Genomic DNA, 138828 nt, shown 5'->3' on the forward strand with positions numbered 1-138828 from the left:
GAATTTGCACCGAAGGAGATCCTCAATTGCATTGACTGGACACAAACAGATCTACAAGAAAATGAACATAAAGGAATCTAAATCAGAATGTACTGAATGTAGCCAAAAATTATTTCCCAATTTACTGTCCGTAGCCTGAGCTAACAAGACCATATTACCTCATAGTGAATTAATGAGTTTGGCTGAGTTTGAACCCATGCCTCACAGGACCTCTTGGTGAGCTGTCAAGAGTGTTGCCCCAGACACATTATCCAGCGTAACCCTATTAACGGAAAGTAAACTACGATGCATCAGAATAAGCCTGTAAATGCAGATGAAAAATCCACTTCTATCCACTAAACGCATGCAAGCGAACTCTGGTGACAAGACTATATAAGCTTCAAGGTGCAAATTCCCAATAAAAAGATACTACGGTTTCTGAAACATGAATTTTAATGACTGAAATCTTCCAGGCTCACTCGCTTTCCCAAAATCACTTGAAAGCTTGACCAAATGTTCAGCAGCTTCTAGAGCACAAGAATAACGAAAGCTTTTTTCAAACTTATTTACGTTATTAAATTAGGGGAGGAAGGGAAGATTTTTTTTTTAATTAAATCTGAATTTTAGTTAAATATGAATGGTAAGTTTGTACCAAAATAACAAAAAGAAAGAACTGAAACTCTTCCTCGGACATGTATATTACAGATCCTACATTTCTTGTTCTCTCATCCAGTCAGGCCCTGAGATAGATAGGGAAAACAAAGTAAAACCAGTCATATTAATAAAGCCATGAAGCATAACTTTTTATGGGCATATAGCCAGTATCCACCTGCCATTACCTGCAACTACAGTGTGCACCCAGATAACCATGATCAAGTACAATGGAGGTCACAGAGGAGCTTTGAGGGAAAAGGAAATCCAGCATTTTTGCTTATGTTTGAATCTTCAAACAAAAGAGTATGGCTCCAAATTGGGGAGGTGGCTTTTTTCACTGGGAGCTACAGGGTTGTCTGGAGTCACTGTGGAATTCAACACCATCCAAAGATAATGGGCAGCATGAACAACCCTGGGACTTAGACGCTAATTCATCCTTTGACAATCGTTGTCCTCAGAGCCTATAAGCAGCAGAGAAGCAGAGGAAGCAATACGGGGAGAATGATAAAATACTCATATGTTCTACAGAGTTAGCCAGAGGATACGAGTTATACTGATCTTGATGTCATGAAGTTCTGATTAGCCATTTCACATGTCACAGTGAGAGCTATGAATTGAGGCACACACGTATTAACAGTAATATTTTATTACACATCTTATGATTTTGCCCTGAGGGAGAGAAGAACTTGAATGATTTCAGAGCCACAGCGTACACATATATAACATGAAGCTGCCTTGTGTCATCTCCTGATACTGTTATATCACCTTTCTACTGAGGGCAGGAAGCTCCTTTCAGAAGACAACAGTCACACTAAGGCATAAGCGAGAGTTAAGATGAACATGTGCTGGGGGCAATTGGACAGTACAGTTGAAAGTGGTTCTTAAAAGTGGTTCATGGGCCATTTTAGCCCATGATCAAAAACTTCTAAGTATGGACAAATCTCAGACTCATCATTTCCTACTGAATTTATACATAAGATTTCTCCAAGTGCTTTAATGGTCTGGTTTCTGTTTGAGCTGGTGTAGAGAGAGGCTAAAATTCCAGTCCAGGTTATGATATGCCAAATGTGAGTTTTGCAAAACTTAGATACAGAGAGATCTTTAGTTCAAGAGTTCTGCATCCTAGACCACTAAACTAGTCTCACTTTCTTTCTGACACTTCCTTATGTAAGAGAGCTGTAAACAAGTACAGTATGACTGTTACTGTGGTTTATTTCCATCAAGCCTTTTTCTTCAAGAGCTTGTAATTTAACAAATATAAAATGTTTGCCAAAATGTATTGATTGGAAAAGTTGGTACAAAGAGGCAGGTATGAGGGAGACAGATAGTAATTGGTAGTGTCTGGGGGAGGAGAGCTATTTTCTGCCAAAAAATATTCAACATTCAGAAACAAATGTATTTTATTTCAGAGTTTGAGGCTGAAAACAAAAGTTTCCATGGTGGGAAAGAGACACACTTTTTTTACTAGCTCTACGTGATTCATCAGCGTTTAGTTGTGTGCTAGATGAATCATCAGCCTGAAGTTCACTGACATTAACTAGCCAGAGTAATGGAGGAAGGCTGATCTAAACGAAGCACCAACATGTACAACATAAAATACATTAGGAGAAGGCTGGAGCACTGTACAGGAGCAGGGTGTTGTAGCAAAAGGAAAGGTCACCAAGAAGATCTTCAATTTGGCAGAATAATAAAGTATTATTAGGCAGGTCTCATGGCAGCAGACTGGGTAGATAGATAACTTCCATCCAGAAGCTCATGCAGCATCCACACAAGCCAATAAATCCTGCCAACAATTTACATAACCATTAGTTCAGGGCAGCCCCACAAAGGCACAGCCACCTTGCTTGCAGGGCAGATTTGGATGGACTTCATGAGAGATGGTCTCTCCAAACCTACTGACTGCTTAAATCACCACTTTATTATCCAGACCACCTTCCTGTTCTTTGGAAATACTGATTTTTTTTTTCTCTTTTCATTTTGTTAAGATGAAAGACCTGTCTTTACACATTCTGATCCCTTGGATAACCAAGCAGGTAACTCAGCATCTGTTTGACCGAAATGCTTGCTGATCACTTTTGAGTCAACTGCATGGAAGAATTTCAGTGAGGAAAGACACCTTAGTCAGGTCTGGAGTGGAACTTACCCTGAGAGGAGGTGGGGTCCAGAACCTGAGTCTGAATCTCTGAGATCCTATGAACAAGATTCTGTTCTCTTGTAAAAAGATAATTTCTAAGAAAACTTAATTTCAGATTTACGGATTAAGAAATTATGGCTTCCCTGTAGGAAAATTAGAAAAAATTGGGCAAGGCAGGGGAGGGTGAGAAAACAAAGAATCACTTTGTTCCCCTTATTCTGACTGTCTTTGAGCTTCTGTCAGCTGAAAACCAGTTGTTTTTTTTTTAATTCTAACTTTTGCCGGTTGGAACAGAGATGTGGAACTATGAGCAAGTTTACTTTCTGAGTAGAAATAACACTTCCATATGGAAATGAAATTATTTCAAAAAAATCTGTTCAAGAGAAACAAAACCTGCAATTACACCCCATTTCATTCTGGTGAAAAATCTTCATTTTTGACAAAAAGCTTTTACTTTCATTTAAAAGGTTTTCTAATCAGTTCTGCCTACAGAAGACGTTTAAAGATCTGTTTCACAAATCAGCACAACCCTTTCTAGAGCTCATCAGTGAGGCATGCATTACTTTGTCCAAAGCTATTACCCTTGCCCAAAGCTTTCTGCCTCAGCTCTCAAGCTGATCCGCTTGCCACTGCCTTGTTTCATACTTGAATGCCTCATTTATACCAACGAAAACATGTGAGAGCCATTTGTGTCGGCTCACATCGTATTCTGCTCAGCACAAAAGAACCGAGGGTGATTTCACTATAGGCACAAAAATGGCCACTGTGCCTGCAAGACCCATGGCAGCTCCAGACTGTGTTATTTACAGCCCCACACATGCTCCACGGCTGTTCCAGCTGGGAAGACTAGCCTTCCCATTGGGGCTGTTTTGCTCTGAAGGTTTTGGTCTCTCCAGCAGGAGATCAGAGGCAGATCAAACACACAAGATCCTCCTGCTGAACAGAGAAAGGGCTGGGGATCACCACGACGTCACTCTCCTGTTATGATGTGGGTGGGAAAGAGACTCCGGGTACTTTTGCTGCAGTTATAAAAAGTCAGAAGCACAAAACGTAAAGATATACATGGAGCAGTTCACATGACAACAGCCTGAGTTTAGGTTAAGTGCCAAATTCTCAGTGTAGAAAAAATGCCAGTCTTCATGAGGAATAACTGCCCAGCCTAAGATCAGATGCTAACCAAAGAAATTCATGGCAGTGCTCTGGCAGTGTAAAACCAGTCCTGAACATTTAAGGGAGGTGCTCCTTCCTACCTAGGAGTCAGTAGCAGGGCTGAGAAATTCTGTCTAGGATCCCTGAATTAATCTACCTATACCCACAGGCTACAAAAAAGGCTTAGTTTTAAAGATTTCTGTTTCTAGCCATGTTAGAGACTGGACTTGAAGCAGAGGATAGGAAAAACATGAAATCAGATTCAGTGCTCTTAAGAACAGCTGTTCTCTGTACCTCTGATTGAATGGACAGATCAATATCTTTTTTCTCTGGTGAAAAATGTCATTCTTCAGCCAAGACAGGGATTGTAAACCGTGCTTAATTTGGCTCCTGCATAAGGTCATGCCACCGTCCATTACCTTCCTCCCCTCTCTGCTCTGATATTTGCAAGACCTCAAGCCTTCCTGTATGACAGGGCTGGAAAGGAAGACGCCATTGCAGCCTGAAACAGCTTCACATATCAGCCTTTGTCCTTTTTGGGTTGCCCTTTGGCACAAGAAGCCACGTTATAATCGTCTCCTAGTTGGGAGAAATATGCAGGAAACACCTAAGGAAAATATCTGATTTTTTTTCTTTTTTTTTTTTTTTTCTGAAGGGTACAGGGAGGAGGAGGACTGTTTAATTGCCCATTTGCAAACAGTATTTTCTAAAATGTCCCATTTATAATCAATGTCCTTTCTTAGCTGACCTGCCAGGTAACTCTCTCAGGAATGCAAATTCCTGAACTCTAGAGTCTGCCACACCGGTCTGTGATTGTTACCTGTGTTAAGACTTACATGTGAAGGAAAATAAACAGTAGGAACATGCTGGATGGAAGTGCTGGTGACCTAATTTCATTTCTTCCCTGTGGAATAAGTTATCCTCCAACTCTGGAGTCAGGAGCCAACTACACATACGTACAAATAATAGGAACAACCACAGCCAGACTAGTTGGAAACCACTTCAAAATGCAGAAGAGATATAAGCCTGACTGTAGTTTGGGGAATTAGCCAAGCATCATTTAACAGAAACTAGAATAATGCTCTATCCTCCAGTAAATTTTTTTCATTATTGTTCACCAAGAATTTTTCTACGATTTATTACTTTTTTTCACAGTATTTCATACTGGTCACTAGCAGAAAGAGAAGATAGGGCACAAACTATTTGACGGAACTTATGAACAATTTCTATTTCCTACCTATTTGAGTAAAAGTCACCAGCAGCCCTTAAAGAACATGTTGGCACCTAGATGATGGTGGTGTGAGCTCAGCTCTGTATGTGTCCAAAGAATCAGGGTTTAAATTGCTTCAGCCTCGATTTGGACATATAGGTAAACGGTTTCCTGAAGAAAGGCCCCTGTGTTTTGGTTTCCAACCTATTTAACAAGCACAGTAGACTTGCCACTTCACAAGAGCCTTTGGGCAAGGAGAAGTATGTCAGTTCCCAAAGAATGAGAGAGCCTTCTCCTCCCACCTCTTCGCATCCCTACAAGGAAGCAGAGGGAATCAGCCAAGTGACCAGTCAGATTTTAAAGAAAGGCCAGTTCATGGTGGTAGCACTAATAATAGATCCTCTCAGTCACTCCACTTTCCCTTCAGCAGCTGCCTTTCCCGGGACTTATAACGTACTGTGGCCCTCCCATGCCAAGCAAAATGAGGAACCAATTCTTGGCTGAGAACCATTTTGGTACACTGTGATAATGACAAATAAACAAAAGATCATTTTTAAGCCATGAATCCAAATGCATAGAGAAATGCCATGAACAGCTGACTTCAGCTATCTTCTTCCCAGACCTGATGTGGGATGGAATATCATCTTTTTGGGACTGCTGCTGATGAACTCAGGAGGCAAAGACAAGCAAGATCTCTGTCTGGTACCTGAAAGTAGTCAAGAAAAGTTGGAAGAGCAAAGGATGTCTCCACAGAGGGAAGATAAAGTAGTAATGACATTCACCTGAACTGAGCGTTCACGTTCATGCCTGAAAAGGACCGGAATCAAACCCCTAGATCTAAATATTACCTAGTTTTGGAGGGCACCTGCCTCAAGATCTGTGCCTTGCAAACACCCACGCTAAAGAGGGTGAACCAAAACTTGTGTCTGAGTTTCCCATGCTAAGGGGTGGCCAGAGAGAAATGCCAGACTCAAATTCTGGGCTTGATCCTCTTCCACAGACTAGATCCCTTGGGGAAAACCAGAGGTTCAGCTTGGTTGCTTATCCCAGCATCTATACTTTGCACAGTGGCCTAGAAACCGCAGCAAGCTTGGCTTCCCCTTGGCACTGCAAGATTTCTGCTAGAGTTAACGCTGGAAAGCAACCAAAACCAGCCACAAATCAAAACCACAAAGGGCCTGCTGCAAGTCTCACAAACCTTGATTTTGCACCAAGCTAATAGCAGCAACATCACTGAAGCTATGCGTGATTTGTAGTCTGTAAGCGAGAACAGAAGCTGGCTGGCTGTGTAGAGAAGCTAAATCCCTTTAATTATTAAAACATATCCTACTGCTGTTGAAAATCCTATTGCCGCTGGAAAAAAATGCACTTGTAATAAATGTATGCTATACATCAAAGGCCTCTTTTGTAAATAAAGCATTTCATTTTTTTTCTTTTTTAAAAAAAAAAAATTGGCCCAGGGACTAAATTAATGTTTGATCTGTTATCTTAGAAACATTTTAGAGTGGCAGATTTATCTGCTGTTTATATTTTTCCTCCTAATACAGCAATGAATTATTCTTGTTGATAAGGGGAAACGATATCATATAAATGGTTGGAGGGTTCTCTTCTGAAGTCAGTGGGAGATCTGGCTAGGCAGGAAAGGAAGCATTGGAGCAGAGGGTAGTAAAACTCTGAGCAGCATTCCTGCAGTCCCAAATGCGTTTCGCAGAGCATAGCACCCATGTAAGCTTGCCTCATTCTCACTGAACAAAGCTGGAGGACCGTTTCCAACACGTACAATATTTCAGTTGTGAAACAGCAAGTGTGCAGTTACCTCTTAGGTGTTACAAACTCATGGCCTTGCTCTGGTAAAAACCTGCCTTGGCTTTGAACTGCATCTATCTAGGCACAAGCAGCTGGGGTGTCTGGCTCCCCTCCCAGCCAGTCGTGTAGGCAGCATTTCTGGCACATGGATCACAGTCAACTCTGCCAGCCCCAGAGTCGAGCTGGGCCACATGAATGGATGCAACTTGGCTGCAGAAACTGGAGAGGAGAGCTGGTGAGTGCTCAGCCTGCAGCAGCAGGGCCTTTGCCATCCAAACTGCACCAATAATCTGGACTCTGAAGGGAAACTCAATGTGAAAGGTGCCACTTTTATTAGCTGCATCTTTCTTACCATGCCTTTACTTCCTCTGCAGGTAGCAGACAGGAAGATTTTTGTCCCCATATCTCACTGTGGGTTCACACACTTCTTGCCATCAGTTCCCCTGCTGAAAGCAGGGTCCGTGCCTGCCCCATGCACCACCCATTCTGCCCCAATGCTGCTGGCACAGTGCGATGGAGCCACAGGCATGGCCCACAGCCTCTGATGCCTCTGTGTGCTGCACCTCCCCACTCCATCTCTGCAGCCCTGGACACAGTGCCAGGCTACCCCTTGCCCTCCTGCAGCACACCACAGAGACCTGGCCAGTGCTGCATTTATGTAATGCTTCATAAGCAAGACTATCTAAACAAGCAATGTGAGTGAAACATCTGCTGCTCCACCCACCCATTTTTTTTATGGAGAGCTTCAATCAGCAGTCCTACCTCCCCCCAAATTCAAATTAATGTGAGGATATTGACCGCACATTTCTGCTTGGACCATGTTTTACACTGCAAAGTTGCAGGGCTGGAATAACAGACCCTCAGGGGCTTACAGGAGAAATATGTTCTTGGAGGTCTCATGGGCCTTAAGCTTTGCACCTTCTTGCTGGTTTCCAGCCCATTCAGCTCCTCTGATCACAGGGGACAGACCCTGCCATGGCCTTTTCCAAGGTGTTGGAAGGGAAGGTGCTATCCCTCCTCCACCCCATTGATTGAGTATCCAGAGCATCATCCTCTACCTGGAGACTTCTGGAGTGGTCTGAATTGTAGCCACACATACCCTGCTCTACAGTCCCAGGACATGTTCCTGATGCATCTTTTCAGTAAGGTCTGGTGGGGGGATCTCTATCCATCATAAAATGCTTGGCCCTGTCCTCACTGATCCATCTCTTTGCGGTACTGGACTGGCACAAAGGGAATGAATCCAGCCTGAGGACTCACCTTCTGCTTGAGTTCTGCCTGACCCTCACCCTATCTGAGCTAGGTGAACTTGAAAAAACTGTGAACAATGAAAACATAGGCTATAAAAAGGCACAGGGAAATCATAAATTAGCTCTCCAAATGTCGAATTTCCCATCTTGCTCTATCACGCACTGATGGAGCTTTAAGTTGGGGCAGGAATTCTTCTTAAGTAAGCCTCTTGAAAGCAAAGTGTCATATCTGGAGCAAGTATTAAGGGTTTAAAGAGAGTTAGAGGGCACAGATACCTCCAGACTCTATTCAGATTATTGACAGCTGGGCAGGTCTGAGAGGACCTTTCTGGAGATGCTGGTCTCTCGACCACAGAGCCTTAGTGCCTTAGATTTGATGTCATTTACAAGGCTGAAGTTGGCAAAAAAAAAAAAACACAAACAAACACATATTGCTGTGTGAGCCTTTTTAACTAAAGCTACAACCTGTGGGTGGGGAAAGCCTGGAAAGAAATCCTATACCAGGTTTCAAGCTTCATGAATGTATCCCCTCAAACCAAGCCCAGATATAAATGTTCCCCACTTAGGCCTTTCCATTCCGCACTAACTCTCACAGTTGATATTTATAAAAGTCTGTTACTCCCTGTCTGCTCAGATCTTCAGACGAGGAGACCCTCCTGTGTGCCTTTGCCAAGTGTTCACACAGTTCCTATCCCTGAACTTTCAAGTCATTCAGGCAACATTTAATTCGATCTATAATAAATCCAGTTTCAGTTGGCAGGGCATTGTGAGTACTCTGTGAGCTTTCCTGCTACCCATGGGGCTGAAATGAAAGAAAACCCACAATCTGAGGAGGAGAAACAAATGCAGAGATTGCTTTTGAGTAGCTGAGAAAGCAGGATCTATTTCAAGAGTAACCCAATGAGAAATTTATTTATGAGACTCTGGGGAGGGACAGAAGCTATGTGCTATAAACCAAAATAGGTCCTTTACCCTATTCCTAAATACTGTGTACTTGAAGGCTGCTTTATGGTGGAAACACATACAATCCTTGGATACAAACCACAGGAATGAGAGTAAAAATAAAAATAGAAGAGCTCTGCCCACCCAACCTCGTAGCAATATCCCTCTGAGATACCTAGTGCCCCAGGGCAATGGTTAGGAGGTTGTCTAAATGGACTTCGGTCAGGGGAAGAACCATGGCAGTGCAAACACTGCTGTGGGATGAAGCACAGGCCTACAGGGTCTACACACCACCTACGAGGTTGGTGCCTTGCACTCCTGGCTTCCATGATTTCCACAGTGGCTGGGGTTAGCTGCCTTCAATCCTACAAGAGACCTATGCAGGAAAAGCTGCATGGTTCTGTCTTCTGTCGAGCTGGCTATTAGCTATTTCGGCAAGCAGATTGTGCAATGATTTATGATGCCAAATATTCACTAGAGAGAAAAGAGTGAGGTCTTCATGAGGGAACCAGTGGCTGAAAGTTTCATTGTGGTTTTCATGAAAGCTGGGTTTTTAGCTTCCCTATTGCATTTGTACGTCTCTGAAGACTCACAAAGCAGCAAACTGGCAATCCAAAGTACACATCCACATCAAGTCTATACATATTTACATGTTCTGCTCCATATTATTGAGATTACAGAGACCCCAGTGCTAAGCACTGCATCACATATCCTCCTCATTCTAGGCCGGATCATGTCCTCAAATGATCTTTACAGCTACTGGCAAAATTAGGTCAAATAGGTTGGAGCCCCAAAACAGAGAAGAATTTTTTTAAATATTCTAATGTCATTCTTTAAAATGAAAGATCTCATTTTGAAAATGCTGAAACATTTCACATGGGATTTGTTTATTCTATTTAGGTCAGAGTTTGTTTTCACAATGGAAATTTTCATTTTAAATTACCTACATTTTTTTTCAAAAAAGGTGAAAAGGTTTTAACCTGAGCAAGCTAACTCAAGAGCAAGTTTGTGGCAGTTAGAGCTGAATTTTGCTCGAAATTAAAAGACTTTAATTTTTCCCCACTGTATGTGGTTACTATACTCACAACAACTGCTTAGCTCTGTCTCTGCATCAAAAGACCCGCTTGCTGCACCAGCCCTAACTAATATTCATCCTTCAGCTATCAGTGAGATTGGTTCTCTAATGAAGTCACACACACTTCATAGAGTGAAGTCACAGCGTGAGGTCACAGCAGTCACACAGGATGTCATAGCTCAGTGCTCTCACGGTGCACTGTACTCAGTCCTCTCTCTTTTCCACGGCTCCTTCCCCCAAGGGTAGCATAGCTATGGGTGGGAAATACACTTGATGCTGAAGATACGCAGAATACTGGGAAGGCCCTGATGGAATACTGGAATAGCCCTCAGTCATAATAAAGGTTCCTTCCCATTATCCCAGATATAGCTCATCATTGACTATGACTCAGGAAAAGCAGTAGCTGGACACCCTCCAAATCTGCTGAACAGAGCACCAAGACACTGATTACAAGGGAGAGGGCTCCTCATGGCGTCTGCTTCAGCAGGACAGAGGCATCTGTGTGAAGGATCACACAGAAGGGTCTTACAGTCCCAGAACTGGAAGAGTTTGCACTCTGAGGTCCCTCTTCAGGCCCATCAATTACCCTTCATTACAGGGTGATGATTCTCTGCAAAATCTGATCTGCCTCCTGGGAAAACCAGAGCGGCACAGTTTACTCCAGAATACATTTCCAATTTACTGTTTCACTTAGCCCTGCAGAGCCAAAATAATTGTGCTAGTGAGTTAGCTAGCCCAAGAGCAGGCAACCTGGAGTCTATTTCTGCTCATGTGCCACCATGAGATCTGTCTATTAAGATTAAGGCAGTCCTTTTGTGCAAGCCGTCAGCCAGCTTGCCTCTCAAGATTCCAGCTGGATTGGTAGGGCAGGTGGCTGGAAAGGAATATATTTCCTTCACGGTAAAGGAGGCACATGTGAATTCTGTGCAGCCACAAGCAAGGCACATTTTCACTGCCTCGCTTTTTAAAGCAGAACCGCACTTAACCAGCAGATACTCAAGTTAGGGAGCTAGAAATGAAGAACGTCCCTGATATCCTAATTATAGGCTGCTGCCTCTCCCAGCTGGAATAGCCCTGGAAGGCCCTGCAGGAAGACCAGCCGCTCTGCACACAAGGAGCTTGTCACTAAGGACCAGCCAGTCCCGGGGCCTGCCATTCCCGCTGTCATTCCCTGACTGTATAAAGAAGCCAGTCTCTGTCTGCTCCTCTGTGCTCAATCTGCGCTGGGCTGCTGGCAAGTTACCAGTTGAAGCCATGGTGGGAAAGCCTGAAATTCTTCCTTTCCCTCTACATTTCGCCTTTAGTTTCTCATGCTCTCCAGACAGTCACTCCTACAGTTTTCCTTCCCTCTCGCCCCGACCCACTCAGCACCCCAGCGTGGTGGTGACGGTGCTCTGCCAGACACACTGAACCTGAAAGCATCCTTGTCCTCTCCGGCAATCACCCAGGGAGGGAGGCACTATTTATCACCACTCCATTGGCCACTGCCAGACTCTCTTGCCATTAAGATGTCAAAACAGGTTTCCCTCTGGAAATCCAACAGCCCTGCAGACTTACCCTTGCCGGCAGCAGCCCCAATAGGACATCTGTTCCCTTTCAACCTCACACATGCACTTAAAATTCCGGCACTGTCCACTTCTTTGGGGGATTACGCTCCTATTAAAGCTGCCTTCCGCATGATTCATTGCTATCTCCTGGTGTTGATCTGATTTATGGATTGGCTTGTGTTAATTAAGGTCATAAAATTGAGAGCGGGAAAAGGCTTCCAGCACTGTGATGCTGTCTAACATTGGGTTATTTTCCAGCCCCTATGTTATTTTGCAGGGGATGAGAAATGGTGCAGCTGATGTGCTGTGGTCAGAAACGAGATTTCACTGAGGTGAGCCCTTGCTCTCCTCTCAGCCTCAGGAGAGGAGGCAAGTCACTGGGAAGGTGAAACCATCTCTGCTCAGCACTGATTCACGGGTAACAACAAACTCATAGTCCAAGCTGTTATTATTCAGATTAGGCTTCCGCCTATAGCCCCAGCTGAGATTTGAGCTCCATTGTGCTAGGCACCGCACAAACATTTGGTAAAGATTATCCCTGGCCTATGAAATTTTGCTGTCAGAGCACTCAGAAGAGCTCAATGGGCACGTCGCAGTCTCCTCTATGACCGCACCCAATTTGGTCAGCTCAAGAACGACCAGAGATGTAACCTCAGCCAAACGCCGCTCCCTGCGAGTTACTGCTGTGCTCCCAGGGCACGCTGAGCTCTGAGCTGCTGTGGCAGGTCTGCTGCTCCTTCCTGAGCCACACTGCTTCAAGCCAGCTCAAGCACCTAAACCAGGGCTCAGCATATGAATCAGAAGGTGTGCTGTCACCAAAGCAGCACCCAGCATGGAGTGACTGGGCACCATGCCCAAGATCACACTACAAGTCCACAGAAAAGCCAGGACCTGAGTGGGTGCAGTCAGGACGATGCTGCAGCCACCTGACCACTTCCCATAGGACCCAGATGTCAGTCCAGCTGCAGTGATGCTGTCCTGTCATTTCAACATAAAACATATTTTCACACTTAGCTTCAGGGATTTCACACTTAGGTTTGGGATTGGGTTTTTGGGTTTGGGGGGTTTTGGTGAAAAATTCTTCAAAGCCCAGAGACTGTTGTCAAGGTAAAAATTACTGATGAGATTCACCTCTGACGCAGTAGATGTACATTTGGCCTCTTGTGCTAGCTGTGAAATAGACAGATAAATATACACAGAATCAGTGTTACATATTTCTATTTGTAAGCTGCTACACTTTGTTTCATTAATATGTTAAAAATTGTGGTTTCTTACACTTCTGCAACAGTCCCTTCACTTATTTTACAACTTACTTGAGCCGTTTGGTAGTACAGGTTTACCCTTGGCATGTGAACCTGACTTCCTCAGAAAAGGTAATTTTTTTCTCTGTTTCACATTCCTCTTCTAGCCAATTTCATTACAAAGTTCCCATGAACTGGCTCAGAAACTCACTTGTTGTGGCCATATTAGCCACCAGAGACTCCATAAGCATACACTTATTGCACTTTTATTTTAACATCAAACTTGGCCACTGTAGATCTGCTGTGGCTGCACCATCAACCACAGCACAAATGTTTGCTTGGTGCAAGCATGATGCACTCATTTATATTTCCAGAGCAAAATGTCCCATAAATAAAATGAAAACCAGTGCTAAATATTTCTATCTGAAATTCCAATTTAAAAAAAAAAAAAAAAACAAAACACAAACAAAACTAACATATAAATAAAATTAATTCTTCTGTTAAAAGTTTGCAGACTTTACCAGAGGGATACCCAAGTAGGAAAAGCTAAACATGGTAAATTCTCTATCACATGAAGTCTTTAAATAAAGAGTGCATATCTTAGGAAAAAAAAAAAGGTATGATTTATAGCCTGGTTGAAGGAATTTCTGGGTGAGTTTCTGTGACCTTTGTTATCCATGAGGTCAGATCGATTATCATAATGGTCCCTCCTGGCCATAAGCTACGAATCTGTTAATTTTAGCTCAATATCCTCTTTCTCTGGGAGCTAAGCTAACTGAAATGATATCACATTTTCCACTTTAGGACTAAAGACACACACAGTCCCTACAGTTGAGCTGGCGTGCACTGCTGTACTATCACACACTAGCTTCTGTGTATATCTGAACGTTTATTGTGCTAGTTGACAAGTCACATTGTCCTCCTTGGATCATGAATTATTACTGATATTCCTGATGATCAAAATCAGACTGAGATATCCCTTCCACTTCATCCTCCAAAAATTAGGACATTTAAAAACAATTAAATATTCATCTTACTCCTGACACAAATGTTTAAGTTCCTGGTTTGGAGTTCCCCTTGTATTCTACCTATGTATTTTCACAGCTTATTTATGTATTTTAAGGGAATCTGAAATTCTCTCAGTCGCCCCATTCCCATAGGTGGGGCTTTAAAAAAGAGTAAACTGATACGGTAATACTTAGCAGTGCTGTAAAAAGCACAACAATTGTAGGTTATCAGAAGATAGATTGAACAATCTTGCAGTTAAGCACACTGATGTATTTCATGGTGGCAAGGCTTCTCCGTGGCCAAGTAAAAGCCAGAAACTTCATTTCCAGATCCAGCTGTTCATATGATATGTTAAAAAAAGGCTGTTTTTCCACAGATAATCCACCCGCAGTTAACTGAGCACTGACTATTCCATTTTGGGCTCCTTAAGCTGAAATCCAAACATTTCATATTGGCCAGTGCAGCAGAAGCATTCTGCTTCAAGCCAGTTTAATGTTCCTTTGCTTTTGGCCCTGGTACCTCCTGGCTGTTTCACAATGTGGGGTGCAGAACACCTCAATGGTTTGCAGACTGCACTCCTCATCCACTTTGAGATTTTTGATTCCACATTTTTCCTAATGGTACTTTCTGTGGGAAATAAATGAGTTATTTGGCCTCTTTCTCCCAACTTGGAATGAAAACTACTAGTGATATATGAGGATTTCCCTTGAGAGAAAACATCCAATTTTTGCACAGTGTCTATCCAAGATGTTGAATTTGGGTAGAGGAAAGCTTTGGTGAAAGCAGAGAGGAGGTTTTTAACCCAGGAAAAATTACATAATGTTTAATCCTGATCAGTTCCCCAATCCACTCCTCCACAGGGACGTCCAAAGAGCTGTGCTGGTATAAAGGAAAGGGAAAAGGAAGACATGGTGGGGGCAGAAAAGAGTGGCATGAAGCCAGGGCAACTTAATCCAGCTCTCATGAAACTACAGTCTCAGAAAGGGAAGGTCAAAATGGGGTTTACAACAGAAATGTAGACACAACATGATGATGGGGAGACAATCTGCTCTCCATAATATTCCTATTATCCTAAGCAAACAGAAGACGAGAATGAAAAGTACCACGGGGCTGTTCTGTTGTGTTTGTGTAAGAATGCCGTTTTAATTCCCTTTCACGAGTGCCTTTAAGTCAATACTTTTTTAGAGCTACATTCTCATGTGAAATCTCTATCCTGGCAATTTGATTCAAGATTGCCCCAGGTCAGACACCTGTAAAGCTGGACTGCAACAGGAAAGAATGGCACTTCTGTACTACTAGGCAAGAGATAATTCAGAGTCATAGTTTTCCTGTTGTACCTTCAGGAGACAGAGGAAAGACTTGTCATGCAATTACATACGTCCACATCATTATGCAATTTCTCATGAACATTACCCTTCACTCATCTCCATATTCACTTTCAGACAAGCAATTCAGGGAGGTAGATTCCAAGGCAATTGGGCATACAACAGATCCATGCTAAATCTGTCTACAAACAAACACTTTTGTAGATTTAATCAGTTCTTAGAGTCTGATTAAACTCCAGGTTCTTTGCTTTCCCAGGCTTTGGTCTCCAAGATTTGTCCAGTGAGATTCCTGTGGCTTAGTCACTGAACTCTGCAGTCAGGCAGGGGACAGGGAGGAGGAGGCAAGATCTAGGTCATCTGCAGTTTATGCCGATATAGAACTACTGTAGATGTCCTCAACACTTAGTAAAAACCTACTTTTATCCCCAAAAAATGCAGTCAGTGCCTCGACCTAATGGTTCACGATGGAAAACGTCCTGTGGGTTCCTAACCACCTTCATTCCAATCAACCAGCCCTTAGAGGATGCTCTTATATGTACCCACAGCCCCTAGATGTTTTGCCAGCTGAGGTTAAGCATGAAGAAACTAACCTTAGTGAGGTGTCTTTATACCCCTCACCATCCCTGGCGCATGTGGCGAGAGCTGGGAGACCTCACTCACAAGCAGCAGCACGCAGGTTGGGATGGCTGATTGGGTTACCCATCCCCACCTTTCCACCCCCTCATTCTCTCAGAGGTTGCTGCCACTGCAGCATGGGTGGCTTAACTGCTCGTGAAACTGTTCCTGAACTACAATAGTTTATCGCCTGATGTCTTAAAGGCTTTTCCAGATGTGCTGGAAACAATCTCCAAGACAGGGATGAGACAAACAGCTGAGGACAGCAATTTCAGCACCCGTTCCAGCTGCACACATGAGTGCCTGTGACTCAACACCCTCAAGTTCTTCAGCTTTGCTCAGAGGCCAGGGTGTCCCAGTAGAGAGCTCAGCAGTGCTTGAGTTGGAAGAAGAGAAAGCACTAGAAGATCAGGCCTTGAACGTGCCACCAGAAAGGGCAGCTGGTGGCTCAAGGAAGTGCCAGGAACACCCTCCTTTTCCTGTATCTTCCAGGAAACAGCTAATGCTAATGCTGTGCAGGAGGCAGCAGCAGGCAAGATGTTGCTGCTCTGTACATCTCTGCTGCTGCTGCAGCCTGGAGGGTGTCTCCTCTTGCAACCAACTGCTAGGATTCTCCGAGCAATTCTGCTATGATTTACAGTAGAGCTGCTAATTGCCTGGAAATGCTAAAAAATTGTAGATCTTAAGTCATAAAACATCTATCAGCCCTAACTCAAAAAAAAATGCTGTATATTATTACATAAGTTGAAGTCCTATTATTTTCCCTATGCTAAGTGCCTCTTAATTGAAATCCCTGATTGTTTTTTCCAGGCCCCTCTCCAGCCCGCCACCCAAAGATTAGCGATGCATGTGGTAATGTGTTGTTAACATGCAACTATGTGTGGTAGGGATTGCCCACCATTATTTCACCAATTCCCTCTGTGGTCTGGTCTTCTTACTGAAGCAAAAGAATCTTGCCAGGCTTAATTGAAATTAAGTAAGAAGAAATTTTCCAGGGGCCTTCCTCCACAAATTACAATTCATATACATGACACTCCATTTTGCAGCCCATAATCACATTAGCAATGCCACTGAAGTGAACAGAGCTCCTTGGGTGAGTAAGAGTTACTCACACAAAAAAGTATTTCAGATTTGCTTGCAGCCAAGGTTGGACTCACTCCAAACTGAAAGTTTCATACGCCTTAGTCCTGTTCATAATTTTGGAGCAAAGTTCATCCTTTTAAGAAGCGATGCCAACTGCACATCAGAAGAGTGTGGGCTTTCTATTTCAAAATGGAGTGTTTCTAAGAACTTAATTCCACTGATGCTTTATGATTACAATCCCAAACACTGTTTTTGCAGCTGACTGATTAGCATGAGATAAAATCAAAGCATCTCTATAAGGACAAGTCTTTTAAGCTGCACTGGATGGCACGCATGCATACCTCTGTGAGACATAATGAGAGACATACATGCTGAACAGAACAGGACAGAGCCAGTTCTGGCACCAAATAGTATCAAGCCATGGCAATGACCGGGCTGGGATGTTCAAGTTGAACAGAAAATCAGGTACACTTGTTTCCAGTGTAACTTTCAGACAGCAGTGTGTCCTAGGGCTATGGGTGCAAAGTTTCAAGCAAAGGCTGTATCTTCTGTAGACGGCACAAAGCCTGTGGCACATTTTGGTCTCACACAGAGGGGTCATTCACACTACCAGAAGACATGCCACAGCATCTCAGTTGCTAATGGAGACACTCATCGGTTTGCTGATCCGCTGAGTCCCTCTCAGGCTCTGGCAGGAAGCCCAGCAGCCCCAGTAGTCCTCCTGTGCCACACCACTGCAAAGTCACACAAGTAGAGAGTCCTTCGGGAGTTATCATCTAGTTTCCTTGGGATCCTTTTGTTCATAGACAATGCTGAAATAACTTCAGCCATTGTGGCCAATATCGGGGACTGTATAGCTCTCCAAAAACAAAACCATAAGGTTTCAGACTGACTTGAGCCACAGAGTTAGTCTGCACAATGAATGTCTGCATCACACATATCCACAACAGGTCAAAGCTGAAGGGCCCCTGGACAATCACAAAACATTCACCTCCTCACAGACATTTCACTTTTGGTCCTAATTCCCATTCTCTTAGGCTAGATCTGGTTGCTCTCTGAGGGTGAAACCCAGCCCTGGCTCACTCTGAACCTGGAACAAGGCCCCCACAGCGTGGTCTCTCTTTCAGCATGAATTACATATTATGTTACAACTTTGGCATTCCTTGTGGCTTTACCATGTTGGCATCTATGCAAGGTGCCTAGGCTTTCAAAAGAAAAGGGCTTTCCTCACCAAAGAGGTGACCAGAATGTCCAGGTGGAGCTTTCAGAAAATCTTCTATGAAGAATGTCCTTCCCACACCCCAAATGCCCTCCATAATACTGCAAACAATAAGTAAAAGTTTGCTTCCTATGAAGGATCTTTGGAAGTCCTTTGAGACCATAGTACAGATCAGGACAATATAAGTCTTTGGGATCGCAAGTGCAGGAAACAATGAAACAATGTTCAATTTTTTATTATTTTTTAATAAAAAGAATTCCGTATTGTATTGCAATACTTCTATGAGACTGCTCCTCAGTCACTTGTGGCCCTTAGCACACCCTCGTCACCTTCCCTGGGGGCATCTGACATTTTTAACATCAGCAAATTTGAACATGATTTATTCAGTTTTTAAATATAGCACTTACCTAGTTATAAAATACTGCCCCAATTCTTTTATATACAATAACCATTGTGCTTATGATGACTTAAGCTATGCGTATTATTTTTTAAAAGAATAATATTTACATGGAATGTTTAAGAAAAGAATTTCCCAGATTCCGGAAGTAGAACCTCCTTCAGAACAGGAAGGAAATCATTGAATTTTACCTTAAAATCCAATGAGTGTAATGGTTTATTACCCAGCAGGAAAACAGTGAGAGAGTTTTTCAACTTGATGAGGTGAGTGTTTATATTAAGAGATTGTTCTGAAACTCCGGTGCCACCAGAGAGTGAATAACAACACTCAGATCATACCTCAGGCTCAAAACATTTTAGAGATTAAGTCAGTAATATTTTGGGATGGGGGGACACATGAGGCACAGTGAAAGACAGCGACTTGCTCAAAGCCACCTCACAGGCCAGTAGCAAAGCTGAGCATTGAACTCAAGGCTCCATCCCTCTCCTCTACTGGTCTGACCATGATTCCTTTCTCACTCCTAAAGTCTCAGTCACAAAGTCTTTTTCTGTAGTGATTAATTCCTCCTTTAACGGACAGGACTTTAGGGACGCGCTCTGTCATGCTCTGAGTTTTTAGTACACCTTGTCTCTGGATTTTGAGCTCAATACAAGGACATTTGAGGAGACTGCTAGTAACTCGTAATTTGGAAAGTCCTATTTAGAAATTAAGAGAAGAGAATGAAAAAGATCTACAGCCCTGCTGCAGCAGGACCACTGTGTGTTCGCATCTGTTCATGATTCCCAAGTGACCCCATTTCGGGAAGTGCCCAATAGGAATGTGCAGGGATCCAAGGAGGGTGATATAATAGGGAGTCTGTTTTCCCAGATAATTTCTGAAACACTGTTCTTGCAAAGCTGAACTGCCCCAACTCCAATACAAATCAAGAGCTAAACCCCATTCCTCATCAGACCTACAGGATCCTGCCCAACATTAGGAGACATGTTCCATTGCAAGTACCATCTTTGGGCCAATAAAGTCTTCAGTACTTGTGCTATCAGTGATCTTTCGATACATGCGAGTAGCATGACACCCATACAGATATCCTGGCCACGTAATGATCGGGGAAGTGCTGTCTAGCCCCTTCCACATTCCTGCTGGTGATTCAGTTCCCTTCATACTCTGCTTTGCTGCCCAACCTTGACAGCAAATAGGCTGCACTGTTGTTTCCCAGAAGTGGGGCTGAATTTCAACAGCGGTAAAAGTAATTCCTGAACATAATTGTTTTCTTTTATTTACAGGCTTCAAAGCATTTTGAGATCCCTCAGAAGCTGAGGAGATATTACTCCTTCTATAGAATATTACTCCTTCTATAGACATGCACGTACCCCTAGGACCCAAAGGCAAATAGAGGGAGAAGTTCAGTCCCAGAGCTGAACTCCAGCTGCATTCATCACCTCATCTGTTATTTGATGGACTTTTTCCAATGGGCATTGTCAACAGGAGGAAAAAAAAAAAAAGGAAGAAAAAAAACCTAACGACTTTCCAGCTAGTATTTTAAGGCTGTGAATTAGATGCCATTTCCAAGAAAGGAGAAGTATAGACATTTTGAGCATGTGTTCTATCTTCAGTTGGACATGGGGAAAGGCATGCCACTGTGTGACTGGTCTTCCAGTATGAGCATGCATTAATCAGTCAGGAGAGCTGGGGTGGAGGTCACTGCCAGCATGGAGCTTGCTTTCACTGATGCATGTTAGCTGGAGATGCTTTAAAGTCATTGACATACCTGGACACCCCAACATCAAATCCTCTTTCCCTACTGGTTATCTTTTTGCTGTATTCTCATAAAGAGGTGGATTTGCCAAAGGAGAAGGTATGGCTCAAGTGGCTGCACCCCGAACTATAGGAGATCAGAATTGCAGGACAGCAGAACTGTGTGTCCTGGACCTTCTGTACTGCAAAGGGCAATAAATGATACACATAGCATATAAGACCCTGACATCTGAGCTTCTGGAGCAATAAGTTTTATTTTCCTGGTTTCTGCAAAATAATATGTAGCTACTGGATGTGTAGCTGAATCAAATATTGGGAGCTACACACTTGTTACAGTTCCTCCTCTGTGGGACTAGCAGTTCTCAGAACTGGACACCAGCATGACACAGGCCAGCAGCTGAGGGGGTTAGCTAACCTGCACCCTCTGTATTTCTAACATCTGTGATTCAGTGCACATAAGATTTACCTTCCATAAGAACGGACAGAATTTGCACATTTGCCACTGCTTACTGTTGGGCTTCAAGAGGCAGAGCACCTCCAGCATTTGCTCCTCAAAGGATCAGAGCTGCAGATCCTCTTGCAGTGACTCACAGCAACCTCAACCATCGGAGCCTGAAGCTCTGCAGAATATTAGGGACGGACATACCAGTGTGTGACTGGACACTGATTCAGAGTTTATATCTGACCTCATTGTCAGAACTTGAGAAAAAGTGGGGAAAGGGGGAAGGGAGAACTGGATTGAAGTCAAAGTCATTAATATCCTTCTACTCGAAGAACAAGTCCAGAGCGCAGAGGCAAGTAAAGTCAAACGTACACTAAAGCAGTGAGCTATAATAGCCACCAGGCACAGCTGAAGTCACAGAGCAACACTTGCCTTCTTTTTGCCTCCTCCAAACTGAAAAATTCTTGTCTAAGCAAAATTAAGTTTCTGGGCAGAGACTAATCCATATTTATGATCCTCTGCACTGAGGCAGAATGAAGCAAGCTGCCAGATGCAGGGTGGAGGCAGCTGAAAATGAGCTACTCTGGGCCTTAGGGATGTCACCACCGCTGTGCCACAGAGGTGTTATAGCTTCATGAACTGCTATTGCAAGCATGGTCACCTCCGGGCTCCCTGTGATTTGCAGAGCAGCAGAGCACCCTTGTGCACTAGTGAGCAAGATGATCCAGAGCTCTGAACCACTCTCTTGTACTTCTTCCCAGTGTGGGAGAGAGGGTACTCAGTAAACAGAGATGGCTCAAAATGAACAATCCTAAAAGCTGCTCCTCGTACCCTGTTACTAAACCAAGAAGCCCCTTCCCATACCACTGTCCAGATCTGACTCATTGCGAAATCAGTGGGAAGAATGTCTGCGCTTTCACCAGCAGGTCCTTGAGAAACCACTGGGAAATACATTTTCATAAGTATCTGCATTTTTCACAAATCTGGTAGGGACGTCTCCATCTAGTGGTCTGGCCAGGGAAGAGAGGCTTACAGACTTCATGCTCCAGCTTGTCCTTCTATGCTGAGCAAGCCCGCTCTGTTTCATGTGCTTTGGCTTCTCCAGCTGCACATCGATACAGCAACATTTCCCTAATTTCCAGGGGGTCCTGTTAATGTCAGAAAAAGGCCTGGAGATTCTTAGCCGGACACTCGACTGTGAGCTACAGCCCAGATTCCACCCACTCAGCTCAGCCAGAGCAGGAGAAGATCAAATTGTCATCTCAACATCTGTTTTGAATCGAGTAAGAGAGATGCTGTAGTGTCACACACATGCACACAGACACACACACTCAAGTGCTCACAAATATCAGGCTGTGGTGACATCCAAGTGGTTTCAGAAGGTGGAGGTATGAGTGAGGCAAAAATCTGGCTGTCCATCAACCCCCAACTACTATTTACTTGGCTTTCCTTAACAGCCAGCATAGCAACTAATAGCAAGCACCACCAACATTAATGCCTTTATCTCCTCAGCACCCCAAAGAGGCAGGGCAGTATTGTCAGCCTCACTTTACAGTTGGGGAACCAAAGGCAAGAGTAGCCAAACTGCCAGGCCAGCTAGAGGCAGAACAAAGAGGTGAGCATAGGCTCTCCACGGCTCAGGCTAGCTTGCTTGCTGACTCCACACTTACTGACTCGCTCTGAAGCCTGGCAGAGGGTCCAGAGCAAAGCTACAGACCAGTCTAAATACCGTAATACAGCTTAATTCCCCAAGCTTTGCGTAAAGTAGTATCTCAGCCAGGGGACACACTCGGATACCTCACCAGGAGAGCTTTGTGTTGTCACCAAGTACAATGATGAATTGCTTGCTACAAGGTAGCTTTCATCCTGCATGGCAGATGGGGAACAAGCCATAAAGATAGCTCACAAGATTACCGAGGGGAGCGGAGCTGGGTCCTCCTGCTGACCAGGAGGAGGATGACCTGTGTGCATCGCCTGCCACAGGGGCTTGGCCCCAAATGAGCATTTTAAGGGGCAGCCAAAAGGGGAGAGTGGAAGTGAACGGGGAGGTACAGAAAAAGGCGAGAGCTTCACACAATGTAAGCAGACACATTTGGAATGGAAAAAGCAGCTCTAATCAAATGTAAGTCTGAATTTCCCTCTAGACATAGGGTATTAAAAATAATCCCAGCTGAACTTTACCCACCTCTCTTACAGCATCTCCCAGCTGCTTCAAAAATAAACAGCTCGCTCTGGGTGGAGCTGCAGCCACACATGATATTGGGCTCCCAACCTGAGTGCAGAGATGGTGAACAGAGCTTCCCTGGCCCAGCTGTCCAGGGGGGGTTTCCATGTACAGTTTGTGACTGCAAGGCCAACTGCCCTGAGGATAAGACGCAGCGAGAGTAAGCAGGAGGAGCAGGGCTCTGAGGCCACGAGCCAGCTCCCACACTGCTGCCACCAGCTGCCCCTCGCATACCTGCAGCCCCCCGAGCCCCCAGACTGCCTCCTGCCCTGTGGCCACCTCGCTGCCCTGCCTTGGCGTGGCCTCCATTTCCACCCAGCAACCCGCTGGCCTCAGCCCAGCTCTGAGGAACACATCATCCCAGTTTGCTCCTGCTCAGAAACCCACCGCATGCACATGCAGCCCCTGCACCATTCCCAGGCGCCAGCCCACCCTGCTATGCGCAGCACTTCCAGACAGCCCCCACCCACTTGCCAGCACTCACACCTCCCTGTGGTCCCTCATCTTACATCTCCCTCCTTCACACACACACACGTGCCCACGAGCAGTCCCTGTGTGTCCCAGTCTCACCCCTCTTTTCCCCCAGACTCCACCTCCTGATGCTGCTTTGCCCCAAAGCCACAGATCCTCAGCACACCACTCCTTCCCGAGATGTCTGTCCTTCTCTCCTCTTCCCAGGCCTGGGCACTTTCTGCAGGTAGTTTTTGAGGTAATCCTGTGTTTTTCCAATAGTGCTGCCAGCAGCATCCCCCACCACCATCCCATCATGACAGCCACACGAGGCAGCACCCTGCCAGGTGCCCCAAGAAGAGAAGGCATTAGATCTTCCCCCCAGTCTGCCAGGATATAACCTCCATGTTACAAGCTGCCATGTAGCACACACACTACGTTTTAGCACAAGTTATATAAATCCCAGTGGCCATGGGACTCCTTTGCCCACAGGCTCTCCAAGCCTGGGACAGATGTTTCACCAGGAGGGCAGTGACTGATGGAGTCAGGGCCAGGATGGGGTGCAGGCTCACTGGAAGACCCAGGGCCTCTCAAAGACCATGGTTAACCACAAATAGTTGTCACAGACGTCACATCTCTCCTCTGGAGCTGGGCGAGCAGCAAGTCTGGTAGCACGGGAGTTGGGGAACGCAAAACTGAGGTTTTATTGGTACCAGGGAAGAGGACACAATTTTCGGTATGAAAGAGTTCCTGACTGGCTCTTAGGTTTTAAGTGGCTCATGTTGCAATATCTACTTCTTTAAATTATCTGAGGTTAGTCAGGTATACAAAATTTCCTGCGTTAGGCTCTGATGATCTTCAGACAACAGAAAGCTTTCCACTTTTGAACAAATTCTCTCCCAGGAACCGCAAGATCTAACAGTACCTGGCAGATGACAAATGAGCCCATCCCAGGCTGGAACACTGCTCTCCATCAGTTGTCTTTTTGTCCCCCTCTCAGTCTGAAGACGAGGATCCCTTCCACCCTTGAACCCTGTCAACTCCTGACACTGTACAGAAACCCCTAGAGGAGGTGGAAACCACTGTCTCCAGCAGACTCCAAGTCTCTAGCAAGTTCCGAATTTTTGAAGGTGTTAACCTTATTTGAAAGGGGAAGCAAGTAACAGAGCTAGTCCGCCACAGAAATAATCAGACCGGGTGGGAATTACAGCTCCTTTTGGCAGGGCCACACAATCTGCTCCACAACAAACCCTTTGTTAATCTCCCACCTATTTCCTGCTGCAGCACTAATTGTCGGGTGTTCCTGGGAGGGAGGCAGCGGGCAGCAGCAGGCTTTCTCTTCCGACCCAGCCAGCAAGGGCCATCGCTGCCTCACAAACAGCACACCGTGCCACTTTGGAAAGCTCCTTTCTGAGGGACTTGGCCAAAAGAGTGTTTCCAATTCTGGCTGCTCTATTTCAGGCAGAGCACGTACACCCACACCGGGCTCAACACACCATTGCAGGCTTGCATTTACTTTCCTCAGATTCTGTTCAGTCAAATTCTTATTGACCTCTGTCCTCTGGCATGTCCTTCTCAGAGAGCAACTTACTGAGGCTCTTGGCCGTGCCAAGGCAGCTTAGCCTACGTCCCGCTCAGATGCAGACAATCTCCAGGAAGCCTCAGATGCAGCTACATGCTCTCACCTGCCCCATCTGCCATGGGTTCACAGTGGGAGCCTCTCAGCAGGGGAACTCCTCAAAAGAGGCTGCAGCCACTGCTCCTCCCAGGCTGCCCAGAGGCTGGGGGAAAAGGAACAAGGCTGGTCTGGGCACCTTCCTGATCTCAGAAGAGATTTCCCCAGCACGGACATGGTGAGAACTCAGCTGGGGTAGCAAGACTGACCCAGCACGGGTGTACATAGAAGTGACCAGCCTGGCACAGTTCTCCCTCAGTATTTTTAGAAATGTCTTTCTGGCAAGAGTGAGAAGCTTTTCATGCAGGATGGACAGGGCATGGGAACAAAACAGGCACGCACATGAGAACAAGCCCTCAGGCAGCACTTGTGGAGGGGTTTGGAGACTGTGATGGAGACTGAAAATCTAACGCTATTGAGTTCATGAAGCAACAGAAAACCATCAGTATCAGTCAGCTCCTTTAAGTTCAAAGCCTCACAGATGCTTCCAAGCCTGTCACTCCTGCCAGCTGTATTCTGATATGACAAATTCAAATTTTTGACATACCAGCATGCTTTCCCCACCTTTCCTATACAGATTGCTCATTGTTCTCTCATTCCTCATGGCAGGCGATTGCTCCTTGCAATGTAGATGTTAAAGAGTCACAGGTTTCCTGAAAACTGTAGCATGGGCTGTGAAACTAAACAACACGTGCTGTACAATAAGTCATAAAGCATGTGTGAAAAATAGTTGACACAGAAGCTGTCATGGAAACGAGTGCTACCAGAGAGCACGCAGCCACAGAGCTCCCATTAAAGGCTGCAAAGTGTAACGCAAACCCTAATCACTAAGGCAGAATATACTACATTTACCCGCATGCCCCATTCAGTCTTTGCAGCAAGTTAGCTGTAAATTGCAACCATTTCCGTTAGCAGCACTGGATAGTAGTTAGTAGCAATTGAATTACCAGAAATCTTCTCATAGAGAAACTCTTTTCATCTGTGTACCCTAGAAACTGTTTTTACTGACTAGGCATGGGTCTTCTCCCAGAAAAAAAAAAAAACGTGTTTAAAACAGACTATATGCATTTCCCAGATTTGAGTTATATTCTCCTACCTGATTGTCTCCAAGGTCCCCTCAGCAACAATACCCCGCAAGCAAGAAAAAGCCCAAGCTAGAAAAAGAAACATGATGAAACCAGATTAGGCTGTTCAGGCAAGATAAAGAGAGACAGACTGAAATCTACACAATACCTTGCAAGCATTACAGGCATATCCCACACCGTGATCAAACCTGTGGTCCTTAGATATCAGCTAGAAGGAAGTAAGCGACCTAAAAACATTTGCATATTGAGATACCTTTTGACATCCAATAGGCAGAGAAGGGCTGGAGGAACATTTCAGCTGTCACTGCCTTCTAATGTGGAGAAAAAGTTCTGCACCCTTTCCTCATTCTGCAGCCTGGCACATTTCTCAGGTGGCCTCACTGGCTGGGCTTTGGACACAGGTGTTGCATGTTCTGACATGATGGGGACATGCCAGAATTCATCCCTGATGGCAGCATTTACAGTCGAGAGCGATGCTGAGCTGCCTGGTGTGCTCTGGATGGAGGTGCAGGATTCTATTTATTCTCTCTGCCACTTGCTTCAAAAGATGTTGATGTATCCAAGAGCCAGAGCTGTGCATTTAGTGCATTTTTTGTACTTTCTCTCAGGGCCTGGTCTTTATCTCACTGACTTCAGAGAGCTTCAGGGTTGCATTGGTTCAGGCTATGAGGAAAGCCAGCTTTTTCTGCTGACTGTACAAACATATAACAAGGCTTTTACTGACCTATAAAGGAAGCGTCTAGGCCAGAGTTGTCAAAAATAGGGCACTGGCAAACTTATTTCACCTTATTTTTAATCCACCTAAATACCAGAGGTTGGAAAGTTCATCTAGCACTCAAATGTTTATAGGGATCTTATTTTGCTCAGGAGGCTATAGAAGGAGAAATGGTGAAGGAGAAAATAAAATCATGATGAAGAAAAATTAGGGCTGGTTGAAAAATTTGTCGGAATTCTTTTTCTGGACAGAAGTCAGATCCTTGAGTAAGTGAAATTTTCAGACCATATCAAAAATGTGTGCTTTCTGTAGAAAATAGAGAATTTGTCACAACCTTTTGACTGAAAAGAAAGTGATTCTGCCAGATGCTTCTGGCTAACTCTTCTTGGTTTATAGGTGAAAAGTAGACTTGTTTCACAGGGAGATGCAAGAGGAAGAGGAAGAGTCAGGTAGGGAGGGGTCCAATTACAATTCTACAAGAAAAGATTTTTAAAAAGAGAGTGCCTCACTACAAATGAGAAAAGAATGACCCTCAAAAGGGGATAAGACAAGAAAGTGTAAAATTAAACCACAGGTTCAGATTTAACACAGTGCTTAAGAATGACAAAGTCAGTGCTCTGTTAATGTAGGAGACAGAATAAGGTCTTTGGCCAAGACTAAGGCCTTTTCCACACATTCACTGCCTTCTTTAACGACAAGATCACATCCCATTTTTCCTACAGTGCTGTTCACTGCACATACCTTGTTATTATGCTCCAGCATATCAAATTACAATATGCACATTTTTTATTACATATAAAAGGTGAAAGCCTAGCTAACACAGATGGCTACATGACAGTCATGATGGGAAAAGGACAATATTTTCCATTAAACAAAGAGCCTTCAGTACATAAACATTGAAGTCTGACACAAGCTCAAGCTGCAGCTCATCAGATTGGAAGCAGCTTTCCCTTAGACTCACTGAAATCCCAAGTTCTATTGCTAACTCCACGCCAGCCTAGGTTTGTTTCTTCAAAGGAAAGATGGGAATGTCATGGCTCCAAAGAAGGTATTTTCTCTTCACTTGCTCCTTCCCCATGTGAGAAGATGGGGATGTGGTTGTATTTCTGAGATTTCCCATTTAAAGTTAAAATAATTCTACTGATGCTGCCAGGACCTATACAGAGCAAGTCATGTTAGCTCTACCGATGTCAACACATTGGGGAAAATTTACATCAGTGGAACTTGTGACCCAAACTGGCTCAGACCACAGCATTTTTTGCTATGAGATAGACCTCAGAAATGCCAGTTTTATCTCTCAAACTTGACAAAAGCAGCTTAAAGGCTTTCCCATCACACTCAAAGTGAGAGCTGATAAGGCTTAAAATCCAGAAATTGCTTACTTTACAACTCTAAGTCCCTTTCAAGCTGACCTTCTGCCCTGAAAGCCTAAAACCCCTCACCAACAACTATATTTGGGTAACGAAAGAACTGGAACATCTGGGAATAATAACAGCAGTCTCACTTGGAAATGGCATTTATATACCATTGTCTAGAAAGCATCACCATGCTACAAAAGCTTTGCAAAATCCACTTGATAGATTTCAGACTGGAAAATTACCTGCTAGACAATTTGTGCACCACCAGAGGTGACAAGTGACAATTGCATGCAGGAATAATCCAGTTATTCAAAAAAATCTTAAAACAAAGCCCAGCAATGTGGTATGGAAAAAATAATCCTTTAAAAAGCATCCAAAACTTTCTTCAACCAGAGTGTTTTTCATGATCTTTTGAAGATATATTTCAACACTACCCTTGCAGCACTGAAAATGCAAAGCCATCAACAGTTGACTAATGCCTGAGAAAGAGGAAATCAAACTGATGGGTATTTTCACCTCCCAAGCTGAGCAGCATGTGAAAAAACAAACAAGCAGCCTTCAGGATCTCATGGCGTTTTCTTTTGATTGCTTCCTTTTAAAGGCGCCTGAAAAGCTAAATGGAGCTCTGGGTCAATATTAGCAGCATTAGTTGTTTGTCCAGCCTGCTCTTCATCACATTGCCTAGGGCTATGCATGTTCAACACATAAGTAAGCAAAATAACTAATGTCAGCTAAAAGTTCTTTGTAGATATCCAGAATTCTTTTGGTCCACCCTCTGATTCCTTGAGAATCCCTAAATGCTTTGGTAGTGTTGAAACATAGTAAGTCACTTCACACAGCCAGGGAAGTAGAAGTAAATGTGGGATCTATCTTGACCTAACACTAGACGCTCAAGACTAAGCTGGGTGCAGACATCAGCTGCTGGACCTGGAGATGTCCCCAGTAAAGACCTCTTTGCTACACTGTCCTGTACCAGCAGTAGGTGATAATTTGATGAAGTTAGTGATTAAGCTTGCAGTGAACTGCAAAAATAGCAGGTCACAGTTACACAGGACATCATATTCATTGGTTCTCTAACAGAAGCACATCCTTCCTCAGATCAGGGATAACAGTTGTATCTGGATAGACAGCCAGGACAACCCAGGAAATTTCAGTATGATGGGCCAAGCCTGGCAAACATCTTCATGCTGTGGCCAAGAGCTGAGGTACAGACAGTCAATAATTCATTTGCACCTGTACACTTCAGTGCAGTATTTAAGAGCCTTTGATGTATCATGCTGGTACATGCAGAAGTATCCAGGACCAGAATCTGACCTCCATTTGAGGCCAAGAACTCACTCCTTGTGGCTGAGATCCTCTTACAGATTTACACCTCTGGCTCAGCCTGCTCGAAGTCATAGCAGCTCCATGTGATAATTAAATGCCTGTTACACTAGTACTAATTCCTATCCTAGCAGGAACATCCTAAATTTAGCAGCACAGCATCAAGAGAGACAGTAAACAGCGTACAACTGTGAGACTTTTTAGCATTTGCAGAAGTTAACACACAGGCACTAACATACCGACCTCTACCACAGCTGGGTTTCTAAGTCCAACAGCATGTCTACACCGATAACTGGGATTAACCTCAAGGTCACTGTTAAGCCATGATCCAGTGATCATTTGAGTTGTAAACCCTCTAACTCTTTGTCACCATCATTCAATGCAGTCAAGGGAGCTTTGCTGAAACCCCACATGTGAAGTCAGCACCATCCCCAGTCTTGGTCCTCTCTACTGGGTGTTTTGGAATTTAGTCAGGAATGCAGGACATCAGCCCAAGAAGATTCCCTGCAATTCCACCTCTCTCCCACTCCCCCTGCACCCCACTTCCTATTCTACCTCCCTATAAGTAGCAACAATTCTGCAAGGGTAGGTAAAAGACTTTTTTAGATAAGATTGCTTCCTCAAGGGGAACTCTGAAAGGAATCTGAAATACATTTTTTGCGTGGAGCTTAAAAACTATGAAAAAGCAGCAGCATCTTGACAGCCCTGGTGTGCACTGCAAGGCGCAAAGCCTGCCGAGGAAGGGCAGCTCACCTACTACTTAGCTGGTGGATCCAGGTCTACTAAGCAACCCTTGCTCCGTCTGTGATGTCACACTTCCTCTCCAGCTCACCTTGGTGACAGTGCAGTGTCTATGTGCTTGTTACATGCCTGGCAAGTGCTGAGATCAAACTGAATTCCCACTGCCTCTCTGATTTCAGCTCTAGGCTCACTTAAAAACCCAAAGCTGTATCATGTAGCATGCATTCTTTAATCTGAAAGTTAACTTCTGGGGGACAAAAGGTGAAATAAAGTAAGGAAGTAGGACACGGAAAGGCAAAGGAAATTGCTTTACTGGAACACGTTTTATTAATTTTAGTACTGTCTCTTTTTCAGCTGGCCAAATAATTGTCAAGGCTGTTTCAAATCCTGCAGAGGAGTTTGTGGAGACTCCAGTGATATGCACTTGTCACAACTCAGCCAGTCAACTTAAGGTTCCCAAGCGTCGGTCTCTGAGCCAACAGGACACTTCATGACTCCACTAACAAAACCAATAATTAGAATTACAGAGAGTGACAGCTATGAAAAATAAACAGCAACAAAGACTGAAGACTCCAAAGTCACTCAACCAATGGGAGCTGAAGTTTATATACTTGGTTTAAAAAAGACCTCTTAGAGCTCCCCTGTGGTCTTTTGGCAATTTGATTTAATTTAGTCTGTCCCTCCAACAAATAATTTTTAAATTAAAAGAAAAGGGAAAAAAAAAAAAAACAAACCAAAAAAAACACTGTAGTGCATTTTTCCAGTGCTCAGGCTTGGTTGATTACAGCTCTCTAGCTTCCAGGAAATCTTGGAAAGCTTTAAAAGCCAGACAACTGTTACTGGATCCATGAATTCTTCTCTTCTGCAGATGTTTCTCCCTTTACTTACACTCCCATAGGGCTCACCACTTCCAGCCACAGGCAGCTAGGAAGATGGGAGTCCCCTGTCTCTGTGGAAACTGATCACAATCATATACATAGCCAACGTGTAGGTATACAGGGCTCCACAGAAGTAGGGCAGGAGGAGCTACTGCTGGTCCTGCCACCAGCACCACTAAAGAAGAAAGAGGAGGATTTAAACACACACTTTCAATCCAAACAGTGGAGCCATATTGCTTTTAGCACCTGTTACACACAGGTTGACTAATACCACTGTTTTCTTCTGGGCCTCTTCTTTGGGCACTTGGGCTTGCCTTCCTCTGTTCTATATGCTCTGTGATTGGACAAAACCTCTGACAGTTCAAAGGATTTATCTTGTTATTTTTTGTCTGCCTTTTGTAGCCTGAAGCCTTCACCTCCTTCCTCTGCAGAGGTCCTCTCCAGTCCCTCTACAGTTCTGATCATGCGAAGGTGAATTTGCAAAGCCAGCCATACAAACCCCAGCTTTCTTCTGCTGCCCTTCAGAGTTACAGCCCTAACTTGCCTTTCTCCAGTCCAAGTCTGCACCAATTTTAGCGTAGAGATATGCAGCGAAATCTGCTGAAGGGAGACGAAAGTTAAAGAAATAGAAAGTGCCAGGAAAACAGATCCCATCTTGACAAGCATACGAATCTCTGCAGCTAAATATCATGCATTGCAGTACGAAATTAAGCTCTCCAGACATGTTCTCAAGCTGGAGGCTTACACTAGCCTCAAACCATGCAGGCTGGACTGCATGTCCTGTCCTGCCAGAGCACTGAGCTCCTTCAGCACCACCAAATATCGACAAGTCCTGATCTATTTTGAGACCAATGTCAAAGACTACTTGCACTAATAGTTTGTGAGAAGGGATATCCAGCGCAACTAATCTGAGGAAGGAAATTTAAGACATGAAAACTCTGAATGATTTATTATGTGCCGAATAGGAATAAGTATCATCTGTGTGACATTCTAGAAAAATGGTGGTATTTAAATGATTGTTCATTTTATGCTTGAATATAGTTTTTACACTTTTCCTTACCTCTTCCTGCCAAGCAGGTTCTTCCTCACTCTCCTCTTTGTCTCTATTCCATGTACCAATGGTGAATTCAGGAACTTGCTAGAGAGGATCTTAATTTTAGAGTCATGTTTTTTTATATGAGACCTTTCTCTTTATGTTCTTTTCACTTCCTTCCTCTTAACACTGTGTTTTTACACAACAAAAGAACAACAAAAAGAATTCAAAAAAAGTTAATGCTATTGGCTCTCTCTCTTGTGAAACACACACTTCCACTTTCTAGATAACTCGGCAGTACTCAGAAGACCTGCTGCTTACATGCCAGCACACAGACACAACTATATGTTATGTAATGGACTTAACCCCTGTGTGATTCCCACCATCCCTTGTTTCCTAAAAATTCACCTTTCAAATCCATTTGGTCAATGTTTCATATAAACATATTTCAGCCTCTGATCTGTTTATCTTCTGTATTGCAGAGCATTATCATAGTTACAGAGTGCAGAAATCAAGAAAACTCATGTGAAGTTACCAAAGCTTATTTGGTAAGGATATCCAAGCAAATAAGGCTATGCTTTAAAAAAATATGGCTTCCTTTTACCTCAAAAGCAGGACTTTGGTGTTTATATTGCCACCAATGCACCTTCAGTAGCACTGTGACTGTAGAACTCTGCTGGGACATTGATTTAATAAACAAAATATCTCAATAAACCAACATCATTTCCCAAAACACCTGTTCTTGTCTGCTTCCTATCCGAGTTTTGGTGTGATTGACTCTTGCTTAGCATTGAGACCTGATGAGATCGTAGCCCACAGCAGTATGTTGAGAATTAAAGGGAGAAATCACCCAACATCATCAGAAGCCCTAAATTCTCATTCAAGTCAGCATTGGTGGGCTGCATGTCCTTTGGAAGTAAGCCATTGGCAAGGCACTTAAGAAATCACCTTCTGTGCTTCTATTCATTTTTATCAGGAAAAAAAACAGATGAGGAATGAGTTTCAGTTGTTACAAGTCACTTCTTTTTTTCTAGATTAAAATGGAATAAAAAGTGAAACAGTCATTTTTGCAGTACTTCGAAGGCAGCTCCATGCAGCAAAAAACAATGCCAACATTTTGAGTCAATATGACAACAATCAAGTCCCTTGCTATACTAATGACCTACAAGTAAGTATCACTTTACATCTTCCTTCATACATTATCTCCCTTACACCTAATCAATCCCATTGTGATCTCAACATAATTTGTAGATCCCTTATTATTTGTCAGTGGGAGGGAAGGGCTGTAGTCTTTGGGGATTGCTCCATAAGCCATGAGAACACGCATCAATTGGTAACATTTAGGGACTACTGCAATCATTCTTTATAAATTCCACACTAATTGCTAGGCTGCCATTGACCACACTTTATGCCAACAGTTCCCAGTAATAGGCTTCTTTGCATGAGGAGTGAAAGAGATCTGGCAGCAAGTGGTAGGTAGTGTCAGTGGCTTTCCTGAGTAATTTCCTGAGTTCCTATAGAAAATGAACCCGTAAGATAGCTGCCTTAAAGTTCAAGAGGCATAATCAGACACAGATGTGAAACAAGGGCAGCTTTTTGGGCTCAGTGAGAGGAATCTATCATTTTGAACACTCTCCTCCATTGGCGGCTAATTAGTCCCAATAAAATTGGGGGTGTGCCGTTTGTCAGGGCTCTGAACAATCATTCACTCCCAGAACACAGATAGCAAAACACTCATTTTTATATTTCCCCCAGTCTTTCTAACTCCATCAGACCCTCTCTGTCCACTACATACATCCCTGTCCTGCTGCTGCAACCTGTCTGGATTTGCGAAGGCCAGTCATAGCTCAGATATGCAAGCCCAAGTCCACATTTTTTGAAAAGCCACCTCCACCTCTTCCAGTGAAGGAGCATTGCAGTCAAGCCAAAAAGCCTTGGAAGATAAAGCATCCATTAGAGGGCACCACTAAATGCCAGGAAGTAATAACTTTCACGCAGGTTGGCAGTTCTCCAGTAAAAGTCACATGGAAGAGTAGGAGAGGCTCAGACAGACAGAATATTCAGTATCATCCTTGGAAGACTGCTGCTTTCAGAAAACATTGCTCATGACCTCTGATGGAGTCACCGCAAGTGATTCAAGTGGCTGAAATGAGTACGCCACAGTGTTGCAGTTTTGCACCAAGGTGTTTGTTTTCATTGGAGTGTTTCTTGCCTTTTTTTTTTTTTTTTTGGCCATCCTTAATTAAAAAGAGCTAAGATTTTGTCTAAGACTTGTTAAATCAAGAGAGAGAATCCCATTGACCGCAAAGAGTGGTGCATCGGTCTGTTTGCAAGAACACATTGTTGGTTTGACTCTAGTAGCGTGAGCAGATTGAAGATGCTTACATAATATTTACAGACTAGTTTACTCCTTGGAAAAATTCCTGAATTAATCCTGTAATGCTTCCCCTTTTTGTGAATCTTAAAGAGAATTGCTTTGACACATTCCAATAAAAATGGCTCTTCTTTACAAGAATAACAATATCCTCGGATAAGTACAGTGAATTTGTATTTGAAGAAAAGACGGACCTTACATCTTTTGCTCTTGTTTAGTGAGCACATTTTTCTGTAGCATTCCTCCTCCTTTCCTTCACAAGGAAACCTATAAATACAGGGTGAGATTTTTTTGCAGGGCTTTCTATTCACCAAGCCAAGGCACTGTTCAAGCCCAGCATCCTGACAGTCTGATCTTTTCATTGCAGAGATAAATAAGAACAAGAAGCTGCTGGCCTTCTCTTTAATCAATACTGCACTCCCTGAGGAGCCTAGAAGCAAGCCAGCATCAGAAGAGAGAAGCTGTGGTTGTTGCAGGTCATGGCTGTATTTGCTTTCTGGCTTCTTTCCAAAGTAATACCTTTTCTTGGATCAGAGTTTATTTTGCATTCTGAAAATATTCTCAATAACACCATTTCCTTTTTGAAGTTATTTTTTGCACAGCCCTTTGGGAAACACCGTAGCATGCCGGTCAGCACACGTGCGTGCATGCGAGCATGCCTGGGTCTCACACCACTGCCCAGGACAGCCTCCGAGCTTTCCCAGCAACTTCTGACCTCTGCAACCTCTATTAAATCTCGAGTGGTTGCTCAGTGCCTAGGCAGCTGCGGATATAGCTAGTGGCAGTAGAAACAACTACTGGTTTAGTAGACCTAGGCATAAACTGTGTCTTGCTCTCTCACTCAAAAACATATCTTTTTTTTTCAAACATCATACACAGCTCAGCCATGGCAACACCACGTTATGAAGTTAAACCATGCAGGATACCTTTCTCAGTGATTGAAAGAGATGCAACCGTACTATCAACACTCTGACAACATTTAGGGTGTTCTATGTTCACAGAGACTGCGTACACCTTAGCCAAACTGTAGATATCACGAAGGCAGCTGCAGAAAAGAGCTACATTCTCACCTGGCATCCTCTGATCCAGGATCTCCAGTTCAGCTGTCATAACTCCACTCATGCTTAAGCACAAAAAGCTCCAGTTTGCATCGCATCCCTTTCACTTCCAGTTCAGATATCAGACTTAGTAAACAGTCTCATATCTTCCAGATGACAATAACGTTGGGACACAGCTGACCACTTCTCCATTTAGGAAATGGAAGATTAAACAGCACTCTGGTTCACCCAGCAACAAAACACGGGGCATTTCCTTCAGCCCCATGCTTTAGTTTCCCAGAGGATGTTTACCCACACACTGCCAGAGCTAGTGATGTACTGCAGGTTCGGGGACTCGTCGTGAACCAACCGTAGGATGAACTCAAGGAACAGATTGCAACCGCATGGTGTTTCTGAAGGTGAAGAATGGCTCCGTGAGTAGAAGCAAAGAGCGTTGATTAATCTTACTTAAAAATTACATGCTTACTTATCCCTGCAGAGTATTTCTTTTGTACCAGAAAAATAGCAGTTTGAAATACATGAGACATCACGTTCAGTATTTAAAAATGCCTTTCTATAGGATTTTTCTATCAGTCACCATGGGGCTAGATCAGGCAATGCTTTCCATGAGTGCTGGACAGAACGTAAAAAGTCAGGGCTGGTGACTTAGCCACTGTGTCCTGAACAATGACCTGTTTCCCTTTTACAAAAGAAAGAGAAAAGCTGAGCTTGAGCCAAAAATTTCATAGTGATCCAACTCTGACTCTGGCTTTTGGGTCAAGCAGCAGAGTCTGCAGGGCCACTGTGGTACCTATTCAGTATTCTACTGTTTGTCTTCTTGAACTTTAGATTTTCTGTTGGAAAAAGATGTCAGTAGAACTGACCCTGGGAAGAGGAGGGAGGCATGGAGCAAGTCAAGAAACATTTAACTTCAAAAAATTCCCTGCATTCACTCAGTTCCTCATATCCCCATTTTCTCCAACAGACTGCACTAACATCCCAGCTGTCTCTTAATTTAGTTCTAAACAAAGGCAGTGTGAGCTGCACCTCCCCTTATTCTTCTCTGTCAAAAGGACCTCTTTAACACAAAGCTAGGAAGCACAACTGAATATTTCTTTATACTTCCCTGGTGATTTGTGTGTATAGTCTGAGTCACTGCACTGAAGATGTGCACAGCCATCCCCGTTGGTTCAGGACACTGCATGGTCTCTATGTCTGTGTCACAGATGTCAGTAACAGTGACCTTTCCTTAGACACAGCTCGTGTCTCAGTCCACTCTCAGCTTGCTTGTGTTTTTCTTTTGCTTTCAAGTCTACCTTAAGCATGAATTCATGCACAAAATGATTTCCAAGCAACTCTGACGCGCAACTGCAGCAAAGGCTACCGAGTTAATAAGTTTGGTTGTTTAGCTGCACAGAGCATCCCAGCTGGGTCAGACCAAAGGAAAAGAGAGTAACAATTTAATTAAATGAGGCAAACAGAATTGCCACACCTCTTTGAGCAAGGCCATCCTTGTCAGAATAGGCAAGATCCACCAACAGATTTAATTTCCTACATCCGTGGGCAGCTTCTCAACAATATTAGAAATGTTTTGGTTTTCTTCCCAAAGAGTGGGTGGATGAAGTGGGGAAAATATAATTTCAGGAAACAGATCTTCAGGACCACCACAGAATCTGTGATCTGTTAAGCTTTCTGAAATGAACTACTTCCACAGTATTAAACACACTCTGCAGAAAAAGTCTACCTCACCAAGCAGAATCCCCATAGATAAATGCTGTGCCTCCTTCACTTCCCACCCTCCCTGTCTCTGCATTTGCACTATGCCGCACGGGAAGCAGGAGAAAGGGCCACTACGTGAGTGAAAGGGTCACACTTCTACTCATGGCCTCATCTGGAGCAGCTGGGACTTCTGAGGATCTGAGGAACAGTCAATTCCTTCTGCTTGATACCTATTTCTTGAGCCATTGCTTTACCCAAGTGTACAGTAGAAGGTGGCCTTACTCTAAAAGTTTCTTTCCCCTAGCACTCCTAAAAGTCATCTGCCTAGATTTATGTTCCTTCCGTTAAATAAATATAATAGCCTGTAACTCTAAAGGTGACTAAGCCATGGTTGTTTTGTGTTTCAGTAAAGGTTTAGCTCCTGACAAATGGAGATAGTCAGATTATTATATATCTGATGTGAACTGGAGAGTAATGCAATGCTAAATGGCTTAATGAGCTGAAAGAAAACAAGCTCTGCTTAACCACTGTTTTGCAGGCCTGCTAATATCTATAATTCAACCAAATAATTAACAGATAGATGATCTATAGCAGCCAAGTAATTTTGGCCATTCCCACCTGGATAGTAAAAAATCTTGATGATTAAACAAAATGCCTGAATCTGTTGGTGGCAATAAATCCTTGCATGTTGACACAGGATCTGAGCTAGCAGAGTCCATGGAGACCAGGGACACTCTATGCTGGCTAGATCTCACCAGGGCTAACTGTGGTTGGGCTCACAAGACAAGTAGCTACGACATTACCCTTAATGAAGAGGAGATGGCAGAAAATACAGTGCCTGTCTTAAAGCATCTGCTGCTATTGCTTATATACAGCTTTCTGGAAGGTAGAGTTGTGTAGCCTCCTCAGCCTGACTGTGTCAGCCACCATGTGAAGTTCTGTCAAGACTGAGGTTTATGGAGAGACGGATGTGCCCCCATGCCTCACAACTATCTTGCAGTGAGAGGAGCTTTTAGGCTCTGTTAGTAAGACATGAGAAAGAAGTATGTCAGAGAAAAATAAAACCACCCTGATTTTAATGAAGTGTCTTTCTTACAGCTACCACCCACTCAGCTTCAGAGAAATAAACACTGCAAAGTGGACACACAGCCTCCAGTACCCAGACACTGATGGGGTGCTCTGGGATGTATTAAACTTTCTGACAAAGAACAGCAGCACCAATGAATTTGTAAGGTAACAGCAAAAATACACAGAGCTAAGCACTGGTCATATGTGCTGCTAAGACAACCAGGGCTGAGGTTCCCTTTCTGGCACTGACCCAATACTTAGAAAAATGCTGCTGTTAGATGCGGCTCCAAGTCAGCTGTCAACGCCATCTAGCTTCTGGGCCTACACACTGTTGCTAACATCTGCCTCTGACCAGATGATCTGAGCCTTCAGAAACTGTGTCAAATCTAGATACTGACCAATCTTCTGCCTCAGACCAATCCACAGTTGCAGTTAACAGAACCGCTAATGTGCTGATTGCCCTAGAGGCAGGGTTTCCCGTTAGCAAGGCTCCGTGCTTTGGATTCTTTCAGGACAGGTGATGGATGCTCCCTAACATGGAAATCGTAACAAAAGCAAGACTTGACAGCGTAGAGAACCTCCCCTCTTCACCTCAATAAGCTCGTATTCTTGGTCTTTGAATCATTCCAATTACTTCTAGGACATCACCAGGGAATCAGGTAGATGTGAACCTTCTGGACTTGAAAACAAGTAGACGACATCTTGGAGAAAACACCCAGAGAAACAATTTGATTTCATTGTGATCTATTACCTTTGCAGACAGATGGAAACTAAGGTATAAATCTACATGCCTCATCTGAGTTTATCAGTTGACATAGGCTATAAGAACCAGAAACAAAGTCTTGCCAAAGCCAAGATAGTCTTGGTAAGAGCTTTCATTATTGGCCATTGAGTTAAAAAAAAAAAAAAAAAAAAAAGAAAAAAGTAACAATCTGTGCTCATCTGGCAACAAAGCCACTAGAGAAGCCCATTCCAGAGTTACAATGGTGCAATCCAACCATCTTCATTTGCTCCCACACACGCTGTTCAAAGCAAAGCTTTTCCCTGTTTGCAGCGGCACATAGCAGTGCTTTCACAGCGGAAGGACAAAGCACCATGGATTTGATGTGTACTTTCAACATTATTTGTTATAATAAATAATAACAAATGTTATTATTTGAAGAAAAACGTGCACAAGAAACCTCAAGCACTTCTTCAATAGATTGCAACTCTGTTCTCTCTGCATCTGGTTTACACTTGCTTTCATTCCAACTTATTTCAAGTTAAGCCTCCTGGTTATTAACTGGAACAAATTGCTCTCATGTTCCCTTCAGCTCGGTAATCAGGGGAAGATTTCATACCCATAAAAACACATTAGATCGTTGTGATAACACTTTTGGGGGAAAGGGGAGTTAATAAGAAACTCCTGCCAGCTTGAACACACTGGATACTTTCTCTTAAGCTAACGCAGGAGGATGTGCTCCACACCTCCAATCGAGTGACTTCAGCTAGTGCTGTCCACATAAACCACCAACAAAGCATAAGGCAACGTCCTGTCATACTTCCTAGCTCTGCATTAAACAGGTCCTTCTGACAAGGAAGAGTAAAGGAAGGAAGTTGCAGCTCACATGCCCTTGATCATAAGTAAATCAAGAGACAGCTGGGAAGTTAATCTCAGATGTAGCATTTGTAGGGCATTGTCTTTGATGCAACACATCTCTCCCTTGTGATATACTGCCTTCCTGTAAGCAGCTGTTAAGTCCTTTAAAATATTTCTTTCCTAAGGGTGACGTACGCAGAAAACAGGTAGCTATTTGAAGCACATATTGGTATGCTTAACTCTAAGGAGGCACAAAACCTATGCCTGGGCTGTTCCATATAACCACGTGCAAGACTGGAGCCCAGAGACTGCTCCTGCGGCATCCACGTCATACGGAATTTTGTGGTCAACCTCAGCGCAAGCAAGATCAGGTTCCTGAAGGCACTGGCTGCAGTTCCCTCAGCAAACTAAACTTATCTCCAAGCTCACTGTTGCTGAAAGAGTGAAAGGGTCTTGCTGACCCTCTCCACCAATAATTTTCACCTACATTAGTGAACTGAATCAGGTCACAGACCCAATAAACAGCAGAGCTGGCAGAAGAAAGGGCATGGGATGACATAGCCAGGAGCAAAAGCAGGAGACACACACACTGCCTCTCAACAAAAGTGTGTTAACCAAAATGCAGTCAGAGAAGATTTCATAAAATGAGGTAGAACTGAGGAGCAGTTGCATAACAGCAGCATAAGACCAGGCTGCTGATAGATAAAACAGGAAAGTACGATAGCAAAATGCTCCTGTGTTCCTCAGTTACACCAGACAGCTGAGTGGCTGCAGGACAGACTGGACCATCTTGCTGATCTACCAAGTCTGCGTTTAGCTGACCCACCTCATCCAATGGCCCCAGCACCAGCCCTGCTCACACTCGGAGGGTGCAAACGCCCAGTTGGCAGCAGCAGGGTGCACAACAGCACCCTGTTCACCCACAGCACAGCTGTCAATTAGCTTAAGTCAGCCATGAACCTCTATCCCAAATACAAGGGTCCCAAGTTCCAGGGAAGAAATATTCTGCTCTGATTTACCTACCATCTGGTTGTATTAGTTCATCACAACCTGGTTATTCAAGGCTTCAGGGGGTTTAAGAGCATGCTGTGCTCCTAGCTGATAGCATGTTTAAGAACATGCTCTGTTCCTATTTGGTACAAGGTCGTCATTGTGTAATTTCAGAGTTGTAAGTTATCAGGCTGCCAGCAGCACGCTGTACATGAGGGATGATGGTTTTGGTTGCTTAACCATTGTCTAAGTTTAAATAAAATCTTAATTGCAAATGGAAAAAAAATCCACCTAGTCAATCAGGCCAGGTCTGCTCTGAAGAGTTTCTAAAGCCTGTTCTGAGTTTCATAATTGGGTGGTTCAGCCCAATCCAGCAAAAATTTACCGGAGTTAGAAATAGGAAAGGGCTTGCTTCAAACTGTTCCCGAACGCCCGCTCAAGCCAGAAAATCAGCTGGAGAGCACCATCTATTGGCCAGAAAAATTTGCTATACTGGCCATCCTTTTGCTTTCTATAACTGAAAGCCAAACGTACCTCCACCACTGCTGAAGGCCGAATCTCCCGCAGCAGTTCCCCTACTTATGCGAGGGCAGGGCATGCCCAGCTGCCATACAGCCCCACAGGGAGCAGGAAGGCACTCGAACCCATCACACACCTATAGACCCCGTGCAGGGGCAGCTCTTTTACTTACGGCAGAGATTTTGGTTTGAACACATGTGGTCCAAGGGCCGCTCTTGAGGGGAGGACAGTCCAGGCAATCCCAGTGGTTCATTTCAATGTAGTTTTCCTTCCTGACAGTGACCTCTAAGTTTGGTGACTTCATGACACAATCAAGCTACTGGTGTTTTCTGATTCTGGCTTTAGGCAACCACTGACCCCTCACCTGAAGGTCCATCCCACAGAACAGCACCATCTCAGGTCGGTGAAACCAACGTCAAACTGGCACCTGGCCATTGTCTCAGCACAGCGCTGAGCAAATCTGTCAGCCCCTCCACCTTTTTCTCCTCCAAGCACACAAGAGCATTTTCTTGTATGTCTCAATACAGAAGGGGCAGGAGAGGACTAGCCTACATCTGCACCTGTATTTTTGTGATACTCCATCAACAGCCCCATAGATGGTTGGCTTGTCCAGAAAATGTATTTTTGACCACAGAATTCTGTTTCTGAGGATTCCTCCTCCGAGCTGATCTTACCTTTAGACTATCTCTATTTAGATGCCTAAGTTTAGATTTCAAGGGTTGGCCTATGAATCCTACTTTTAACTATGAAGCACAACTCCCTGGGGAACACTTTTATTAGAGTTGGCTAGCACTTTTGGCCAGAGCAGCAGGAAAGAAATCATTAAGTAGCTTTTCACTACTTTTTGCCTAATTGCCATTTGCGTTTATTAGAAACACCATGAAGGCATAAAAATGAAGTTAACACTGTCCTTGCACCCAGGGAGACTGGCCCAGTCCAGGTCCAACAACATAGGTCACCACCACACTCTGTGGCATCGGTGCCCTCTTGGAAGAGCTCCTTAGAAGTCAAATAGGTAGAAAGCTCTCGCTCAGTGTCCACCTCCAGCAAGGTCAGAGGGACCTGGCTGTGGTACAAACGTAAGAGAGGAGCAGAGCCCCACAGTAAAGGCATTGCTGCAGGAAACCCGAGTTCAGTTTCCCAAAGCAACACCAGGGGTTTAGATCCTCACTGGCCTTGAGGAAGGCTCTGAACCACCCAAGCAGTGAGTCACCATCTCCATCCCATGCACATCTCTGGAGCACTTCCAGATCCAGTAGTTTTCCAGAGACTTTTTGTGGAAGCTATACAGAGTAAAGTTGGATAAATAAAAGATATCAGTGATAACTGAACAAAACTATCAGTGATATCAATGAATTAAATAGCCAGTACAGTCTGTGTTCTGGTTTGAATCAAAATAGAAGTTTCCTGAGAAACAGAAAAGCTGTTCCAGTCAAATCCAAATATTTAATATGCATTTTTTCTAGAAAGAAATCTATTAGTGAGGGTTGGGGGTGGGGGGAAGGGGGCGCAGTTCATAGCTAAATTCTGAGTGGATACAAACACCAGACTTCAGAGCAACAAAAATCCAGATTCCAATTAGAACATCTCAGCTCAAATCAAACACTGGCTGAGAAAGTAAGCTTAACAGTGGCAACAACTGTAGCCCCAACATCTCTGGAAAGGTCTATCCACCATAGCAAATTTCCTGATCTAAAAATGCAGGATGAAACAATATAAAACTAACTGGATTTCGGGGTTGGGGGGGCACATCTGCTTTGGGAAGTCACAGCTCTTCCCCATGATCTCCATTCAAACTGTTCCAGGATACAGTAAGACATGTGGCAGCCCAGAAATGGAAAGGCGGGCTGTGGTAAACTGCAACAAGTGCTCAGATAAATCAGCGTCCATAAGCTAAGCTTTATGGCAAATTTCTGCTGCATAGCAGAGAGAACACAATTAAATCAGAAGCAAAAATTATGTTTGATGAATAGCTTGAGACAATTAGGAGAAAGATAAATCATCCTGTTAGTTACTCCAATAGAGGCAGGCAAGGGAATCTCCAGCAGACAGCACCCTGTCTGAGCTGCTTAAGTGGAATTCCCCTGGGACAAGGCCGGCAGGTCTGAGGTCTCACAGCCTGGAGCACAAATTGGAAAATAATAAAGCTGGTCTGCTGCGATTGCTAGAGAGGTGACGGCGCTGCAAAACAAAGGGATTCTGGAGCCTGAATTAGGGCAGTGGGAGAGATCAGCTTGCACATACGGCAAGGGATTGGGTTACGTGTAATTGCTCCTGTGAAGAGTGGGTGGTTTGCCAGTGTTATGACAGCTGCAGAGCAGAGGATGACTCTGCTATGAGACAATACAAAGCCGGACCAGAAAACAGGGAGGCACAAGTCACCGAGCTCTTTAACGCAGAGCAAGTACTTTGTCCCAAGGCACTTGCACTATGCTGGGACTCCAGAAGCAGGTAAGTTTACCAGCTCTTAGGCTCATCCATTCATTCCCTCCCCGCATCCAAGGAGAATACGGTGGCTCTACACAGACAAAGAAATAAACTGCAAGGTAGCTAATAGGCTCATTCACTGCACAAACCCACGCACATGAATGGGACTTTATCTTCTCACAACTGGAAGGGCAAGACTGGAGGACAGTGATTTTTCAGTCTAGGTCAATTATCTTTATTGGGTTTTCATCCTCATCACTTGAAGGTAAAAAAGCTTTAATTGCATGTTCTTAAGATGACAGGTTGTCTTGCCAATATAATCTGTACTCAAAAGTTCCTGGAACTGCACAGCTAATTACAACATGATTTTAACCTTTAAATGACTGATACATAACCTCACCTTTGATTCCATCTTTACATCTTTTGTCTAGCAATGCATTTGGCAACCAGTCCCTCTTGTCTGCACTATCAATTTAAGACACTTAATACGAATGAGCCAGCATCAGGACAGCTAGCACATTCCTGCACTAAAAGCTCCCACGCAGACAGAGCTAGCCTTAAATCTTGCTGCTTTTAAAAAGCTCTGTATCTGCACGCCGGTTTGGCTGCAGTGCTCACAAAGCTTCCCTTCACATCCCAATAACCTGGGCACTGGTGCCTTTGTAAATGCACGCTCAGGGAGCCTGACACACTGCCCACAGCTGAACCAGGAGCATGCCCCTGGACTCCGGCTGGCCACCTGGCCAGAGCTGCTCAGCCACGGCCATTGCCACTGCCACCAGCTCCCCAGCCAGCCCTGCTGTGCCTCTGCCCTGTTCTCCATCTAGCAGGACCCTGTGAGTGCTGGTTTCTTGCCTGCTGGCATCAGCATCCAAAACCCTTTGGAAACGCTTCACAGTGGATGAGTTTGTAGTGCAAGCAGGGCACATTTTTCCCTTCTGATTTATTCCACTGAGCCCTATTTTGCCTGTGCAGTGGTTGATCTCCTAAACTGTATTAGAGTACCACTTGGATTTTCTGTTTTGGGGAGACCAGCAAGTGAAAAAAGGACTTGAGTAAAAAGGGGAAAAGTTGCCCTGAAGAGCAGGTCAGCTGTCAGCCTTCCCTCTGCCAGCGGGGAGCAGGACAGCATTTTTAACACAGAGAGCAAGACAAAACTCCAGATCAACAACTCAGTCTTGACAATGAGGCAACAAATATTCTTCCACAACGCTTTCCATACCAAGGGCTGGTAGGAGTCCTGCCACGCAAATGAAATGGGGACCTCTATCCACCCACCTTCCTGCCCTGGTGCCCAGGATTCCCAACACTTGACAATTGTGTGGCTGTTTTCTACAGGCCACTGTTTGACCAGTCTTTGTTCAGTCCCTCCTGAGCCCTGTGGTCATTTCCCCAAGGATATAAACCCATTACAAACCTTAATTACACTTTAGCTCAGTCTGGACAGACTCAAGTGTTTTCAGCACAGGAGGTCTCTCATTTCAGTCCTGGGGGAACTTGCCTATATAACCACTGTCACAGAAAGAGCAGAGCCAGATTGTGCCCTGAAGGCTTGGACCCATGTGAGAGCACCACTGAGCTGCATGTCCAAGGCAGAAGCTCAAAGTATGATTCTCCAAGAGGAGGTGCAGTCCTTCCATCGACAGGCAGCCATCTCTGCTACTGAAAGCACTGCCCCCTCCCCTTGCTCAAAGTGAGAGTGGCTTGTGCCTGACAGCTCCACTGAGCTCTGAAAGTAAGACCCAGAAAACTGCTGGGGAAGGGACCAGCAGGAAAAGGGCAGTAAATGGTAAAGAGTCCTTGTATCTGCCCCCTTCAACATACTCTTCTTTAAAAAAGCAAGACCAGATATCTCTGCCCCATGTCCTGAACAATCACCTCTTGGTTCTGCTGCTGTGCTTTCGCCTGGACCCTGTCAAGAGCTGTCTTTGATGCAGAGCAAAACCACGCCCAGTGCATCACAAACTTCAATGGTGCCAGGAAATCTAGGAGTGAAACAGAAAACAATGCTGCAGAAACCCAGCATCCCTCCTTCCACACATCCCTGTCCTTGCAGAAAGGGCAGCACAGTGGTTTGCTGTGGGCGGCAAAGCAGCACACACTAAGCCATCACTGTTCAGCGCGAAAGAGAAGAGGCACTCCTGCACCAAGTCACTCTGCGTGGTCCACATGCTGCGTGGAAGGGGAGGTGAGCAGGGGACCTGCAGCCTGGGGGCCACAGCTGTGCACTCTGGCAGCAACTTCTTTCCCCACCCCGGCACCCTCGTTATCCGATTGCAATATGGCGGCTCACAAAAGTATAAGAAAAGCCTATTTGATCCTCATTGAGGAAAAATTCCTTTGCCTCTGTGTCGTGGTTTAGCCTCAAGCAGCAACCAAGCACCACACTTGCTCACTCTCCCCTGCACACACCCCCCTCTCCACCCCACTTCTGGTGGGATGGAAAGAAGAAAATATAACAAAAAGCTTGAGGGTTGAGATAAGAACAGGGGGGGGATCACCCACCAAACATGGTCCCGGGCAAAATACACTCGACTTCGGAACAAATCAGTTTAATCCATTACCAGTCACTTCAGAGAGGATAATCAGAAACAAAGCAAGATCTTAAAAACACCTTCCTCCACCTCTTCCTTCTTCCTGGCTCTACCTCCTTCCCCCAGCAGCGCAGTGGGACAGGGAATGGGGGTTGCAGGCCAGTTTGTGACACGTTTCTGCTGCTCCTTCCTCCTCAGGAGAGGACTCCTCACACTCTTCCCCTGCTCCAGCATGGGGTCCCTTCCCATGGGAAACTGTTCTCCATTAACTTCTCTGACATGAGTCCGCCCCACAGAATCCAGTCCTTATCCATCAGGCTGCTCCAGTGTGGGCTTTTCCCACTGAGTCACATTTTCTTTGGGCTCAGCCACCCGCTCCAGCATGGGGTCCTCCACAGACTGCAGATACATCTCTGCTCTGCTGTTAATCTCCAGCAGTGTAGGGTCTTTTCCCATGGGAAATAGTAATCTACAAACTCCTTTGGGTGCAGCCACCTGCTCACACGCGCGGTTCTCCACGGGCTGTGGGTGGATCTCTGCTCCACCGTTAATCTCCATGGGTGGCAGGGGGGCCGCCTGCCATCTCACCACAGGCTGCAGGGGAATCTCAGCCCCAGCACACCTCCTCCCTCCCATCTTCACTGACCTTGGTGTCTGCAGAGCTGTTTCTCTCACATCTCACTCCTCTCTCCACTGCAGCCACGCTGGGCAGCGGTCCCAGCGGGTGCCCCAGGAACAGAGCGCTTCGGAGAGCTGTAAGCCACGCCACTGCAGCCATCACTGGTCAGGCGGTGGTGGCCAGGTGGTGCCCAGCACGGGCCAGGCCCCCACCTCCCTTCTCTCTCACCTACAGGTCCCGCATGGTGCAGGTTTCTTTATCTCTTTTTAAATACATTATTCACAGAGGAGCGGATTGGCTCAGCCCTGGCCAGTGGTGGGTCTGACTTGGAGCCGGGGAAGCTTCTGGCAGCTCCTTCCAGGGGCTATCTCTGCAGCCTCTCCCCTGCTACATAAACCCAACACACTCTGATTGAACAGATGTAGCATTTTCAGCAGAGACAATCAGGCTCTTTGGCCAATTGTCACTCCCATTGAGTTCTCTGAGAGTTTGCCTGACTAAAGGCTGAGAAATTCAGCCTTTCCACTGTAACCCAGTATGTACAAACCATGGGCAGGACCTGGCCCAGCTAAGAGCCACAGGAGTATTGTCACTGATTTTGCTTGGGCCATGATTCCACACTTAGTTTTCTATTGAGAGAGGAAAGAGAAGCCCCCCCCTCCTTCTCCCTCTGCCCCCATTCTCACTAGTGATTGCACATTCTCCAAATCTACAGCCCAATTTTCACAGAAGATTCTTTGTTATTTTTCCTTTCCTGTAGTAGCACGAATTTAACATGCAACAACCTTGGCCTTTTTGATGTCAGATATGACTCATGAGATAGACATTGGCTTTACTGATTAATCTTACTTATGCACATGTCTTATTTCTCCCCTATGGTTTGCCAAGAGCATTTATTTCTGCTACACTAGGAACAAAATCTCAGCTATGTCTCCGGAGCATTACATATTGCAGACTCTGTCTCTTTGGCCCTCTGCATTAATTTTCTTCAAATGACACCAAGGGGCCAATATGTTAAGTTTGCACTATTGGTCTGACAAAATTTTGGCTTCTATTTATAATCATTTGTGTAAAAAGCATCAGTTTGGGTTAGCTTAGACCTATTGTGGAGGGAATTGCTCTAGCACAGATCACTCCAAAATTGCTTTCACTTTCTGTACTTGCTGAGGTTTGTGTTTTTGATGCAGTGTAAATTGTATCAGGGATACTGACAACTCTCTGATGTGCAATTGGAGGTGTACACTGGAAGCCTCTATTAATCCTAGCTTTGGTCTCCTGTCTTTTTTAAGAGGATTTCTTTACAGAATGAGGTATTGATCCTACCCTAGTTATTGTAGTTGATTCACAGCTGCATGGCTCCATGGCCTGCTGGCATAAATAGTCTAAGATCAGATGAATACTACACACAGCAATACACAAGATTCAACAAGGGCAATTCCAATTACATACTAGGGATGGAGATTTCTGAGCCCCTCTGGACCCCTATCCCAGCATTTGACTATCCTTACTGTTCTTTTTCTTCATCATTCACATACAAAAATTGAAGATTACTTCTTACACAGTATTATCCCAGGTTTGGGTATATCATAGTTGTATGTGACCCATGCTACAAAGCTTCCAGTGTTTCTTTAGGTTGACTTAACTGTAATATATTTAGCTGTCATGAAGTTCTTTGATATTTAGTCTAAATTTTGGGTTTTAACATTGTCATAATACTTCTGGCTATAAAGGAATGCTGTCCCCAGCTACTCTACAGGGAGAAGGACTGTGAATCAGTGCATCTTCATCCAAAACATTCTGAAACAAGAAAAGTTTCCCTAACACTGAGTGGTCTAGGGTTGATCCCACTCAGTCAAAGGAAGACTCCTCTCTTCCCTACACAGTTGTTCATGAATACGTTGAAAAAATTCTGAGAAGCTTCCTTTCGATGCAGGAGCTATGAGCTCCTAGATCAGCTTGATCAGTCTGCTCATCTTGCAGACTCTTCTAGGAAAATTCTTTAGGACCACTCCTTGAAGTAAATTGAAAGCATACTGAATGCTGGCAAAGCCATACTGGTGTCAGAAACCTACTCCTGGACACCTTATCTCCGATCATTCCTTACAGTGCGCGCATGGTGCTGCCACCTACTCTCACCCAGCAGTTCTGGGAGCACTGTGCTCCCTACACATGCCGAACAGCAGTGATACTGATACACCATAAGACAGAGGCTTCCAGGAGTATCAACCAGCCTACCTGACATCACGGAAAAAGCTGCACCATGCCACCACTCCCTTACACAGAAAGGATGCAAATAGCCCATCAGATAAAAATCTTGGCCTCTGTAAATCAATCCTAGATCTACTTTATATTATTCTTGCAGCAAGATATAGGAATGGGGAAGAGGTGTGCCAACATCCTGAATGGACTGAGCAAAGACATATATTTTAATGCAGAACTTAACTGGGTCACAGTTCCTACTATGTGCCTCGAAAGAAAGCGTAGCATTATCTTTTGTATATACCTAAACAAAGGTATTGCCCTGCTTTGCCATACCTAACAAAATGGCAAAGTACAAACTGGAGCTCCTACATCATGGGATTATACACCGTATACCCTACCGTGTAGCAAGCATTACACTGAATAAGTCTAAGTTAAGAACAAGGGACTATTCACTGAAGAATCTCAATCTGAAGATTTGACTTTTGATCACTTCACAGGTAACTAAGAAAATAAACTAATGAGGTAACTGATTGATTCATGTTTGGAAAAAAATATGGTGCTGATGTATACAGCAAGAGAATATAGCTACTCCAGAACCATGCCTTGCAAAAACAGACCAGCATGGACAGAGTCTCAAACACCTCATCCCTTCCTCTTTCTAGCCACATTGTAATCAAATCTGGCAGCTTCTGGAATTTAGGAAATATAAGTTTTTATATGTGTGCTTATGAAAAGCCCAACAAATTTTTGCAACCTTAACTGCATCTTCCTGTAATGAAAAGCCTCTTAGCAGAAGCTCTACAGAGCCTGGATCTGCTCCAGTGAAGGCTATGGAAGGTCACTTATGGATTTCAACCTTCTGGGCTCAAATCTAAAAAGATTCATTCACACAAAGAGCCTCAGTGAAGCCAAATAACTAGGCTTAGCCTAGACTGCCCTGAGATATTTTATTACAGATGAAACCAATTACCTTTGAAGATAAGGGAATGTTTTACTTGATGGACTCTATTTTGCTTTTGGCTGGATCTGTGTAAATCTGGAGTACTGCCACTGACTTCATAAGAATCTCACCCCAAATTTACAGTGATGTCACCAGGAGCAGCATACAAGCCCTGGTTGATTGAAAATTAATACCGAACGCTTTAATTGAAACTGAATCATAAAGTAACCAGTGGGAAGATATTTTCCCAATTGCACTTGTGATTATTTTTAATTTGTAGTTAATTATTAACATAGCCATTAAAGTCTAACAATTCACATAAATCCGCATAATTTATGTGAGGAATTGACCATACCTAATTAATTCCAATTATTTGTTATTAATTACTATTTTTTTCTGTGTAACCAAGGCCCCTAATGCTATAGGGTGAGCCAGAGAGTCCAGTCTGCTTTGATAGCGTATAGATATTTGTGATTTGTAGCACACTGAAAGGACCATATTTCCTTCAGTATAACTTCCCCCAACTCAAACACATCCAAAATGAGGTGCAGGGAGAACTATGTTTTTTCTTAGATAGACTCTCAATGTTTTGCTTCCAAAATATTTCATTTTTTTGACAAAAATAAGCCAAAACATATACAGAAAGAAAAAACTTCAAGCATATTCTTCACAAGTCTCTTTTCTAGGAGAAAAGCATTTTGAGATACCTTTTTTCCATGCTGTTTATAACGCCAAAGCATTAACCCAAAGGCAAATACATTAAAGTTATGCCATACTTTTAAATGTTATTTAATGTAACGTTAAGAAATCACTTGAGTTCCTGGCAAACTCTTCTCATTCCTTTATAAATATTTAAGGCTCAGAGGGACCATTATAATAATCTAGTCTGATCTTCCACTAAACAGACAGCCAAGCATTGAGAGGGAATATATTGTGGATATCATTAGTAGTGAGACTATGTATACCCAGTCTGGACATGGAAGACTCCATGGTGCCATGTGGAAGTTGCACTGTTCTTCTAGTCTTAACCTACCAGGCTAAACTGGTGGAAATTCTCAAGGTAAATTTATTTACTCAGCCATCTTAAGAAATAATATGATACGGAGCTAGGATTATCCAGCAGAATAGCCACTTACCTCATAGATAATCTTCACCTTTTCACCCCACTCTAACTTGCATCTAACACTGCCTACCATTAGATCGTGGCCTCTAGAGGCACTTGATGGAGGTATGGTACCTTTTAAACCTCCCAACACATGCAGTTAAACCCCTACACTGAGTAAGGTCCCTCACTGAGGCTCACCTTGGGTCACTATGACACAGAAAGTAGGCTGCAGGGGCATGACTATTTCATCAGTGAAAATATGTCACATACACCAAACCTGAGCCAAAGGCAGATTCAGTTCAGGCTGTGGTTCAGGTTTGGGTTTGAATCAAAAGTATTCTTGTGCTTTGAGAAGATAGAACATTAACAAGTAACAGCAATGTAATAGCATGTAATAACAAGTTTACTTTGCAAGAACACTGTCACAGATGAGTCAAAAGAAGAAACTAATCCTGTGGGTGATACAGGCTTATAATTAAGTTATAATTACAAAATTAGTATAAAAACAGTTAGATCTTCAGACACGCAAACTGATCCAAAATGCAGCAGGGTTTGTTTGGCACCAAGCTTCCAACTTTGACTCCATACTAGTAAAAATCAAAGTTGTACATATTTTTGTATCTTTCCCTTAACTTAGATAAAATTATTTCAACCAACTTAAAGAGTAAAACCTTCCCAAACTACCAAAGTTCAGGGGCCTCTATTTTTGCAGCTCCAACATTTTTACTAAGACATCTCCTACTTTGTGACATTTTAATTATTCAGAGTACCAGCACTACGCAAGTGGAACATGCTGTGTATTCTCCATTCACTCATTCATTAGTTTTAATTAAACCCTTTAATTTTATTTATGCTGTCATGGACTGATTAACAATTTGCAGCACAAACCAGGAAGTCTTAAACAGCACCTTGAGAAATCTTCCTTGCTCTAAACAGAGATCTGCTATAATAACTACAGATCTGCACGATTATGTTCTGAAAGGCAAAAGGAACCACATCAGCAGCTTTCCCAATGCAATTTTCTTTTAGCTGTTTAACAAAACATATCTCAAGGCCTTTGGTGAGAATCACAGATGACAAGATGTCCAAAGGGACTCAACAGAAAGAAACTGCAGTCAGACACTGTGGAAGCTCCTTTATGAGAAGCAGTACACGGCTGTGCTGGAGCAGCATGATGCAATAGGAACTGTGGACCAAGTCTCACGTTAGCAGAGACTCAGGACATTTTAAGTGTTGTCAAAAGGACAAAGGGCCTGGAACTTGTTAAAGGATAAATTCAGGCAACAGTAGAGAGAGACTCTAAAAAACTTTCAGAGACTCTAAACAGGGTCTTGATAGCACATTTTAGTATTCTTTTAAATTCCTGACATCCATTTGAAGTGTCTGTAACTTGCACCTCCTGACAATAGACCTTCTGTCTCTCAAGATCTTCACCAGAGTGATCTCAGAGCATCTGGGCCCATCAGCATGTATGCTATACCTCATTTTAATTCAAAGATTTAAGTCCGCTCAAAACTGCCACCCATACACCTCTGCACTGCCCTGCTCAGCAGTTAATTCTGGTCCTCAGCTTTCAAACAGCCCTTCCCTCACTCTTCTCATCCTCTCCAGTCCCCCTCTACACATTTCCTTCTCATATCTGTTTCTGTCCCCATCCGCACACCCCAGCTCTGCTTCTCTTGCTCCTTCAGCAGTATCTGACTGGAAAAGACTGCCTCAGAGCACTTTTTTTCCCCCTTTCCTGTGCTCACCAGCTGAGACAAGGCAGATATAAGTCTAGCAGAAGAAGAAATAAGCATCTCCATTGAACAGAGCTCATTGAAAGATTTAGGCAGGATATCCAGAGCTCCTGAAAACTTTCTCTTGTCCCACTTCCTTTCTCCGTGAACCGCCTTTACTCCTGACAATAAGGAGTGGGGGAAAGGACAGGTAATCACATTCCGTCTCCCCATTTGCTGAAATTAACTTGCAGGATTTTCAGCTACCTGGACCCTACTTTAGAAATGCAGCTTCCAGCTCTCTGCTCAGTACAATATATGATTCATACAACTCTAGGTTACTATCAACTGCTGTGGAGACCTCAAATAACTCTTCACATTTTTCTATGGTCTTTTTTGGGCAACCTAGCAAAATGCAGTTTACAGACATGGAAGCAGTCTTACCACGAATGAGGGATCTGTGCATTACCTACCCCTTATATGGATATGGTACAGGATCCACGCTGCAACGGGAGGAGCTAACAGCGTAAAGGAGGAGAGGGAAAGCCTCCTCAGGGACCACAACCATCCCTACATAGCCACCATTATTAAGTCAATCCCTATTATTTTGCTTATAGGCTTGCAATTAGGGAGAAATAAACACAGAGTGAGGCACTAGTGTTTCATCTTCCTGGCCTCTGCTTTGAGTACAAACTGAGGCCAGACAGGGAAATCTGTTTGAGTGTGTCAGTCTAAAGTGAACTAAAACAACACAACTCTTTATCCTTTGGCGCAGTCTTCAAAATCTGCTCGCACAAGAATTCAGCACTGAGCTATTTATAGAGGCTGAACTACCCCCAGGCCCTGTGCATAAGGTTGTCCCAGGAGAGCCCAGCTAAGACAAAGCAGAGCAGCACAAGCTGAATCTGCCTGCCTCATCAGGAAGGTTGGATTTCACTCTGGGCAAGAGCATTCTGAGCAACAAATGAGGCCTCCCATAATGTATTCCAATAAAAACAGAGGCTTTAAAAAGAAATCAGTGTTTTGTTCCCTTCCAAGACACATAAATCGTTTTAAATTGTGCTATTTTAGAAGCTTTTGAGATTTCTTCTAGGCGATGCCTCCCTCTAGTGTTAAAGCAGGCAGGTGGTCACTACCAGTTCTGCCTCTGTCAGCCCAGTTTTTGAAGAGATGAAAGATATTTGAGTACTTGAATATTTATATGCTTCTCTTCCTGACCCATTCTGACCATTCAAACACAGTCTTAGCATGCCTCTGCCAGCGAGCTTCAGGAATCATCATATGTGATAGTCACTGCAAGGAGACCTAACTCAGCCTACAGCTGCCTGGGTAAGATGGCAGCAGAAGATCCTGGTTCCAGGATACAGGGGCCAGAGTCTCATCATAAGCTCCCCGCTGAACAGCTATGAAGTACATAAAAAGTGAAAGGCTGGTTTGCAAAGGTTCAATAAACTTCCAGGTTCAACTTCCCCCTTTGCCTGCAGGAGACTGGTGCGATGGCTCTGGGAACATCCTATTAAGTACTATTTAAGTACTGCTTACTCAGTACTTAAAACTTGGATATATTTGTTTGCTCTTTCTATGGGGCCTTCAAAAGTGCTGTGTGCACGTAGCTCTAGAAGATAGCTAGCAAAGACACATGTGAAGCAACGATGTGTCTGCAAGCTCATGAGCCGTCTTCTACGAGATGCAGCAGATTCGGCTAGAAAGTAACATTTTTCATTCTCTGGAGAAACATGCAGCCTAAATAAGCACAAACACAGAGCTTTCCTAAAAATTTGATATTGTCAAGAACTTCCTTACATGTGAGCCTTAGTCCAGCAATATTTGTTGGAAATACAAAAGGTGAGCAATCTGACTACAGTAAAGTAATGAGAGAAACCTTCACTTCTGGAATTTGTTCCCATTTGCAGTCACGATTTTTCCAACCTAATAGTGCATTAGGAGTAGATTTCTGCATTTCATTTCCTAAATGCACCACAGCAGGGAGAGAGGGAGGAAAAAAAAACAGTTTTATTTCTCTGCAATATAAAGAGTAAAAGCTATTGCTTGCCAACCACACAATTATTTTCAAAGAGCTTAGCATCTCTCTTAAGTTGATATATTAGCTTTATTACACTGGCATGGCTCTGAGAGATACTTGCCACTCAACTCTCTGGTACAAAGAGATACAGATGTTTTATTACTGTGGATGGAATTCCCACTTCTGCCAATGCTGCCAGCAATTCTGTGCTCTCCTGAGAAGTAATGCAGCCCCTAAATCATTTATTATCTATTTTCATCACAACTTCACAGTTTTAGCATTTTGTTTTAAAAGTGTCAGTGTGCCTCAGTGTATAGCACCACCAGCACAGAAACCTCCTAGGATGTTGGCACAGACCCACAGCTGATGTTTCATCAAGAAAGGACTGAAAACTAGATAATCTAAACTCATATGAACTAAAATCTGCCATTGCCACCTATTTTTTAACAGAACAGTGCTGCCTGCGGGCACTAAGACACTCGATACCTGACTAACTGACCCCTCTGGCATAGTGTTGGGATTTTCACCTTCTAAGCTGGCCTCAAGAAGGACAAGTGTACCCAGTTGATCAGCTCAGCCACAAAAGCAGCATTCCTAGAAACAGCCATAGCACAGAGAAGCACATAACTGCTTAGGGACATTTTAGGTGGAACCTGAGGTGTCCATCCCATTGCAGACCTCTAAGCAGATAAGGGAAAGTTTGTTCTGAAATTTAGTCTCAAGATTTTACAAAGTTGTGTTTGAGGCTTCTTCCAAAGTTCCACTGGAGTCTTCCTTTCCACTATGTTTAACAGACCAGCAACTTATTTAATCACCTGGCTTTTTTTTGCTTTTCACAGCAAAGGGAATTAGCCCCTAGAACAATCTACCAAGTCACGTAGTGGATTTTCTACCGTTTAATGTATTTAAATCCAAATGTGATGTCTTGCTAAGCCATCTGTGCTATTTCAGCTCCAAGATGCAGGCCTGATGTAGGAGTTACTGAGCGAGAATATTTGCTGTTTGTCACACTGGAGGTCAAAAGAAATGATCTCATGGTTCTGTCTGGTCTTGAGCTCTATGAGTATATGAATAAATGAAAATCTTAGGCCTAAGCACTTTGAGACAAGGAGTGTCTTTAAATATTTAGCAAAGCATTGCATCCATTGGGACTGCTCCATAAATAAGAGAAGCAGTCACATGCCTGAGGCTCAACCATCTCAGGTCACCTTAATGCATGTAAAAACTTGTGTGATGAGAGCTCAAAGAAGATGTTCAAATCCTGGGGTCACTTAACTCTGAAAAAGGTAGTGGTTCAGATTGCTTTTTTCTTAGCTGAGCAGTCCAAGTCTTTCTGTGCGGTTGTTCCATTGCAATCAGTCATAGTTCATGTACAGGATGTCCTCAGAACAAAATCCATAAATATGCTCTGTCACAAAGTCCTTCCACAGCCTTCAGCCTGGCAAAATCCATACTAAAATCTGTGGAGGAAAGGCCTAATTGAAAAAGCAAGACTGGACATTTGGCCAACTGTCAGAAGGGCACACCCTTAACAGCACAACCAGGCCACTAAAGGGCTTGAGAAGATCATCTCCTCCTAAGAACCAGGGACTTATACACGGCAGGTTATTACTGTGTACATCACTGGCATGTGTTTCTCGTAGAATTCCCAGGCCATGACTCTTGAGATAACTTTTCAGAGTAGGAAAAAGAATAAAAATGATGGAGCAAAAATTAAACCACTGCCTCTTTCCCTTTCATCACTGACAATAATTTACAGAATGTGATTTTTCATTATCCAATTCAGAGTCACAGAAACAAATTGCTTCCTTTCCAAGTTGTTATTCTATTTGAGCTTCCTTGGAAGCCTATTTGCGTTTCCTCACAGCCTTCCAGAACCGACAGCTGAGCTCTGAGCTGCTGCTTTACACGCTCTGCCAGGATCCTTCCCAGTAATCCTGCAAGGCTCATAGAAAGGGAAGACATCCACACAGTTTAATTTCCCAGTCTTGCTAGTTCAAGTAAAAGAGCATAATTACTGCATGTCGAAAGTTGCCAGAACCAGCTCCAGCAAGGATTAAGCGTTATCATTGACGCTTGCATACAAGGTGGGTGAAGACTGTGGCTACATTAACAACATTAAAAAAACCTAACCAAACAAGCAGAACTTGTCCTGCCCAGGAAACCACACTGCCAGTGGTTTAGCAGAGTAGCTGCACTGCAGCTAGCAGTCATCTACATGTAGAAAAAAATACTAAAAATTGAAGGCAAATGCAATTAAATACTTCAGTAAAATAGAGAGAAACATGCATGCACGCATGCTACGTGAACAGATCAGAAGCTGGATACGTATGAAGCCAAGAGCAGAATTTAACTTTTGGTTCATCAGAGGTTAATTTTCTGTGTGAAAACGACTGCACTGAAAATGTAACTTCAAAGTCATTCTGTCTTATTATACAGATTTTGTACTTTTACAGTCTTTGTTATGGACAGTTCCAGGCAATAGCAGAGGCCGGGAGATCGAAACTATAGATCTCACCTGCTTAGGCAAAACCATGTGTTGAGGTAGAAGAGGTAAAAAAGGCTTAGTGTTGCAAATGCATCAAGGATGGACCACCACGGAAGGAGCTTTTAAGTCCTATAGAATCTCTCCCTGCTATGACTTTAATGGAGCCATATTGATTTTCAACTGCTGGGAGACCCGGCTTCTGCACACTTCAGTCAAACAGCCTTCATTCTCACCACCTGGGAGCCTGACCCAGTTTGCAACACACTAGCTGTACAACATGCTTATTATTTATACATCATTCCCAGTGTATATGGTGCTTCACGGACAGACGACATTGATCAGTCTCTGCCCGAAGGGCCTCCCGCATTTTTATATCACAGTTTCAGAACAGTCCCACAAAGATCATCTTCAGTCCCACATAACCCCTCATCTACGGAGCACAATAGGGATCCTTATAAGCAAGCTCTTCCAGGGATGTCTGGGATCGCAGTCAGGATCCCAGTGAAACTGCTTTGTTCCACGAGTACCTGCCTTGGAACAATAGTGCTTAATGTTGGATTATAGCCTCTTCTTCTGGGCTTCGTACTGACTATCTCCCACATTAGTAATCCGTTAACCCACAGAAGTCTGTTAACATATAAGAAAATCTTCACTTATGTTCCTCTCAAGCTTGGGAAAGAAACAGCTTTTCATTTAAAAACTTCTCTCCTAGCAAATAATAAAAAGCTCTTTTTTTCTTCTTCCAGGAGAACTTTTTCCCCTTCATTAATCAGTTTCTGGAAAACCGAGCCTACCCCTCAGTTTAGTTTTGACAACAGCTTGATGTTGCTCTGTCCTTAAATGCCCCCTAGCTGCTGCCTTCGTCACTCTGTTGAAAGACTTGGCACTCCCCTTTTTCAATTGTTTCAGCAATTACAAAGCATTGTTCCTTGTATTTATAACATGGCAACAAAGGTTAAAAATAAGCCTCCTCATTCTAGTCATTAAATACTAAGTAAAGGATATTTGCAGTAATAGCATATTTCAGAGCAAACAAAACAAAAAAGAGTCTATCAACTAAGCACTGTTTTATTTGCCTGCTGACCTTTTGGGTCTTGGTCTTACAGAGGTTAGAGGACCAGTTCTGTGTTTTCTTGAGACTTCCAGACATCGGGGGCTGGAGGGAATAAGGGAATGGAAGGAAGGGAAAGGAACATCTTCAGTCAAGGACCTGTAGTAGTAGTTCAGAATAAAGCCAGGCCACCAACAATTTTCAGAGTTATTAATACTCACACCAGTAGGTATTAAAGGAAACGGTAATAACGCATTACAGAGGGCTGGCAACAGGGAGAACTTGGTTTACTAAAACTGTCAGTAGAGGTGTCTTATCAGAAAAAGTAACAGAACTCCTACTCTTGGAGCAAGCGCGTAGGGACTCTGTGGGTGTGTTCGGCATGCCACAAATTTGGCAAAAAAGAAGTTTCAATGATGTCTGAAATGCCTGAATCGCTGCGTACTTCATCAACGGTGTTTTACGACAGTACTGTGGGCTCCACCAACGCACCATAGAAACACAGTTGAGAAAACGCCAGACAACCAATGCCTAGAGAGATAAGAACTTTCCCAGCACAAGAGAGATATGGGGCTACTAGAGAGAGTCCAGCAAAAGGCCACTAAGATGAGTAAGGACTGGACCATGTCCTGTGAGGAAGGGCTGAAAAGATCTGGGACTGTATAGCCTAAAGAAGAAGGAAGGGAAGATCTTATCAATGTATACAAATATCTAAAGGTAGAGTGTACAGAAGACAAAATCCAAAATCTAATAGAAGTTATCTTCTCTTCTTGTCCACCCTAACCTATATCCTTAAACTTCCATGGTTAAAACACTACATCTAGTCATACACAAACACCACCTCTGCTATTCCTTTGTTAAACAATTGTGACATTTCTGCATGGTTATGATCATAGTCTTCTAGATGCAGGATGACTAATCAGTAGGACCTGGATTTCCTTGGATCAAAGGTGCACTCTAAATCTATTACCATTACTGGACAAGCTTGCTTTCCCTCTTGGTCTGTAGCATTTTGTGAGAGGAATAAGGTATTATGACTGTCACTTACTTATATACACCTTGTGTTCACCCCTGAATAATTTACAAAATAATAATACATTTTTTTAAATCTGCGCCTTGTTTCAAGACATGCACTGCAAGATGACATTAAGAATACACAGAGCAGGACAACTAAAAAGCAGTTGAAGAAAGCAACTCTGTGGTCAAACTGAATCACAAATTGTCCCTTTAAGCCAAGAGATAAACTGTATTTGCCTCAGCATTTTATTAGCAAAATATTTCTAAATGTATTCTGCTACATGTTTATCCTCTCACAGTTGTCCCAAGGCTGTCAGCCAATAAATACAGTTCTGCTGCCCGAAAGAGGAAGATCTGGGTCCAGGACTCTCATGCCACTGGAATGGGGAGATAGAAGGAAGGGGAAAGGTACAGAAACACAAAAGGCGCCCTGGGGAAACTTTATGCTTTTATCACTACTGGAGAATTAGGGAGATAATAGAAAAGAATGCAAACAGAAGGAACTCCTGCTACAGAGCCCAGCAGGCAGGAGAACAGTAGCCCTTCAAAGACTGCTCCTCTCGCCAATTGCTTACTAAGCCTGTGACCAATCCTGCTGCTAAACGCTGGGTAGCATTTCTTTTTTTTTTCTTTCTTTCCCTTGGAGTAACCTTGATGCAATCAAATTATGCCATTTACACGTTTGTTTTTCGAGTCCTGGGCTAATGTTGCAACCACGAGATCGCGTCTCCTTCCCCGAGCCTTTCAAAGGACAATCACTTTGACACTAGGGCACGTCAAGGGGGAAAACAGCTTCTGAAGCGGTCCCTGCAAGCAGCTCCGCTGCAGCTCCGGCCCACAGGCTCCTCTGTCACGAGCACCAGCCCCCCGCAGGGCGGCCGGCCCGGAGCGGCCTGTCTGCGAGCAGCCCGCGCCGAACCCAGCACTGCCACGTAAAACCGCCTTCACGGCGCAGCCTGGCGGCGAAGGCCGCCGCTACCAGCGGCCGCGGGCCCAGCGGAGCCCGGCTGCCCGCCCCACAGCCGGCAGCGCCCGCACCCAGCCACCGGCAACCAGACGCATGCGCGCCTCTCACGTGCGCTGACGCTAAGGAAGTGACGCACACGCGCTCGGCGCGCATGCGCCCTGTGCGGAGGCGGTGAGGCGCCCGCGGTGCCGAGCGGAGAGGTGGGTGCTGCGCCGGGACCGCGCGCTCCTCCCGTTCCTCCTCCGCGCGCCGGGGCCGCGGCCTGCCCGGCTCGGGCAGAGGCCGGGGGAAAGACGCCCTCCGCCCCCCAGCCCGTCCGTTTCCATCGCGGCCGGGCCTCGTCGCCAGCCGCGAGGGACAGCCTGCGGCCGGCGGTCCGATTCCGGCCCCGCCAGCTCCGGGCTTGGCCGTAGGGAGAGGTGGAGAAGGACGGGGACCTCGGTATAGGCGAGGGGTGGATGGGGTCCCTGGAGGGGAACTGGCCGGTGCGCGGCGTTGTCGCGGTACCCGCAGCCTGAACGAAGGGCCAAACCCGTTGCGGGCGTGTTCAGAGCTGATGGAAGAAAACCGTGAGCTGGGACTGAAATCCACGAGCTGCTGTGCTAGGAGGGGTTGCTGATGAAGCACACCTGCCTTGTTAATGTCTTCCTGCAAGCTAATAGCACTTGTTTCTCCCTGAAGTTGATGAAAAATACATCCTTTCAGAAGACAGTCTCACCCTGAAGGCTCCAAACAATACCAGCTCTAGGCTTGCCTTGGTAGGTCTGTCCGGTGTTAATTTCCTAGCAACTAAAATGCTTTATGTTCTATTTCAATGCTGAATTATCAAACTAAAGCTTACAGCCAGCTGTTCTCATCAGTGCTTTCACTGGTAAGTCTTATCCTGTTTCAGAAACTTGTATCTTGATTTTGGATATGTTAAGTTACATATGATTGTGTTACGTCATAGTCTTCTGGAGCATGACCATTTACACACAAGATTGAGTTCACTTTCTGGCAAAGAGACTACTGGATTACATATAGCTATCTTTAAGAAGTTTTGACCACTTCTTGCTTTTAATTGTGGAAGTTTGTGTGGAGAAGCCTTTGCAAGGAGGACTGGTGGGGGAGTAGACCAGTAGGTGTTTTGAAAGAAGAATTTCTCATAAAGCAGCATGCTTATTGTTTTGATTACTTTTATTTGGGCACAGTCTTTGTGAGAAACTTTGTGTGTGTGAATGTTCTCGTGATAACATGGTTCTTCTTTGTTGCCTTTGAGCAGAGAATGCCAACAGACAACAGCCACCTGCCAGACAGTATCCAAGAACAAGACCCCGTTACTACTTTAAGCAATAATTGCCAGCATAATGCTGAGGAATTGGGAATTGAACAAGAAAATGGCATTTGTAACAATGACCTGGATAATAGTATTAGAGTTCCCAACTCTGCCAGCCAGTCATCTGCTTCCATGGCTGCTCCTTTGGAGGTGCCCAGAAGAGGGCAACCCATTTTACAGATCAACAGGCAGCAGATTCAGTCCATTTCATATAGTGCACAGGCTGCTGAGCTCAAAGGTTTAGGAGTTGATGTCTATGACCAGGATGTATTGGAGCAAGGAGTTCTTCAGCAAGTAGATAATGCAATTAATGAAGCTAATAAAGCAACAAAAATAGCTGATGCGGAGAAAGAGTATCAGTCAGTGCTGGATGACTTAAGGTAAATTGTGTCCCTTCTTACTGTTCCTTTCTGTTACTGACTATCTAATGAGACTTGGTGTCTTGTGTTTTTAAAAGCTAGATGAAAAGATGTTTTGAAAGCACTAGATCACATGTAGTCGTCTGAGCCACCCACCTTTTAAAAAAGGCGAAAATATTTTTCACATCAGAGCAATGCTTCGTTGCTCTTATTTGACTAATTCAGTCATGCATCAAGGCAGTAGAAGACAGCGCGTCTCCTTTTTCTGCTTTGTCTCTTTCCTTACCAGGCAGTGGAGGACTGCAATATACTCTGTTATTCAAAGTTATAGTCAGAAAAAGTGCTGCTTCTGCAGTTCTGTGTGCTTCGTGGGGTTATCTGCTTCTGGTTATGTGCCTTCTGTAACATGGATGACTCCGTATCATGAGTGTGCTACAGCCAAAACAACCTTATCGCAAGTGCTTGTATGAAATATTTAATGACACCTTAAAATAATCAAATGCTTGATTAACATGGTGTATTAATAGTAGAAGACTGAGGGACAGGAGCCACAAATTTTTTGAGTTTTGATCTTAGATCTCCCTTTCTGTTTCTAGTCTTGTTGTGCAGTTACTATGTGAACTGCTGCAGGTAAATAATTCTACATGTGCACTGTATTGCATTAATGTTGGGATTTAGTGCTCGAGAGGGCTGTAGGCTGCCAGTACCTGTGTGAACTCTCACCTAGCTCTCATTATGCATAAGCTTAATTTTATATGAACTTCATTAATTTTCCAGTTCGGATGTGGAGATGTGACATCAAGCAACTTTGCAAAACTGGAACCTAATTTCAGATGTCACGTAGCAGAGGGAGGTAGTGAGTAAGATGGTCATTGAGAGGAAGAATGGAGCAGCGTAACCATTGCAATTAGATTATGCAGTTATTGAGTGGTGAATGGCACTGTCAATTAGTTGATATTTTCCTGTTTTTCAAGAAGCATCCTATGATTTTTCTCACCTCTCTATTTTCACCTTCCACTTAAATTTGTAAAATGAGGGGATTCAAATGGTTTCTGCAGACCTGTAGAACCTCCTCTGTGTAAGACGTAATCTGCAAATCTGAAAGTTGATTTTGGAGAAAATTAGCAGAGATATAGCTGGCTTGTTGAGCAGAGAGACTAACAAAAGTAAAGACATGCGAGTAGAGCATGATAGAGTTGGTTAGAGTCCTGTAACACGGTGGATGCATGAGTAGAGGTAAAATCAGGCAAGAAGTGGTTTTTGAGTAGTTACAACAGAGTTCACAGTAGAAGCTGAATGATTCTATAATATACACAGAAATTTAAGCAGAAGAAGGAGAATAAAAAATGTTTGGAGTTAAATCCTGCAGTCCTGTTAAATAAAGCTTTGTGGAAGAGGACAATAGCGGTATGTGCTGAGATCCCCCCTAGTGCCAAGGAAGCAAACCAATATAGGAGGCATGCAAGAGGATGGTGTACTTTAACAAAACAGCAGACTGAGAAAGGGGAGGGGATGGTTCCAAAGTGTTGAATGAAGAAGTGAGAGTGGCAGTGATAGCTGGAGAGCTGGTAGAATAGTCTTCTAGGAGAACAGTGGTGGAATCCAGATTAGAGCTGCATGTGGCCCAACGGTTTCCTCCCTGACAGCTGCAGACTTATGTAGTGCTTTTCTTCGTGTGTGAGGGGAGTAATGACTGCTTTGCAGATGCTGTAAAGAGTTTTCTGTGACATTTTTCATAATGCTTTGAGATGCTAATTTGTATATCCTTATGAAATATTCTATTTGAAGCAACAAAGCTAGATTTGTTGCTTCTGATGGTGGGGCTGTGCCTCCTCTCTTGCAAATGAATTCAGCAGCAAAAACAGCTGATACTAGGTTATAGTATGTGGTTCAACCTGAATTTTGTATTGTATGTGGAAACATGAAAAAAAGCTAGTTCATGAGTAAGGAAAGTTTAATGTTCATGTGCTGTTAATTCTTTGAGCTAGTCAGTCTTCCTGAAACTGTGTTTGTATCTTGTGATCTACTCTTTGTGTAGAAGAGACATTATAAAGGTCAAAGAAATAGACTTCCTTATATAATGGCATCAAACTATTAAAATAGTTTTAGAAGATGAAAACATGGGATTTCCCATTTAGATTTTTTGTTTTGCATTTTCTTTACCTTGAATAATAAAAGCAACCAGTATCACTTGCTTATTACCATCACCAGACTTGTAACTTTTGAGTACTAAATATTGCAGTGATTTCTTCAGTTTTCTTGCCTTTGGAATTTTAGTATTAGTAAAATTTTGTTTAAAATTATTTTATGATGTACAACTTTTTAAAGTGTTTAGTATTTCCAATGTTGTTTAAAGATGTTTATTTAGAAACTTACCTTTAGACCTTTTTACATCTTGCCTTAAAACTCCTGGGATTTCTAAATTGTTTGAACCAAGAATGTGCTATTTTTCTTTCTAGAGCTGACTAGTAAATTGCAATCTTCTTGTTTTTTCAGATCATGTACAACTTCTCTGAAACAAATAAATAAAATTATTGAGCAACTTTCACCTCAAGCTGCTGACAACAAAGATATAAATAGAAAACTAGATTCTGTAAAACGGCAAAAATACAACAAGGTGATTGGATTACATTAATTTTCTGCTGACAGTACCTAGCTTGTACTTTGGCTTAAGGTTTGGGTTATTTTTTTTTAATTTATTCTAAGTTTCAGAATAAGCTGTAAAACTAAAACTCTGGGACCTACTTGAAGACTGATTTGCATTAATTTAATTAAATCTCCCTAGTAGTATTTGGAGAGTTAGCAAAGCATTGTTAAGGCATGGTTCAATAGTTGACCTAAATCTCAGCTCTCTTGGTCTTCATTCCCTACCTCCCTTTCTTTAATCAATCCTCTTTCATTGTCTGTGTCTTTCTTGTGTCAGTACATATCATTCCCTTCTGTGAGCCGTTTAGCTCATTGATTTGGCAGAAACTGCTCCAGCTTTTTTCTACCAGAGCAGCAAGTTAAAGGAGCTTGTAGAGCAGTCTAGCAGGCGTCAAGGTAATGTAAACAATAGACCTATACAGCTGTGCATAGGAAGGAGATTTGAGAAGAGGGAAATTTCTCCTGGTCAGGAATGTATCACTTTGATCAGCTCACTGTCTGATGGAAATGTACCCTAATAATTTCTATAATGATAAAACTGTCTGAAAAACTTACTGTCCTTTGCCCTCAAACACTTCTTCCCAGTCTCATGCCATTTGCCACTGACTCATTCAGTTTTCTAACCCTGATCATTTCAGTAACTTGGCTAACACTGTGCTCACAATTTGGCTGATTCGAGTGAAGGGGACTGTACTGAACAGTAGCACTGGACTAGGAATAGGTAGCTGGAAGTAGTGGGAAGAAATGCATTAAACCAGACTTACCACTAAAGAGTGATCATGTAATTGGACACTATATTTTTTTTTTCATTTTACTTGAAGCAATTTACTCAAGTGTTAGTTGCAGAGGAAGTTCGGATCTCCATGTGAGTTCATCATTAGCCATCTCTAACAGTCCCTGAAGTGTAAGAATAAATCCCTGTATGAAAACTATAATTTGTAAAAGTGATCCTAATAACCTCAGGAGTGCTTTAGAGTCTGGAGGCAGGCAGTGTATTTAAGGCTGGTCTTGAGCTCCTTTTGCGTGGAGAAGTGCCTTTTAGTACTCTTCCTTTTGTAGTATTTAAAAAAAAATGGTTGAAGACTGAATTCTTCCATTATTGAGACAAATGGGAAATTAATGACTGGTGCAAGACAGCTATTTCCTTACAGCAGTCATACAGGGAGTGTTTTATTATATAAAGTACTCTGGTAGCAAGGATAATAGTGCATACACAGGAGATAATGTATTGTACCATACATCAATATACTTACCCTTTGTGGTTTGAAAAGTGCTATATGAAGACATGGGCAGACTCGTGAACTGTTCTTCACCAGAAAGAAATTAAAAATTGCTCATTTTGCCATGAACTTGATTTTTACTGAAGTATGTGCCTCTCTAGGTAAGGAAATGTTTCCAGAGAATGGAATTACAAATGTGGAAAGTTACGTTACCTATGTCTTTGTTTTACTGATGGGAATTTCTGGTTTCATAAATGAAAGTTAGCAACACCAAGGAGTCACAATGTCACTAGTAAATATACAGTTGAGGATATTACAGTCAGATAAAAGGTGTAACAGAAGAGCTAGCACTGAATTATTTTCATAGCAGTGATGAACCGTACTTGTTACAGCATTTGTAATGTTGATTTTTTTCACTTACTTTTTTAAAGTCCTTTCACTTTGTAGTTTTTGCTGCTAAATTAGCTGTGACCACTCCTGAATTAACTGTGTACAAACGTGTTACAATGACAGACTGATTTACAATTTCAGTTTCTTTCTAACAAAACATTCCAAAACTTCTGGGATGATAAATAAATCTTATTAAATCTTTTAGATGTTTTTAGTGGCTTATTAACCATTAACCCAGTCTTGCAAATCATGAACAAAATCTTTTGATGTTCTCTGTGAACCTCACTAGTCTGCTTGATGGGCTTACTTCAGTAGAATCAGCATGTTTGTAAAGTGACCTCAAAAGATGTGCATAAAAATGCATAATGTGCACATGAAATTTGTGTGTATAAATGATCTGATCTTACTGTATACATATTGTAAGATGATTGTACACAGGAAATTGTGTGTGTTCTGTGGGTTGAAGCCCTACAGATACTGTGGTGATACTTCTTTTGTTTAAAAAGTGGTACTATGAATATTTGAATATGAGATTCTGGTGGGAAATACCGCAAATACAGTAATTTAAGTCTTGTTTAAAAGGAGAGCGAGTTTATGAACCAGATTAAAAATTAAATTATGTATCTACTTGTCATTCCAGGAGCAACAGCTAAAGAAGATCAAAGCAAAACAAAAACGTCTCCAAACAATTCTTGGTGGAACAGAGATTCTTGATAGAGTAAATGAGATTGAATTTGAGGAAGATGAAGGTATGGGAGATGGCTGAAAGTTCTGTTCTACTTTGATGTAATGCCTTTGTTTGAAGCTAGTTTGCAAGATCTTTGCCAATAAGGAAATAAATTTCAGTGGTTTGCTTTCAAAGAGAGAGTTAAGAACACTTATTTTCTGCACCTGCGTAATTGCAGATCTTGTCATATTCATGTGGGAAGTTTTAAAAAATGGATGTTAATCCGTGTTCAGCTCAGTAGGGATGGCTGAGGCACATTAGAGTATTGGGCTTAATAAATTGGAAATCCTAACATTTTTTCCACAGCTAATTTGATAAAGATGACTAACATCATGATTGAATTACATTTTATATGCTGGATGCTATCTATCAGCATTAACAAAATTGGTTTTTTTTACTGTTGGGAAGTATCACTAGAAGTAGAAGGGGCAAGTGCTTCTCTTTTTTCAGGCTGCACTGTGATTTAAAAAAAATTAAAATAAGGCTTCTTCCAAAGTACTGTATTTGTTCTCTGAGTTTCACTAACTGTTCATTCTCACTGCTTGGATTTTTTAACTCCAGCTTGAGTGTGTCTTGGCCACAGTCACTAATCTGCAGTATTCTGCAGGGCATGGTTGGACTGCAGTGACATCTGCACATCACCTTTGGTTTATATTGTTGCTTGCAGAGATGTAAACTCTTTGTCCATTGCAGATGTGGCTGGAGTGAATTCCAGATCTCACAGAGCTCATGCTTATCTCCTAGTTCAACAAAACTTACAGGAATCAAAACTTCAGTAAACTTTTCTTAACAGAAAAGCGTCTTTAATCCTTTTTCTTTGAATGGGTTCATGCAGTAAAACTCAGGCACCCAGTGTGATGAAATCTAACCAGGAAGTGAATGGAGCCCAAGGCAAAAAAAAAAATGGAGTTGAGCAGTTCTAGTAGTTTTGAGAACCTGAGGTGGTGGAGAGGAGTTTCCTGCCTGATGCATCATCGTTACTTGTTAAACATGTTTTAGTGATAAATACAGTGCTTTAAATGGAATCATACACAGTAGCATGCTGTGCTGGCAATTCTGGTACAGCTATTTTGAAATTTTGGACCCTAACAATAGATTTCAGGCTGAAATTCCCATTCAGCTTCCTGAATTCAAGAGCTTTTCTCTCTCTTTGGTTTCTAACACTAATTATAGTTTGTGTTAATATGTGTAGTAACTGTCTATGCAGTTTAGCTGAAGTGCTCTTTTATGGCGACATGCTGTGCAGCCGATATGACTTTTAAAGTCATAATCTTGATATTAGTATTGTAGAGTATGAAGGTGGGTTTTGTTTTCTTTTTTTTTTTTTTTAACCATGGGGGAAGACAGGCTCTTAAGTGTTTTGTAAGATTTGTGTCTGTCCTGGTATGGTAATGGAAACATCAAATTTCAAGCTTATGAGTAGGACTGAAATTTCTATATGAAATAGAAACAGTGTTGCTACATGTGGGAACACAGTGGTTTCTTGCGCTGAACATGGTGACCTGGGTTGAATTGACAGCATAGGGAGCACGTTAGTGTTCATGTGCCATGGAGGACTGTAATTTTATGGTAGTTCTTGCTGCTGTGTATCGTTCCAGAAATGTTCGCTTTTTGGTAGTATGTGTAACGTTTCCTATATGAAGTTTGAGAAGTAGTTTGAAGTAGAAGTTACAGTCTGACTTTTTTGGCTTTCTGTTTTGTTGGATTTTGCCTTTTTTGAATTTCCAGTATTATGTGGCGATAATTGGGACTTTTAAGTTGTATATAAAAGCTTAACTGAATGCAACTAAGGCTTGAGGAGAAAAAAAGAAAACAAAACACCCTTTTTCCTGTGTTTGAGTTATTCAGAAGGTGTTAACGACATGCTGGATGCTCTGATTTTTCTTCCAGAACCTGGTCCTTCATGTCTTGGCAGTATGCTTATGCCTGTTCAGGAAACAGAGTGGGAAGAGCTTATTCGTACTGGCCAGATGACTCCATTTGGAACTAAAATACCTCAGAAGCCAGAGAGGAAGACACGACGATTAATGCTAAATGAAGCATCTGATTTTGAGAAGTACTTAGCAGACCAAGCTAAGCTGTCATCTGAAAGAAAGAAGTTATCCCTTCGCAAAGGAGCAAAGAAGAAAGCACAAGCCCAAAATGTTCAGCGCGTAGCTCCAGCATCTGCTACAAAGGAAAAAGGGGGTAAAGTCCTGTCAAAAACAGATAAACGCTTAAAAAAACACATGAGAAAACTTCAGAAGCATGCCCTTCAGATTCAGTCAAAGGCAAAGATTCCAAAAGAAAAGAAATATCTTGAGGCTAAGAAGTGCGGGCGTGAACAGAAGGATGATAGTGGAGAGTCTGAGTATGTACCTGATGAAGAGCTCTTTGATCCAGAAGCAGCAGAAGTGGAGGAAGAGCAGACATCATCTTATGCTGAGAATGATTCTGATTATGAACTCAGGAATTTGTCAAAAAAAAGAAAACATTTGGTGAAGAGAGATTTTAAAGAGGCTGAAGATGATGCTGACTTCTTTCCAAGCTCTGAGGAAGATGAGCGTACACTGTGTAAGCGCAAAGTAAAGAGATGGAGAGATGATGGAGATGAAGACTTGTATAAACAGAGACTAAGGTTAGTCCTAGACATTTTTATTAGTAACACTAGCAAATGATGTTGAATGTGCAAAGGGAAATGTCTGTAATACCTTGCTAGGAATTGAAGTAAGGAAAATGAGCCAGTTGGAATGATCATAGCTTTCCAAAAGGAATCAGACATACTTTTAATCAGAAGGACTTTGCTGTTAATTTTTTTTGATTGTTACAGGTCCTTCAGTAGTGAGCTATTTGTGTATGAGTGTGTGTTCATGGTTTGCAGAACTGTGAATGTGCCCAAAATCAAGTATATACAAAACAACATATTACTTGGCAGCTTTATACTGTGTACAGCTTTTGTCTGTAGAACATATACCTGCCTTTCAAAAAAAAAACCAAACAACCAACCAAACAAAAAAAACCCCCACAACTTATTACTTGGCAACTTCATACTGTGTACAGCTTTTGTCTGTAGGTCACATACCTGCCTTTCAAAAAAGGGATGGCACTTTGCCACTGAGAGAGAAATCTTTGGTTTGGGATGGGGTGAGGTACTTCGTTTTCAGCTTTACATAATGAACTGCTAGTCATGAAGAATTAATTTTAATAAATGATAGTTACATACGATTTTTGTAGAATCTGTTAGCTTATTGAAATCTGAGGCAATTACATGTAGTTTATATTGCGAACAGCTTTATTTGAAGATCAATATTAAAAGGATCTTTTGAATTTAAACTTGTAAAACATGTATACTGGAAAGGACAATATATAATTTCATTATTAACATATATTTCTTGTGTAACTTATATTAGAAGACATAAGTAATGAAGACTGGACATTTACACTGTTGTTAGCCAAGTCTAAAAAGAGCTGCTCTGTTTGACAGTGATTTTACTCTCTCTGTTCCTGATGAGAGTGAGGGTAAAAACATCCTTACCTAAAGAGATACTGACAATGATGGTAGCAGAGGTGTTTTCAGTTGCTATGATGACCTCAGGTTGTAAACTGAGAATGGTTTCCAAGGAGAATCAACACCTTCTGTTAAATAAACTAGTATGTTAGGTCAGGGAATACAGCTAAGAACACAAGTTATTTTTGAAAATGGCAGCTGAAACACCTTGTATTAATCGATGATTTATGAAACTTGTATAACCTGTTTGTTGATCATTTCTCTGTAGCTACAGTGTGCTGTTGAGATGTTTTCTCTACTGATAGTATAGCTGTTGAGCTCCTAACAATAAGACCAAGCAATGTTTGTGTTTTCACAACTGCCTGCAAAACATTTTGAAGGGGCAATGATGTGGCATGTAATTTATTAAGCAGTTAAAATGCTAACTAGACGTGTCAATGAAGTTAAGAGAGGTTCCTGCACATGCTGCGAGTCAGAAGTTCAAGGTCACTAAAATAGTTTTGTTTGTTTTAGTTGTTCTCTGACTACTGGCATGTTGTCTCTTTTCTAGTGTAAGTGTTGAGCTTCATGTAATGGAACTTCAGCTTGTTGATAGCATGCTTACTTATAATTAATTACCTTTATGTGCTTCAAGTAGTTTTATAGTCCTCTAGAAAATCATGGATTCCAACTTGAAAACAGCTGCTCTAGAGTGAAAGGAAGAATAGATACTAGGGCTGTCAGTGAAGGGTGAGTGATGTACTGATAAGGCCTCGCATAGGAACTTGGTTAATGCATGGGAGACTAGAATTTTATACTTGTATGGAAATATAAAATCTTAACGGATTTTATGTTTACATCTGAAGCTTTATCAGAGAAGGGGTCAAGAAGTAGAGGTATAAACGCCATCTCTTCCTGCGGTAAGAGCCTAAGTTGCTGTGGAGGAAGAGGTATCTTTTGATAGCAGAGGTACTCACTGTTACACAATTACTGGTAACAAAACCTCAAGTAGGAAGAGCCCAACTTCACTTTCGCATCCCAGGTTACAAAGGGAGATCAGGAGCTGCTATGAGGCAATAGGTTTGCAATCCCAGGATGCTGCTTTTCAAAGTTAAAGCATAGTTTATTGCTCTTGAATAGAGGATTTTGGCAAGAGGCTAATCTGAACAATGTCCAAAGGGTCAAAAAGAAATAAGGTTTTTTTATTGGATGCATTAACAAAAATTAATTGTACTTAGTTGGTAAAATATATACTGTTTTATTGAATTAAACTGTACTCTTCACATTTAAATTAGACCAATATTAAATCATTTTTAATTCAATGTTTTCATCAAGAGTAATTTATTTTGATTGAAAGTTTTAATATGACTCAGTTTAAATTCATTCAAACACGTTTTTTAATAATGTTAAGATTGTGGCAATTTATCCTTAGCAAAGTCATATCATAGACTGCATTTCTTTTGGTTACTAAAGTTACAATAAAAGCCTAAATGAATTTTAGAAATATCAATAACTGTAATTGCTACCAAAACACTACATCTCTTAAAAATTTCATAGCTACAGTTATTGTGGCTGTTAAGCTGCAGCTGTCCACATTGATGTTTTTATGCTGACACCCCCAGGTAATCTTCATTATGGGAAATGCCATGAGAAAATAAAATGTAGTGAATTAAGAAACATATTAAGAATGCTATACAAATGCTGTCATTTGCTTACATTTATGTCTTGTTTCATGTCAGTTTTACTTTTGAATGCAAACAAATGGGTGAGATTATGGTATACTTTACTCCTGAGAGAGGCAGGGGAAAATCCTGTAGGATTACTTTAGTCTTCTGAACATCTAGTCTTGTGCTTGGTGCCGAATACAGTCCTACACTCTTAAAGATTGAAAATGAGTTTCCTTTACATTAAAACTTTTTAGAGATGGGACTTGAAGAGATTGGTCTGTGTCAAGGGGAAAATACAATGATGTTGTTAAAGCATGATAATTAGCTAACTGCAGGACTGCAAAGCATCTCTAGAACAAGAGACTTTTCAGAGTAGGAGCTGGTGTTATTGGCAGTAAACAGGGCAGGTGGGAGAGCACCCGGCTCTTTCCTTCCCTTCCCGTCTAAAGGCTGCTTGCAGCGGTTGGCCTAGTCACTCAGAGCAAGATGTGATCAGTAGAACGTGAAAAAGTAAAAGTTAGCTATATACAGTTCAGCTCACGCTCTCTGTAATTTCAGTTCTTTTCCCTTGCATGGGTCTTGCCTTTCTCTAGTTACCATTACTGGAGTCATCACAGAATGTTAGGGATTGGAGTGTTGCTGTGCAGATGCACAGGGGAAAAATGTTCTGTTCTGAAGAGGTTGACAGCTAAGGTGAACCATAGCTTGTAAGAATAATGAACAGTTGCAAGGAACTATCAGGGTTATGGAGAGTAAGGTACTGTAAGTCAGCTAAAAGGTAAGTTTAAGATTCAGTGAAAAGTAGCTAGGATGGTGCTTAAGGTCTCAGAGATTTGCTCCCTGTCAAAAGGTATGTTATTAGTTTATGTTTTGTCATACTCAACAGTGACCGTCTTGGTCTAGAAGTATTCAAAATTGGCACTGTTGAAACCTTAACCTGTTGCCTCCTGCCTGGTGGAATTGTCAGGTCACAGCAGAGCCAGTTTCTTCTAATACTATAGAGTGGGTGAAAATGCACCTGTTTTCAGCTTCTTTTATCTAGGATCACAAATAAAAGTAACCTTGTATGCAGATTAAAGGCATAGGAAATAAACCTTTTCTGTGTTCTCAACAAGAAAACTGCTGCATGGTTTTCTTGTATTATTCTCTAGACTTTGCAGATAAGGAAACTGGAACTTACCGAGATTATTTTTTGCATATTAATCAAAGTTTTCCTTTGCATGTATTAAAATGCAAAGCATAAGTATAACCAAGTGATTTTACTGCTTATAATATGTTACATTATTGACATCACTAATGCAGTATCTGCATAAAGTAATAGCTTGGAGTAAAAAAAAAAAACAAAAATTAAAAATAAATTAGCAGTCTTATGGTCACTTCCCACAGCAGTTGTCAGTATGTGTCTGCCTGCTGCTTCAAGGAAGGAATTACATGTCATGTTATGGGAGATAAGTGCCATGTATGTGTTTTCTTGTGTATTCTGTATAGTTAGTGAAGTACAGTTGTCTGAATTCTTCAGGTGCTGCCAAGTGCTCAGAGGCAAGGCTGGGAAGGTTGCTTCTTTCCATGTCTCCCAAGTGACATCCAAGCAACTGAGTAGCTGGAAGTTGTGGCTATCAGTGCACAAAGCAGATGATAGAATCAAACCAAAACATAAAATTTGTTTTAAAATAAGCTGTTTTTCTCAAATCAGATGAGTTTTCATATGCTAGAGCTCTTTGAAGTATCCGAGTCACTTAATCTCTTGATGTTTCAGAGTTATAAATTAAAAAAGGATTAAATATTACCTTTCCTGAAAGATACTTTCTTAGAGCATCCTAACTGCTCTTTAAAATGACAAAGCAAGACGCAAATGAAGATATATTTTGACTCACTTGCTGAGTACACCTTTCATTCTAAGCTCAAGTGTGTAGTTGCCTGCATCGGTCTTAATTTACTTATGGAGACTTGTGGTACTAACTGTATGTGTTTCATCTGTTAGGATGTACCAATTAAATTCACCCATATAGACCATAAAAAGTTAGATCAGAAAAGTAATGCTGAATGCTTCAATTTAGCAAATTAGAATAATCTATAAGGGATTCTTAGCTGTCTAAAATAGAAAACATATTGTGCTTCACAAATGCAAACTATATTAAACACTCAGCTTGGTTCCTGACTGTGTTTTTTTTAAAAAAAAAAAAATCAAATTGTGCTCATTACTGTTTTGGATGCAGAATTTCTTTCTAGGGTATTGCAATAAGTGGGAAGTGGGCTTAGTATCTGAATACATTCTTATATTAAGAAAGATTTAATTGTATGATATATGGCTTTCATACTGCACTTCCAGGATAAAATTTTATTTATGTCAGTGACCATGGACAATGTAAATTAGATTTCTCAAAGGTCATGCTTTTATTTTCAAGAGACTTTGGTGATATATTAAAACCTGTATTTTATGATTGTTTAGGCATGCTAATGATGTTTAACTGAGGTGCATAAGGAATGTATTGACCAAACAGTCAATATGTTACTGCGTAGTTAAAGTCAAATATGAGCTACTGCTATTTCTCCCTCTGAAGTTTGACTTTTGGGGAAGGGTACAAGACCAGGCTGACCAACTGACTGATCTGGTCTAGCAAATAGTGTTTGTCCTCCCATTGCTTCACCCATTTAGATATTTACACTCTTTTTAAAGAATATAATGAAGTTTTAGTGTAGAATATCTTAATACAGTATCTTACATTGAGTTCACAGCCTTTCAAAAACTGAGAAGCTTGTTCAGACTTTGAAGGTTGTTCGTGGTAACAACAAATTGCTGCTTTTTCTTTAAACTCAGAATTGAGGGGAAAAAAAAACTCCAGACCTTTGGAAGAGATGTAGTACCAGAGCCTCCAGTACTACAGGTTGTGTAATTATACACTTCAGTAAAGTAACAGCTACAGTGTGTATAAAAGAAAATTTTCTTCAGGAAAATTGTGGGATTTATTAGTTCACATTCTAGACATACATATTTTCTAGGTATCTGATAATTTTAATTCCCAACATTGATCACATTTCTTGCAGAAAATATGGTAATTATCTTAAGGTGAAGTGCCTAAATTCCTGGACATCTACGAGCTAATCTCAGAAACGTTTCTTGGTTGTTTCTGGATCACTTTTTCTAATGTACACTAGAGGGCAATCTCTCTCTTCCCAGGGGAGACTGGTGCTCCAGTGTTGGATTCATATTGGAATGTACAATTAGAAGCAACCTTTTTACAAATTATTACCCTGCTTGAGTTTAATATGGATTTTTTGTCTAGCTGTCATTTCGGCAGCTTTGTAATCTACAACTGTTTTGATTTTAGTGTGGTAGATAGGAGTTTTCTTCTTTGGTTTGAGTCTTGTCATAACGCAGTCAGATGAAATAAGTTCTGACATGTCTCAGTTCCAGTAACAACACAGTCTGAAGCAATGACTGTCAGCATTTGTCAATTTGAATTGTTCGTCTTTTTCTGGAACTCACAATAATAATTGACTATCTATGCACAACACTGGAGTACTGAAAAAAATAAATGCATTTTTATGCTATGTCTCTAGAATGTATCATATCTGCCTGCGGGACTCCAGAGCATGAATATTATTTTCCGAAATCAAACATTTAACAAATTCCTAGTCTAAGATAAATATTTCCATTCCTATGTTAGGATAGATATATAAAAGTATCTATCTGTGGGGAAAACTTTTGACACTTTATATATTTTTAGTGAGTTCTTTTTTTAATAGTTAACTGGGTACATGATTTCATATAATGAAATAAGAACAATCCGATGATAAACATTAGCAACTCATCAGTTTTCAATCAGAAAACAGAAGACGATCTTTGTCCATCTTGCTTATTTCCCTTGCAGATACTGCTTTTTCTCTCCATCGTGATTTTTACTTCTGAAGACTTCCTGACTTAAGTGATCAAAATATAGTCCAGTAAAGCTGGCTCTCTAAACTTGTCCAGCATTGTGTTTTCTTAGTTTTTCAGTGCAATCATTTTTGGCAGTTATTGTAACTTGTGTGTATTTGGAGATGGTGATGTTTATTTTCACTGAATAAAACAATACCACAGTTCCAAGTTTGACTGGTTCCATAAAGGCAAGCTGTAAGTATTTTCTCAAAAGATTCTGATGAAAAGCTGATCTAGAAACCTGCCATGAGAAAGGATATATGATTGTGTTGTTTATATATGAAGTGTTGAACTTCTTCCCTGTTCTCTTGTTCCTAACCCAATTTTTTTAAAACAAATTTGCCAGACACACAGAAACCTTTAAGTGGAAGTTTCAACTAGTTTCACTGAATTGGTCAGGAAGACAAGAGAAACTCTATTAATGCTGCCACTGGAGAAAACACAGCTTGAGCTTAAGTCTTGTTACGAGTTCACAGTTTCCATGGAACATGATTTTGAATGACCTAGCAGCAAGAAGAGTCTCTTTTAGTGTTTTCAGCTTATTTCATACCAGACAATGCAGCATAGCATCCTTAGGAAGACAGGCAGCATTGGGTTAATTACCCCCAGAACTGCTTATGTAGTTAAAACACACAGGGTGAACACTAGACCTTCATTGCCTGTTTGTTGTTGGTTTTTTTTTTCCCCATTCACTAATGTGTTCAAGATGGAAAACTTTACTCAAATTTAATTTAAAACAGTTTTAGCTGAGAGGATTTTTTCTGTAGTGGAGAAGGCACTGCTCGTATCAGACTGGAAGGAGTTATGGTACTGTACGTGACGTTGTGCCAGTCATGTCTGCTTTTGACATAACTGAGCTAGACAGCAGTATGGCTGAAGTCTTAAAGACTTGGAGGAATGCTTGAAATGTTTTATAGTGTCTTTTGGTTCATTTGCCAGGTTAAAAGTGCAAAATGTCAGCAAAAATCCCTGCAGACCTTTGGAAGAGAGGTAGTACTAAAGCCTCTAGTACACTCAGCTGTCTTGCAGGCAGTTGTTTGAGAGAAATTTTAATGGTGACTTTTATCTCCCTCCTTTTGGCTAGTCAGGATATAAATCAAGGTAATGAAACTCTTTAAGTTATGTTTCCTTAGACGATGATATTTTCAACTTTGGGCCAAAAATTAACTAACATTTTTATGATTATGCTTTTTCCTGACATGAATAAAATTGGACTAGTAGGTTTGAAAACATAAGGCACTTAGCCCATAAGCTTAAAGTGCGCTGGATTGTGCATAGCAAGGCTGGAAATAAAATACAGTTTGCATATCAACCTCTACATGCACTTTGTATTTGAATGCTTGAAAGCAATGCAGAGCTTTACAGAAAAATCAGCATAAATAACTTCTAAAAGAAAAAAAAAAAGACAGAAAATGTGAATTTCCTCAGATTTTTAAGTAGTTCAGAAATTCTTTTTCCAAGAATATGAAGTGTGATTTAGGGAAGGAGGATTAGGACTTCTGTTTTGGTTTTTAGAACTGTTAATCCATTATCCTGCCTTTCGTTTTGCTGCTACAGAGGCAGCCTAAGCTAACAAGAAGCTGTTTGTGTAATAGGTAAATGGTAGAATGTTACCAAGAGGGAAATGGACTGTTCACTCACCTGTAATGTTTGTCATTCGGAAACTGCAGGTGTACTGGAAAGCTGTCGCATTCTGTAAAGTCCTCCTCCTCCATCCAGTTACTGCAGGACTGTTCTAGAGTGTATTCTCCAGGGTTTCTTCAATGTAGAGTTAAAAGACTGGACAGATGAGTTTTCCAGCATCTCACTCCGGAGGCTGTTTGTTGCCTGATGCAGTGTATTTCAGTGCTACGTGGCTTAACTTACTTTCTTTGGCCTGAATTTTCTATTTGCTTCTCTTCATTCCATCACTACTGATTACAGTTCTTTGGGACCTGAACAATTTTAGTCTTCATGTTTTATATTTCAGATACTTCTAGACTATCAGGTCTCCTTCAGCCTTTTTATGAGATGAAATATGCCTGCTTTTGTGCTGCATCTGGAACAGTAACTTAAGGATGTTTTTTGTCTGTTCTATAGCTTGCCTATTTCTGTAGGGATTTTGTCAGTTGATACACCAGTCAGTATGCCTCCAGTGAATGGTGCTTTCATGGGAGAGTTCCAGCAAAACCTAAATCGTCAATGAAGTGCTGTTGATTGTCCTGGTTTTGACGGGGACAGAGTTAGTTTTTCTTTTTAGCAGCTAGAAGAGCTCTGTGTTTTGGGTTTAGTCTGGGATTTGTTATGAGGAGAGTTATGATAGCGCACTGATATTTGTAGTTGGTGCTGAGACATCAAGGACTTTTCAGCTTCCCATGTTTTGCCAGTGTGCAGGAACACAACAGGCTGTTGGGGAGCACAACTGGGACAAAGGGCCCACAACTCCCTGTATTATTTGAACTTAGATCTAGAGTTGAGGGCCAAATTGGCCAATGGAGTATTCCATGTCATGCAACATCATGCCCAGAATATAGATGAAGGTTGACCGGGAAGAAGAGGTCTTGCTCTTCCTGGGGCTTGCTCAGTCTTGGAGTTCTCTCTCTCCTTCCCCCCACCCCCTGGGCCTCTCGCTTGTCCAGGTTTGCGGTGTCAGGACTTACCTGTTTTGGAATCATTAATCTAGGATGGGACAGGCATTGGTCACCGGATGGTGAGCAATTACACTGCATCACTTGTTTGTATACATTATTATAATTATACATCTATATATTCGTATATTATTATTATTATTGTTACTACCTTATATTATTATTACTAAATTGTTCTTATGTCAACTCACGGATCTCCTTTCCTTTTCCCCTTTAATCATCTTCCCTGTTCTCTTGGGGTGAGGGAGGGCGAGCGAGTGGCTACGTGGCATTTAGTTGCTGATTGAGCTAAACCACAACAGTTAGTACGTACGCAGCCGATAGTAGCAAACACTTTACTATTACACGTAGATGTTCTGGGGTCATTAAAACACAAGTCCGTAATTTTCTTGGATGTTGAGAATCCTTTGGTACTTTTTCAAAAGGAGAGGGGGAAAGAATTGGGTGGGAAGGTAATTCTCTAGCCTGCCTAGAGTCCAAATAAGATTAGACTGGAGACCAGTAATCGCTCTGTAATTTAAAAACCTCAAAAACTCATTCTCTCAGTACTGACTGCTTAACAGTTTGAGAGCACGTTACTCCAAAGATGCTGATGTTTCCAACTGAGTCTTCTGTATAAGATAATACACTGATGCACATTTCTCTAGGTGAATAAAGTTATTTATTTGTTTAAATTAATAAAATAGGTTTGGAATACCTAAGCTTTTTGATATTTTTGTGAGGTTTTTAATGGAGGTTTAGGAATTTAAGGTAGCCAGATTTTTTGATGGTGTTAACTGTTGATTCGTTATATTAGTATTTCTGTCTATAGAAGATTGTAACTAGCTATAAACTCTGAAGGATTATAACTAAGTAGTCAAGAGTGTGTGCACCTTTTAATATGTCAGATATTTTGAGCATTTACTTGCATAATTCTCTCGTCCAAAGAATTACTATTTAAATTATGACATTGGAGAATGCTTTTTTGTTGAGATTTTACCTGATTGAAGATTCAGTGAAGTTTTCATATAGTATCTTTTCTATGCAGTAACTGAATGTTGAATCCTTTTGTCACTCTAGGAGGTGGCAAAAAGAACGTTTGAAGGACAAAGAACATCAAACAGCTGAGGAACTTTCTGAAGAAAGTGACACTGAATTTGAAGAGGGTTTCAAAGTACCAGGATTTCTCTTCAAAAAGCTTTTTAAGTATGTATTGTGTATTTTATTTTAATATTACGATGCTGTATGTTGTTAATAATATTAATAGTAATAGTCATGGTGATTTCTGGATACCCTTTGCTGTAACTTTTACTTCAATGAATGATGCCTCAACTCTTACTCCAGTTATTTCTTTAGGATTATTGCTTTAAAAAAGGCTCCAGGATAAAACCTCAAAGAAACTAATTTATTACAAGCACAAAATGTAATTATATGAAAATACAGATAATTGGCTGATGTGAATATTGTGAATGTGTGTTAGCTAGACTATGAATTGAGCATCTCTTGTCTATTTTTATACATGCTTGCTTTTATTGATGAGTGCTTACTTTGAATTCAGGTGTGGAGTGATAGAATAACTTTACTTTGAAGATTGTGTTGGCAAGTTGTGATAAATTAAAACATGAAATGTGGGTGTTTCTGTGGTTGAGTGGAGTGAGTGAAATTTTCTGCCAGTAAAAAATATAGACAACTTTTTATTTAAATAACTATTCGAAGTCTACTCAAAGTAACTATTTATAATTTATACTAGAAAATAGTCTTGAACATTTTGCCCAGTAAAATTTTAAAATATGGAGAGTGCATTATTAATTCCTTTAGTAGATGGCAAACACTCTACAACTCATTGTTTAGTTATTTAATGCTGGATTACAGATTTGGACATGACTGCTTTCTGTTTCAATTTTTTGAAACTATGGTGCCCAGTGACACTTTCAAGTTCATTTCAAAAAGTTGTTTACAGAAGGCAGCCCAAACAAGCTAGCAACTGGCAAGTTAACTTCATCCGTAGTCTCACCCTTAACTTTCATGCATAATAGAGTTGAATTCGTTTTTGTTGGCACCATTTCTCACAGCCGGAAAAGCATCTTCTCTTTGAAAAGCTAACTCTCTAAAATGTTATAATTAGTGTAGTAGAAAGCCCTTGTTTATAACAGGCGTGTGTGGTGTCCCTTCCAACAGGACCACTTAGTCTTAACCTCAAAGAAATTATTACTGTTGTCCCGCAGTTCCTCTGAAGGAAAGCACTAGTTCTGTAATGGAATTGAATTAATGATTTGGTTGCCAGGACCATACACAGCCAATATGTGGTCACCAGTTGTTTATGCAAAGGTACAGCGGAAGCAATCATCCTGAGAACGGATGTGTGGTCTGAGCAACCCAGAGAGAATTGAAATAAAGCAGACAACTAAAAATTAATCTTAGAGATACCAGCCTCACTAATGAAGGGTATCCCTGCAAGTATGAGTCAGTTGGCAAAACTTAAGTGGTTAGAAAGATCAATTGAGTTGAATGATTCGTCTGACTTGTAACTTAAAAGCTGAAATCTCCAATGTAGGGAGGCCCATAGTCAATAGCCATTAAACTTTGAGTTCTGAGCACGTTTAGTACAAAACATGGAAGTATATTGACCCAAGGAGGTGTATAGCAGTATACTGTAAGTGGTCTTCCTGCATAGTTGAACTGAATTCCAGAGAAGTTAGCTTACACTAGAAGTAGTAGACCCTTAAGTTTGTTCTTTGGTAAGCCTCTTAAAGTGAACAATGTTTCTTCCCTATATACTTGTCTGCTTTGAGGAACATTCAGGAAGAATACCGTTGGAGCTGCTGTGGAATGAAACCAAACGTAGTGAGCAAGACTGACTTACAAACATTGCCTTATACTGTCTGCACCTAGCCTGAGAGAATGCTGTCTGTATAAAAAGAAAACAGGTTTCCTCATTATTTACTTTCAGTGTGTGATTTCCCTGATATCTCTGAAATGCAGTTTTGTCTCAGCAACAATGCAGCTAAACTCTGCTAGTTACTATGATGAATTTTGATGGATGCATCACAGCATGATTGCTCATGTGAAATATAGTCCAAACATAACTATTTTGGAAGACCAGGCAACTTTTTTTTTTCTTTTTACTTCTACAGTATTTTTGGAGTAAAAAACAAAACATAAAAATTGGTGCAATGAAAGCATAAGATTAAAGAGAATTGATTACTTCTACATATAACCATAAAAAATTAATGGTGGAGATTCTTTTTACTTTAACTTTTGCATAGTTGCAATTATGCATGTTTATATGATTACACAAAGAAGCACCTGCATCTCTTCCATTTTTAGATAACCTTGGAGCAGAATTTTCAACAAACTCAATGCTTCTGAGAAAGTTTCACGGTAAAGTGGGGAGAGGGAGAAAGATGCTTATATATGCAGTTAGCTTTTAAACGCTGGATGTAATCCTAAGAAATAATACAAAATACTATCAGGAAGTTGTTGAAAGGTTGTCCTCTGAAGAGACATGCTGGACATTGGACATTTCTGACTGGAATTAGGGTTCTCTCCAATTCTTTAATATTTCCTTTGGAAAATGTTTTGTTTTCATAAGATGTAGTAATGATGGCATCTTAACCCAATTAGAGCTAATCCCGCAAGCCATTTCATAGTTGTTTTTAGATTGCTGTGTTTTTAAGGTGAATTAGTTTCTAAGAAAAGGAGTTTTTTAAGGGCTTCTTGGTACAATGCATTTGAGACACCAGCAGATAGTATGATGTCTGAACCATTAGATGTGTTCTTTGATCATCTTTTTCTAACTACTCAAGCTGTTTGTTTATCTTCCTTTAGCATTCTCTAAATCCATACAGAACTCATCATAAATTGATTTTTAATAGTACTTTGTAGACACTAATGTGACTAGGTGTCAGTATTCCTAAATATTATTTATTCAAAGAATGAAACAGAATTTTGAAATGCACACAAGACAATGCCCTAAAATGAACAGTCCCTATTTTACAGAGAAAAAAAAATGTGTTTTGCTCTTTGCTGTGGTCTGTGCTCCAGGAATGCATGCCATGAAGAAAATGATATCGGTAACCTTTTTCTTCCTCTAAGTTAGAGGACACAGAAGTGCTGAAACATGTATATTATTTTTTTAATTGTAATTTAAATATACTGCTTCTTCATTTCTTTCTGTTCTGTTTTCAATTTAACCGACACATGTAGTGTGTTATTCCTACTGGTCTCACTATTTCATATCATTATAAAAAAGCATGTCCTAAAGCGATTCTCAGTCCAGCATCTTATCTCCACTTTTTAGCTTGCCATTGTAAATTTGCTTTCTAGTCTACTTCTTTTAATGGAAACATATTTTACACTGTTGCTTATACAATTTCCAGTGAATGACTGGGAGTAGGAACTGCCCTGATACTCTCACATAATAATGCTTGGCTGCATCCCATTCACTAGAATAGTTTCTATTGTTTTGCCTTCCAAAACATTTTGCCTTGTTGGCTTTTTTCTTCATTGAAAGAGACTAAATGTTATTAAATGAATTTATGTATAAAGAAAGCATGCTTTGGCAGATGTGACCAGTTTTCACAGTGGAGTATAAAGTCTGTACCTCTTCCAAGTCAAGCTTTTCCTTCAGTTTGAGATGTATGTTCCAAATAATATAATTTACTGGACTCTCACATGTCGTCTTTTCTGAAAAAATAATGCTTTGGTAGAGTAGCTTTCCAAGTTGCTTTTAACACTTAAAATATACATGAAATAAAATACCCTCTAATTACCATGACTATCAGTTTAATTAGAAATGTTTTAGTGTTGCATAAAGAATGAAAGTCACATGTAATGTCGGAGTGCATCAAAAATGTATGACCTAGTAAATACAGCACTCATGTAAAACACACATCCAGCATGTTACTGTAACTAGTATAAGAACCTTGCCAAATGATTAATTCATGAGTTCTTTCTCTTATGATCTGTATTATCAAACATTTGCCATCTTCTTTTTCCTTGTTTTAGGTACCAGCAGACAGGTGTTAGGTGGCTCTGGGAATTGCACTGCCAGCAGGCAGGAGGAATTCTGGGAGATGAGATGGGATTGGGCAAGACCATCCAGATAATTGCCTTCTTGGCAGGTCTGAGCTACAGCAAGATCAGGACTCGTGGTTCAAATTACAGGCAAGTGCTCCTCTGCAGACTGTCAGTCTGTGGAGCTCAATTAATATTTCATCAGATGTATTGCTGGTGGAGGAGGGTCCTGTGAATTATTAATGACATTTCAATTACAATATTCCTTTAATTCTTTTAGTGGGGGACATCAAAGGAAAAATTTTACGAGACAATGGAGCTGTAGGGCAGGAAAAATTAAACATGTAACACTTTTAATGAATTCCAGGCATTGATGCTTCATTTTGCAGATGAGCCGCACTAGATATTTTGGGTCAATACAGTGTCTAAGGTTAGCTTCCACAAATGGATTGTTTACAAACTCAATTACATTAATATCAGTAGTTTACACAATATGGAATTTTAAATTAGATGTAATACCTTTAGTTCCATTTATTAAATTTTACATTAAAATATTTTTTCTGGCAAGTCACCAGGTAAACGCTTTACAGGAAGTAGCAAGCTCATTTGCAATGGGAGTCAGAGTTTCTCATCGGCAGGGAATTATCCATGCTGAAAGAACAGTAGTAATAGTAAAACAGTAACTTATACAGAGGAATTTGCATGTGCTATTTTTTTTCAGTTGTTCTTGCTTTTCAAAACTATGTTAGAGTGACTGACCTTTCTTACCAGATCTTTTTTGTTACTGAACAGTGCTTTAAAATTCCTTCTTCATGGGTGAAATTACTGGAAAAGATACTTGTTGATGTCCTCGGCTTTACAAATGCACGCATGATAATACTTGATTTTTCTAGTTCTGTTGGCCAGTTTACGTGATATAAATTACTGCATGCAATTAAGCAAATATCATAGTACTATACTAAAGAAAAATAATTAACTTTATATAGAGGTATATTTAAATTATGTTCCGCACATACATGAATTGTAAAATAATGCTTTAAAGAGAAAATATTACTGTTTTTTTCTCCAGTTGCATCCTACTGTAGCCTTTATATAAAAAAACTCCATGTCTTCCATCACTCAGACCAGTTGATTTACTTAGATATTGCTGTCCGATTTAAGGATGCTACTGTACAGATTATTTGGGGTGGGTGTATTCCCTGCCCTAGTTGGAGGACCACTGAATTGATGGAAATCCTTCAGGAACATCTCTAGACATTGCTGCACAGTTACAGCTTAAGACTTAAGACACTGCAGTGAAACTACAATAAAACTTGGAAGAGGCCAAAATATAATTGCACACCTAAGTTGCAGTGTTCTTTCTGCATGTAAGATAATGTGTTTGGTTTCATTTTTTGGCTGGTGCATGTCATTAAGTCCATCATGATAGTAACTCCATGGGAGGAAACAAAGCTTAATTTTTTTGTGAAACTTACTCCAATCTTGCTTGTGTCCTGTAAGGCAGAGGGTGTAAACAATTTGATCTTTGCATAGTCCAGTATTTTCCCCATCTGCAGTCTGAACTAGAAGGCAGTAACACTGTCTAGCTAGCTTCTATCTGAAATCCACGTAGTCTAGTAAGCAGAAGACCTTCTGGTCAGTCCAGTAGAGAAGCAGACATTAAGAGTGGACCTGGTTGTATTGTCAGGGTTTTGCTGGTGTCTGGGAAATCCTCCTTTATTGCTATATGCATGTGATCCTAAATGTATACGGTGATTTCTTGAATTATTTATTTATTACCTCTGGAATAGTACATAGTTGGCCATGCACAGATCAGTGTGTGTAACTGTAGCTATTGCCTTGGTTCTGTTTTTTAAAGAGCAAATGTATTTTAAAATTAGCTACTAGTAACCACTACTTAGTATATTTTCTATATGATTGTTGGTGTATGTTTGTGATGATAATGTTTCTTGTTTGGCTGTTGTGTGAGAGAATTTTCTCTTCTTAACCTGAAGAGTAGCTCTGAACTTAATATACAGAAAAACTTTGTTTCAAACATCCTCAGTAATTCTCAGAAACAATCATATGATGATGAGTAAGAAACTTACGAGACAGTTTAAGCCCAGCTCAGACCTCAGCTTCCATGGATGATATATTCTGCTGCTTTAGAGTCCTTGTCTTATCTGTAAATTATGGTGATAATAGTACCGTATATTACCAATGTGAAGCAGAACACCTGTGTGTAAGTCCATTTGTGAGACTCAAGCTACACATTCTTTTTAATAGGAGTAATAAAATAGTTGTTTGTTAATGATTTTTTTCTCTTATAGAAACAGCAGTCACCCAAACCTGATTTGTGTTACCACAGGAGGAAGTTCCCTTATGCCTTATTGTTTGGAGCTTTTCTGTTTCTGTGTTTATCTTGATAGATGCATCCATTAACTGTTCAGTGGATATGTTCTTATAGCGGTATCCCTTTCATCTTCCTTTAAAAAATAGACTTCCAGAAAAAGTGCCAATTAATTTCCATAGCTCTCATATTCCACTTGAACTATAAAGCGTGTCATTTTAATATGTGTGTATTTTAATGAGCCACTTCATGTTGAGTATTTATTTCATGTTAAAGGTTTTTTTTCTTGAATACTTTATTTTAGGTACCAGGGATTGGGTCCAACAGTGATTGTTTGCCCAGCTACTGTGATGCATCAGTGGGTAAAAGAATTCCACACTTGGTGGCCTCCATTCAGAGTCGCCATTCTCCATGAAACTGGTTCATACACCAACAAAAAGGTAATGATTGACATCCATTTGGTAATTCCAGAAGCTTCTCTTGTTTTTTGTTTGGTGGGGTTTTTTTTGGTTTGGTGTTTTCGTGCTAGCAAATATCCCCGGTTCCTGAATGTTTCTGTGCAAGCTTGTGCTTTTTCTCTGATTGTTTTAAAGCAACAGAAAGTTCACTGTCTTGTATGGATTTGTTAGGAAACTGGACAAAAAGAGGATGACATGGAATGCATTTATATTAAGATATAGACTAGCATCGTCTCAACAAATTAAACATAGTAACATGTTTCTTGCTTGAGCTTTGCTAGTACTGTAGTTCATGGCAGAAGTTCATGACTAGACTGGTTGTACACCACATATATGCTTCTCCTACTGGTGAATTCTTTCCTCGCACTTCTGAGCATCAATTATATGTCATTGATCTGATTCTTAATATGGTTTTTCTTGCACAGGCAGTTTTTCTTCACTTGGTCAGTATGTCAGTTGATTTCACCTAGTCTTATTTTCTTTAATGACAGTGTTACTTTGTTCGTTTTCTTTTTTCAGGCAGTGCCTTTTCTGTCTTAATTTTTTTGGCCAGTCTGTTAATGCACGTGTTCCTATTCCATTTCTTAAGTTGACAGGCCTGACTTGTCTGAAGCTTCAGTCCTTGATACCTTGCATGAACAAAACAAAGAAAACTTAGATTTTTATTTTCCCTTGGCCTCATACTTCAGATCCTTAAATGGATTTTCAAGATTCAGCAAAGCATTTTTAAATTTCTCTCTAAATATTTATTGAATTTCTTGTAATAACATTAAAATGATATGGTGCTTAATTGTACTTGATTAAACGTATTCTGAGGTAATTGATGCAGTTACAGTACATGGCAAAAGAGGACTAGCATGCTCTAATGTGCTAATAGCTTCCTGTTCTTCCATTAACTTGCTATGTTTTCAAGCCCTAAAAGTCTATTGACCTCAATAATATGCTCACATGTCTTCCTAAATTAAATCATGTGTGCTTATTTTGGGGTATTTGTTAATTAATGCACTTGACAGACACACTCAAATTTTTTCCATCTGCAGGAACAGTTAGGTTTTCAGGACCTTCCCATTGTCCTCCCACAAATGCCTACTTAACAACTTAAAATGAAGGAATTTGAATACTATATGATTGCTTTAGATAGTTCAGCTCTCTAATTCCGCCCTAATGCCTCATCTTCTGAGAGATGCAACAGTATGCTTTAAATAAGTGTCACTGCTGATGTGATCTTCATCTCATGCACATTTTTTTTGTAAATGCCTCTTAATCAGAGAAGAGCAAGCTTATGACTAAAGTGAAAAAAAAAAAAAAACAACCAAATCACACCACCAAAACTTTCCCATTCTAGTTGTCCTTATACCTGCAAGACAAGTTTACTACTAATTTATTAGCGTAAAACACACTTGCGCACTGAAAATGTGTCGCATCAAATACAGGCCAGGTGATTTACTCCTGCCTAGAATTTCATTTCCATCTACATTATTTCTATGGATATGTTAGTGCTGGTCTGACCTCATGACAATTCCATCTTCTGATAACCTGTGGCAGTACAGCAGACAGCTTTTGCATACGTTGACTTCATAATACTCATCCAGGGACTGTTCTGCCCTTATGCTCTGGCATAAGGCATAAACTTAAGTAAGTTTAAGAAATAAAGAAGAAAATTGTGGTTAGACTGTGTAAAAACATAAATTTATTCTTTGATAGAGATTAATTTCAAATGGCTAAAAGCCAAGTTGCTATGTACCTGTGGTCTCAATGTTGCATAGGCCTGTTTGGAATTAAACTGACAGTTCCAGGATTCACCTGTTCTGTTAGTATATCACGGTTTATCACAAAGTAAACAAGAAGAGTTTTGTGCTGGACAGCTAACTTGCAAGGAGGCAGGACTGGGGAACTGAACGTTGTTATTGCTTTGGAGTGAGAAAGGTCACTTCTGCCTCTGGGCTAGCAGAGGTTAGAATTCTCTCGACTGGTGGAAGAACATAATCATCACCCACATTAACTGGGCATCAGACAGTTAAGATTTTAATGAGTTTTGAGGAAGGCATTATCCTGTAGTAGTTGGCCAGCAGGTTGTTTGTGGTGAAACACAGCATTGCGATTTGTTCTGTATAGACTTGTGAAAGAGGAACAAATGATTTCTAAGGAACAGAGAAAGATGAATCTTAAAATTAATAAAGGAGAATTTTGGAGGAAAGAGTTAAGCAATGGCAGATGTCCCGTAAGGCAAGGCAAGAGGAGCGTGGCCAGCAGGTCGAGGGAGGTGATTCTCCCCCTCTACTCTGCCCTCGTGAGACCTCACTTGGAGTACTGCGTCCAGTTCTGGAGTCCCCAACATAAGAAGGACATGGACCAGTTGGAGAGGGTCCAGAGGAGGGCCACGAAGATGATAAGAGGGCTGGAGCACCTTTCCTATGAGGACAGGCTGAAAGAGTTGGGGCTGTTCAGCCTGGAGAAGAGGAGGCTCCGGGGTGACCTTATAGCGGTCTTCCAGTACCTCAAGGGGGCCTACAGGAAAGATGGGGAGAGGCTGTTCAGGAGGGCCAGTTATGATAGGACAAGGGGTAACGGTTTTAAAATAGAGGGAGGTAGGTTCAGGTTGGATATTAGGAAAAAATTTTTTACCATGAGAGTGGTAGAACACTGGAACAGGTTGCCCAGAGAGGTGGTGGATGCTCCATCCCTGGAGACGTTCAAGGCCAGGTTGGACAAGGCCCTGAGCAACCTGATCTAGTTGGAGATATCCCTGTTCCTTGCAGGGGGGTTGGACTAGATGACCTTTGAAGGTCCCTTCCAGCCCTAACCATTCTATGATTCTATGATTCTATGATTCTTAGCAAAAAGAGACAACAGCTGAAGTTTCATTTGATAAAACTTAGAAGATCAACTTAGGTGAGATGAATCTACAAATTGTTATCATAACATTTTAAGGAATCCTGAAATGTTGGCAAATCCTAAATCTTTCAGCACTGGTGAAACTGTAGGAAGAAAAGCCTTCTGTACAAAGAGCTTGTCCTGTTGTTTCAAAACTTCTGATGGCACATGAGCATTTGTAAATCATAGAATGTAAGAGGCAACATGAACTTGGGTTATCTTGGTTTAATGTACCGCATGTGGAAGGAGGCTGTATTTTTTTTTAAACCAAGGCTGAGCTTTCAGTTTCTTGATCTTTAGAACAGATATTTCTGAGCTTAACAATTCTTTCTGGTGGTAATCACATACCATTCGTAAAGCCGTAACTTTACATTCCCTTATTCTGGTCAAATGCTGGACACACAATGCAGCCCTCAAAAGCAATTGTCAGTTCATGATCCTTACATCTGTGGAACCATCTATTTGAAGATGACTTTGCACACTGAAGATTTTAGACCTTCTGCCCTCACAGTAGTGTATGCAATCTACATGTAAAGAAGATAAGCTGCAGAGGTTACAGTTACTGGCATGACTGCATGTGGAACGTCTGTTTTAGCCAAAGGCTCCATTTCTGAGTTAAGGACCAAACTCAGATAAACTTACTATCATGCTACAAGAAGTGGCGTTCTTGTTAAATATGTAGTAAGTGCTTTAGCTCTTTTTATTGCAACTTTTACATTATTAAACATTGTAATTTGTTCTTTTGAATCCTCTTCGTGGTGCCATTTAGATTGTTTTGTTGGGGGCAGGGAAATAATAAAGAGGTTTTATAGGCTGAATTTATGGATCTCTGGGCTTAATGGTTGGTTATGAGATAGTGATAAGCCTGCTGAAGAAGGCATTTTTGATTCACAAGTGGTACATGGTTGTGAAAGTGACTAGATATTATCTCTGTAAGTTCACACTTGCCTTAAAGGTATCTGAATGTTTAGAGAATTATCACTTGTTGTCACTAGTTTAGTTCTTGAAGTTCAATCTTAACATACACAATTCTGTTGAAGAAAATTACCATTTTTAATACATAATATTATAGAAGAGTTCAGTTCCTCTTAAATACGTTTTTAAAGACTACTTTGTGCTAAAAAAGATAAAGCGTATTTCTGTAAGCATCAGTCAAAAAAAAGAGGGGTTTTTAGTATCAGAACCAAACTTGTAGCTACAGTGAGGTACCAATAGGAAAAAACATTTGCTTAGAGGTGTGTTAGAATAAACCATAAATGTTTTAGCTTTAAGAAATGGTGCTTGCCAAAAACCTTCCAGTCTTTGTATGTTGCATGTGCCCTAGTGAAGACAAGGCAACAGTCAACTTCGGGTGATAAGTTAGGAGAAAATACTGTCCTTGAATTGTAAAGGCCTGAAATACTGTGCTGAACAGAACTACAATGTCAGAGTTACTCAATCTACTCACATGTTCCTCTGTTCATGTTTTAAAGACCAGAGTTCAGAATTTCAAAGCTAGAATAATCTTCTGTGAATAGAAGAATAGAAGAATAATAATAATAGAAGAATAATTCTGCTGTGTAATCTTTTGGTATTAGTAGGGTTTGTCTCTCTTAAGCTGATTTTTTTTTTTAAATACTTGTGTAGTTTAACCATCCATGTCCTGAAATATTTCATTGAAGTGTATTTCCTGAGGGGGGAAAAAAAAAGAAATTAAACATGTCTGAACCTAGCCAAACAGGAATTGTGAATTAAAGAATACATTATAAAATAGCGTGAATTCTGCAATGCCACAGCCTCAAAACAGGGTGTATCCAATATTAAATCTGTTATAATATTTTGAAATATTTAAAATTGTTTCAAGAGCTGCAACTAAAGTGAAGGCAACCTCTGAGAAAGTACCCAGTGCAGTAAAATGAGAGTTAATAAGTGTTGTAGTGTGAGTTGATAAAATTGTGTTGTTGTATTTCTTCATTGTCAGCACAAATCCTTGTTTATTAAAAATTTAGCTTGAAGGAAACTTTAATTAATTACAGGTTCAGTAAATCCTGACTACGATTCTGCTGTGGCGTGTTTACGGGGAATGGCCTTCATGTGCCTATGTTTCACTTCTGTTCTCTCTGCTACCTGACAACGTGATTTATGGCTGTTGTTTTCTACTAGTCCACTGTTTGCCCTCTAGGAGGGATTGGTCTCTTGAGCCTCCGTAATAACAGCAGCACTTTCACAAAACATCTTTTAATGACAACAGTGTAGCATTCTGTAAGTCAGGCTAATTGCAGACATACCCTATTAATTGCAAAAACTAGGAGAGGTTACATATTTTACAAGCTTTTAATTTGAAATCACCCGAGATGATTTGTCTTAAGTGTTTGGGTAAAGATGTCCACAACGTTCTATGATAGGCCATTGCCAAGACTCTAGGACATAGTTGCAGACTATGGGCAATGTACCAGGTAGAATTAAGCTTTGGATGTCCACACCTGCCCAGAAATCCAACTCTCTCTGTAATACAAATTGTTCTAAAGATTAAGTATTCTCTTGAGATTCATGATGTCAACATTAAATAATGTGTCATTGTTTTATCAGGAGATGATAATCAGGAAGTACAAATTCTTGAACAGTTAAATACAGACTTGCTTTTTGAATCTCGGGTTATGTCTTTGAGCAAGAGATTTTATAATAAAAGGTCATGGACTTTTAACACCATCTGAGTCTTTGAGATGGATTTTTCCCTTGTGTTTTTGTTAGTTTGGGTTTGGTTTTTTTCTTAAAGGCACTTCCAGTAATAAGAGTTTTGTCTTTCCTTCAGCAAATTCTGTGCTGGTTCTACTTTTTTTTACATTGAGTATGTTTGTTTCATCCAGAATTGCCTCCCAGCCCATCATCTTATATGTAAGTCTTCTAAATTTATACGTGGAGGATAAATGCAAGAAAGATGGGTCCTGAATACTGTGAAGGCTGTGGAAGGTGATACAGACTGTCCCTGCCCTACATGATTTACAGCCACAAAGGCTAGTAAAAACTTAAGGAAAGGATATAGCTTACAAAAGAAGCAAAGAAGTTAAGATTAATATTTGTTATTAATATTCATTAATGAGAAAGTTTGGACAGAATTTAGGATTAACCAAATAGACGTTTTGTGATTGTTTTTCAAGTTTTCACTTGTTTAGTTTTCCTCCAACGTTCTAGATCTTGTATGTGGTACGCAAAGCTAGATTTGTGAGGCGACTATAGGAGAACTTGAAGAAACCAGTTACCTTGATCAAAACTAATGTTTGGTTTTTTAGACATTGCCTTAAAAAAAACCCAAAACAAACAAAAGAAAAAAAAACACACTAAAAAAACCCCACTGTTTCCTTTTGACCAGGCTTCCGATCAAATTCTGATCTGTTAGACCACACTATTCCAGCGCTTCATTCTCTTTCAGATGAGCTAAGAATCATATAATCAAAATCTTGCCTATACTTACTTTCTTTGCAAAGTAAATTATATATCTGCTTTTTCAAAACTTTTTCTACGTGCTTTGGACAGCAAACCTGTCGTTGAGTAGGTTTCAGTTTTCTGTCTCACTGTTACTGACAACATGCACCTTTTGCTTTTAGGCGAAACTAATTCGTGAAATTGCTTCGTGCCATGGAATTTTAATTACATCTTATTCATACATTCGACTGATGCAGGATAACATCCACAGCTATGACTGGCATTATGTGATTCTGGATGAGGGTCACAAAATCCGAAATCCAAATGCTGCAGTCACACTTGCATGCAAGCAGGTACTTTATAAAAAATAAATGAAAGATTTTAGGGGCTAGGGGGTAGGTTTGAAAACCTAGTAGCCTGTACTACTTTATCAGAAAAATACACATTTGACCATTAATAAAGAATGAAAGCATAAATCACAATGGTCTATATTTCACTATTTAATTTACTTAACATTTTCAATGAGTTTACATCTGTAAATTTACAGAAGTATGGTAGAGAAAAAAAATCAGAAATGTTAAATTGTGTAGTAATTTACCATTAGGGATAAATGTCAAATTGCTGGTGTTCATTTTCTTCTGTCAGTTTCTGGAAAATATATTGCAGAAAGCTGTTTATTTCAGGAATATGAGACAACAGAATTTAAAATGAGAAGTCATTGATGATGAAATTGAATATACTCTGAAGCAGGAGACGTCAGGTTTTCGTGAATCATGAAAATAACTTTATTTTGGGTTTGGTTTTTTTATTAATAGTTCCGCACACCCCATCGAATCATCTTGTCTGGCTCCCCTATGCAAAATAACCTAAAGGAACTCTGGTCCCTCTTTGACTTTGTGTTCCCAGGGAAATTGGGAACACTACCTGTGTTCATGGAGCAATTTTCTGTTCCAATAACCATGGGAGGATATTCCAATGCCTCTCCTGTCCAGGTAAATGCATCAAAAATATTGCTGTGCTTGAAGGAAAAAACTGTTACATTGTTTCGAAACTGACTTTTAAATGTACTTCATGCGTATGTTCTAGATATTAACCCAAAAGGGAGTTGCACATGTGTTTTACTGCTGCATATGTGGAAAGAACTGTTCAACTAAATGAGAGCATTTTATTTATACAGGGGTATAGCTTGTATACAAAGTGTTCTTGATTTAAATCATTAGAAGTATTCTTTGAGAGAAAGTAAAGATAAGCAAGTTGGGGTGGGAGGTGACTGGTCTCATATTTTGATGTATTCAAATAGAACTTTCCTGTTTGATACCAAGCTTCTGCAAATTACGCAGTAGAGAAATCCTTAAATCCAAACTGAAAACTTTTTCATTTTTAAAAAGCTAAAATAGATAAATTATTTGGAATATTATTTTGAATAAGTATATCTATTAATCTTTGTAGTTTTCATTCTCTATATTTATGACTTCTTAAACATTTTTCAAATTAGCTGATAGATAAATTGTCTGCATAATAATCTACATACTAAGTTTCATATAAATGCTAATCAACTTGTATCCTTTAAAATATTCTTTGTAATGTTTTGCACACATACATATCTAAAGTTTTATTTTCTTTTTGAGTTTAAGTACTTCCTTTGTCTGAAGCTTAGTAATTTACTAAATTGGACAGCCAATTTCTTTTGTACATATCAATAATTTATTATATTCTTTGTTTTGCTTTAAGAGAAATGAAGGTATTTTTAGCCATTATGTACAGTTAATACCCATCTCACACATCCATTACCCATTATAGAACCATATGCTCCATTTAAGGCCAGAGTGACCTTTAGTTTCTGTGATCATGGGGATTTTCTTCTACCGATTTTTTTTTTTTTTTTTTAATAGTCTCAAGTGAGCACTAATCTTCACTTATTGTCTAGTAGCCACCATTGCTGCAGGCTTCTTTTTTGATCTTCGGTATATGTATTAGCAGTTTTTCATGTGGATTTTGGTTCTGGGCAAGTTTATACCCACTTCGTACATTGGTTTCTAAAAGAAATCTCTCGTTTCTGGTCTCTTTTAAATACTACTAAATTAAGAAAGATAAATTAGTGGTATCTGAGGAAGACTTACTTATTCAGTGTTATTGTTGCTAACATGAATTTTACTGCAATTCATGTGTTGAATTATGTAACTGTAGATCCATATAAATCATAAACCATTTCATTTTGTTAGGATTTTCCTATTACTAAATATGGAATTTTGCTTGTTGCTAAATTAATAGCAAGGACTGAAGTACAACTTTTGCTTTTTGTTCCTCCTTCAGGTAAAAACTGCATACAAATGTGCCTGTGTGTTACGAGACACCATAAACCCGTACTTACTGCGAAGAATGAAGGCTGATGTAAAAATGAGCCTTTCACTTCCAGATAAAAATGAACAGGTTTGTTTATCTTTGCTATTAGATCTGAGCCCTCTCCTTCCCCAAAACCCGATCCTGCTTGGACATTTGGAAATAATTTGTGCTAATAGCAGATGAAATGCTGTTTTAACTAAAGATAAGATATGGAGCTTTCAAGTTCCTTATTCTTTTCACCTGTTTTCTGAGTATTAAATGGTTGTAGTCTTGCAGGGTCTATGCAAGTACAATCTTATCTGAAAAACAAAGGATATATTAAGTGCAGTCAAGTCTACTTAATACTGTCCTGATAGGTCACAGGTGCATACAAATGAGTTGTCTGTGGGGTGTTTCCTATGGTGCATCACTTGGACTCTTTGACATTGTTTCCTTCTGTGAGAAGGTTAATTTGGGCAGCAAATAGTAGAGAAATACTTGGTGGTAGTTGTTCATACTGCAAGCTAGCTGGGCCTGTACGTTCTAATAAATCTTTTGATCTAAAACTTCTTTGCTCTACAAAGAGGTGGGATATTTTTTAGGAAACGTTTTGATTCAAAGTAGAGGAAGTCGAAAGGTTTATTTAAACAACTGAAATTCCTAAAAATACTCACTTATGGCAATTATTAGATTCTTCTGTCGCTCGAGTTTCAGTGCTTCAGGCTTTTTTGTCATCTCTCACCCTTCCTGTCTCCTCCTGCTAAAAGAGAAGTAGACATGCTAGTCTTGTAGGACAGTGGAACATAATAAATATGTAGGCCATACTCAGTTTCTGCTGTGCAGTCTAATGATTTTTTTAATCAAATTTTTAATTTCTATGTACTTTAAAGAGTCTGGGCTATTTACTTTAAAGAATGCAATCATAAACAGATTAAACAAATTTGATTTTTATTCTTGTCAGTCACGGGGCACTGCATAAGTTTGACTTACAGCATAATGTTGGGTGCCTTGCAGGATGCGAGGAAGTGATTTTGTTCCATTTTAGCCCATCAGACCATCTGAAAAATCATTATATGCTACACTCAAAAGCTAATGAGAGAACAGATAACATGTGCTAACCTGGTTTTCCCATGAGGTACTAAGAATTTGCAAGTTGTAAGGGACATAACAAATACACAATGGAAAGCATCTCCTATAAACATAGCTCTGAGAGAGTGCTAACATTGCACAGTTACCTCATTAAAACTGGAAAATGTCAGCACTTCGAAAAATAAAGCAATTTGAGGGGAAAAAATAACTGAGAAAGAGCACAGCAAAAACTCATGAAACCCATCTTAATGATTATGTTCATTCTCTAAAAATTCTAAGATTTTTAGTGCCAATGATTTCTACACAGCATCTTTTAACTTAATATTTTGGTATGTCAGACATCTGTGAAGCTTCTTTGTAGCACATTGTAAAACTTCAAAATTTACTCTATTTGGAGTTTACAGGCTGGACTTGAGCGGTTTGTTTGCTTGTTTTTGTAGGTCCTCTTTTGCCGTTTGACAGATGAGCAGCGTCAAGTCTATCAAAATTTCATCAACTCTAAAGAAGTTTACCAGATTCTCAATGGAGACATGCAGGTTGGCATTAATTAAAGTTGATGGCAGGTAGTTGCCTTTGATGGATGAAGTCATGGAAGTGACCTTCACATTGTTCTAGCGGGATGCTGACCAGCAAGGGAAGCAAACACACTGATCTTAGTTCTGCTTTTGTGGATGTACACATTTTTTCTCAGAAATGTTCCATGGAATATGTAGAGTTAGTGATTCCTATAATAGTGGCATGACAGATAAAAGCATGGAATGGGCTTAACAATATGTTTGTGATCTTGGGAACAAATTATGGCTTGTTGGATGACCTGCTGTAGGTAACCGTATGCATGCTTTTACTGAATTACAAAAGTGAAGCAAAAGAAAAGAGTAATTTGTCCTGAGGGTACAGTTCAAGTATAACTTTGTGATGCAACAGATGATGATTTCAAAGTCTTAACATATAGCAGAGCAAGTAGAAAGCATCCTTGTTATTGTCTTACTAGTCACCTCAACACCTTTTGCCTCCATCTCCTCACAGTAAGTGTTGAATTTGCTGTGGCCAGGATGACAGCAGTAATTGAAATACAGTTTCAAATGCCCGCTGTGGCCTGTGTAAAGAGTGTGCTGTTCCCTGTGACTCCTACATTGCACACATCTGGTCCAGTTGACTTTTGTGTGCATGCAGTGGATGTTTTTCACTCCTATTTTAGCTGCAAAATACAGCTCTATTGTTTGTAAGAGTAGAAGTAATAGTTCTCGGTTATAATGCGTAATTCGCCACATTTCCTTGTCTTGTGAATTGTGAAATCCCTTCTCCCCTCAAACCCAGTGGCTCCAGTTAGTTGCATGGTCTATACAGCCATGTATATTGCAGTGCCTTACAAAGCAGATGTTGAACTTAACCACTGTTCTTATTTTTCCAGATCTCACACAGGTATAGCGGCCAAGTTTTTTCAAGTGCCTAGCAATTTTAGTTATTCCAGTCAAATTCAAGAGATGGCTCGTACAAGACTATCTGCAGGAATTTGTCTAAGATGTTACAGAATGGGCTATCATATTTGCTACCGTTCTGAAAATTTTAAACAGTAAATGTTAATGCTTTTATTAGATATTTTGTGGTAACAGCAGTGAATCCCAGCTGAGAAACAAAAACCCCATTGTACAAATAAACCATAAATTATGATCAGACTCATCCAACTCATAGTGATAGAAGATTGAGGGATTTGCTGTTTCAAGCTAGTTCATTTTTTTGAGTGCCCATTATATATCAGAAGAATAAATAACACTCGTGATATTATTCAATTAATAACTTAACAGAACACTTCTATCATGGCATCAAAAGTGGTAATTTTCAGTTTCGTTTGTTTGTTCAAATATGTTTACTTGTGTGTTCTTTGATACTGTGCATTCTGGTGGGTACATTTGCTATCCTCAAGGTCTGTCTTAAGTTGCCAGCTAACATGGCAGAGGTTGGAAGGAGGCAGACAAGAATTTAAAGTAACAAACTTGGTGGATTTTTTCCTTTTGAGTAGGAAAAGTTTGATTGTGAGTTACAGCTAGACACTGCTTTTGCTAATGTGGAAACTGTTGCAGAATTCTCATAGCATTGTCACCAGAATAGGCTCACAAGAACCTAAAATTTCACTGACCTTCTCTGGTACTGATTTTTCCTAAAACTTTCCATGAAACAAGTATTAGTGTCCGTTTGCTTCTCTAAAAAGCAAACCACTATTAAAAACAACCTTCTTGATGATGACTGAATTCATGTTGTTTATTTCTCTCAACCACAACCCATACAGACAAAAGTATTTGTCAAGAGAATAAAAATATTTTTTTCTCCTGTATTCTTTAGATTTTCTCAGGACTAGTAGCTTTGAGAAAGATTTGCAACCACCCTGACCTCTTCTCTGGTGGTCCCAGGATTTTGAAGGGTGTACCAGATGCTGAAGTGGAGGAAGCAGATCAGTTTGGATATTGGAAACGTTCTGGAAAAATGATAGTGGTAGAATCCTTGCTGAAAATATGGCACAAACAAGGTCACAGAGTGTTGTTTTTTACTCAGTCAAGACAGGTAAGATGAGCTAATTGGTTTCAGTTGCTGCTAAAACTAAAAAAAGTGTGTGTGTGTGTGTCCCAACAAGACTTGTAATTAGAATCGCCTTTTGTAGTGTCCTTCTCAGAAAATTAACATCTTGTTGAAAAGAATACCAAAATGACTAATGTCTTTGGAATAATTGGAGACCAGTTCCCGAGCTCAGTAAGCTTTGCTGGAATGAGTGTTGTGGCAGTGTTGCCTAAATTCAATATACTGGGTCAAAGCTCGTATAAGTTGCACCCACATAATACTAGGCTGAAACAGTGGTAATGTATTTATTGCTCCTACTGTGTAGCTTCAGGATAGAATTGGTAGTCAGTTTGCTCACTCTGTTTAGTGCATTTGCACATCTAAACCTCAGAATGGGCCAGTAGCACAGATGGTGACCTTCATTTGTTTTCCTTATGTATTCATGATTTTGTCTTGCTTCTGTGGTTTCCCTGGAATGCTGCACTATTTATCTGGTTAACTGTCTTGAGACCATGACTCTGACTTCCCAAACCAAGCACAAACATTTCACTCATACATTCAGCACTGGAATAACTACTCCCTCCCACCCTGTGCACCCCCACACACCCCCAATTATGTAAGATAATGAATTTTCTGCTCATTTAAGATTGACAGGTTGTTGGTTGTCATCTTGTTTGTTCAATTGCACTGCAGTTAGTACCAGAAATTCTTATGATTTGATCAGATAGTTGCTTAATCTTGGATTTCATTAATTTCATAATAGTTATAAGGATAGTTGCTTAATGTCTGGATTTCATTAATTTTTTTTCCATCACAACAGGTGCTGCAGATACTTGAAGTCTTTGTGAGAGACAGAAACTATTCCTACCTCAGGATGGATGGCTCCACAACAATAGCTTCCAGACAGCCCCTTATAACAAGATATAATGAGGTGAGATGCTGCATCCCACACACTAATGCCTATTAGTAAGTATGGTTGAGTTCTTGGCAGTCCTTTTTAGTCTGTTTTTAAATACACTACTTCAGGTTTGTGACACAAAACTGAGGAGTTCAGTCAAATGAAACCACTTTTTCTGAGAGGGGGGAAAAAAGTCATTTTTACACACTTAAGTTGGGTTTTGTGCTAAGAAAAAAACAGTTGAAAAGGGAAAAAATATTTTATTGGACAACAGTAAATGAAATTTAGATCAAACTACTTTTATTTGTCAAAAGAGATATTAGGCAAACAAGGAAGTGCATTGCTTCTCTTGACTCCCTTTGCATCTTTGCAAGTAATGCTGATAATAAAAGAATCTAGGAAATAACAAAAAAAATTACCTTGGTAATTCTTGCCTTAGTAAATTCTCTCTTGTGTTATAGGACAAATCCATATTTATTTTTCTTTTAACAACTCGTGTTGGTGGCATTGGAGTTAACTTGACTGGTGCTGACCGGGTTATTATTTATGATCCTGACTGGAATCCCAGTACAGACACACAGGTGAGTTTGGTTCATTACATTCTATTTACCAGCTAAGTTGAAATAAAACTGAAGATGGAATGATATTTATCTCTTCCAAAAGTGTTAAAGCACTGCTTTGCTCTTCCTGAGGTTGCTGTTCCCAGGAATGGTCGCTTAGGGTGCAGTTCCACATTATGATTACTCTTGTGGCAAAGCCAATTCAAGTGGTTCCCACCACATCCCCTTTATGCTGTTATATCTTACCACTTTTCAGTATTGTCGATCATATAGTCTGTTTAGAGTGTAGCCAAACACAGTTGAAATGGCCTGCTTTTTTTTTCAAATAAATAAGGAAACAAACTAGATATTTCTGCAGGGAGAGTACAGGTGTACAAGCTCTTGAACAGGCATGACTGTTCATGGATGCAATGGAGGGTAAGAAAAGGAGAACAAGTTTTGCTTTAATTGACTTTGTCACTACATGATGATATGTAATTACGCTTTTAGAAGCTGCTTTTAAGCCAGTGCCTTAAGTTGTTCTTTATCTGATGGTGTGATGAGACTCTGGGTTATCAGATCCCTTAACAGTATGGGGCTTACGTGTTTGTGAGGAAAAAACTGTTTTTGATGGAAATTCTGCATAGGTCTGAGATCTGCAAATGTGTAGTCTGACCTATAGTGGCCTGTTTAGTGGTTGGTTCAAGATGTTTGTAGGAAGGCTTTCTCTTAAGAAAAAGAAGGAAAGGAAATGTTTATGTAAAAGCTCTGTTGTAAAACAGATCCTTTTTGGAATAAGTCTGTATAAAGTACATATCCCAGATACGAGTTCTAATTTTAACATAATTTATTTTTTGAGATTTTTTTCATAGATTTATTGGTACAATTGGAGACTTGTCTTTTTACAGATGTAAACTTTCTAAATTGTTTTCCTCTCCTGATGAGTTAGTTGTCCTGATGCTGTAGAAATACCACAGCTATGTAACTTCTTGAACTATTTGTTAAATGTCCAAACTACATTTGCAACAGTGGTATCAATAGCTCTCTGTCAAACACGTATGTAGGAGGCTAATGTCTGGTGACCAAACCTTTTGTGTTCCAGGCCCGGGAACGTGCTTGGAGAATAGGCCAGAAGAAACAGGTGACTGTGTATAGGCTTCTCACTGCAGGTACTATTGAAGAGAAGATATACCACAGGTCAGTCAGAACAATTTCTTGGATACAGCTGTATGCCCAAGAAAATGTTTGTAGTGAATCTGAGGTGGTGGAACAGTGACATACCTGTGCACGTGCATACGTGGCTTGTAATTCCCAGCCGTGGTCATGATGGACACGTCGCAGGAAACTTTTTAAAATTTCTGCTGAGAAATGGGCCTTCTTCTAATATTAGACTCCCAGCTGCAGGGCTGGGCTCCTCCTTCTCTAGCTCCAAGACCCACATGCTAAATATACCTCATCAGTCTGTTCCAGCAGCCGTGTCTAGCACATCCAGAAGTCACCGTAAATGAGAGTATGAGGCATAGACAGGAAAAAATGAGCTCCTTCCTCAGAACATGAGAGTCTGAAATGCAAATTGAAATCAACAGTTCTTTATATCGTCCTTAGAATATATGAAGATGTATGTGGTACATACATCCATTTACTCCTCTGCAAACCCAGTTTGATTTTATTCCCAAATCATTCCAAAGTGAGGGAATTGAATCCCAAGAACCACCAGTCATATTCACATTATTAATTCCAAAATGTACCTAAAGCCTTAAAGCACTTGTATTTTGAAATCAAAGAAATCTTCTTGTTTTGCCTTCCCATTCAGTTTTCTCAGTAGTTAGCTTCACTCACATGAATTCCAAATGAAAAGTACATGGGAATCCTCTGTCTAAGCATTACTCTTCAGAACTGCACTATCCTCTTTGATTGAAAAGCTCTAAATAATGAAATACCCACACTTATTGAGTGCCTTTTTTAATCTGTTTTACCACATGGACACAAAGCATCCGTTGTTGGTTGGCTTATGTCCCTCTGGCATGCTTCTGTTTGAACAACACTGACCACATCAAGGAAGTGGGCTCTGAGGGTCAGGACAGCCATCAGAAATTCATTTATTTCCAGAACAGTGCGATGGGCTTTGAAATTCAAGCAAGTTGTCTTTTCTCTTGGCCTGTGTTTTCCTCCCTGCAAATATGTGATCATCCTTGCAGAAAGCTATGAAGCTCAGTTAATTGTTAAAAACTTTAAAAGTCTTCTGATGGGTGCACTACAGTAGCTGGCACCTATGTTTAAACTTAGTTTTTGCCAATCGGATTTAAAAATAGTTTCCCTGCTTAATGCCAGCAAAGCCAAAACCATAATAAAAACACTTTTGAGAACTGATTTCCAACTTTATTTAGGAATGTGTTTTTTTTGTACAGGAAAACAGTATCTCAAACTTGGAATCAAAAGCTATGTAGTACAAACATGGCACAGAAGTAGACTTACCAGTACTAGAAGACTTTTTGCAGCTTACTTGTCCTCTAAATTTGTTCCTTTCAATCCTCTGCAGATGGGCTCTTTTCTCCTTTCCTCTTAATCACAAGTCTGATTTCCCTTTTCAGTGGTTGTATCCAGTCATCACCGTCAGACTGCTTTACTCTGCTGCTTTTGATTCCTCCAACCAATTGAATCATTAAAACGTTGTGATTTTAATAAGCTCTTGTTTCTCTTTCAGGAGCTTTCTGATAGTTTTATTGTAATACTTGCAAGCTTTTCAGCTTTAACGGACAGAAAAAAGATTCTAGCTGGGAAGTTAGTTATTGCTTAGTTAAGGCCTCATACACATTTCAGGATGGTGGTTACCTGTTGTGTTATGGGGTTATTGCAAACCAATAAATCCCTGTGTTTAACAATTTAGTTGGTTGTTTGAAAGTTACTAACTCAAGATTGCCTTTAGGAAACTAATATCATCTTCCCACTGCTTAATTGTTCTGCAGGGTAACGTTTGTGCTTATACAGTTTTCTGTTTAAGTACTGTATTCAGTATTTAAACATAGTTAGACATTGTTTCATGCACAAAGTACTTTTTGTGTTTTTTAGACAAATCTTCAAACAGTTCTTAACAAACAGAGTGCTGAAAGACCCTAAGCAGAGGCGCTTTTTCAAATCCAATGACCTTTATGAACTTTTTACTCTGAGCAGCCCAGATGCATCTCAGGGGACAGAAACAAGTGCAATTTTTGCAGGTACACATTTTTTTCTATTTGATTTAAAAAAAAAAAAGTTTGAAGCGTTTGATAAATGAATACTAATTTCATTCATCCCTCAGGTACTGGTTCAGATGTTCAAGTCCCAAAACACCAGTTTAAACGGAAACTTGAAAAGTCACCTGATAATGACACTTCTAAAGGTGACCTCCATCTTACAGAAAGGAGCTCACCAAAGTACAGCAAGTCATCTGATTCCTACTCAACCACTCACGTGACAAATTCTTCTAAAGCAATAGAGACAAGTGAGGAAACCAAAGGAAATTTGGAAGCCTTTGATCAAAACAGCTATGCAAAAGATAATGCACAAGCTGCTTCTAATATAAATTCATTGAATAAAAGCAAGGAGGAAAGCTTGGAAAGGGCTGACAAATCTGTGTCCCAGTCATTGCCTGGTGATGCAGAGTCTTCAGAGAATGCCAAATATCTGAAGACCATGGTGGCTGATGAAGTACATGGAGCAGCTAATGCAAATGTCAAGGGAGATTCTAGCCTTATGTGTGGTGCAGCTGGCTCTTGGGAAAAGCAGGTTGCTAAAACTGAAGATGGGCAATTAGATAATAATCACTATAAATGTACCTCAAAAACAAAGCACAGAGTGGATATGCTGTCACATGAAAGCCACAAAGATAAGTCTAAGAAGAAACGTCACAAAGATGCCAAATTTGAAGGAGAGTGCATTCCTCATCTAGTGAAACAAAGGCAATATAGAAAGGAGAACAGTGAAGAGAGGGAGGAAGACTCAAAGAAAAATGATGATTACGTCTTGGAGAAACTTTTCAAAAAATCAGGTAACCGCTGTTATTTGGCTGCTCAACAGTGTTAGGCTATTTAAACAGAGGTATATGAAACTCAGGAAAGTGAGGGAAGGAGCAGTTCTGTTACTCTGATGGTTAGAGCTACAATACAAAACGTGTTTTATCTATTCTGTTACTGTAGTGAAACAAACATTAAAATGTTCGTTGTTGAAAGCTCCAGTTATGAATGTGCTAATTACCTTGGCACAAACATTTCAGATCTGCAGCCTTCCAGAAACCCTTCTGGATACAGGAGTAATGCAATGTTTCTTCTGGAAATAAAGATGTAACCAACCTTCATTTGCACAAGAGTTTCACTTCTGTCTGTCCTGTCCATAACAATAGAAATGATCGATTTACCCACATAATTGCCAAGTCTGTTGTGAATAATGACCTCATCAGCACACCAGAAGTGGATTGCTGTCAGATTGATTGCTTAACTGATAGAAGGGGCTTCTCTTATTAGAAATGACTGTACTGAAGTACTGAATATAATCAACCTGAAAACGGAAAAATGTGATCATGGCATTTAATGGTGAATATTTAATTTTACAGATAATCATGTCAACTAACAGGCGTCCTCCTTCCCCTTTTCTTGTATCTTCTGGTTTTTAGGGGTACACAGTGTTATGAAGCATGATGCCATCATGGAAGCTTCCAGTGCAGATCATGTGCTGGTGGAAGCAGAAGCAAACAGAGTGGCCCGGGATGCCTTAAGGGCCTTAAAAGTTTCTCGACAGCGATGTTTAGGAGCTGCTTCTGGTGTGCCAACCTGGACAGGCACGAGTGGTCTTTCAGGTGCACCATCAGGAATAAAGTACGTTTGGTTCTCACGCTGCTTTTCCAAAAATAGAATTGTTCCTTAGGATGCTATGGATTTATATTTTTTTTGTACTTAGCATTTGCAGTAACATGTATCAAAGTGGAGTTTCATGGTTTATATTTAATAAAGACATGAAGGCATATTACAAGCCTAGGAAGTCCGTTCTGAAGTACAAAGAAAGCATTATTGTTGCACAGTAGAGCAGAGAGAATTCGGCAGAGGGCTCTTGAGAACCCTAAAATGCAAACCCAGTCACTGTCTTTGGCAAAACTATCCTAATGATTTTGAGAAGGATGTTTTATAGAGATAATTCTTTTGTTGTTTTTTAGGAGTAGGTTTGGTCAAAAAAGAAACCCCATGCTGCTTTCTTCACCTTCCATTTGTGCATCACCTGTGAAGAAGTGCAAGGTAAGAGACACAAGCTGACATTGCTCTTTTTAATAGCCGATATATGTGAAATGTTCCGATTTATGCAACAAATTATACTGTAGATGTCTCACATGCATTTATCATATGATTATGTAGAATTCTATAATTTTTAGTCACCTATGAATTTGATTTTTCATGTTTTGATGTAGCATCTTGATGAAGTCTAATTAGATGTAGCAGTCACAAATTGCAGTATGGTATGGTTATCTGTCTCAAGACCAGCAATGCTTTCTTTCACTTAAGTTCTCAAGTTAAGGCCAGAACATATTACCTCTTTATTGTGTATTTCAGATTACTACCTTCTGAGTGTTTGTATTTGTTGTTTAAATCTGAACAGCAGGCAGATTTTCTTTAACAGATTCTGTGGATCTCAAAATCCAGCTTTCTCCATAGTCTTTATGTTTATTTGCAGGATGCAGATGCAACAAAGAAAGAAAACGTAAAGAAGTGTAGTTCCAATGGGCACTTTAATGGAATATCTGGAGAATCGTCATCTGGTGCACTAGACTCTTCATCTCTATTAGCCAAGATGAGGGCAAGAAACCACCTTATTTTACCACAACGGACAGGGAACGAGGGAGATGAGAATCAACAGCAAGCACCCGCCCCAGCCCCGGGTTCAACAGAATTCGATGAACTGCTCGTGGATATGCGTAATTTCATAGCGTTCCAGGCCCGCGCGGACGGCGAGGCTAGCACTCAGGAAATACTGCACGAATTCGAGTCCAAACTGCCTGCAGCACAGTCCTGCGTCTTTAGAGAACTTCTCCGCAATCTCTGCACCTTCCATAGGAGCCCGAACGGTGAAGGTGTCTGGAGGCTAAAGCCAGAATTCCGCTGACCTTTGTCAAGGAAAGGCAGCTGTCTGTGCACTCGGCCACAACTCTCCTTTCAAAGACTTACTTTTAAAATGAGGAATTGTTTCATATTAATGATTTAATAATTGACTTGAGCAGTCAGTGATGCAGTGCTTGTTGCTGGCTCAGAGCTAACTTAATTTCTGATTTACACTATTTATATGAAAGTGCCATCTACCTCATAGATGAAACAATACGAAATATCAGCACCTTTTCTTTAAAAGAAATCTGAATATAAATGGGATGAAAAATACATACTGACTTTTTATTGCAATAAGAACCATGGATGTTGCCATGGGTTGTAAGACTTTTATTTGATTTCTGTGAAATTCTAATAACTTTTCCCTCAATTTTCTGTATGTTACTTGAATGGTCATGGGGCACACAGTGTACAAAAAAAAAAAGACTAAAATGATAGTGGTCAGCACAAGAGATTCATTTGTACTGACAAGTGCATCAGAATCACTGTATGACCCTTTCATCAGGAGTGAGAATTTTGTTTTAATGATGGTTCATAGATTTCTATGATTTCATAGATTTCTAGGTTGGAAAAGACCTTAGAGATCATCGAGTCCAACCATTAGTTCTTTCATTGTTGCTAGCATCTAGTATATGCAGTGTAACTTACATCACTAATTGGGAAATAATTCTACTGCCACGGAGCTTTAATCACATAAAAATGGAAAGCCTGGCAGGATATTGAAATGACTGACAGTTTATAATTATGGAAAACTTATTATGGAAAACACATTTACACCATAATCATCAATTCAGGTACAGTCCTGTACACCACTGGCAACTGCTTGGTATGACGTTTTTTACCACGGAGGTGACAGTAGCTGTTACGTTTGTCACAGGTTGTGGACTGATAACTGAAATCACCTGAAATGTTCATGGGTCTCACTGTAATCAATGTCAAAAACTTTCCAGTTCCTTATTAGCACTTAAAATTTTTTATCTTGACAAAGACTGAGGTGTTAGCTGGTCAGAGGGAGAACGGTTTCACTATATTTTACTAAACATAATGACTTTTGGCCAGAGACATAATTGAATTATATACAGAAGTTACAGGTCATACCTGTTCTGTAGATGGGGAAAATCTCAGTCTTCCTGACAGTCAGACAAGTTCCAATACCCATATTCTTCCAAGGAAAGAAGGATTGGATTATTTGTAGCAAACCTGAGTACTACATTAGATCTGTCTTCAAGGTACTAGTGTGCTACGTAAGGAAATCTTAAGAGGGGAAACAATAGATTTTGAGAGGAAAACCACATTCTTGCAGCAACATTAAATTACTGTTTGGCTTAAACTATGAACAGTTAAATATGCCTAATGGCCTTCCTATCCCTCAGCTATTGAGAAAAGAGAAAGCTGAGCTACTTTTAGGTTTTTGTTCAGTGTGAAAGTATCTTGTTTACTTCAAGGGAAAGTACAAATATTGGAAGATGGGTGGCGCAGCAAGAATACAAACTGTTACTTTGTTCTCATAAAGAAAATCTTTAAGATACTTCCAATGGCTTTTGCTCTTGTTTGTGCTCAGTGCTAAAGGATCTGTAGAGATTTGCAAAAAGTGGTGCCTCACTGTTTCCATAAGTGGTCAGTTGGATTTTCACAGACTGGAGTTGGAGAGGGCAGACAGTCCAAGAATCTGTTTCTTTTCCTCATGGCATTTGAAGGTGGGACTGTTCCACCTTTTCCTGACATCTCTCTTTCTGATCCCAATTATATTCACTTACATTCCCTCTTTCAGGAGAAAGATTAAATGAAGAATCTAGGCTGCAATTATGAAACCACTTCAAAAATTGTAGATCTGCTGACATCACTTAAAAGGGATCAGTAAAAGAGTGAAAACAAACCAATTTTGCTGTTCTCTCCAAAGCTATGGAGAATTTTAATTGGTTTTGGGTGTCGTGCCCCCACACATCCCTGTGCCCCAGGAATTCAGCTGTCTGCAAAGCTGCTGTTGCCACCTTAGCTGTCAGTTCCGGTGTCCTGTTTTATTTACTACTTCAAATCTTAAAGACATAGTTCCTATACTGAGGAAAGTTTGCAGCTTCTCGCTGATCTGTTTCTGTAAGTGGGCTTGCATGTGCTTTTTATAAATCCTGGGCTTTTACGGACTTATTAAAAGAGCAAAACTAAATGTCTGTTCTAGAAGTCTTTGGGAGCAAGGGGAAGAATGGGGTGAGGGAGCCATTTTTTCCTGACTAAATGATTGATATTATCTTTAAGTATATTTCCATTTTTAATACAACTTCAAATTATGCATCCTAGCAACTGGATATTTTCTAGTACTAGCTTTCGTTTAAACTGTTTAAAAGACTGAATTAATATTAGTATAATACTCAAAAATATTTTTAAGTATTTTTATCTCAAAAGCGTATATGAGCTTAAAGGTCTATGAGCTGATTTACAGGTAAAACTTGTTCTGGAATATAATATAGCTGCTATACATTTTAAAGTAGAAGAGTTATTTCAGAATAATCCTACTTTTATTCCATAAACCATTATATGATTGTTTTTTTGTTTGTTTAGCTTTACCTGTGTAAAGTTGATTCCTTTCACATATTCAAAGAGTATCTGAAGCAATTCCTGACATAATATTGCATAGTCAAGCGTGTTTACCATTAAATAGCTTATAGATAACGTAATATTTTTTAAAGCTTGTATTTTAGCCTTCTCAGTTTCCAAGTATTCAGTGCTGCAGTTGGTAGTGGCTACTTTGTGCATGGTTCCAAAAACCACTAATGTGGAATGTTTGTGGTTTTACAATTTGTTTTCTTACCTGAGTAAAAAGGAGGTAAAGAACAACAAAAATACAAATGTTAGTTTAGGAATCAGGTTGAAAAAAAAAATTATTAAGGAAAGACATTTCAGCATGAAACAGTGAGTATAATCTTTAAATTCAAAAAAAAAAAGTATGCTAAAAGCTGAGCACTATGGTACTTGAAAAATGTCGCACCAATGTAGATGATGTGGCCTGCTACCAACGCAGCTCAGCAGACAAACGGCAGTTGAACAAAAATCTAGAAAGCTAAATAAATAGCAAAAACTTGGACTGTTCTGTATGCAGTTATGAGAACTGGGTACACTGCTTGGGTGAAACATGCTGCACTGGTATTTTAACAGCAGAAGTTAAAATCTACCATCGTTGTTCCTTATGGTTTCAAACCATATTTGTAAAAAGGGAGGTGAAAAAAACTCTTCCTTTGTTCATTAAGATGTCCTCCCCCTGCTCCCATCCCGTCCTCCTTTTTACATTCTTCCAGGTATTTAGTCTCCTGTGTTCATCCTTTTGTTGAACACTGAATTCTTGTGTAGCCAACCCACTCATCTCTGATATAAGAACTAAATTCTGACTTAGAGAAAAGAGATTCTGCTAAAGTTTGTAAGCGTTTGACTCTTCTGACCAATAATGACCCACCACAAAAGAAATGTTAGCAAGATATTGAATGGATGGGTTGATAGAAACGGTGATTAAAAATGGAGAGGAGTATTTTTAAATCCGTAACTTAATACTGTTGCTCAGCCCCTTCTCAAAGGGCTACACCATGTGGAGAATTGAGTCTACTACAGCTAACAATGTTATCCTCCCAAGTAAAGCTGTAGAGAATTAGGCTTTTATATCTGTAAGTTTGGGCTTCAGATGATAGTCTGAAGAGATAGACAGCTCTACTCAAGTCACAAGGTCACCTGCTTTTGATTCCAAGATTGCTAAACTTGGCTAATTTTGACTATCTTCTAGTAGTGCAATTCTCTGTCTTTCAAGAAGCTACAGCAGAAGGGACAAGACTCTCAAAAGACTTGATGGTATTTTTTTTGTTGTTCATAAAATCCTGTAGCACTTCCCTCCTTTGAGCTACTGAGTCATTAGGACTCAAGTTTCCAGTTCCTCAGCTGTTGTAAATGCAGCTCGACTGACATGGATGGGCTGATGCTGTTCCTTGAGGACTTAGCCTTCTGATACTAGCCCTCATCAGAGCCAAAAAGTGTGTTATCGGGGCTGCTGCGCTTACGTGATTGAAACAGATGTAGAACATTAACCTTTCTCCAGTGTCTGTGTGCTTATTGATGCTGCTATATGGAAAATAAGTACAGGTGAGTTGCCTTCCTGAAAAGAGAGAGCCTTTTGCACAGGTTTTTGGTTGGCTTTCACAAAGAATGATCTTGTGTGCTCTGTTTTTGGCTGAACTCCAGATATGGTTTGAGATATGCTTTTCAAAAGCCATGGAAATACATGATGATTTTAGTAGCCATCTGAATAGACCTTTGTGTCTTGATTTCTGATTCTTGGTAACTGCAACATAGTTGAAGTTATGTATTAAGTGCACTTGGTTATCCTGATGTTAGTCTGCAGTTGAATCAGGGAGCTTTTTTCCCCTCATCTACCAATTAACTCAGTTTGGTAGTGTAATGCCCCATCACAGTATGTAAGGAAAAAGCTCTTCACAGAGGGAGAGTGTTTTGCATTTTCTAAGACTGAGCAGATACACAAACTCTGTTCAGTAAACAATGATACTGCTGTGTAACAGTGAAAATTAGAGAGGAATCCTTGTAACAGCATTGGTGAGGAGGGAGGGAATTTTCCAATAGATTTTTAAAATGTTACACATTAAGATCTATCAAAAAAAAAAAAATCACATGTAACGATATACTATACTTTCTCGATGACCAAGATGTCCAGGCAGGCATCACATAACTAGAAAAAGCAGTGTGAAAGTTATTGTTGCAGGATGTATCCTTCAGGGAAAACCGTCACAGGAAGCAGTAATTTAAGCAATTAATTTGACAAACCAGTCTTAAAGAAAACGGTAACCTGACTACTGTTTTGTCAAAAGGGTAGCACTTTTCTCCAACATAAAATAATTTTTAAAAGAAGAAACTGGCTAGATGAATCATAAAATGTGTGGGATAACAACTGACTTGCATTCTTTTTGCATACTGCTGTGATTCCTATGTCAAATCTAGTAGTAAGGGTTTAAGCAGTTTTCGCTCTTGGAGAGAGAAGTCAAGAAACAGCCATATCTCAGTGGTTCAGCAAGAAAGGACGATCCAGCACGATGCGGTGTCTCCTGTGCCAGTGGAGGCTGTGCTTTCTCAAATGATACATAAAGGTGATGATTAGATGTGAAGAGACCCCATAGCAGCTTTATCCAAACTTGGCTTACTCCCAAAATATTGGCCCAGAAATCACTTAAACCATGAGAAAAATTAGGAAGGAATGAAGTTAAGCAGTATAGTCATTGAGATAGTTTAAAATGGAGTTATCTACTTGTTTGGTCTTTTAGGAGCAGAGAGATCTGGATTCTCCTGCTATAAAGCTCTGGGTGACTTTGAATGTGGTATTATACTGCTTGCTGCATTGGTTTCCCCATCTGATGGATGTGGTCTTTGTGGGAAGGCAAGAAATCTTTCAAGTCCTTCGGAAACGCTTCAGGACATGATAGCACATTACAAAAGTCTGGGTTGGAAAAACAGAGGTAATATGGCATCTTATTGTCTAGATCATTAATTCAGCAACTGTAGTTTACACAAAACTCTCATACTAAATTGCTGAGAGTCCAGTTTTGAAGGGCTTGAGTAAGGTACATGCCTTGGAGTCAGGATGTGCTGGCAAGTCTGCACTTGGGAGTTTATCTCCTCTGGGAGAGGCATTTATATATTAGATACATGGTAAAAACACTCTCTGCTACTTAGGGCCATTTATAATTTCCCTGTTCCAACATTCAAGCTAAATGCTGAATATATGCTTACTAACTCAGTGGCTCTCTCCATCTACCCAGCCCTCAAGGGACTGCTATTCTAGGCTCCGGGGTGATGTCAACACTCCTACTTCACGCAGTATCGCTGATGTGGTACAGTCCTGTTCCTTCAGCTGAGACTTAGAAGCTGAAGCTTTCATTAGTAATTCGTAACTTTTGTTGGTGGCCCTGGTTTTGCTGCGTCTACTATCATTAAATGTAAAGAGAAGTCTGACATCTTTCACACGAGAGTCGCTCCTCTTTTCTTTTTGAAATGGGTCTAAGCTGCTATGGAGTGAAATATCTTGTTTGTGCTCCTTGCCTGCAAAAGCTATAGTGAAGACTGCACTGCATCATTGCTGTGTTCAGGCAGAAGAAAAATACTCCTTTTTTTCTAGAAAGAAGGTATCTGGTTTAAGTCATTAAATTAGGAACTGCAGAACCTGCAGAGAGTGTACCGAGAAGTGCCAGGCAGCTGTCTTGAGAAAGAATTAACTTCCAGCCTCCTCTATCCACTAGTTTCTTCTTGTTTGTGCCAACAAGAAATTAATGGGAGCAGGGAGAGTATATTCTGAGCTGAGTTCTTGATTTCTGAATGGCAGGGTTGGACTTGCATTGAAGTCCAAACTTGCTAAGGTTCTGAATCACACAATGAAGCCTCCCAAGTAAATTTTGCTCTGGCCACTAATAATACCATGTGATAACCATGATTTTTCAATATTGCTGTCCCCATTAATTATAGTAGCATTGAAGATGATGTGGCAGGCCCCATAATAAATCCCACTGTTCTTACCCGTAAGCTATACCTGAAACCCAGATGATTTTGAACTCTTCGGACCCTCCAAGCTGTTTATCCAGTCATTTGAGGGAGGGAGAAGAAAAAGCAATGCCAATGCTGAACTCTAGAGAATCCACACAAAATTTTAAGTTGTTAACTATCTATCTATCATAGCTCCCTGCAGATTCCCTGCTTTTCCCAGGCTCCCAAAGCCACACTGCTCGCAACATGTAAGTTGAGAGAACCTGTTTTTATTGTACAGAACAGGGAAGTTGAAGCCTTGCACTAATTGCAAAGCAGTACGTAGTATCATCAGTGGAGCTATGACCAACTCCAGCATAAGGCTTACATAAGTGGTGAGTCACGCAGTCTTACGGAAGAGTAGGGAGCGAGGCTTTCATTATGTTGTTTGCCTAATCAGAAATATGAAAATAAAAGAACACAGCACTCAGTGGGTTACGTTTGGCTAACTGTAGGCTGGAATTTCTGCAGTTGCACTACTATGATTGAGGCATTTTGTTGTTTGTGGTCCCAGCTTATATTAAACAGAGAGGATTTTTTCATAAATCTTTGCCTCTGGGGCAGAGTTAAGGTGGTTTGGGAACCCTAGCTATGCGTTTCCAGACATTAATGTCTGGAAGCAGCACCATGGGAGTAGAAATGGAGGTATATGCCTAGAGAGGATACTAGGAGTAAAGGAAGAGGCCCAAGGGCAGGGTAGGGTTTGTGAGGATAAGCATGTGAAGAACCAGTGGAGTGGAAGCAAAGCTTTTAGGATTACTGAAAACAGTCTAGTGACAATGTCTCATATATTACTAGTCTCTTTCCATGTTCTTGGGCAGGTAGTTCAACAAATACTACTTAATCCAGCACGGCTGTTAGCCATGAGCTGAGATATCTTCAGCCCTTAGAAGACAACAGGAGAGTTTTGAGGATCAATGCTGGCTGTAGCTTTATGTGCAGCAACAGTGCTCTTCACACTGGTCTGATTAACCCATCACTGCTTCTCATTTTCCTCCACCAGTCCTCTGTACCTTGTGTGGCAAACTGGACGAGCAAGATTGTCTCCTGGTGGAAAAAAAACAGCAATAGTAACTGTCCAAATTTTTTTTCGAACTGTGACTACAACAGCTGAAGGCTGAAACAAGTGACAGTAGGAGGGAGTCTGGAGCTCAAGAGCCACATGACTAAGTGCCTTAGAACTTCAGCTCTAAACACCAAAAGGTGAGTGCTTGCTGTATCGGAGCTGTTTGAACAATCCAGATAAAATCTTTTTTTTTTTTTTTCTTCAAACAGCTAATTTGGGAGCAGGTGGAGCTGTAGCTTGTCACCACCTCGTTCTTCCCCTAGGAGCCCACATGCTTGCTCAGTGCAAGTACTCCAGTCTAACATAGCGTGCCTAAGAAGAGGAGCCAGAGGACGTTTCTACCTGTTCCATAACCTCTACCATAAAGCTTATTTTGCTTTCCTGACTGGAAAGGGAACAGAAGGCCTTGTGGCACAAGCAGAACAGGCAGTGCTGCGTGAGCCATCAGGATGTTTAATTGCTTCTCAGTAAGTTGCCAGGCTGCTGCCTTAAGAAAGGACTAGTATGCAGGATGCTGTGTTGTTTTTTGGGTTTTTTTTGCGGGCAGATGAGGAGGTGGAACTCCCTTCATCTACCAAAAGGGGGAAAGGGGAAGGTAAACTATTGAAAGCTGGTTATAAGCCTTAAAATAGCTTTTCAGAATGCATACGCCCCCCTCCGTCCCTTGGCTGCTTTGCTGCACTGCACCAGCAGGAACCCGGACCCCGTCCCTAAGCGCTCAGCCCGGGCAGCCATAGAGGGCCGGAGTCGGACACTCGTGTGGCCGCCGGCTCCGTCCCGCAGCGCGGCCGGGCCCGCCCCGCCCCGTCCCGTCCCCGGGCGGGCTCTGTGGGCTGTCACGCTGGAGGACGCGGAGGCTGACGCGCGATGTTCGGTTTATCGCTGTGGCAATGACAGGACACCGCACCCGGGATCTGCAGGGCCCCCATCAAAGCCTTTTTAAGAAAGAAAAAAAAAAAAAAGTAAATTCAAAGAGTGAGATTTTCACAAGTGGGGTTTTCTTTGCAGACACCTGGCTTCCCCTGAAACCACCGGCCACTCCCGGCTCACCCTCCCCGTGGATCACCCGCGAGCCCCGGCCGGCGGCGCTCTGATGTTAACGACCGAGCGGCGATGCCCCATTGAGCCCTTAAGGGGCCTTAATGGCCCGGGCTAGGCGCGGCCGCCCGCCCCCGGGGGAAGCGGCCGTCAGCGCTGAGCACCCCGTCAGCGCTCCGCGCACACGCCGCGCTGCCCTCAGCCTTGGCGGGCCGGGGCCCGATAACCCCGGAGCGGTCACAGCGGCGCGGGGCACCCGCGGCGGCTTCCCCGAGCCAGCGCCGCCGGCCATGGCGGCCCGCCGGCTGTGGCTGTGGCTGGGTCTGGGCCTGGCCTGGCTGCTGAGCCTGCCGGCGGCGAGCGGCCTGCCCCTGGCCCCCGGCCCGCGGGATGAGGTGCTGGCGGCGGCCCTGCAGCGCCTGCGGGAGGTCTTCGACATCGAGGAGCTGCCGCCCGACGTCCTGCCCCGCAAGAAGCCACCGCAGTTCATGGTGGATCTCTTCAACAAGGTGGCCGACGCCAACGGCATCACCCGCGCCCCGGGGCTGCTGGAGGGCGACGTGGTGCGGAGCTTCGAGGACCGAGGTGGGCCGGGGGCCGGGCCGCGGCCGGAGCATCTCCCGAGCGGGGCAGCGGCGCCCGCTGCGGGGCCCCTTCACGGCCCGCGCCGCGACCCCCTGCGCATTCGAGCGGACCCGGCGGCTGCCGCGGCAAACGCGGGCGTGCAGCTCGCTTAGAGGGGCCTCGCGCGTTCCTGAAAAAGGTTCTCTTCCAGTTCGCGTGGAGCAGCACCGCTTCTACTTCGACATCAGCGCGATGGAGAGGGGCGAGCAGATGCTGAAAGCCGAGTTCAGGGTCTTCAAGCTGAAGAGGACACACGCGCCGAGGAGGTCTGACGTGAAACACTTCTGCAAAGTAAGTGGGGAGATAATCCGCCAGTCGAACGCTCGCTTGTGCTTCCATTGTTAATAATACTGAAAACGAGGAGCGCAACCACTTACCGCATAAACCTGCTTTATTTTTACTTGACTGTCGTCTCTGCTTTTTTCTTCGCCTCCAGCACGCAAAGAAGGAGACTCAAGGTTTTGTCTTTGGCAGCATGGTGTCCTTTGCGCACTGTGGCAGCGAGCTCTCCCTGAAGATACCTTTGTCAGACCTATCTCAAACCATACCCCGCTTTTCTGGGCTTTGAGATGTTTTGAACTTCGGATCGAAATTTATCTGTTGGAGCTACTCTAAATAATAACAATAGCACTCAGGGACTCATAGGAAAATAGAGCCGGTGAGGGCTCTGACATTGAGTTTATCTGTTCCTTTGGCAAAAGGTAGGATTGGACTTTTTGCGAACCTGAAGACAAAGATGTGGAGGAACAGAAGACTTTCATGGTATCAGGTGTTCAAAATAGAAATAAAAGGGATAATCATGATGTTTTTCTATAGCATGAAACTGTCCGGTATCCTGCCTCTGAACACGTGTGTAGCGATACTTGTTTTTCTGTTAAACTGCCAAAAAAACTACTTTTTGCCCTGTTTAGAATGATAGTATAGTTTTACAGGTATGATGTGGCAGAAGTGTGCATAATCTTAATCCTCTTTGTTTTGCTGGAAGAATAATTGGTTTCATTTCTTACTGGTTTTTGTATTGCTCTCATCAAGGTGGAAGTGTATGAGCTCTTGGAGAGTGGAAGTAAGCCACAAAAAAAACATCTTATTGCATCAAGATTATTGTCCCTGTACGCAGAAGGCTGGGAAGCATTCAACGTCACACAGACAGTAAGCAGAAAATTCTGAATTAATTTTAATTCTGAATCTCTTAAGATGACAGTCAGCTCATAACTCCAGTATCGCCCTTATGCTGGGTTTTGTGGTCAATTCAAACTGAAGGACAGCAGCAGAGGGAGAAGCTTTCTCTCTGCACTTAAAAGTACACCTGATGCTACCTGAATTAAAGGAGAAGTGTTTATATGCTTCTAGCAGCACAAGTGTGGTGAGAAACCTAGTCAATAGGAGGGACATTAGGCCAAGTATGTCATTGTGATTAACACGTTATTCCTGAGGCTGCCAAAGGAGATGGCATTGATCGTGCGCTAAGAGTAGATTTCCATTTCTTCTTTTCATTCTGGTGACATTACTACAGAGCAGATGTGCTTTAACGTTGTGTTTCTGGAATTTATCATGGTTGGATTGTTTCTCGTTTAACTTCCTCTGTAGACTTCGTTAGTTTCAAGATTTGTTTTTCAATATCCTTGAACTGTAACAGTATGTGAATGCCTTTCTATAGCAAAAAACACAAACAAACATGGTGTAAAGTACACAGTTTCTTGGGTTTAAATCTGTACTCTCAGTGTTTTTTATTGCCTAAGCTTTATGGTCAGACAGTACAGCATGCTTGGATGATTGGCTGAGTTGCATCTTAAGTCACGATAGCCCTGCTTGAGAATGGCCAGGCCTTATCTATTAGTCTGTAATTATAAGAATTAGATAAACTAAATTTGCTTGATTACCAGTTAATTTCTTCAAATGCCATGTTTGCTAGATTTAAATGAGTTTTAATGGTATGGAAAGTATGGAGAGTTCATATTGTTCTGTTGTTAAGATTGCTATGAAAAATAAATTCCAAGCTAAAGTCAGAGATGATTAATGTTAATTTTAACTCCTAGACTCATATATTCACTAGTAAGTTTTCTGAAATTAATTATCTTCCTGTAAATGTAGCTTTGGGGAATGTACATGGTATTTTTTATTTTTAAATGTTGAATTACTGGTTTAAATATTAAACTCAATTGAGTCTCAGCTATACAGTTACCTCACTTCTGTCATAATCTATGTTCTTTCGCTCTCATAGCTTGTTGCCTGTTCCCTTTTCCTAAAATAAACATTGCTTAATCATAATGCTGTAATAAGAATATTGAAACAATACTTTTTCATTTCCCTGTCATTACCAGGTTTCTAAGTGGGTTGAAAACAGCAGCTCCAACCATGGCTTTTTGATAACTACAACACATGTATCCAACAACAGAATTGAGCACAACCTGGTTAAGTTTGCTAAGAGCCAGGGCAGTTCGCAGGAGAGTAGAAGTGCTCTCCTTGTCCTCTTCACCAACAGTAACAAGCGGAGGTCTTCCAGCTTTGTACCCTCTTCCACAAGTAAGTTCACAAGAGAGCAGCAGCTCTGTTTTAGAACATGACTCCTTATTCATCTTCTGTTACCTTCTGCTGTCTCACGTATACCTAACCTCAGTATTTACGTGCAGTGTTGAACAGTTTTGAAGTTCAGCTTTGTCACTGATAAGTTTGACTTGATAGTTCTTGCTAGTGGGTCACTCAGCATCTTAAGTTGCCTCTCCTGTAAGAAAAACTGTGTTCGCAGGAAATATTCATAAAGCCGAGGGGGAATCTGGTTTATTTCGTTTGTAAAGGGGTGCAAGTTCTATGTTTTTTAGGTTACTATTTATGTTATTTTTGTGGTGGTGAAGTTTGCATTAAAATTGTAGATGATGTTTAGGCTAAAAAAACTCAGTTACTATTTATGTTATTTTTGTGGTGGTGAAGTTTGCATGAAAATTGTAGATTATGCTTAGGCTAAAAAATCTCAGTGACCTGGAAAACTTTGTGAAAATGCTGGTAAAGCCACTGTAAGTAGAGTTATTCAGTGCCGTTTTCAAGAGTGGAAGAGGTTGTTAAATAAGCAATTTAAACCTCTCTGTCCTTGGCTTGGTTTTTAAGCACCTATTTAACTTCAGTGACTAATTAGCATTGTGACTAAAGGCTGCTTTCATCAAAGACAACGCCCTCATCCCTTAAATTACAAAACACAGTGTCTTACCTCTCCCACTGCTCTTCCAGTAAAACCAACTAAGGCTGGATTTTAAAGCCTGATAAATGCAAAGAGCAAAAGCTGGGAGGAGGGGCGAAAATTATTCTGTTTTGCAGGGTTTTCTGGTAGACGATTGCATAAAGGACTTGAATCAATATTAAGAACTAGGTGGTAAAACTGATTAAAAACGAAAATGAGGCTGGCTCGTTTATTTTTATTTTCAAAAGAATTTTTTTATATTGAAATTCTAAATCCCAATTTAATGAGCATCAAGCTCTGTGTGGGATACTGTGCCATGACTGAGAAATTGATAACCATTTCTCAGTGAAGAAATTCCCTAGACTTGCCTGTTCTTTGTGGTCGGTGAATCTGTGCTGATTGTTCTTCTAGCCTTTATATCGGTGGTTTTCAGCCTCTGTACGTTGGTCTTGAGGTCTCCATGGACATTTTTCTAGGCTTCTCAGAAGACACTTTAAGAAAGCAAACCTGTTGTCCATAAGGTTCATTCTCTAGAAGAGTTGCATAAGCCTGGTGGTATTTTTTTCAGATCCAAAAATCGAAAAATATATTTTAAAATACTGCTTTACAGGAACATGCTCTATTTTACAAGTGTATGGATAGAGTTTCTGGGAGGAGAATACTGGACAGAGAAAAAGGCTGTGATCTGCACCTTCTGTTAGCATGGCTCAGCGTGATGGGTGTTCTAGGAGTGGCCATACAAAGACCATTAATACTATTCTGACCAGATTCAGCCCAGAAAAGGGCCTGTGGAGATCACATGATATATTTAGTACATCGTTGAGCTTTTCCTTTATATTTCTGCTGAGTTGGGACCTTTCAGGCCGCAAAGCGAAAGATTTGGCAGTTTTTGAAATATGGGTGAAATGGCAATTGAATACCCACCCCTTCTGGTACTTCCACAGTTAAATGTAATTTTAAAATCTAGTCTGGAGACTTTGATCTAGATTTATGGAATAGACTTTCATGCAGAATACTGTGCGTGGGAAATTAATTTCTTTTGAGAAAGATTAACACTCAACTTCCTTTCAGAACCGGAGATGAACCCTGCCAAAAATGATGCTTCACGTATGCCTCGTGAAACTCAGATCACGGAAAACAGCAGTGCAAGCATGAGCAGGAGACCTCGAGCTGCTGCAATGCCTCCTGGCAAAAGCCAGATAACAACATGTCATCGAAGGGAACTCTATGTTGACTTCCGTGCTATTGGCTGGTCAGGATGGATTATTTACCCAAGTGGATACAACGCGTTTTATTGCAGAGGATCCTGTCTCTTCCCCCTGGGGGAAAATCTAAATGCAACAAACCATGCTACAGTTCAGTCCATAGTCCATACGCTTAAACTGTCTCAAGATGTCAGCACGCCCTGCTGTGTGCCAGATGAATTGAAGTCCCTCAATCTTCTCTACTTTGATGACAAAGAGAATGTGGTCCTTAAAAATTATAAAGACATGGTGGCAACAAGGTGTGGTTGTCATTAGCAGGACCTTTTTTTGTCTGCATTTGGCGTGCACCTGGATTCAGTTCCCCATTTGCCACTGAAGATACCAAGGGAGATGGTGTTTCAGTTTACAGGGCAGGAGAGCCAGAAACTCAGCTGTGCTTCAAATCCTTCTCCCCTTACTGTGGCTGTGTGGAAAGGTGTTTGAGACTGATTGCCGAAGAGCCATGGACTTCTGGAGGGTATGCTGACCTGCATGGAGAGCAATTTGAGTGCCTGTACAACAGAGGGAACTGTTAAAAACAGTAGTTTGCCATATGAAGGAATTGAAACACATTAAGTTGAGCATTCAAATTAAGGTCTTGTTGTGTATTGAGACTCAGAATTTCCTGTGATTCAGCAGGCCTCAATATCCAGGACGAGGTGCAGGTCTCTTAGTAACCCAACCTTACTCAGTTTGACTGTGTGATCCAGTGGGGATGTACACTCCTGCGTAGAGCTTTCAGAATGTGTTTGCCCAGAGCTAATCTCAGAGGCCTTTACCATCTGCAGCTCATGCATTACCCGGAAATGCACTTCTTCCTCCTGTTCTTTATGCAGAGATCTCCTTGTTAGTCCCTCCTGGGACTTCCTAGCTAGTCCAAGGGAACATAGGTCTGCATTTGTCTGAGAATCAGCAGACTTGGCTTCCAGCTCAGGGCTGCACCTCTGTGTGATGAATCCTCAGCCAGTCCCCTTCTTTGTAAAATCATTCTCTTCCACCATGTTCTGCTGTGGCTGTTAAGCTGTGTGGCAGCAGAGATTACGTCTCTGTATTTATACAGTGGCTGTACAGTGGGATCTTAAGTTTGGGTCAGAATCCCTGTAGTTTAACAGGAAGAAAGAAGACCACTAAACCTTGGAGGTCTGTGAGAACATGCTGGATGCGGGCCTGGTCCTGTATCTGAGGCAAGTTTGATGGAAGGTACTCACTGATTCCCTTCCATTCTTCCTTGAAGCACAGGACATAGACTTGGAAGGGACCCCCGGAGATCTTTCAGTCTTGCTACAATTTAATGCAGGTAACCAGCCCGTTCCAGTTTCTCAATCAACTCATTGAGTTGCAACTTAAGCCTAGTTAGGTTTCTTGTCTAGCCTAGTTAGGTTTCTTGTCTCCATTAATCCTTGAAGGAGGCTGACTTCTCGCAGAACATGACATCTCCCGTGGATAGAAACTTCGTGGAGAATTTTTTTTACTTCAATAAGATTGAAAAAATATATATATTTATGTAAATATTTTTCTTTCTGTAAATACTGATGTCTGTAATAAATCTATTATATTTAAAAACCAAACACTTAAAAGTATATTAACTTAATCTGTAATATAAAATGTTAATTTCCAAATAAATGTAATGTAACATTGGTCTAGTTTGTGTTGTATTTGAACCTCCTTCCTAAAGTCATGAGTCAAGTATTTTTGCAGAATAGAGGAAGCTGCAAATGGCTTCAGTGGGCACTGTATCAAGTCCTGTGACTCCCTGTCAAAGAGTAAAATGGATAAGCAGAACAGATGTATTTCCCTTCAGGGAGGATCGGGTAACTATTCCTGAAGTGAAACTCATGTTGAAACTTCTTGTAACTCTCACCTGAGTCAGGTGTAGAGAGTAAAGCCCTTCAGGTTGGTCACGTGTGGTGCTCGTAACAGAGCCTACGTTGTGGAGGTCCTGAACTGAACATCCCCGAGATGGTTTCAGTTTTCTTGGTGTATAAGGCCTTGTTTTCATGGATGTTGTAATATCTTGGGATGATTTCGTTAAAATTTCACTAAGTTAGAAAGCCAGGACAAAAAGTAATACTGTTATTCACAGTATCATCATACATGGATGAGAAGGCTGTGCTGATATGTATAGGCCAGGCATATGCTGATTTGAACTACAGCCTTGAATGGGTGGAGTAGAGAAGCCTGAACAAGGCTTTAGAAAGAAGGGATGGCATGCATGGGTCAGTGTGGAGAGAAGGGTTTTCTCCTGCCTAGTTGTTTATCTGGAAGGCTGCAGAGGCTGTTCTAAGTACCAGCAGAGCTGTGACACTCCAGTGTCAAGAATAGCTCCAAGAGCAGGTCTTGCTTGGACTTGGTGCTCAGTTCAGACTGGAACAGGCAGTGGAGTGCTGAGGAAGCTCATGCCTGTTAAAGACAAAAGGCTTAGATTCTCGAAAAAAGGCTTTGATTCCCCTAAGCCAGGGAAACAGGCTGTGATAAGGCTCCTGTGTTTCCATCCGGCAGATCACGTATTGAATTGGTGGTGTGTGAGCTGTATGGCACAGGCACAGGGAGTCCGGTATGTCTGAATGTTTCAAACCTGCTGTATGTGCCCAGCCTAGCAGAGCAGAAGTGTTGATCCTTTCTGCAAAACAGCCCGTCATCACCATGCTGACCACACTGTCTCGTATTCAGAATTCCCAGACAAAGGGCCACAATTTTCCTCTGCCTACACAAAACTTCAGTGCAGAGGGGTGGGGCGAAGGGATGTTTTGATCTTGGTATATGGTCACCCTGGTGAAGTGGAATATAAATCTGGTAGCAGGGTGGTGGTTAACTGCTGCATCAGCCACACTCAGCCATTGGATTCAGTGCCATTGGCAAAGAGACCTTGGAAAGCATAAAGGGTCGTAATCTCACTTTACCAGCTTATTTCCCAGGCTGTTGTTTTGCACTTTTCACTGCGGATCTATCTAGTGTTTTAAGTCTGTAGGAACCACACCTTGGGAGTGGGAAAATGTATCTATAATGAGAGTCCAGACAAGGTCATTTTCAAATGTTGACTTCAGATAATGTTATCTGTTTCTTTTGGTAGTGACCCTAAGAACTGAAGCCAAAAGTTTCCCCTGCCAAGTGACACTGGGAAAACGACTGCATTTGGAACAGACTGGCTGAGGCAGGTTGTGCGTCCAATACACTGCAATCTTCTGGCCGTAGCATGACAAATACTTCTAGCACCATCAGCTGCATCCTTCATTGCTCAGCTCAAAGAATTGTCCATTTTTTCCAGGACATCTTAATTGGTTTCTTCTTGTTTCAAATGCCAGGGAAACAAAAAGGAAATTTTTCCACTGAAAAGCAAGTATAATTAATAAGTAAATGATGGGCACACTGAATATTAGCTAACATAGTGCTGCCCCACAATAGGTGAAATATGCACAGTCAAGCTAGGAGCACTTGATAGTTTTGCACACATTAAATTATTTTTTTCTGCGCCACTCAACATAGTCTCATTATGCCCCATTAAACTCTGATAATTAAAACAAAATATATTGGAATTGTTTATCCTGGACTTTATAAGGAAATGAGGTTCATAATAATGCCAAGAGAAAAAATTTACACTACACCAGAACTCAGAATAACAATTAAGCACAAGTATGCTGCCTTTTTTTTTTTTCTTTAGAATAAAGGTACCTTTTCTTGTTATCCATTAACTGAAATAAGTAAGAATTCCAAAATAATAAATACTACACTTCGGAGTCTTGGTTTAATCAGAACATCATATGTTTAAGTGTCATACCAAAAAGCAACGGCTAGGGGATTGGAGGGAATAGGGGTAGTCTTCAGCATGGACAGTCTGGAAAAGGATTCGTGACGCAGGTTATGTGTCGTTATACTGTGTTGCATCACAACAGCAGCAAGAGAAAGCAAGGCTGGTAGCAAACCCTGTTGTGATAAACACTGTACCAAGACCAATGTGAAGCACACCTGGCTCTGAAGAGCTCTCCTTGTAAAGAGCAGAAACAGGTAGGAATGACTGTGCCTTTTATGTGCTGGATGCCACCCAGAGCATTGACATCCCTTGAGACTGAAATTCAGAGGTGTACAGAGGAAGAGACCCATGTTAAGAGACGTGCAGCACCTCTCCCCTGCCTCCAGCTCCAAGCCCCACCAAGGGCACAGCTGCAGCAGGTGTGGGGCTGTCTGAGCCGGCTCAGCTGGTGGCTGGAAGCGGAGTGCCCTGTTAGCCATTCATGGTGGTGCGTCTGTAGAGTGCTCAGCTCTGCAACACAGGGTCTGCTGGCTTCGACCTCTGACAGCTCATGGGTCCCTGTATCCTCTCCATAGCATGGGATCAGTGTGATTCTCCTCTGGTAAATAACACACCTTGTGTTCTACACCCACAGGCACATGGAAAGCAGGATATCGGAGGCAGAAAGACTCAGACAATGCCTAGGAAGAGAATCCAACTCTATGATAAAGCTGCAGGGTTATGCTTAACCCTATGATACAGACATTTGCTCAGGCTTGGAATTAAAGAGGTCAAGGTATGTGAGGTATGTACAGATATACTCATTATTGTGTAAGGTAGGGAGAGCACTAAATGTGGCCCTGACAACACTACAGTGGGATGGTAGTGTGAACTGAGTATGATGTGGGGGAGAGCTAATGGTAAAGAGCACAAATCCACAAGAGATCAGACTTCCGTGGTCTCATGTTGGTAAAAATGTTTGTTTTAAGGGATTTCCGTGGTGGTTCTGTCACAAAGTATAGATGACGGGAAGTGCTTCTCAGCACTGAAGCAGGGGAGGAATGTGCTGGGGATGTCCTGGGTGAGGAAGAAGGGATGGGCTTGGGGAAATTGTTCTGGGATGGTTTCCTGTGCGAGGGGGAGGATAACTTAAACGTGCCTGCCCTGAGGAAGCTGAAGCACAGCAGTGCTGTAAGCAGCTGAAAGGCCTCTACTCTATTCTCTCTGTTCTGGAGGCTTGAAGATGATGTTGTGTATGAGACATCCAGTTAGAAATGTGCTGAATTGTTCCCAGACTGCCTGGGGTTGTTGTTACAGTTCTGGTTCTCTGAGAAGGAAATGTGGCATTTATGTGCTTTGCTTGAAAGACCCATGGAGGACAGTGTTTGTTTCATAGCCCTGGAGCTTGTCTCCTGAAAAGAAAGGAGAGAAGCTGGGTGGCTATCCTAAGTGAGCAAGGACTTTTCCACCCATACTCAGCCCTCCAGATCTTCTCCAGGTCCCTTTAAGATCACACATGCAAATATATACACACAAATGTTTCGCATACGGGTTATTTCTCATATATGCCCATAGGCGTGTGCATTCGTCTTCAGAGGCAGCCTCTCTCCTCGTTCATCCCAAACTGCTTCATAAAGGATGGTGCAATTTAGCCCTAACTGAGGTGGAGTGCTGAGGGCTAATTTGAGAACATTGCCACATCCAGAGGGTGTATTCCAATGGCTTTGTGCAAAAGTATGTCACACCTGGGCCATTTCTCCCCTTCTGGCATTGAGTGTAGCTCACCTCCAAGGAGAGCAGTTAGCAGGTGTGAATTGACCTTTGGTGAACGAGACAGTTGTGCCTTAAAGCAGCTAATTAGATGTTTTCTTTCTTCCTGCTGGGTTTATTGCTAGAAGCCATTCACAGAGTAAGAGGGACTGCTAACTTTCTGTTGTCACAAGGATGTGTGCAGCTATAGATTCGTGCAGATACTAACTACCCTAATTCAGAGCTAGATCGCAGCCTGTCTTAGTTCTGGAAAACAAAAGCTGTAAGGTTTGCCTGTGAGTGGGAAAAGAACAAGATACTGAGGAGTGATTGGCCTTCAACTGAAACGGTGATTTGGTGATGCTGTAAATCCTGGCCTTATGACACAAAGCACAAATCCCAGTATACTGTTTCAGATCTGCTCACAAAAATCTTGCTTGCTTAAACATCAGGTTAAATGGGGCATAAAACTGGTAAGTGTACGTAAAAATCAGCATAGACTCTGTACATAGACTCCTACATAGATCCATGTAGGAATCAACTGTTTGTCCCTGTCAAATTTTCTGCTGAATGTGCCTAGCCAGTGTTGGTGGCCAGGGAACTGTGTCCTCAAAAGCCATTGACAAAAAAAAAAAAAGTATCATTTTCCCAAAACATGTCTAAAATTCCCTGGGGTTAAATCAAGCTAAGCATTGAGCCAGCTCTCCTGACAGGAAAAGTCCTATGGGCCAAAGTGCTGCTGGGAACAAATGACCGCAGTTTTCAGAGTAAGCTGTGAATTCTGCGTCTCCACTGCTACTCCTGGGATTCCTATTTTACTGCTGGAGTCCAGGCTGTAAGTGGAAGGTGTCAGGGTTTTAGTGGTTCAAAATCAGAATTAGAACAGATTACGCAAGCAAAAGAACCGAGCAATAGGATTTAAAACTGATTTCTTGATTGGAGAGACAAACGTGCTGTTAGACCTAAGACAACATCTCTCTTTAAAAAAACCACAACCAAACATAAGCAGGTTAGATACTCCACTCACTATCTAACTTATCTAGATCAACCAATACCTTCTGAGAATTGTTTGAGTTTGTTTAGAAATATTTATGCTTTCTGTACCACAAAAAGAAGAGGGCTATGCGCCACGTTGGGGAAATGGAAGAAGTGATTTAGTTTGCCATTCGTAAAATGCTCCTGTGCTTGATTTATCAAAAAACTACTCAAGAATAGAATCACAGAAAAAAATAGGCTGGAAAGGGTTGGCCTCTGGTTATCATCTTTGTCCAACTCTCTGGTCAAAGCAGGGTTGACTTCAAAGTCAGAGCAGGGTGATGAGGACGCTGTCCAGGTGAGTTACATTTATTTCAAAAGATGGAGATCTGATGTCTCTTGGTCTCTGTCCCAGTGCACACTCACTCTCAGTGTGAATATTTCCCTTGACCTCATGACTATGCTCTTGCTAATGCCACCCAAAAGGGAGTTAGGGGGTAGCCTTCAGCGTTGCAAAGGTGTACCGAGGGCATATGAGCAAGTCCTTATCCACAACAATCCTCAGATAACCTAAGGAGTCAGCCCGTGACCTGTGCCAATATATGGGGCTGTTCCCTCCTAAGAGCGAGACTTCGCATTTGTTGAACTCCACATGGTTCTTGTTGCTTCCTATCCTGAATAACTTCCCATTCCCTAAATGTGGTATTTAGGTTTAGCACTTGGTTTTGACGGAGCTTTTCTGCTTCTTTTGTCATGAAGATTTTATCTTGATAAAAAAAATATTTCAAAACCTCATACTTATTTTAAGATTATGACAATACAAAAGCATTTTTAAATTCTCCGGTGTTGCTCTGGAAATTCACCATTCCTGTTTACATTTACATATTACCCTGGAAAGTTCACAAAGGTTGGCTCAATAATTGCATAGATTATGAAAACAAAGTAGTTGGTTTATTTTCATATGGTATTGTAAAACTATGCAAAATTTTGCTTTCTAGTTTTCTGGTGGAAAATGTATGAGCAAGTAACTAACATAATTTCTGAGATGTCTTGAGGCTTTCTAGGATTATTTCTCCTAGCTTATAATAATCTCCTGTTTGCAAATATGATTTATAATTATGATTGTAATAGCAGTCTTTCTGATTCACAGAATACATTGTCAGAGGTGCTGCATTTTTGGCTCTTGTTTTGCAGGCTCAAGTCCTATTACTGCAGCTAGTGACTTCTGCCAAGATGAGGTTTTGACCTGGACATTGGACTGTTGCTCACTGTGTGCATGGGCTGGCCAGTGGCTAACACCTAGAGAAAATGAGGCTGGGATTCACTTCACCCAGCTTCAGACACCCGCAATATCAACACCATGTGATGAAATTAATCCCACCTTGAGTGGCTTACCTGGAGTCCTACAAAAGCCTGGCAGTCTTAGAGCTGGACCACAAGATCAACTTCCCGCTGGCAGAACAGTGATGAGTGACAGACACCAAGGAACATTTTCAAACTGGCCTGAGGTCCTCAGGAGCCAAAAATTGCTGTGCAGATGGATGAGAACCAGAGGCTGCACCACACTTGCCTTTTCCAGCCACCCACCAGCTCTCTCCCTTGGAGGCTGCTGCCACCGCTCATGTGCTGCGCTTGAGGTGGGTCCACAGCCACTAAAGTCACCATCTGGCTCCTTCTATTGGTTTATAGATGCAACAGCTCAGAAGCTGTTTCAAAGGCAGCAATCTTTGGTTACTGGACCGGACAGACCATGGTGTCCTGGTTTCAGCTGACCACGACACATGGTCACACACCAGGACACCAACTGCCTCTGTGGCTCAACACCTTTCAGGCTCCCTGCTCTCCTGCAGCAGGTACTGCACAGGAATGGGCAGAAATATTTTTCCTCATTGCATGAGAATTTTCAGGGTCAAGCAGTCAAATCGGCTTTCAAATTTTTGCATGCCAAAAAGCTAAATGAAAAATTTATTTAAAAAATAATAATTTCAGAGTTTCATAATATTTATTCTGATTTCAACAATATAATTTTACATTCATAATTTGAAGTTATTTTAGGGTTTTCTTCATTACAAGTGCCTTTTGAACGTTTTGAAAACAAAATGTCAAAAGGCAGGGTTTTTTTCTGTGAACAGCTTCAGTATTCAAAACTCAACATTTAATTTTTAAAAAGAAAATTGTTAAAATATTCTGAACAGGTTCATTCTCATTCTGAGTGACAAGAGCTGTGTGTTCTGAGACTTGTGATTGCAACTGAAATGCACGTATAAAATGTGAACGTAAACTTTGAAAGTGTAAATGTAACTTGCCTAAGGACAGAATAAGAAAATAAACCTAAATTAAAAAAAAAAAAAAAAAATTAAAATTAAGGTTTGAACATTGCAAACCCTAAATAAACTCCAGAGAATGCCAGGAGGGTTCTCTGGTTCCAGCCAGCCAGGCAGCATAAACAAACTGATTAACAGCATGCCCATGGCCATTCCACTTCTCCTGTTGTTTCTTGGATGACAGATCTTTAATATATCACTTGCTTTTTCAGCAAGGCCAGCTTTAGGTACCAGAAGTCCATCAGCTGCCCACAGCTCTGGGCTCCTCAAGGCCACCCAACTTCTCCTTCTTCACCACATGCTTTCAGGAGATCAGCACTTTGTGGTAACTCCTGTGTGCTGACTATCTGTACAGAAGCCCCAGAGGTAGTTTACGCCTCTTTCACTGATCAGTAAGTGACCTTGCAAGTTCCATGATGTTGTGGTAATCTGTTCCTGTTCCAAGTCCTGTCTAAAGCCTTCCAGACATATTTCACCAAATGCTCCACCCGACATATTTCACCAAATGCTCCAAGGTGCCTGAGGCAGGGATAGGACCTGCATTTTTAAGGTGAGACGATGGGACAGAAAGCACAGGCAAGGGTGGAGGGAGGGCTTTGTGGTCCTGGTTTAAGAAAATATGTTGGGAAAGGTAAGATTCATGAAGCTGGAGGTGAAAGTTGAATTGTCTCTCAAGTTGAATTTTTTTTAGAATGCTTTAGGACCTGAATTTTGCATGACCCTGTATTGCCTTGTTCTTAAGGCCAAAGAATGAATTATGATTTCCTCCTTTCCTTCATTCATGTAATATTCAGCTTGTTTAAATTGTTCCATCTCATTCTCTGAATCAACAAATCTCTGAACATCAGTGAACACCATTATGTTTCAGTAATGCCTTTCATTAGAAATACTCTAGCACAGAGCATCCAGATCCTTGGAAGTAACTCCAGAGGGATTTGGATAGAGAAAAGTCTAGTCCTAGTTTCCCGTTGAAACAAATATTAGGAGGTGGAGCAGGAATGAACTTGAACTTAAGCATGGTTAGAAGAGGGGGCTGAAGGACTGAGACGTTATACACAAACTATGTCATCCACCTACCATGAGATGAAGAAAAAGGTGGAAGGGAGGGGTTTAATCCTTTCTTTGTGCTATTTCACAGAATAAGCATAAGGGTTTGCCCTCTTGATACTAAGACAAAGGTTTGGCTTTATCCTGTTTGTTGAAGAACAGGACTGTGACAACATCAAAATACCTATCCAGCTAGCATAAGCGTGGTGTTGGACCATCTCTGTCCTCAGCTAGAGATCTGAGACAAGTTTATTCTGCTAGAAAGCCAATTACCCTATACAAGTTTTTGCATAGAAGTCAAGAGACAATGTGTCTGGAAAAGGTGAGCTGTTTTCAGCATTTTTCAAGTCCCAGACAATACTCAACATCTTTGAAAAGCAGGTAATTGTTTTAGGGGCTCTGCACAGATCAGGGACATAAAGCTGGGCAGTTCTATTTGAGAATATTATATTGTTCCCAAATACACTCCATCAAAACAAAGGAGGAATAAACAATAGTACCACTGATGTATATTTCAAGGACCAGTTCCTACAGAATTCCAAGCATCTGAAAAATTCCAAATAAACTGGTAAGTCCGTGGGAGAATAAGGACCACTCAAAGAAAGCACAAACCTAAATGAGGTATCTTGTGTCTTTCAAATTTTTACTTTGACCTCCACAGCTCTCAATCTTCTATTAGCTCTGGGTAACTTTTAGGCAACAGGAAAGAAAAAACTTTTCTGACTTTGACCAGGGTAAATAGTATCAATAATCATATCATCCACTTTTATGTGAGATCTGTTCAATTTTCAGAACCAGTAGATTCTGGTAAGCCAGAGTAGCTGCTTCTGGAAAAACTTTTCTCCAAAGGCAAGGCCAAACAGTTAAGATGTTAACTTAACACACCCTGAGTTTACTGCTTTTTTCTGCAGTAGTTGTCTGTTATGAACAACTTGAATAAATTGGTTAGTCTTTCTGTATCTCATTTTCCTACCTTCAAGCAATGCAACTTCTTTTTCTTACTCTTATTGCTGCTCCCCTGGAAGTCTTTTCTCACAAGTCTTGGTTAGAAAACTCATTTTAGTGGGAAAGAGGACATCTGGGAAGAAGCATTTTTATATGATACCTTCATTAAAAAATCCAGACAATCCCCTTGAAAACCAGTGTTATTTTGCCTCAGCAAATGCTGGCATAGTCCCTGCCTGCACTCTGAGTCACTTACAGTGGTAAGCAGCATGGGGAACAGGCACAGTTTTGGTCAAGGCATAGCTCCAGGTAGAGAACTGTTGCTGTTGAATAAAGTTCATGACAGACTAATCCTCTATGCCACTAGTGAGGCCACAGGGCATCTTCTCGTTCTCTATGGAGAGGGAAAGCAAAATATGGTTTATGGGCTGTCTGCTGCATGTTCATACAGTTCTGGCCATAGGACTGTAGTTAATCCTGGCCAGCTCTGAAAGGAAACATATAGTTCTCTTAGACACAATACTTTATGGCAGAGTGGGGAGAAGGTGTGTGTGTACCTGCTTGAAGCTTGGTGTGGCCTAGGTTGAATGGGTATAATACTTGTGGGGACATAAACACAAGAAGTGGTGAGATTTGGCCTGGCATGCTGCATGACTTCTTAGTGGTATGTGATTCAATTTAATATCCTTCCTTTCCCAAGCACTTCCTCTGCCATGTCCTGAAATTTCTGTCCAAATCCATTGGTTGCTCAAGCTTTGATTAAAGACTTTTCTCTTCCGTGTTGCATGTTCCATCTCTAAGGATCATGTAGTTTCAGTCCAGATAGCACCTCTCAAATGAGAAGAAAAAAATCCAGTATATGCAGTCCCCATTAGACAAAAAAAAATAAAAAATCGGCTTACTCTCATTATAAGTGGGACCAGGAATGTAAAAGTTCAATTACCAGAATGCATTTGCTTTGTACATTTTAAACCTGCTGTAGCTAGTATAACCAGCACATACAGTTGGGTCTAATTGCTGCTTTCCAGCTTGGCCTAATTGATGCTCTGATTTGCAATCACCTACCTCTACGAGCCCATGTTTCATTACATTTTACCCTTGCTCCCGAAATCCTAAAATCCCCATGGGGAGAAATAGATTAGAGCAATCCAGAGCTTTTGTGTGTGAACCGACAATTCTTTCTCTCCTCACTATATGTGAACAATGAAAATGCAGTAGGTTGACAGATGTGTAAGTTATCCTAAAATACTCTTTATTTAGGCAGGCATAACTCCTTTTGAACTCATTAGGAGTTTTACTTAAACTCTGAATGAAAACCTCAGTGTTATAAAGTCAGATCAGAGACATTTTCATAACCTAATCAGGATGTTTATATTACAAAATTGTGTTACTCTGACTCTCTGCTCATAATTAGAAAGAAAAAGTTCTTTGCTGAAGAATGTGTCATTATTGTCCATGGAAAATGATTTAAAGAAAAGCTTTTGAAATATGAAAACCTCATGGCTTTAGCTTTAAATAAGCATTTCAGTCATCATAAAAAAAAAACCTCTGATGTCTCCTGCAGCTTTGATTTCAAACACGTCACATTCTTCATTAAAGCAATCATTGTTAAAACAGAGGGACATAAAGCAACATAGGATTTATTCCTTCATTAAACTGATGATCCGTATATGAAGCCAATTAACATTATGAGTCTGGTGAACATCAAGTGTAAAGAGGTTACAGAAAATTAAAAGCAGTCACCTTGGTCTTTAGATAAAGAAAGAACACTTTTACATTATAAATTATAAGAGTGTCCAAGCGGGACAAATCGGCAAATTTGGTTAATTGGAAAATACATTTTACTACACATGAATTAGGGTAAAATAACCTTTTAGCTGCTAGCCTTTTTTTGTGGTCAAGTATTGAGAATCATGGGGAAGGAAGTGTTTGGACACGGGAAAACAAGAGAGCCGTGTCCAAACACTTGGACCATTTAGACTTTCTTGAGTTTACAAATGATCGCCTCAAAGCTGAGCACTCACAAGGAAAATGTCAATTCAGTGATTTTGCTGGTCAGTTCAGTCCTATGTTTTGTTGTCATGGGAGAAAAATGAGAAGAGGTGTCTGTGTGTGCTGCACACGAACAGGTCTGCTTTAAGACAGACACTATTAGCAAAATGTCTGTCCAGAGTTATATTTACTTGGACTTTTCCTTGCAGACCTAGTAACTAATATTGATATAATAACAGTAACAGTAATAAAAAACCCCATAATAATAATAATAATAATGATAACAATAATAACAATAATAACAATAATAACAATAATAACAATAATAACAATAATAACAATAATAACAATAATAATAATGTATGTGAGAGAAACTTTAAGAACTTTGCATAAAAAGGGATTTTTTTCTGAAATATTGTAGCTCACCTCTGTATGTTATTTCGTGCTACAGCTTGATTTTAATGCTTGCCTTTGGTAGCTAGATGAGAGGAACTAGCAGAAAAATACTAGCCATTATCCAAAACAATTTACTGTTTGGGTTTTTTTTTGAGTTTTTGGTTTGTTGTTTATTTTCCCTGTGATCCCAGCTTCTCAGGAAAGCGCCTACAGAAAGGGGACATGGAGAGACCCGGTAACAGCCTTGACAACAGCCTTCACCCGGGAGGGGCCCGGCCCCGCGCTCCAGCCCCGCGGGCCGGGCCGGGCCGGGCGGGGCGATGCCGGGGGCGCGGAGCGGCGGGCGCTCTCCGTGGTGCTGAACGCGCCGCCGCCGCCGGCCCCGGGCTCCGGCCGCCCGAGAGCGGCACCCGGGACTCCGAAGCGCTAACTTTTAATTATGTCAGCCCCACGTTTCGTGCATTAAAATTAAACAGGCGCCGAACTGGCGAGGGGTGGGGGATTATATATTGCTTAGTTATCTCCTTCTGTTGCAGCTGCTGCTCCTTGGGAGAAAGTTGAGTCTCGCCCGACTCGGGGTCCTGCTGCTTCCATTTAAGAAGCAGCGACTTGGAGCGTTTCCCCGTGCTCCATTTCACCCTCTCTGCCTCCTGCAATACGCTGAACTTGCAGGCTTCAAACTGCTGGGGAAAGTGAGTCTTGGAGCCAAAACAACAATGCAGCCCCCTGACTAGAGCAAGGCCTGAGAGCGCCATAATGAAGTTATTATTATTTTATTAGAGGTTCTTATGATAAAACACTCTCTCTCACTCTCACTCTCTTCCCGACGTCAGAGAAAAAGGAAAAGGCACATCTGCCTCCGTGCAAAGGGATCCTGCAGTACTGGCCCTGCGTGGATTTTAAAGCTCGGGATGGAGAGGCAGGGGAGATCCAGACAGTACTTCTGGGTTATGTTCCTCTTTTTAAGGTTAATTGACCTAAAGCTTGTGCTGCTATTTTAAGGAGCGCAGTCGGATTCAGAACATTGGTCTTGCGTCGTGCACAGTGCTGTAAAAGCCGTCTCAATTCATAGTACACTGCTGTTCAGAGACTTGCCTGTACGGTAAGTCACTATCTGTTGTCAAACAGCGATATCCCTAAAAGTGTTTATGTATGTGTATACATGTAAATATATATATATGTGTGTGTGTGTGTGTATATATATAAAACAGCATGTTTGAATGCAGCTTTCTAGGTCTATCGCTAGTATGCCAAAATTACAAGTGAATGGATGAGATAAGATCAGCTCAAATCAGTTTGGATCTAGGATACAATTGGTTTTTATCTTACTTTGCTAAAACAATGCTTTATAGGACTGAAACGTAACTTCAGTTTGAACATACATTAGGGGAATTTCCATATCTGTGCCTAGTGTGAAAGGCAGATAGAGCAGGTGATATTTTCAAAGCTTATTAGTGTTTCTTTAATGAGATCATATATGCAGAATAACTTTCCAAAGACATCGTCTCTTCTGCACCTGTATCGTCTGTATCCATCTCCTTTGCTCTGGTATGAACATACTATGTCTTTAAACTCCCATCAGATCTGAGAGAGCCTGTGTAGATTTGCTCGCCCTTCCTGCACAGAACATTACAATGTTTATAAAATATTAAATCGTGTAGTCTGCCGGAGAAGCAATTGTTCCAAAATAAAATCAGCAGTCTAGACGAAACATAGACACCAGAACTTATCAACAGTTGTCTGACTTACATCTTCTGATGCATCTTGAGTGGGTCATAATACCAACTTTATTTTCAGTGGTGCATAAATTAATTACACGCATTTAATAACCAAAATATCATTATATTCCCCCTTTAATATCATAAAGGCTTTACGCCAGGGAAGCACTTAATGTGCAGGGGGCCATAACAGGCTATTATCCTTGTGTAATGCTATTACAGAACCAATTATGCGCCATTATACTTGCTTTTTTTGCAGTTTATGTGATTTGATCCAATCCCGCGTCCCTGACTTGAAAATTTCATCTGGGTACTTTAAAGTCTAATTTTCACCCGGGCTGAGGCAGGGGCCATCTCTCTCCGCTGAGCCTATGTCTCGGATGCATTTTAAAAGTAATTGCAAAGGGTCCCGCCGCATATCATTTGCAGACGGGAAGCGAGCATAAATCCAGAGACCCCTCGCTGTGAACAAAATCAAACTTTGCCGTGGTACGATCGCTTGGAAAGGCGAGGCGTGTGCAGAGCGGCCCCCCAAAACCCATCCGGCGGCAATTAGCCGGCGCTTTGTCAGCGCTGGGGTGCGGGCGGCAGGGCAGGGCTCGCCCGGCACGGCACGGCACGGCACGGTGAGCCCCCCCCCCCGCCCCCGCAGCCCGGGGCATCCCGGGGTGGAGGGAACGCCGGGGGTCGCCGAGCCCCGGAGCGCCGACGCTCAGGAAATAATGGGATTTTGTTGCTGCTGTTCACATTCCTGGTGTTTGCTGAGAAATGACGGGTTTTTTCTTTTCATCTTCCCCCCCCCCCCGCCCCGCTCTGCGCACCACGTGGGCCATTTGTAGGGCCCAATAGACCTATCCAAGTTACTCACTGTAGACAGCGCTGGAAATAATCAGATTAAGGCCAATTATGCGTGAGATTATAAAGGCAAGTGCTGAGAGGCAGAGCATGCTGTAGACAGATATAAAGACATCTGGCCACTTCCAGAACTCCACAGAGCCCTTCTGTCTCTGCAGCCGACAACTCACAGAGCCTTATTCCAGTGCAAAATACCCCCAAACCTTACTGGTGATTTTTACTTCTGTTCGGTTTAGGTATGGATTACTATTTTTATTTGCCTTCCGGATTTTTTATATGACTGCATATAAATTTGAACAGTTTTGGTTTTTTGTTCTGTTTTGTTTTTTCTTGCCGAAGACATTGGTTTCCAACCCGAACACAGATCCCAGTTTGTTGGATGCTTTCAGCTTTCAAAAGAAGACAGCTTTTAGATTTTATTGCTGTTTCATTTAGGCAGAATAATTTAGATTTTATTTTAAAATATAGTTCATTCTTAGCTATAAGCATTTTTTTAAATTTATGTAGTTATTTGCTCCGGAAAGGAATATTTCAGATAATTAGATAGACAGATAGACAGACAGACGAACAGATAGATATAAGGATGGATGGATGGATGGATGGATGGATGGATGGATGGATGGATGGATGGAAAGATAGATAGATAGATAGATAGATAGATAGATAGATAGATAGATAGATAGATAGATAAGAGAGAGAGAATCTGCTATTGGGGGGTGGGGTAGAAAAGAAAAGAAAGGAGAAAAGAAAAGAGAAGAGGAAAAAAGAGAAGCAACAAAGTTTTACTGATTCTGATTGCTGTGCACCTACCATGGAGTTTTCTGCCTTTGGCTTTTTCAGTTCGTTGCACAGAGTGTTAGACACTACTTTCTCTGCTTCCTCTGGGATGGAATCTAGGATTATCAATGAGTTTCTCTGGGTGCTTTCTCCTGGTTGTTCACCTATTCTGTTATTTCCCTCTCTCTCTGTCTTCAGGTCGGCAGGAGACACCTCGGCGGTGCGTGGCGGTGCCCGGCTGGGGAGCTGGTGCCGGTGTGTGGGTGCGGGGGGTGCGCGAAAGCCCCGCGCCCCTCGGGCTGGCCCCGGCCGCGGCCCCGGCCGCCGTCGGCCTCGCAGCGACGGGCAGCGGGCGCCCGCCCAGCCGCAGGGCCATGTTCTACTTCCACTGTCCCCCGCAGCTAGAGGGTGAGTGCTGTCGCACAGAGACGTGCAAGTACAAGAGCTGAACTTCGAGTTGGGAGGGGGGGCGGTGTGCGCTGGGGATGGAGGAAGAAACTGTGGTCTGACTTGCTCCAAGAGCCGGCACAGATACGGGGTAGAGATACACAGCCGGGGTACAGATACGTGCTGAGATGAGATGCAGATCTATAGCGACAGATAAATATAAATGCGGATCATCTTTTTCCTTGGGAAAATACAACCCTATCCTCCCCTCCCCGCGCCCAGCTTTCCCTTCTTGTCACAGGGTGGAAAGAAGGATTGCCTGATTTTTTTTTTTAATTTGATTCCTGTTGGAAAGGCCTTGTTTTTACACCCCCATCCCCGTCATTTTGCCACCTGCCTCCCCTCTGTGGATAGCGATCCCGCAGTTGAGCCTCAGGCTACGAAAGAGATGCTTTTCTCCCCTCCCAGCACAGATGTTGGTGTCATGGCTGTAATCGGGACACTTTCAGGACGTGGTCACGCCTCCTCCCTCCAGCCAAAGGGACCGCATAAATCTTTAATGCTATTTTACAAACATTCTGCGGGAGGATGGGGAAAGACGGGGCACGAGTAAAAAATAATTTTTGAAAAAGGCGGATAATAAATATTTGGGAGGACTTTTTTCTTTGTGTTATAGAGCAGAGGTTTTTGTTTATTTATTTTGTTCGTTTTATTTCCTTTTTTTTTTTTTTTAAAAAAAAGACAGCCTTCGGGATTTCCCCGTGTCACCCTGCGTATGCCCAGAGCCCTCTGCACCCGCTCCCTCCGGCCAGCGCTCGTAGTGCGGGGAGCAGCCCCCGAGCCTCGGCCGCACAACTCCGGCTCCGGGCGGGCTGCCCTGTCGTGCCCGGGCACTGCCGGCGCTCCCTGCGGCGGGGGAAGCGGCCCGTCCACGCAAAATCCTCCCGCCCGCCCACGCCGGCGCCTTGCGTGGGCATCACCCGGCGAGCAAGGGGCTTTCCCCGGCCGTAGCGCCGCCGGGAAGCGGCGGTCCAGCGGTCTCATCCTCTGGGCTTTAAGCACGGAGCTGCCCCAGGGCCAGCGGGCCCAACCCGCTCTGCGCAAAGCCGGCTGGATAATTGGCTCCACAAAGTTGTCCCCGGTCCGAGCGGGGGAGCCGGGCTGGGCAGGGCAGTGCCGGGGATCCCTCCGCGCCCCGCCAACCTGCCCTGCCGCCCCCGGTGCCCGGTGCCACTGAGTGCTGGGACGGCTTTGTTCGTTAGTTTTTGGCAGACAGGTTTGGAAACATGCTTTTGTTTGTTTGTTTGCTTGTTCGTTTGTTTCTCCGGTGGCAGTTTGGGGCCAGTGCCTGCTTTCGGCGGCCTGAGCCGGGGAGCGGTCCCCGCAGGCTGCAGCCTCTCCCGGCGGCGGGGGCTGCGGGCGGAGAGCGCCGTGCCGGGGCTCCCCCCGCCGTGGGCAGCAACGGGGCGGAGGGGTGTCCGGTCTGCCCTGCTAAAGGATGAAACACCCAGCATAGAGCATCCCAAGTGAAAAACAAAGGCCTTCCCCAGAAAAAACCCACAACCAAACACCCAAAACCCGAATAAGTGGCAACAGAAAGCTCTCTTCGGCCAGCGTTTTCAAGTGG

At 41.5% G+C, this 138828-nt stretch overlaps 3 protein-coding genes across 4 annotated transcripts in view; all 3 read left to right on the forward strand.

Moving 5' to 3' along the window:
• The first annotated feature begins 61132 nt into the window (after positions 1–61132).
• ERCC6 (ERCC excision repair 6, chromatin remodeling factor) lies at positions 61133–106668 on the forward strand. Of its 2 annotated transcripts, none has more exons than XM_009981240.2 (21): positions 61133–61445; positions 61949–62382; positions 64858–64978; positions 67258–67366; positions 69235–69961; positions 80083–80208; positions 84010–84168; positions 86652–86787; positions 93264–93434; positions 93897–94073; positions 95395–95511; positions 96933–97028; positions 98833–99051; positions 99866–99976; positions 100405–100524; positions 101585–101679; positions 103552–103697; positions 103781–104509; positions 105131–105332; positions 105668–105746; positions 106180–106668. In XM_009981240.2, exons 2-21 carry the CDS (start codon positions 61952–61954, stop codon positions 106606–106608), a joined length of 4500 nt encoding a protein of 1499 aa, XP_009979542.1. In that variant the 5' UTR covers positions 61133–61445; positions 61949–61951; the 3' UTR covers positions 106609–106668. The 2 variants fall into 2 exon arrangements, with proteins under 2 accessions (XP_009979542.1, XP_086472611.1); XM_086616485.1 differs by lacking the exon at positions 61133–61445 and adding an exon at positions 61454–61558.
• An 8891-nt stretch (positions 106669–115559) lies between these two features.
• On the forward strand, positions 115560–121077 carry LOC104374331 (bone morphogenetic protein 2). Its single transcript, XM_086616729.1, has 5 exons — positions 115560–115854; positions 116045–116184; positions 116926–117042; positions 118215–118416; positions 120137–121077. The coding sequence occupies exons 1-5, from the start codon at positions 115560–115562 to the stop codon at positions 120583–120585; spliced, it is 1203 nt and encodes a 400-aa protein (XP_086472855.1). The 3' UTR covers positions 120586–121077.
• A 16111-nt stretch (positions 121078–137188) lies between these two features.
• Positions 137189–138828, forward strand: part of DRGX (dorsal root ganglia homeobox) — a 16456-nt gene continuing 14816 nt past the window's right edge. The window contains exon 1 of the mRNA XM_086616862.1: positions 137189–137222. Within this exon, the coding sequence (XP_086472988.1) occupies positions 137189–137222 (34 nt within the window). The remainder of the gene's footprint in view (positions 137223–138828) is intronic.

Source organism: Tauraco erythrolophus, chromosome 9 (genome assembly GCF_009769465.1).
Source record: "Tauraco erythrolophus isolate bTauEry1 chromosome 9, bTauEry1.pri, whole genome shotgun sequence".
Taxonomy (NCBI): Eukaryota; Metazoa; Chordata; class Aves; order Musophagiformes; family Musophagidae; genus Tauraco; species Tauraco erythrolophus.

What these genes read in the sequence shown, in the direction of transcription:
- LOC104374331 (XM_086616729.1), top strand. Translation starts at nt 115,560, where the DNA reads ATGGCGGCCCGCCGGCTGTGGCTGTGGCTGGGTCTGGGCCTGGCCTGG. An exon ending in GCGGAGCTTCGAGGACCGAG is followed by an intron (nt 115,855 to 116,044) that starts GTGGGCCGGGGG and finishes GTTCTCTTCCAG; the next exon opens with TTCGCGTGGAGCAGCACCGC. An exon ending in ACGTGAAACACTTCTGCAAA is followed by an intron (nt 116,185 to 116,925) that starts GTAAGTGGGGAG and finishes GCTCTCATCAAG; the next exon opens with GTGGAAGTGTATGAGCTCTT.
- ERCC6 (XM_086616485.1), top strand. Translation starts at nt 61,502, where the DNA reads ATGCTGAATTATCAAACTAAAGCTTACAGCCAGCTGTTCTCATCAGTG. An exon ending in ACTCGTGGTTCAAATTACAG is followed by an intron (nt 84,169 to 86,651) that starts GCAAGTGCTCCT and finishes ACTTTATTTTAG; the next exon opens with GTACCAGGGATTGGGTCCAA. An exon ending in AACAAGTGCAATTTTTGCAG is followed by an intron (nt 103,698 to 103,780) that starts GTACACATTTTT and finishes TTCATCCCTCAG; the next exon opens with GTACTGGTTCAGATGTTCAA.